Source organism: Paroedura picta, chromosome 3, assembly GCF_049243985.1.
Source record: "Paroedura picta isolate Pp20150507F chromosome 3, Ppicta_v3.0, whole genome shotgun sequence".
Lineage (NCBI taxonomy): Eukaryota > Metazoa > Chordata > Lepidosauria > Squamata > Gekkonidae > Paroedura > Paroedura picta.
Window position 1 is genome coordinate 8,870,744 of NC_135371.1, and position 113,994 is coordinate 8,984,737.

Here is a 113,994-nt window from a genome sequence, read left to right on the forward strand (position 1 = left end):
AAACTTGTTTTTATTTTTTAGAAAAGTTTGAATTTTAAAAAAATGCTAGTTAGGGTCCAGGGAATCAAAACCAATACTGCTTCAAGGAGGGGGGGGTGTCCTCACATCCTAATGCCACTGAGAACGGTTCCAGGGCCGTGACAATTCCACGCACAAAACAAAAGATTTTGGTACTGTCAAATCCGGCATCCCGAGAATCTCTGCGCTCACCCTGAAAAGTGAGGTTCAAGCCGGCAAGGCGGTGAAGAACCTGGCTTGAGATGACTTGTAAATTTGGTAAAGAGGATAGCCATGGTGTAGTGGTTAGAGCCCCCAACTAGGATCTGAGACACCCAAATTTGAATCCCCGCTGTGACATGGTGGCTTACTGGGTGACTTTTGTCCAGTCGCGTTCTCTCAGTCTAACCTACCTCGCAGGGTTGTTGTGAGGATAAAATGGAGGAAAGGGAAACGAAGCCAGCCACTCGGGTCTCCGCAGGGAAGAATGTCAGGGTATAAAAGAAGTCAACAATTCTTAAAAGAAAACCAAAGTCCCACGGCACCTTAAAGACTTAACACCGGTTTCAAGATGAGATTTTGGGAGTCAGAACTCAGTTCCTCACATCTGAGGAGATAATCCGTAACGCATGAAAGCTCATATTGAAATAGATCAAAATTCGAGTCCGGTAGCACCTTGAAAACCAGCAAAAATTCCCAAGGTGGAAGCTTTTATGAGTCGACGCGCACTTTGTCTGATACAAATGAGAATGGAGATCTTATCGGCTGCAATATTCAGGGCAGAAGGGCGAGCCCAACTCAGAATTGGGGAGGCATAATGCAAAACGTAATCAGCTTGACTACAGCTGGGAAATAGGCACGGAGGTGGGAAACGTCGAACATCAGCATCCATTAGGGACCATGAATGCTGTGTCCCAGGCCCAGTTTAAGGATTCACAGGGCCCGTAGCACCAGTCAGTTTAAGGATTTGCGGAGCTTTAGCAGTTGGTGCAAACTTAAACGGACTTCGGGGAATGGTAGAGGACAGGATTATTGTCCACAGGGTCGCGATGGGTCGGACACGACTTCGCGCCTATCAACAATAACAACAACAACAAGCAGAGCACAGGTAACGCTGCTACTTGTGCTGCCCAAGTTATTGCAGAGCCCCCCTCCAAGGGACAGTTGAAACGTTGGAAGCAAACAACACCTTCACTTTGCTGAAAACATTTCCCAAACCTTGGTGGGATGTGCAATACTGCAGGGGTGGCCAAACTCTGGCTCTCCGGACAACCATGGACTACAATTCCCACAAGCCCCTGACAGCATGAAGCTAGCAGGAGCTCAGGGGAACTGTAATCCACAGACATCTGGAGAGCCATCCCTGAAAGACCTTCACACTTAAGTGGGCATGTGGTCCTGAGCATGTTCAATGAGTGATGCGCGTGCTCGGTTATTAATAGGATACGAACATTGCAATTTTCTTGTTCTTGTGGTTCACAAGCTGCACAAGTACGAAGGCCCCCCTAACTGCAGGGCCTCTGGAACTGTGGGGCCCGTAGCAAGTACTACCAGGATAAAACGCTTCTGCTGTATCCATATTCATCTCTGGGAGGTCCATTGTCTTGGGCCTTCGAATGAATTCCGGTTCAGCAATCTCATGCTCTTTGCCTACTGAAGCTTCTCACCGGAGGACTGCCCCTCTCTAACGTCAGCAATGGAATGTACTACAAGATTAAAATCTTCTCCCTCTGGTTTCTATTGTGTTTTTGATGTAGGGCCGGTGCCTGCTTATTCTTTGCCAGAGGGAGCTGGCCTCTGTGTCCAAATAAAGAGAGCGGAAAGGCACTGCTGATACCGGAAAAGGTGCAGGGGAGCCAAACCAAGATGGCTTGTGCTGTTCAGTCCCGTGACTGCTGTTAAGAGGGACAAAACCGGCATCTGGGTCATTACTGGCCCTGGTCCAAGTCCCTGCTAGGTGGTGCATTACTGTACATTAGAAGCTGCTTCAGGTTGGGGGGGGGGGGGGGCTGACTGTGGGTGAGATAAGGCCTGCCTCTCAGTGCCAGCAAGAGAGGAGCTCCATTACCCAGCACAGATTGTACGTCGTTCATGAAACAAAAATGTGGTTCATCTTTAAGAAGAAGAAGAAGAGTTGGTTCTTATATGCCGCTTTCCCCTACCCGAAGGAGGCTCAAAGCGGCTTACAGTCGCCTTCCCATTCCTCTTCCCATTCCTTTAAGGCAGGGGTAGTCAAACTGCGGCCCTCCAGATGTCCATGGACTACAATTCCCAGAAGCTTCTGGGAATTGTGGTCCATGGACATCTGGAGGGCCGCAGGTTGACTACCCCTGCTTTAAGGTGCCGCTGGGCTTTTTGTTTATTTTGCCAAACCTGGAATAGCCAGGCGAGGGCTGGAAAGAATTCAGGAACACGATCGATGGGGTCTGAATTAGGGGCTAATTTTGTCCCGCAAGCCCTCGGAAGAACCAAACCGCAGAACAGCTTGCGGAATCAAACCCCACCCCTCCTTACACAGTGGTTTCCAAGACCCCACGGGTATCCTCTGCCGCGTTTTCAAGGGCATCTTCACCAACCTGAGGACTAGCAACTTCCTTTTTCAGAAGGCCAAAGGCTGAGACGCCACCATTGTCCAGTGCAAGGACAGGAATGCAGAGCTACGTTCAGCCTGATCTTCCCCCCAAAAAAACAGTTCAGCTTCACGCTCTTCTCAGTTCCCCTCCGGATTATCGGCCCCTCGAGTCCCGTCTGCAGTTTGCAGTGAGCCCACGTACATTCCTTGCCTCTACGTGTGGACATCTGTTTGTGCGTAAGAGCCGACAACGCATCTGCTTTACCAATGAAACCGGGGTCCGGTACCTGAATAAATTGTGCGCGGCTCTCAACGCGCGTTCAGCGGAGCGTGTGTTGAACGTAACGTGAGAACGACCCGACACACGCATAAAGAAAAACCCCGGCGTACACTGCACGCACTTTAACTTGCGAACCGGGCGCCTGTGTAGGAATAAAATTATACCCTGTGAACAAGACTGCTAGGCTTCTGTAGGCAAGAGATAAACTAGATCCTCTTCACGCGAATGTCTCATAGTTTGAATCTCAGGGAGAGTTCACATTTCGTTAGGTTCCTGCTTTTGTCACCCAGAGGACTTCTGACCACAGGGGCAGGGGGCTTCTTGATAGGTTTCCGGGTGAATCAGCCCTCACTTCTGAGCGAATTACCAAACAGCGGGAGACAGGGCCAGAAGGGACAGGCCTATCCTAATGCTTTCTTTCCCTTCCACCCACGAAGGGCCGAGTCTGCCGTCCTGCCGGCGCCGTGCTGATTGGGCGGCCATTTTGGCGCTTCAGGCGCTGAGCGCGAGGTCGTATCTATGCCCTTTTAACGGAGGAGGTATTTCGAGAGTCACGGGCCTCTCCCCCAAACAGCCCCAAGGCCACGATCCTACACCTGCTCGGCTGTAAAATAAAAAAAAAAGAGGTAGTGGTTTCTGGTAATGGAGCATCATAACAGACAGAAGGCCGGGAAAGGCAAAGGAAGAGAACACGGGACCCAGGGATCGTGGATCCCTCAGCCCCCTTGCTCTGACTGGACTAGATCCCCCACCCCCACTCACCTCTTGATCTCCCGTCTGATCTACGCTTTTCTAATCCTCTAGTCTCGTTTCCCCCCCCCCTTTTCCGCGAATCGAGGCGCCCCTTCCCTCTAGTACACTAGTCTCTAATATCCCGTTTCCCCCAAAACTCAAGTAGCTCCAGCTCTCCACCCCCACATTCTACCCCCTACACCCCACTTTCCCCTCCCTCAGAGCTCAGGAGTTGCATCCCTCCTTCGACTTCCCACGGCTGCTGCCACCTTCCCCTCCTCCTCGTCCTCCTCCTCCTTCCTCCTCCTTCAGCGTATGAGGACGTTGATCTGCGCCATGCCGGCCTCCATGACGTTCTCCGCCGTGGTCTTGCCGTGCTGCTCCTTGAGGTGGCGCCGGATGGCGGGCTTGTGGGCGAAGCGGACCTCGCAGTAGGAGCAGCGGTACGGCCTCTCGCCGCTGTGGAGGTTCATGTGGTCGTGCAGCGTGGACTTCTGGGTGAAGCACTTGCCGCAGATGGTGCAGGAGTGCGACTTGACGCCCCGGTGGACGTTCATGTGCCGGTTGAGGTTGCTGCTGTGGTTGAACTGCTTGCCGCAGCGGGGGCACATGAAGATGAAGTGGTGGGCGCGCATGTGGAAGACCAGCTTCTCCACCCCCTGGAAGACCTCGTCGCATTTGGTGCAGCAGATGATCCGCGAGGCGCCGTTGCCGCCCCACGCCGCCCCCGGGCCGTCGCCGCCTCTCCCCGCGGCGGGGAAGCTGGAGAAGGGGCGGCCGCTCAGTCCCGCCAAGACCAGCCCCACCCCGCTGCCGCTGCTCTGGCACTCCGACGCCACAGCGGCCGCTTCGCTCGTCTCCTCCAAGTAGCCCCCGCTGGGGATGATCAGGAGGCCCGAGCCTTCGGCGTCCTCGTAGAGGCTGTAGCAGGCCTTGACCACGCCCTGCTGGGGCTTCTCCGGGGCTGGCTCCAGAGGGGACCCCGCAGCTTCCGTGACTGTAGAGTTGACCTGAGATTCCTCTTGGTCTCCCGAAGAATCTTTGCTCCACCCTGGCGGGGGAGAAGACTCCTTGCTCCATGCTTGTGGCGGGGAAGACTCCTTGCTCCAGCTTTGCTGTGGAGAGGCCTCTTTGTTCCAAGTGGCCCCAGACTGCTGCTGTTGTTGCTGCTGCTGCTGTTGCTGCTGCTTCTTCTTCTGCCGCTGAGCCACCTCCTTGGCCGACTCGATCTTCACAATGCAGATATCGGAGACAGCGTCATCGTCCCCGTAATCCTCCTCCTGTTCCTCGTCGTCGTCCTCTGCCTTCATCTCCAGGTGCTCCTCCAGGGGAAACTCCAGCTTGATGGGCCGGAGCATGGTCCTGTCAGCCGGGAAAAGAGCAGACAGTCAATGCAACAATGTTTAGTGTTGACTGAGGGAATGGGACTCCACCCAACAGCCTCAAATCAAGTAATCATAGAGTTGGAAGGGGCCAGACAGGACATCTAGTCCTGCTCAAGGCTGACCTTTGTCAACCTTTTTTACTTTCAGCCCCTGAAATAATTTTTTTAAGTTTTGAGGACCCCTGGAAGTGATGTCAGCTGGCCACGCCTCACTGCTATCCTCCCCCCTCCAGGAAGTGACATCACCGGCATTAAGAGGCTCGCTCAAGCATGACTGAGTGGGGGAGAGACAGGATGCAGCTGAAGGCAGGACTAGGCATGCAGGCACATGGATCATGAGAGAACTCACACTTAGTAGGAGGAACAATGGAAGTGGTTGGTTCCCTAGCTTGTGGCCCATTACGGCAGGAGGGAAAGCTACAGATCCCCTGCAGGCCCCTGGGGGTCCACGGACACCTGGTTGGCAATCCTTGGCCTAAAGCTGCTTTTAAGTGAGGGGGGAGCTCACCCCCTCCTCAGGCGGTCGATTCCACTGCTAAACTACTCTGATTGTGAAAACTCTTTTCCTGATAACACAAGATTTTAACTGCAGAACCAAGTTCGAGCCTGGGACATTCTTAAGGCCTCCCCTTCCTCCCCTGCCACAAGTTGTGTTAAGTCTTTAAGGTGCCCCTTGACTCTCGCTCTTTTCTACTGCTACAGGCAGACTAACACGGCAGCCCATCTTGATCTGTCCTCCTGCCCCCAGCAGGCACTCCCCTCTGCCATTCAGTGGGGGGGTCAGGGAGGAAAATGGGGCCATCATCAACATCATCATTACTATTTTGATTTCTAGATGGATACAAAACAGGACGAGCCACCATCCACCAATCCAGATCTCCGTTTCCTCCCCAGCTACTTTTTAAACAAGCTGCAGTTCTTATCATGGACCCTGACGAAGCATAATGTTTGGCCGTGAGGAAACAGCACTGATCTTCGTGGGCCAAGGGTCCTAGCCAGTATAAAGCAACTTCCTTTATTCAAGGAGGTCCCTTCCAGCTCTATTATTCTATGATTCTAAGGGTGTATTTTGTCAGAAGTACACCACTGACAGCTGAAGTATGCAGAGGTAAACCTGCATTTCCCCTTCTCCTAGGAGCTCAAAGGAGGGCTGTTCCTTAGTGGTGGATCACCTGCTTTGAATAGCAAGGATTCTGGGCTCAAGCCCCACAGTAATGAGCATTGGGAAGAACTTGCCCCCAAGATTTTGGAGAACCGCACAGCTGCTAGACACAACACGGGGCTCACTGCACCAAAGATGTAACTCCAGACAAGAGATTCAGTATGCAAGTATAGAAAGCATCCACAGTCAAGGGGGAACGGGATGGCTCACATGCTCAAAATCACTGCCCTGTGGCACAGTTTGGCTTGTCCTCAGCCACAGGTACCTCTTCAAACAGCAGATGTTTACCTGTTCATGTTAACACACTTCATGAAGCGTTTCATGCACCGATGACGCCACTGTATGTATTTCAGAACTGGCGGCCCAGATTAGCCATCTGGCAGAGAGGCTGATTCTGTGAAGGCTCAAGGGGGTGGCAGGTGACAGAGGAAGAGCGATAGGGTTGTGAGTGTCCTGCTTAGTGCAAGGGGTTGGACTAGATGACCCAGGAGGTCCCTTCCAACTCTATTACTCTATGATTCTATGATCAGCCACAGGGGCATGGTGGCAACTCCAGCTGATCTGAGGGCTGCGGAGATCAGTTTCCCCTGAAGAAATGGGGGCTCTGGAGGGCAGACTCTATGGCATCATATCCCTGCAGGCCTCCTTCCCCGGGCACCCACCCTCAAATCGCCAGGAAATTCACCATGAGAACATAAGAGAAGCCATGTTGGATCAGGCCACTGATTCTGAGCCTGTGAAGAAAGATGTAGCGTTTAGTTGTGCATTAAGCCCCATGTGCATATATGTTGTGGTTATATCCCCCACTACAGGCAGGTGGCGCTATTAACCAAATTAGTTAACCATAGAGCGGCCTTTCTAAACTTACTATTGAGAACCCCCTGAAACATCCTTCAGGCTTCGAGAATCCCAGAAGGGTGTGATGGTGTAGAATAGGGCTGGGAAGCAGAGCTGTGGACATGCCCAACTGGGCCCCTCCCCTTCCCACCCTCTCCAGCCCCACCATTGGATGTTTTGGGAGGTGGGGGGAGGCAGGTCGATATGACTATATATGACTATATTCATTCATTCATTCATTCATTCATTCATTCATTCATTCATTCATTCATTCATTCATTCAGGAAACCCTTCCAGGGCCGTCAAGACACTCTGGGTTTTCATGAAACCCTGGCTGACAAAGTCTGCCATAGAGTTAAAGGGAAACCTTTCTGTTTCCAGCCTTGGTCCTCTGCAGTGAATCAGAATCACCAATGAGGGAAACTTTACCCCAACACTTGGTTCTTTTTCTTATGAGTTGGTTCTTATGTGCCACGTTTCTCTACCTGAAGGAGTCTCAAAGCGGCTTACAGTCGCCTTCCCTTTCCTCTCCCCCCAACAGACACCCTGTGAGGGAGGTGAGGCTGAGAGAGCCCTGATATTACTGAAGAAGAGTTGGTTCTTATATGCTGCTTTTCCCTACCCGAAGGAGGCTCAAAGCGGCTTATAATCGCCATCCCTTTCCTCTCCCCACAACAGACACCCTGTGAGGTGGGTGAGGCTGAGAGAGCCCTGATATTCCTGCTCGGTCAGAACAGCTTTCTCAGGGCTGTGGGGAGCCCAAGGTCACCCTACTGGTTGCATGTGGAAGAGGAGCAGGGAATCAAACCCAGATTTGAAGTCCGCACTCCTAACCACTACACCAAGCCGGCTCTTATTATTAGTGAGGGTCGAAATCAAAAGCGAGTCTTCGACCAACCTCTTGCGGGAGTATCCTTTCGTGGTCGAGGTGGAACAGTCCACCACGTTGGGCGTCTGGGACCGTCGGTGGCTGCCGAACTTGGTGGCGTCTTCCTTGAGGCTGATTTTGGGCTCGATGAACTGGGACAAGGCGTTCCGGCACTTCTCCACCACGTGCTCCATCTGCAGGTAGCTGGCGGCCGTCAGGTAGTTGACGATGTCCCTGACGGCAAACTCGAGGGCGCCAGTGTAGCAAGAGAGGAGGAGGTCGGCCACGATCTTGGTGCTGTGCATGAGGGAAACCTGGAGCTCAGAAGACGGGTTGAGGAGGAACTGGTCCCTCAGGAACGGGGAGCAGGCGGCCAAAATGACCTTGTGGCCCCGGAACTTAAGGCTGTCGGCCACGATGGTGACGTCGCAGAAGCGCTCCTCGGACCGGAGCTGGTTCATGTTGCGGAGCGTGGCTGCCTCGTGGCCTGGGAGCTGGAAGCGGAGGAGCTCCACGCCGGAAGCCATGGCTCCTCTCGCGGAGCAAGACGAGTGGGTCGAACGGTGAGGGCAGAGGCAAGGGTGGAGAGAGAAGGCGACAAGGAGGAAATCCCACAAGGCGGCCTAAAGAATGCAAATACTGGAAGGGGAAACAAAAAGGGGAAAAGGTTTGAGTTTTGGTATCGCAGGCTGCTGATCGTAAGCACGGGTCTAGCTGACCACACCTGGAGTACTGTGTGCAGTTCTGGAGGCCTCACTTCAAGAAGGACATAGATAAAATTGAAAGGGTACAGAGGAGAGCGACGAGGATGATCTGGGGCCAAGGGACCAAGCCCTATGAAGATAGGTTGAGGGACTTGGGAATGTTCAGCCTGGAGAAAAGGAGGTTGAGAGGGGACATGATAGCCCTCTTTAAGTATTTGAAAGGTTGTCACTTGGAGGAGGGCAGGATGCTGTTTACGTTGGTTGCAGAGGAGAGGACACACAGTAATGGGTTTAAACTTCAAGTACAACGATATAGGCTAGATATCAGGAAAAAAATTTTGTCAGAGTAGTTCAGCAGTGGAATAGGCTGCCTAAGGAGGTGGTGAGCTCCCCCTCACTGGCAGTCTTCAGGCAAAGGTTGGATACACACTTTTCTTGGATGCTTTAGGATGCTTTGGGCTGATCCTGCGTTGAGCAGGGGGTTGGACTAGATGGCCTGTATGGCCCCTTCCAACTCTATGATTCTATGATAAATGCGGAACTTGTCAAAATGGGGTTCACCTATCCCACAGGGGACTGTGTGAGATTATTCCTCTTTTTCAGGTTTTCCTGTTCAAAAGGGAGCCAAGTCCCTATGGATAGAATCATTCAATATTTACTAGCTGATAAATCCCCAGGAATAACAGAACTTGAAGGCAAATTCTTTGCTGCGGTGATAATCAGCTAAGCAAGAAATAATTCTAATCCAGGGGCATCTATAGTTGGTGTGAATTACTGATTACTGAGCATTCGATGGAGGAATGTGAAATTGGTTATCATTATTTTTTACTTTGTCTATTTGTTTTATCTTAAATCTATGTAATCATTAGAGCCTCTTGTGGCGCAGGGTGGTAAGGCAGCAGACATGCAGTCTGAAACCTCTGCCCATGAGGCTGGGAGTTCGATCCCAGCATTGTTCCTGCAAGGAAAACTTTTTCAGCCATGAGAAGGGGTGATTCCTATCATTGCTGCATTTCTTTTGTTTATCACTTATCATTACATTTATATGTCCCATCCCTTGGAACCCCTTTCATTTTGCATACAAAACCAACCATGCCAAGTCAAGTCCCCGTGCTCTGGCACATGAGCGCATGGCGAAACACGCCCGTGAACGCACGACCCTCACAGGCATATCATGGCCACACCACCTGAAACACTCATTCGCCGCGCACAAAACTACCTGCGGAGAAAATGAGCAAGAAGCCGGGTGCGGGTCACCGTGCAGCAGAGTTTTGTTAGGATGTCACCGGCGTCCCATCACACATTTTCGCCCGCAGCTCAAGGAAACCGCTTTGCTCCCTCGACGCACACGCCTGCAAAGGGAGATACACCCGTGTGCCCACTTCACACGCGACAATTGGGCAGGCAACTTGGCCACCCGTTCCCCATGAGCGTGCTTTCAGTGTGAGAAGCATCCGAGAGGCAGAGCAACCTGTGGGCTCTGCACATCCCTTGCGCCCACACCTCAGCCCTGCTCCTCTCCCGACCACATCTCGCGCCTCGACTTTGCGCGGCTCCGGGCCGTCCATGTGCCATAGGGCTGCGCATCCTTATCCCGCGCCATCCCCCCCTTCTATGCATGCTTTCTTCGCCCAGCCTTTGTGCTCCACCTCTCTCCATTCATCCCTATCCCACATGCGCCTCCCGCGCATCTCCCTTTGCAACTGGCCGCCCTTCCCGTGCCACACAATGCCACCCCCACCCTGCAGCCCCCTTGGCTCGCCTGCTCAGCTGGGGGGGCGCCCCCCCCTGGGCCCCCCCTCCCCCCAGCTCCCGGCCGCCCCCTCCCCCTCACCTTGCAGGCTGGGCCCCCTCTCTTGGAGCGGAGGGAGGGTGGCCCCAACTGGCCACGGCAAGAGAAAGGGTTTTAAAGGGGGCCCCCTTAAAGGGCCAGGCCTCCAGAAAAGGGGGGGGAGAGCAATATTTGTCGGCCACACAGAAAAAGTAGAGAAAGGTCAATGAAAGAAGAGGGCGGAGAGCAACTTCGCTGGATGGCGGGATGGAGCTCCCAAGCCAGCCCGGAGCCTTTAACTTCCCTCCTGTCCTCCCCTTTAAGGCCAGTGACGTCATTAGCAAGCGTCTAGGAATTTGATGGGAGGAGAATTTCTCCTTTCCCCCCGCCTCCCCCCTCCCCATCACCTTGGTAACTAAGCCCGCCTCCCTCCTGGAATCAAAGGTTTCAGTGTACATGGGAGGGTTTTTTTGCAATTTAGTAGCCTGGGAAAGTGGGCAGAATTTGGTTTGAGGCGCTGCAGTCTTGGCTGCCGGGTTTTGGCATCCCTGGCAGATTTGCCTCTTTCCTTTAGAAAGGCTCCCGCTCCTGGCTTTCTGCAAACTGGGCAAAGCTGGGCAAAGTTGGGAGTCTGGTGGTGCCTTTAAGACCAGCAAAAGTTTTATTCAAGGCGTGATCTTTCGTGATGCAGTGAAAGTTAAATCACCAAACTATAGCTCCATCTATCTGCCCGACTAGATATAGAGCAGGGGTAGTCAAACTGCGGCCCTCCAGATGTCCATGGGCTAGAAGAAGAAGAAGAAGAAGAGTTGGTTCTTATATGCCGCTTTTCCCTACCCGAAGGAGTCTCAAAGCGGCTTACAGTCACGTTCCCTTTCCTCTCCCCACAACAGACACCCTGTGAGGTGTGTGAGGCTGAGAGAGCCCTGATATCACTGCTTGGTCAGAATAGTTTTATCAGTGTTGTGGCGAGCCCAAGGTCACCCAGCTGGCTGCATGTGGGGTAGTGTAGAATCGAACCCGGCTCGCCAGATTAGAAGTCCACACTCCTAACCACTACACCAAGCTGGCTCTCCAGCAAACGCTAGCAGGGGCTCATGGGAATTGTAATCCATGGACATCTAGAGGGCCAAAGTTTGACTTCCCCTGATATAGAGCCTTCGGGGAGGGCGGTATATAAGTACAATCAATCCAATCAATCAATCAATAGATTCAAGAGGGCTTTTTAGGGTAGCAAAAGTTACTTGGCTAGAGGATGGGGGGGTTGCGGTGTGCTAGGTGTAGTAGTTTGCTGTGGGGTTTGCCCATGGGGTAATTTTGCATCGTTGAACGTGTGTCATGTTATGCCATCTGTGCTTTGCTCCAATTCTGTTTTCTTTTTGAACTTCTGGCTGGCGCTACAACCCACATCCTATTTCATTTTTTCTTGGCTGTACTGACGCCCTTTGGGTAACCCGCCCTGTGAGAAAGGCAGATTATAACGAATGTAAATAAAAAAAGAGCAAAGTCTTTTGCAAAATGGATGCTTCTGGCTGGGAATTAAAATACAAGCCCTTGAAGCTGAGCTGGGGAACGGAGGGATGTTTTTGATTCCTGACAGAACTTTGTTCTCTGCAGAAGAAGAAGAAATTCAGCAGGTTTGTGGCCTTTTCAACTTAAAGGTAAAGGTATCCCCTGTGCAAGCACCGGGTCATGTCTGACCCTTGGGGTGACGCCCTCCAGCGTTTTCATGGCAGACTCAATATGGGGTGGTTTGCCATTCCCTTCCCCAGTCATTACCGTTTACCCCCCAGCAAGCTGGGTGCTCATTTTACCGACCTTGGAAGGATGGGAGGCTGAGTCAACCTTGAGCCGGCTGCTGGGATCGAACTCCCAGCCTCATGGGCAGAGCTTTCAGACAGCATGTGTGCTGCCTTACCACTCTGCGCCACAAGAGGCTCATCTTTTCAACTTACCCCCCCCCAAAAAAAATATTGGCTTTGCCTGTTGAATTTCCAGCTGTTGTGCATTTTATGAACATCACAACAACACAGAGTCAAATTAGGCTTTCCAGCTTGTCAGCCTTGTGTTTGGAGACCAATTGTCATTCTGGGAGATCTCCAGCCACTCCCTGGAAGTTGGCAACCATGTCAATGCAGTACACAACCCTTGGTAAACTACTTCACCCCAAGTTGTGTAAGAAATTCATTTCCTTTCTCTCTGTTGGATGAATCCAAATGAAAACCTTGAATACAGTTGCCTCCGCTTTTTGGATACATGCATACATATATAGTATGTATATAAAGTACATATTTTAAAAAGTTCTCCCCAAAATTTCTTGAGGTTCAAAAAAAGATCCTCCCTTCACGGCTTCAAAATTTCCAGAAATTTTCCATCTCCAGTAGGAGGTGGTTTTGGCAAGTGCCTGTTTTGTAGAAAATATAATGCTTTGTGCTTTTTTAAAAATCACCCCCCCCCTCTCACACACACACCTTTTGAAAATTAAAATCGTTGTGTAGGCCTACTGTGAGGAAGAGAGCCTCTTGTGGCGCAGAGTGGTAAGGCAGCAGACATGCAGTCTGAAAGCTCTGCCCATGAGGTTGGGAGTTCAATCCCAGAAGCCGGCTCAAGGTCGACTCAGCCTTCCATCCTTCCGAGGTCGGTAAAATGAGTACCCAGCTTGCTGCTGGGGGGTAAACGGTAATGACTGGGGAAGGCACTGGCAAACCACCCTGTATTGAGTCTGCCATGAAAACGCTGGAGGGCGTCACCCCAAGGGTCAGACATGACTCGGTGCTTGCACAGGGGATACCTTTACCTTTACCTTACTGTGAGGAAGAGACCACCTGTTTTCCAGTTTCATAGCTGGATGCACAGAGGTAAGGTGGTCCAGCTGGTGCCTGCACATTTGCTACACTACTTCACAATAAATATCAATAAACGTTTCTTATCTCTTCTTTTATATACATGTATTTTAGAACAACCAGAACGGCCTCTAGATTAAACCGTTTTCAAGTGGGTTTTCCTCAGTGGTTGTTTTTCAACTTATTGTATTGTTAATGGAGTCCTTCAAAAGGATCAAGTTTTCCTCTCAGAATTTAAATCATATATATGTGGCCTTTGGCTCCCAAGTTCGGGGAGGTCTAGTAAAAAGACTCTTCCCCTGAGGAAAACCCACTTGAAAACGGTTTAATCTAGAGGCCGTTCTGGTTGTTCTAATATACATATATATAAAAGAAGAGATAAGAAACGTTTATTGATATTTATTGTGAAATTGTTTAGCCCAGGATAGGTTCTGTTTTCTGTTACATTAATTTCGAACCGTCCTTTTTTTTCGTGGTGTACATTTGCTACACTACAGCTGCTGAGCTGAACTGGTAACTGGTTAGATTCAAGTGGGTAACCATATTGGTCTGAAGTAGCACAACAAAATCAGAGTCCAGTGGCCCCTTTAAGACCAAGAAAGATTTATTCAGGACGTGAGCTTTCGAGTGCTTGCACTTTTCATAGTCTGAGGAAGAGTGCCTGCACTCCAAAGCTCACGCCTTGAATAAATCTTTGTTGGTCTTAAAGGGGCCACTGGACTCTGATTCTGTTATGATAAATGGTTCTTATCTGTCTGCGAAAAGGAAGGGGGATGTCCAGGGGTGAGAAACTTGCCTGCCCCTTTAAGAGTTGTGTGTTGACTCCTGGCTTGGCACAGGCACCCAAATCACGCTGGTTTACGGGAAGCAAAAGCGGGGAGGTTATGTTTGTACAGGGCATGTTTTTCTCTCAAAGCGGCACACCACGGTAATTGCCCTCGCTGAGTTACCGTCATTGAACAAAGAGAGAAACCTGAAGAGGAATATCAAGTATGGCACAACCTTTCCCCGATGCCAGCCTCCAGGAGGGAGCTGGGGATCCCCTGGAATTACAGTATATCTCCCGACTACAGAGACTAGTTCACGTGGGGAAAAAGGATGCTTTGGAGCAGGGGTAGTCAAACTGCGGCCCTCCAGACGTCCGTGGACTACAATTCCCATGAGCCCCTGCCAGTGAATGCTGGCAGGGGCTCATGGGAATTGTAGTCCACAGACATCTGGAGGGCCGCAGTTTGACTACCCCTGCTTTGGACTGTATGACACTGTACCCTACTGAGGTCCCTGTCTTCTCCAGACTCCATCCCCAGATCTCCAGAAGTCTCCCGCCCTGGATCTGGCAACCCTAACCCTTCATCCCCTGCCAGTGGCCAGGGAGACCTGGCAACCCTATATCCCCATTAGACAGACTACCAGGGGACATTAATATTTTACCCCACTTATAATGATGGGAGAGATGTACAAAAGCTTGTTAGTCACGACGGCAAAATGGTACCTCCACAGTCAGAAGCAGGACTTTAGGATGCTTAGGGCTGATCCTGCATTGAGCAGGGGGTTGGACTAGATGGCCTGTATGGCCCCTTCCAACTCTATGATTCTGAGATTCTAGGACACCTTGATCCTTCCAGAAAAGCTATGTATGTGGAGCAGGAACACAAGAATTTTTAGAACATGTTTCCTTTGAAAGCAGGCTCCACCATGACATCTGAGAAGCTCTTATTCATCCCATTCTTATTGCTTATCTCGGTCAGAGTAGCAAGATCCTTCTCTCAAGTCACGTTAGCTGATAACAGTCAGAATCCGACATGGAAGGCCAAGTAGGGACGACTGGCCTATCGATTTAGGACTGGCCTATCGATTTAGGAGAGCACAGTAAAGGGTGCTGCCTAATTTAATCAATCATAAATATTTGGTAATGATTTCATACGTATGCTTTATTATCACTGGTAACCTTTTGTATTAACTACTAGTGTTGTAATCCAGATTGACTTCCATTGTCCGTTTTATATTTTAGACCAGCCTTTACCAACTTCTTTATCATTCTTCAGCCTATGAAGAAGAAGAAGAAGAAGAAGAAGAAGAAGAAGAAGAAGAAGAAGAAGAAGAAGAAGAAGAGTTGGTTCTTATATGCCGCTTTTCCCTACCCGAAGGAGGCTCAAAGCGGCTTACAGTCACCTTCCCTTTCCTTTCCCCACAACAGACACTCTGAGGTGGGTGAGGCTGAGAGAGCCCTGAGATTCCTGCCCGGTCAGAACAGCTTTATCAGTGCTGTGGAGAGCCCAAGGTCACCCAGCTGGCTGCATGTGGGGGAGCGCAGAATCGAACCCGGCATGCCAGATTAGAAGTCCGCACTCCTAACCACTACACCAAACTGGCTCTCTTTGAAAGCAGAAACCCCAGAAGTGGTGCAGTCATGCAGAACATGGCTGGGAAGCACAGCTGTGGACACGCCCACCCAGGACACGCCCACCCAGGGCGAAGAAAAAGAGTTGACTTTTATACCCCACTTTACTTGAAGGACGCTCAAAGTAGCTTACAATCGCCTTCCCTTGCTCTCCCCACAATAGATACGTTGTATGGGAGGCGGGGCTGAAAGAGCTGGACAGGACTGCTTGGTCAGAACAGCTCTATCAGGGCTGTGAGGAGCCCAGCTGGCCGCGTGTGGAGGAGGAGCTGGAGAATCAAACCTGGCTCTCCAGATTAGAAGCCGCTGTTCTTAACCACTACTTCAGTGTTGCACGATGTCCTTGAGTCGCCCTTTCAAAGCGGCCGTGTTCTCCAGGTGGACTGATCTCTGACCCCTGGAGGTCAGTCGTGATGAGAGGAGAGCTCCAGCTACCCCCTGGGGATTGGCAACCCCGCCTCTGAGGCTTCTGGCTCATTCCGAGGTTACGACACTGTCCAATGCAAGCAGCCTTTTCCTGGGTCTGCTGAGAGACGCCCAACAGTCTGCAGGCTGTTCACTGAGGAGACCCCCTGGATTCAACGCAGGGCAGCTGGGCCAGAACGGAACCGGCAACAAGTCGGACAAAGAGCGGCCCTTTTGTGAGATGCTTGGCAGGGAGCTGCAGGCTGTCAGGGTTCTTGCACAATCCGCCTCCCTCGCACACACACACATATACACACACCACATCCTTTCTCTTTCCAGCTTCGAAGGAGGCACCTGCAACTGGCTCAGTAGCTGGATATTTCGGGCCACAGATTCCCCACTTTGCAGCTGCCTGAAACGCAACTGGAGGCCCTACCATGCTCCTTCACCTCTGCGCCTTCATCCTTCTGGCAGGTAGTCAAACCTCAGCCTCTGCAGGACTGGGGGAACTGTGGGGCGTATCCCGGGGCCAGTGGGAGTGGGGCCAGAACCTGCCCTAGACCGTCTCTGTTCTTTCCCCTCTACCTCTTTTGCACTCCTGTCTCCTTTAATAGTCATCCCGCCTTCTTTGGGGGTTTCCTTCACCTGAACTTTTTCCTTGGATGTCTTTTCTGTTTCACCGACGCTCTGAGATTGTGGGTCTGCCTGCTGATCCGTGCTGAAACCCCCCCAACAGCAATGCAATACCTCGATCCTGGGACTATCCAAAATATTACAAAACAGAGGCCAAGGTCCAGTTCCCTTAGATCAGGATGTTGACTCCATACTCTTTTAAATGGTTTTGTGTGTGTGGGGGGGGGGGGATCTATTTCTCTTCCTCGTTCCTTTTTACCTTTCTCTCATTCTTTTGCAGAAGGGTTGCTGAGTTAATCTGTGGCCGCAAACAGCGACAGACAGCCTTGTGGTTTCGTACAGGTTGTCCAGTGAATCGTTAAACCAAACTGCATGGGATTGAGCTTCCTGCTTCAGATGCTGATGTGGCCATAGATTGGGCTGGAGGGAAAAGGGTTATGCGCAGGAGGGATAAAAGGCTATAGCAGGGGTAGTCAAACTGCGGCCCTCCAGATGTCCATGGACTACAATTCCCAGGAGCCCCTGCCAGTTCGCTGGCAGGGGCTCCTGGGAATTGTAGTCCATGGACATCTGGAGGGCCGCACTTTGACTACCCCTACTATAGCAAGGGGCCACGGCACCATTTCTGGTGCCCGCCAAATGCTTTGGGGGAGAGGGCAATGCTAGGTAGGACTTTGGCCCACCAAGGCTTCGGATGACTTTTGCTAATTTTTTGTTTCGAAAAAAGAAGAGTTTGTTTTTATACTAAGGTGACCAGATTGTCCCACTTTTGGAGGGACATCTGGGGGTACCTGGCAAATTGTCCTTAGGTTGAAATTTAAAAATATACATTACAATACTATTTTTGCATTCTATGCATTCTATGAAACTTTTTGTTGCTCCATATAGACCAAATTTTTAATCAAGAACCCCCCTGGTTAATGGTGTCCCGCTTTACCAATGTTAAAATTTGGTCACCTTATTTTATACCCCGCTTTTCACTGCTCAAAGGAGTCTCAAAGTGGCTTCCGATCGCCTTCTTTTCCTCTCCGCACAACAGAGACCCTGTGAAGGAGGTGGGGCAGAGATAGCTCTGACAGGACTGCTCTGTGAGAACAGCACTATCAGGACTGTGACTGGCCCAAGCTGACCCAGCTGGCGGCATGTGGAGGAGCAGGGAATCAAGCCTGGCCGGCCGTATTAGGATCATAGACATTGCAGAGGGAAAATTTAAAGTACCAAATATCGGACTGGAAATTGAATAACGTGTAGATGCCTTTCTTTAATTCGGGGTTACCAGGGATAAAAAGCCCAGTGCAGATTCAAGCCAGGACTGCTTCCAAATTCATTGGCTTGTTGTGCTTCACCTTTTACTTCCCTGGATGAGATCTGATTTGAGGTGAATCATTCTTTTGCCTATCTGTCAGTAGTTAGGACTGGTTGTCCTCACCCAGCTTGTTTGTTTATTTATTATTTGGATTTATACCCCACCTCTCACAACTTTTGTCAACTACCGCCCTCCTGGGCCTCAGTAAAACTGTCAACTCGAGGCGGCTAACAATTAAAACCGTAATAATAAACCCATTAAAACAGTGACAATACATACGTGCTGGTCTCCTGGGTGTTAATGCACTCAAATCTAGCCGTTTCTCTTGGAGAGGGGCTCTCTTGTGAACAGTTCTGGTTTTCAATGGGGACCTCTCTGTCTAACCTCTCTACCCCTCTCCCACCTTTCCACCTGCGGCTTTTATGAGTGAGCCTGATGCGGTGGGATTCACCTGGTCTGTTGTCTATAGCAGTGGTCCCCAACCTTTTTATCACCGGGGACCGGTCAACGCTTGACAATTCTACTGAGGCCCGGGGGGGGGGGGAGTAGTCTTTTGCCGAGGGACGTCACCACCGCCTGAGCCCCTGCTCCGCTTGCTTTCCCGCCGGCGCCCCTGACTTCCCCCGCCCACTGGGGGCGCTGTTAGCAGCAGCCGCTCAATGCCACACCTAGGGGGAGCCCCAGTCATGGCGGCCGCTGAGGCAGGGCAGCCCCCGAGGCAGCAGCCGGGGAGGAGACAAGGGGGAGGAGGAGCCACGGCCCGGTACCGACTGATCCACGAACCGGGACCGGTCTCCGGACCGGGGGTTGGGGACAGCTGGTCTACTCGACTGTTAAAGAGATCTGGATTAAGGAAGAGGCACTCTGCACAGTCTCTGAGGCACTCTCGTTATGGCCGCACCACAGCTGGGATCTGGCTGAAACTGAACGGTGAGGGAGAGGCGGAGCATATTTTTTCCCTACCACCTCATCTGATGACTCCTTTTTCCCCCACGTGTTGCAGGTGTCACGACACAAGAATCTCCGCTTGAGTCAACCCAGTCCTGCCCAACGCAAGTGTCTATCCAAGGAGGCACCGTGCTGCTGTCAGACGGGTATCGCCAAGGCAGCGCCCTCAGCTATTCCTGTCCAGATGGCTCCTATCCCTACCCATTGCAAAGCCGGATATGCCAGTCGGATGGGAAGTGGTCCCCCATGCGCTCCCCCTCCGGCAAACCTGTGACTCAAGCAGTGTGCCGAGGTATGCAAAGATGGCCGGTTACCGTGGAGTTTGATAGAAGGCCGATGGATTTCATGCAAGCTTTCTCAGCCAGGGTTTTGTGAAACCCTGGGGTTTCTTGACGGCCCTGGAAGGGTTTCCTGAATAGGTGGGAGTTAATTTTTAAATATATTTTTTAAATTTTGTAATCGGGTGATATGACCATATATGAACCACCCATCCCCATCCCACAATGGCCAATGGTGGGACAGGAGGGGGAGGGAAGGGGAGGGGCCCCGGGTGGGCATGTACACACCAATGCTTCCCGGCCATATTCTGCACGATTCTGCCACTTCTGGGGTTTCTGAAAGCCTGAAGAACGTTTCAGGGGGTTCTTAGTGGTAAAAAAAAGTTGAGAAGGCTTGATTGAATGTATTGCAAGGGAGATTGGGTGTTGTTATGGTCACACATACCAGGATTACAACCGTGATATGACCATATATGGTCATGTCGACCCGCCTTCCCTCCCCAAATGTCCAATGATGGGCCTGGAGAGGGTGGGAAGGGGAGGGGCCCCAGGTGGGCGTGTCCACAGCTCTGCTTCCCAACCATATTCTGCATGATCATGCCACTTCTGGGGTTTCTCGAAGCCTGGAGAATGTTTCAGGGGTTTCTCCAGTGTAAAAAATGTTGAGCAAGGTTCCAATAGATTAACAGAAATGGTTTCCCACTCCCCACCTCAGCCCCATTGGTGGTCTCCCATCCAAGTACAGGCCTGACCCTGCTTCTCTGATAGGATCAAGCTAGTCTCAGCCTTCTGGCTCCCAGGGGCACATTGATACCTATTGATTAATACATATTTTTAAACCCCCAATGTTGGAGTGGGGAGGGTAGATGGCCACAATGAGGATTAGGCCGGGGAAACGGCCCCAGCATAGGTGAGAACGGAAAAATCTAGACTTCTCCACACACCATTCCGATTTTGCTGCAAAAGCAGGTCTGGGGGAAGTGGGCAGAAAATGTGGAAGAAACCCAGCCGGTGCATGAAAGCAACTTAGTCCTATGGGGTGTGCGCGCTTCACAATATCATCCTTGCCAGAACAATCACAACGTGTTTAAGTAGGGATGCCAGCCTCCAGGTGGGACCTGGGGATCCCTTGGGATTACAGTTTATTTCCAGACTGCAGAGATCCATTTTCCAAGGGGCTGCTTTGGAGTGTGGAGTCTCTGTGGCATTATAGCCCTACTGAGGTCCCTGTCCTGGAACTCCATCCCCAAATCTCCAGGGGTTTCCCTACCTGGATCTGGCAACCGACCCCCCCCCATCTCCTGCCCCAGCCAGGGTGTGTGTGGCTACCTTGTCTCAGCCCCTCTCAAAGGCAAAACGGGGATGCTGTGTGAATTCCAGTGTGTGAAGGACTTTTAACTCTCAGTGGCAATTTGTAATTTATGCTATAGTTACAACATATCTGTAACCGCAGAGCGGTAGTAATAAAAGGCTAAGGGGGTTGGGGGTGGGCCCAGTCCGGGATGGGGAATGGTGGCCCTTGGCCCTGGACTGACAAGCGGAGGGGCCAATCGGGAGGCGCAAAGCACCTCTGCCGATTGGCCCCGGAGTAGGGAGGTGCATAGCGCCTCCCGACCCACACACACACCGCCAGATGCGCAGGTAAGGAGGAGGCCATCAGAGGAGGCTTCACGGTCAGGGGAGGCTTTGTGCAGGTCCAGGAGCAGGCTGGGGAGGAGGCATCGGCAGGAACGGGGGCCAGGGGGCCAAGGCTTCGGGGAGGGCACAGTGAGCACGACCAGGCCCTCGTCCGACCCTTGGATCGCTCTGCCACGCTGCTGGTTCTGAGGCCTGACTTTCTCTGTTTGTAGACATGCGGTGTCCTCCTCAGCAGGCCTTTGAAAACGGCTTCTTCAGCCCGCGAGTAAGCGCGCACCGGGTGGGCAGCGTCCTCAACTTTGAGTGCTTCGAAGGATACCAGCTCCATGGCTCAGCCCAGCGGCACTGCCAGTCCAACGGCCGCTGGAACGGGACGTCCCCCGTCTGCGATGACGGAGGTGAATTTTTTGATACCTTCCCGGCCCAGATTTGCCCTCTTCAGCTCGCATGCCGGTTTTGCACTCCCCAAAAGGTGACCCTAGAGGCAGAACTACATATTACACATAGTCCTGTGGTCTCTTTTAGGGTATGCTTTCCTTTTATTGGTGATTGTTGCTGGAACTGGAGACGTCTGGGGAGGAGAGCATGGCCAGCTCTGGAGATTTGGGGGGGGTGAAGTTTAGGGAGGGGAGCTGCTTCAGCAGAGTATAATGCCGTAGAGTTTATCCTCCAAAGTTCTCCAGGGAAACTGATCCTGGCTCTCTGGAGATCAGTTGTAATAATGGGAGATCCCCAGATACCGTCTGTAAGTGGAACACGATACCAAGGGGATTCTCAGAAGAGAGAACAGCAGCACAGAAACAGTACTGAGAGCAGGGGTAGTCAACCTGTGGTCCTCCAGTTGTTCATGGACTACAATTCCCATGAATTCATGGGAATTGTAGTCCATGAACATCTGGAGGACCACAGGTTGATTATCCCTGCTGAGAGGAGGACAGATTCAGGCGTGGCAATCAGAAGCACAATATAAATACCAGCAGCGTGAAATCTGCAGTAACCACTTCTGCCAGAATGAAGTCCCACGAAAAATGAAGTCCACAGAGGCACGGAAACGCCTGTGAAAATCTAATGCTGTTTAAATATAACTCCACATTTGGCTCTGTGGCCTGACAGACCTCCCAGTCGTTTGGCCTGTTTCGAATCTCTTGGCCAGCTAGTCACAGGAGAGCCCAAAAGACATTGTGACATTACAGCATGCTCACAAGACCCAGTTCGCTATTCTGTTCTCCCTCCTCAATCCTCCAACCAGGCTACTTTTTCCTGCAGGGGACAGGGGGGAAATCCTCAGAGGAGTATAAAAGCAGCTTGGAAATTGTGATCGAGGGCCAAGAATTGGGGTCAAGTGTTGCCTGCCACTGCGGTGCAAATAGGAAGCTTGCACTAGATTTTCTTGGCAAATCTGTTCCCTTGTGGTGGGGCTGGAAGCGCAAAACTCTTAAAGCCACCCTGCTTATGCGCATCCCCCCCACTTTGTGCACACGTTTCCTTTCTCCGTCTGCAGCGGGACATTGCCGGAGCCTCCCGATCCCTCCAGGAGCACATTCCACCGGCGGGGGGCGCAACCGCCTTGGCGACCGGGTCTCCTTCCAGTGTATGAAAGGGCTGGACTTGATAGGGTCTTCCCAGCACGTCTGCACCCCAGAGGGGGAATGGTCAGGAGCTGAGACAAGCTGCAGAGGTAAGCATTCTGGCCATAAACGTTTAACCAATTTAAAAATATATATATATATTAAAAATCAGTTAACTCCCACCATTCAGGATAGCCTTCCAGGGCCATCAAGAAACCCCAGTTTCCCCCAAAACCGTGGTTGAAAGAGCCAGCTCCAGCGGAATCGGTTGGCCCCTGTGTGAGGCAGGATGCTGGACTAGATGGACCACTGGTGTGATCCAAACAAACAAACTTTATTTGCCATCATTTAGACCAGTACAATAAGTGCGGCAATCTATCAGGGTTCTTCTTACATTCCTAAGAGATCTCTTCACGGGTCACCCACATACATGATCGTTGGTGGAGATATTCTCACTGAGACTATCGACACTTTAGAACAGGGTTAGTCAACCTGCGGTCCTCCAGTTGTCCATGGACTACAATTCCCATGAGCCCCTGCCAGCATTTGCTGGCAGGGGCTCATGGGAATTGTAGTCCATGGACATCTGGAGGACCGTGGGTTGACTAACCCTGCTTTAGAACATGACTTGTGATTTCCCCCCCCTCTTATTTTCCCCCTCCTCCTAAATCACCTGACCCTCATCAATTCTTTTCCGTTTCCCTCACTGGATTATATTTCCTTCAGGTTGCAAACCTTTCAGGGGCCACGTGATACATGCTTTCTGTGTTGGTAATTGCTAATTATGGAATATAAATATTGGTTTTACCTGCCTACCTACGTACCTACCTATCCATCTGTCCATCCATGCATCACATTTCTGTACCTCCCTCCCTGACGGCTCAGGGCGGTTTACAATAAAAGTGTATAGTTTGCAGCGTTTAAACAAACCCATCTTCCTGAGATTCCCCAGAGTTCTGCCTATCAAGAGTTCTGCTCAGCTGTATTTATTTAAAATATCTTCAGACTGCTTTTCCAGAAAAGCTCTCAGTTCATTTGACTTCCAAAGAAGCCACTCGATTTAGTCTTTCTTCACCTCTGACGACCAGGCTCCTATTTTCCTCTCCGCCCATCTCTAGCCCACTAGCCTCCGCCCTTCTCCAAGAACACGAGTTTTGCCATTTTGTCCCACAAGGGCTGTGTCTCCCCTCTCTCCCACACAGCCCCTTACTCTTATGATCGGGCTGAAGACGTTGGAGCCGAATTCGGGGCCTCGTTGACCAGCGTTCTGAGTGTGGTATCATCTGGGTCTGACCACATGCCAGGTAGGTCCGAGCCCTCTCACTCCTGGTTCTGTTCTAGTGATGCTGTAATTGTAGGCCTGCTCAAGGTGTCCTGAACTAGAGACAGGAAGATAATTTGATCAGCCCTTGGGTCTGAGGATCACCTACGGCTGCCAGCATGGGGTTAGGAAGGTGATAGCAAGCCGCTTTGAGACTCCTTTGAGAGCCAGCTTGGTGTAGTGGTTAGGAGTGCAGATCTAATCTGGTGAGCCGGGATTGATTCCCTGCTCCTCCCCCACATGCAGCCAGATGGGTGACCTTGGGCTCGCCACAATGCTGATAAAGCTGTTCTGATCCAGCAGTAATATCGGGGCTCCCTCAGCCTCACCTCCCTCACAGGGGGTCTGTGGTGGGGAGAGGAAAGGGAAGGCGACTGTGAGCCACTTTGAGACTCCTTCGGGTAGAGAAAAGTGGCATATAAGAACCAACTCCTCTTCTTCAGTAATCTCAGGGCTCTCTGAGCCTCACCTCCCTCACAGGGTGTCCGTTGTGGGGAGAGGAAAGGGAAGGCGATTGTGAGCCACTTTGAGACTCTTTTGGGTAGAGAAAAGTGGCATATAAGAACCAACTCTTCTTCTTCTTCAGTAATCTCAGGGCTCTCTCAGCCTCACCTCCCTCACAGGATATCTGTTGTGGGGAGAGGAAAGGGAAGGCGATTGTGAGCCACTTTGAGACTCTTTTGGGTAGAGAAAAGTGGCATATAAGAACCAACTCTTCTTCTTCTTCAGTAATCTCAGTAATCTCAGGGCTCTCTCAGGGTGTCTGTTGTGGGGAGAGGAAAGGGAAGGCAACTAGAAGCCGCTTGGAGCCTCCTTCGGGTAGAGAAAAGCGGCATATAAGAACCAACTCTTCTTCTTCTTCAGGTAGAGAAAAGTTGGGCATAAAAACTTAGTTTTCTTCTCCCGAATGTGTAGCCCTCCAAATCTCCTCATAGCTTCAAGGATTGTCTGGCAACCAGGCAAGAGGTGTGCGAAGGTGGCTTGCCATTGCCGGCCTCCGTGGCATGGCCCCAGCATTCCTTGGAGATCTCCCATCCAGAAGTGAGCCAGGGTCAGTGGGTTCCAGTGCTTTGCAATTGTAGTACAAAATCTGTCCTGTCCGGTGGATGGCTGGCTAAGCATTTTGGACGGGCAAATGGTCGTTTCTTTCCCCTCCTTTCTCTTTATCAGTGCAGTCTTTAGGCCGAAAACTTATCCTGTCCCAAGACAGTTTCCTGAACGTTTACTTGCTTGCGGACGCCTCCCACAGTGTTACCAAAGAAAACTTCGAGATCTTTAAAAACTCTCTGGAAATCATCATTGACAGGGTAGGTGTGCACGGACCAGGTTTGGGAACAGATCGATATTAGCCCAGTGTGTACGATGGAAGCGCCTCCACGTTAGTGAGGGATAGAGTGGGGATGAGGAACCTGGCTCTGACCCCACATATTTCTATAGGATTTGGTCACAGCATTCCACTGTGTATCTGCAGACACTTGGCGTAGGGATGCCAGCCTCCAGGTGGGACCTGGGGTTACCTTGGAATTGCAGCTCACCCCCAGATTACAGGGATAAGTTTAGGATGCTTAGGGCTGATCCTGCGTTGAGCAGGGGGTTGGACTAGATGGCCTGTATGGCCCCTTCCAACTCTATGATTCTAGGATTCTATGATTCTAAGTTCCCCTGGAGAAAGTGGATGCTTCGGAGGGGGGATTCTTTGCTCTTGTTCTCGCCAGTTTGGTGTAGTGGTTAGGAGTGCAGACTTCTAATCTGGCATGCCAGGTTCGATTCTGTGGTCCTCCACATGCATCCAGCTGGGTGACCTTGGGCTCACCACAGCACTGATAAAAGCTGTTCTGACCGGGCAGTGATATCAGGGCTCTCTCAGCCTCACCCACCTCACAGGGTGTCTGTTGTGGGGAGAGGAAAGGGGAAGGCGACTGTAAGCCGCTTTGAGCCTTCTTCAGGTAGGGAAAAGCGGCATATAAGAACCAACTCTTCTTCTTCTTCAGTAATATCAGGGCTCTCTCAGCCTCACCTCCCTCACAGGGTGTCTGTTGTGGGGAGAGGAATGGGAAGGCGACTGTAAGCCGCTTTGAGCCTCCTTCGGGTAGGGAAAAGCGGCATATAAGAACCAACTCTTCTTCTTCTTCTTCTTCTTCTTCTTCTTCTTCTTCTTCTTCTTCTTCTTCTTCTTCTTCTTCTTCTTCTTCTTCTTCTCCTCCTCTCGTTCCGGCTTCCAGATCGCCAGCTTCGAAGCCCCTGTCAGGTTTGCCGTTTTCTCCTATGCCAGCCAGCCTAAAAACATCGTCGCCACCTTCGATGACATAGCCGAAGACCCAGACCTGGTTATTGAAGCGATGAGGATGAACATGAAATATGAAGGTACCAACAAGCCCCCGGTGGCTGGCTGCTAGCAGCATGGCCAAATGTTATTTTAAAATTCACGGCCTGGGGAATTGTTCAGGAGCACCGGTTAACCGGAGCAGGCCCGAGACTGGCTGCAGGATTTTACGGTATAGACTAGAGCAGCTGTCCCCAACCCCCAGTCCGAAGACCGGTACCAGTCCTTGGATCAGTCGGTACCAGGCCGTGGCTTCTCCTCGGCCTCCTCCCCGGTTGCTGCCTCGGGGGCTGCCCTGCCACTCTGCCACCAGCGCACCTTTGGTGCTCTCCGGTGGCCGCCATGGCTGGGGCTCCCCCTCGGCATGGCACTGTGCAGCTGCTGCTGGCAGTGCCCCCAACAGGCGGTGGGAAGTCAGGGATGCTGGCGGGAAAGCAAGCGGAGCAGAGGCTCACGTGGCATCAGCGTTCTTCGGCAAAAGACTACCCTTCCCCGCGGGCCTCAGTAAAATTGTCAAGCGTTGACCGAAGTGTGTGCCTCGGCTCAGTTCGGCCGCCTCGGCAATCCCCGAAGCCCGAGGCGGCCAGCACCGTGGCATGGAGAGGAGAGGTGGTGTTGGCGGCGGCACACCAGTTGGCATCCACATGCCATTTCTGAAGTACTTATTTGCTATTTCTCAAAATTCTGTTTTGTACGCCACTTCTTCGCAGAGGGCCTCTTTGTCCCAGAGAGTAGTGCGGCGGTGTAGTGGTTAAGAGTGGGGATTCCTCCACATGCAGCGAGTTGGGTGATCTGGGGGCCAGTCACAGTTCTGCTAGAGCTCTTCTCGCAGACCAGTTCTCTTAGAGCTCTCTCAGCCCCACCTCCCTCACAGGGCGTCTGTTGCGGGGAGAGGAAGGGAAAGCGATTGTAAGCCGCTCTGAGACTCCTTCGAGTAGTGAAAAGCGGGATATAAAAAAAAACAGCTCTTCCTTTTCCTCTCCTTCTGCGTCACAGACCACGGCAATGCGACGGGGACCAACATCCAGGCGGCACTGAACGCTGTCTACGCCATGATGATCAACCACCAAGCATCCATCAAGAAGCACTGGGATCAAACCCGCCACGCCATCATTTTGCTCACGGACGGTGAGGGGGGGTAGAAGGGGAGGTGGGAGAGTTTTCCCTGCCACAGAAATCAGGGCAGAGTTCGGCCTGGAACCGTTTACCTCACGACAGCTTTGTGTTTTGTTTGGGAAATACTGCCCCTTTGGCTAACTTGCTTCAGTGTCCTCTTAGGGAAGTCCAACATGGGTGGCTCCCCCACAAAGGCTGTGCGCTCGATAGAAGACCTCCTGAACATTACAGCAAACCGAAAAGACTACCTGGGTAAGTTACACAAAGCCTACTTGGTGACAAACGGATAGATTCAAATGAGTAGCCGTGTCGGTGTGAAGTAGCACAATAAAATCAGAGTCCAGTAGCACCTTTAAGACCAACAAAGATTTATTCAGGGTGCGATCTTTCGAGGGCAAGCACTCTTCCTCAGGCTATGAACTGACCATCATGACAGTGGGAATCTATAAGCAAAAGTTAATCCTGTTACATTAGTAAACTGTGTCACACATTCAAATACAGCCATATGCAGTTTTATTTCTCATATGTTTGTGTGAACTACAACAGAATTCGAGGGGTCTGATTGGCTGGTTTAGCAAAGAATTATCCTTTGGCTGTATTTGGATGCTGTGACACATATAAGAGCCTCTTGTGGCGCAGGGTGGTAAGGCAGCAGACATGCAGTCTGAAAGCTCTGCCCATGAGGCTGGGAGTTCGATCCCAGCAGCCGGCTCAAGGTCGACTCAGCCTTCCATCCTTCCGAGGTCGGTAAAATGAGTACCCAGCTTGCTGGGGGGTAAACGGTAATGACTGGGGAAGGCACTGGCAAACCACCCCGTATTGAGTCTGCCATGAAAACGCTAGAGGGCGTCACCCCAAGGGTCAGACATGACTCGGTGCTTGCACAGGGGATACCTTTGCCTTTACCTTTTACAGATATCTATGTCTTTGGCATCGGGAACCTGGACGTGGACAGGGAAGGCATGAACGAGGTGGCATCTAAGAAGGAAGGCGAGAGGCACGTCTTCATCCTGAAACATCCGATGGAGCTCAAGAAAGCCTTTGAAGATGTTCTGGGTGAGAGTGGCCTTGAGACGAGAGGAGGAGGAAGCAGGGCCCGGTTAAGCTCTCGGTTGGGAAATACCTTGAGATTTTGTGGGTGGAGCTGCAGGAGGGCGGGGCTTGGGAAGGGGAGAGACCTCAATGGAGTACGAGGCCATAGACTCCTCCTTACAAAGTGGCCATTTTCTTTCAGGTGAAGAAAAGTGTAGTTAAAGTGGTTGAAGCAGCTAGCAAAAGCATACCCAGAAAATGCTGGAGAGTAATGGATAGCTGCCCTGAGCAGAGCTGCCCAGACCAGAGATGGACAAACTGTGGCTCTCCAGATGTCCATGGACTATGATTCCCATAAGCCCCTGCTAGCAGCATGTGGACAGAAGGTCATGGGAATTGTGGTCTATGGACATCTGGAGAGTCACAGTTTGGCCACCCCAGGCCTAGGCTATCCTGACCTCCTCAGATCTTGGTTTGTCCTGGTTACTACTGGGACGGAAGATTACCAAGGAATACCACTCTGAGACCTTTTCTGCATGGGGAATTAGGCCTGAGCCGGCAATCATAGAATCATAGAGTTTGAAGGGGCCATACAGGCCATAGAATCCTAGAATCATAGAGTTGGAAGGGGCCATACAGGCCATAGAATCCTAGAATCATAGAGTTGGAAGGGGCCATACAGGCCATCTAGTCCAACCCCCTGCTCAACACAGGATCATAGAATCCTAGAATCCTAGAGTTGGAAGGGGCCATACAGGCCATCTAGTCCAACCCCCTGCTCAACGCAGGATTAGCCCTAAGTCTCTGGCACTCTGTTGCCCCGCGGCAAGGGAACATGGATATCTCCAACGGGGCAAGGAGGCCTACATCGGGGCAAGCCCGTGTGTAAGGGGAAGAGTCGGGCCAGCCAGGCCTGGTTCCTCCCCCCGACTACAGCGTCCCGGAAGGGACAAAAAAGGCCCCCCGTTGGCTCTGTGGTGCTGCACGGTGCCAAGAAACTGACTGGGACATTTTTAAGAAGGTGGGATGGGGTTGTCATGAAATCCCACCTTCTTAAAAATGAACAAAAATGCCTCACACCACCGCAGAGCATGGCGGAACCTCTCTGCTGCAATTGCCTCACCTGGAGGCAAAAATCTGGGGCAGGTGGGGTGCGCTGGACAAAATGGTCCCCCATGGGGATGCAAAAAGTGACAGAGCAAACTGCCCCATTTCAAGCACCCGCCGGCAGCCTGGTGCGGCAGTGCCAGGGCAAAATAGGTATGAATGTCTCTTATTTTGAAACCAGCCTGTGAGGGAAGGGGGGGGAACTTACTGGGAGGGGGAAGGGGAGAAGCCTGAAGAAATGTGATATTCCTGCACAAAACAGAAGTGACATTGATGACATGGGGAGCAACACTCTGGTTTGGGGGCAAAACTCTATGGTAAAATTAGCTGCTTACCATAGAGTTTTGTCCCAAACCAGAGTGTCGCCCTCTGACGTCCCTGTGTCTCTTCTGGGGGATGTAGAAACATCACTTTATTTCAGGCTTCTTGCCTGTTTGGGGAGACTTTCCCCTAGTTTCTTAAACCGTAAAGTGGGGAGAAAGGCACTAAACCAGGGGATCCCCAGGCCTCTGAGGTCACCCTCAATTGGCTGCAGCTTGAAAGCCCTTTCCACCCGCGCCAATGGGTTGTCAGTGACAACCGACAGATCCCCTATGAAAACTGAATGAAGACATGATATCTATGTACAGATTGTAAGAAAGCACCAGGCACAGAGAATCCATTCCTTTCCTTTCCTCCCAGATCCCAGAGACCTGAAGGATCTATGTGGCATGGCGAACAATTCGGCTAGTGCCAGTCGGGATCAGCAGCAACCGTGGCATGTAATGCTCCAACAAACTGTAAGTCAAGCCTATTCCTCGCCCTGCCATGATAATAATTAATCTCCCCATCCCAGATCCCCAACAGTACAATTGAGAGAGTGCAGAGGAGGCCGATGAGAATGATCCGGGGCCTGGGGACCAAGCCTATGAGGAGAGCCTGAAGGACTTGGGAATGTTCAGCCTGGAGAAGAGGAGGTAGAGAGGGGACATGATTGTGGTCTTTAAGTATTTGAATGGTTCCTGTTGGCCGCAGAGGAGAGGACCCGCAGTAGTGACTATAAACTATGTCCATCAGGGTACCAGATAGATATCAGGTATCAGTAGTTTGGCAGGCTGCTTAAGGAGGTGGTGAGCTCCCCCTCAGTGGTGGTCTTCAAGCAGCGCCTGGACAGATCCTTGTCCTGGATGCTTAAGGCTGATCCTGCATTGAGCAGGGGGTTGGACTAGATGAGCTGTATGGCCCCTTCCCACTCTATGGTTCTCTGACTCTATTGGAGTCATAAGTTGACAAGCAGGGAGACAGAAGTCCAAGCATCTTCCCTCTTGTGGCTGATCAGCTGGTGGCATCACAGTGCAAGGATTTTCACTGTGTAACTGAAGGCAAGCCGTGGCAGCCATTTTGTAGCTGGCTTAACCTTTTGTGGTGGCCATTTTGTGTAGGGTTGCCAGCTAGCAGTTGGGAAATACCTGGAGACTTTGGGGGTGGAGTTGGGATTGAATGGGATTTGGGGCGGGGAGGGAACTCAGTGGAGTGTCACGCTACGGAGGCCACCCTCCCAAGCAGCCATTTTCTCCAGCAGGGGAACTGATCTCTTTAGTCTGGAGATGACCTGAGTGGCATCCCTAGTAGATTATGTTGGGTGGTAGTTCTTCCCGCCATCTTGTGGGTTCTTATGTATACTGCCATTGTTTAATGGGGGTTTTATGGGGAAATTGCTATGGTTTTAATGGTTGGCCGCCTTGATGCGACATACGTCGTGAGAAGTGGGATATAAACCCGAGAATGAATGAATGAGTGAATGAATGAATGAATGAATGAATGAATTTGTTTGTTTGTTTGGATTTTTATACCACCCATTCTTTACAGCTCTGGGCGGGAATGAATGAATGAATGAATGAATGAATGAATGAATGTTGTGACTCCACCCACCATGCTATGTCCAAATTCTAAAGGCGCCTGCAGGGTCAGGCTAAGACTTTTACTGAGTTGGGTCCATGTGCAGCATCAAAAGGGGGCCAGTAATGCCCCCCAGGCCATTTGGTGGATGGAGGAGGGCAAGTTTCCCTTTCAGGTGTCAAGGACCCAAGCAAATTCGGGCCCTTGCAAGCCTGACAACCCAATTTGTCTAGTCATAACATCTGGTTTGAGCCTAGGGTAGCAGTGATCGCTACCTCTTGTGGCAGGGAGTTCCAAGGATTACCGTGCATTGCGTGAAAAAGCATTTTTGCTTCTCGGTCCTGAACATCTTCATTGGTCTCCCCCATTACAGACGCAGAGAGAACCAAGTTGTCGGGGTGCCTTGGTCTCAAAGACTTGGGTTCTAACAGCGGCTCACTGCTTCAGCAAGTTTAATTACACTCCCAGCTGGAATGTCATTCTGGGTAAGGAGCAGAAGGACAAAGTCATGGCCCCTGGAGACTGCAGGAGTTCGGGGAGGAATACATTAAGACTCAGTCCCTGACTAGAATGGACCGGCCAATCCCCATCAAATCAGATCTTGGCCAGGTGCCAGAATCCGATGGCAGCATCCTGCTCCATTCTTCTGAACAAACAAAGCCAAGGGAGATTACAAGACGCAAGGTCATTCCAATCCAAGGTTCAAGAGCCCAGAAGTCCCCGAGGGCAAGATTTTCAGGCAAGGAGGGGTCAGCGTATCACTACTTTGCATCCACACTCCACGACGTTTTATAGTTAAATGGCAGCTGCTCAGACTCAATCCTGCTGGGCTAATTAGAACACTATGGAAATCTTATAATTCCCAGGTCTTTTTTTAAGCCCCCTCCCCTCAACACCTCTCTGGTGTGTTGGAAGAGATATGTCTGGCGTAGGGCTTAAATTAGCATCATTATCTAAGGCCATTTGAGATCAATATTGAGATCTCTAACATCGAGATCATTGTTAGATCTATTGTATTGGTGCCACCCTCTTTTGAATATTATTCTCTCCACCAGGCTGAACTAAGATCAGAATTGTGACCACCGCCGCTATATGTTATATGTAACTTTTGCTGATGTTAATTGGGGTTTTTATGGGGATTTTATTGTGCTTTAACTATTTATGTTGTAAACTGCCCTGAGACCTATTGGGAGAAGGGTGGTCTAAAAATTAAATAATAATAATAATAATAATAATAATAATAATAATAATAATAATAATAATAATAATAATAATAATAATAATAATAATAATTTCCAAGAAGATTGTACCAGATTTGAGGATTGTACCAGATTTCCACCCCGGACCAAGGGGGAAATGGTGGCAGAACTTGGACAAAAAGGACAGTTTTTGGGTTCTGCAGAAAAGAGCACAAGAGTAAAAAATAAAAAAGCCAAGATGCAAAAACACACACACACACCCCACAACACGTGTATGAACGACCCATGAGCAGTGCCTTGGTTCAGTTGAGCCTGATATCATCCACCATTCACGTGGGTTTCCTCTGCATGTGAGGTCATTTTCCTGGCCTATGCTAGCAGGGACGTTTTGTCCCCCCAAAAAAGTGCTGTGTCATTAATTTTTACACTCACTGTGATGAAACTGTTGCACTAATTCCAGAAAGCGGTTGACCAAGAACCAAATTCCCCATGCACCGCCCTTCCTTCCACTGACCACAAAGCTGGAGTCGGTTCCCAGTTATGATTTTGCAGTGCCTGGTTCTTGTTTTCACCCCCAAACCAGCCGCTACTACTGGAAGTCATGTTGGCCTAAACAGAGTGGCCAAACCATGGCTCACCAGATTTCCATGGACTACAATTCCCATGAGCCCCTGCCAGCGGCAGGGGCTCATGGGAATTGTAGTCCATGGAGATCTGGAGAGCCATGGTTTGGCCACCTCTGCATCTAAAGCAATAGGTGGAAATCCAGTGACAACTTGAGGTCCAACAAAGTTTTAAGCCTGGATATAACCATTCCTAGGCATGCGTACTTCTTCACATGAAAGCTTGGACCCGGAAATAAACTTTGTTGGCCTTTGGTTGATCAGCTTTTTTCTATGGTGCCCAGTTCTGGGTGCCCCATTTCAAGAAGGGTACTGACAAGCTGGAGCGTGTTCAGAGAAAGACGACCAGGATGGTTGAGGGCTGGAATCCATGACTTACGAGGAGAGGTAGCGAGGAGGAGGAGAGGAGGGCAAGGGGTGATAGGACAGCTGCGTAAAAGGTAGACATGGTAAAGAGGGGCCAACTTTAGAGACAAGCTTCAGAGGGGTCTGCCAAGGAGACATTTAAAGACCCCGAAAACCAGCACATCCTCAAGATTTTCTGTTCGGCGGGGTCTTTCTCCCTAGCAGACCCCATCTGAGACTGTGCAGTGTGCGTTCTCCCCGGCTATTGGGGAGACGTTTAAAAACCCTGACAAATAGCTGCTCAACAGGGTTTTTCTCAATCAGATGAATCCCGAATCAGTCACATCTTCTCCAATTCGGCTCATTTAGACTAATGGGATGTGCGATTCGGCTCAGAGAAGCCTGGACAATACCCGAATCAGCATTGATTAGAGCATTTTCGGCCTTGTTTGAGCCGAATCGCATGTTCCTATTTCGCGGTAAAAACACATTTTGAGGAGGATCCTTTCTTCGCCTCTCTGTCCACCGCAGCTGACAAGACCGCTGGCAGGACTGTATTCCGAATAAAGAGACGAATTGACCATGACTTGTACAACGTCCGAGCTAAGGTGGCCCAGGGCATTGAGGAATTCTATGACTACGACATCTCCCTGCTAGAACTGGATGTGCCCGAAAAGGTTTCTGGGAAACTCAGGTAAGGTGAGCCACTGGTTGAATGGCTGTGCTCAGGGGGAGATTTTGGGTTCAAGTATTCTGGCCACCCAAACTTAGTGGATGGACCTAGCCATTTACTACCTTTTCTATACCTCTTTTTCAAGCAGCTGAAAGCAGCACACATAGGGCCCATTCTGCACACGTTGGATAATGCACTTTAGAAGTAGATTATCCTGTTCTGCATGGGGAAATCCAGCTGCAAAAGCACTTTGAAAGTGCATTATCCATTGTGTGTAGAATAGGCCCTGGTCCCCCCACCCCCTGGTGACTAGTGGTAGATGGGGAATGAGCTTACTCGGGGCAGGGAGTTTCCGCCGATATTCCAGCAACATGCCCATGTGACTTCCAACATGCCCCAGAAGTGATATAGGGACATCGGGGTGACGCTCTGATTTTGTGGCCAAACCTCTATGGTAAAATTCGTTTCTACCATATTTGCCTCAACATCTCCAGCATCCCTGCATCACTTCTGGGTCATGTGGAAGTCACATAAATATATCACTTAAATATTGGTTGTTCCTCCCTTTTTGGTGGTAAGTCCCCCCTGCCAGACAGCCGATTGGTGGCAGAGAGGTGGGGACTGGCAGTGTGTGGGGGGGGGGACACCCCCTCCTCAACTGAGGGGGTTGGGTTGGCATCCCTAAGTGTACATGAATCTGAGCATGAGCATTATGCCTCCCCTTTGCTATAGGAATTTTTTAAAGGGAAAATTTAAAGGACACAGCTCCTCTGAGCATGCGCAAGGTGCCTTTTCTCCGCTGTGATATTATGACAGTGAGATGTGTTTGCTACTGAGATCAGCCCTAGTGAAAGTCTAGCATGAGACGTCAGGGCTCGATTGGGGAAAGGGGCCTTGGAAAAGGGCCCCACCCCTCAAGAGCGAGGGGGAGAGAGAGCCTGCCTAGAGTGGCTCATTCCGGGTTTATCGATCGATTCATACTTAGATTTCAAGGCTGCCTCTCCCTGCCCAGCAGGCTTGGGGCAGCTCACAACAGCCTGGGGAGGGAGGAATTTGGGGAGGGGACAGTGCCGTGGAGTCCACCCTTCAGAGCAGCCATTTTCTCCGGGATAACCGATTTTTGAAGTCTGCAGATCAATTGCAGAGGAGACCTCTGAGCCCCATCTGCATCATGGATGAACTTGCATATCATTCTTCAAATTAAAGCCAAAATACTCAGGGAGCTGAATTTTGTATGGAATCACGGCATACCTACAGGTCTTGGTGATGCTTCCCTGGGGCCCTTGCCGGGGCACATCCTGACATTCCCGCCCACAGCCCTCCTGGGCGGCATCCAAGCCAGTGGCAAAAACAGATGCCTTCTTTGCAGGCCGATCTGTCTTCCGTGCACCACGGGTGCCAACAGAGCCCTGAAGAAGCCGGAGACGGCGACATGCAAGGATCACGGTGAGTTCATTTGACAACAGGTGGAGAAGCTGCCAGGTAACTTGGCATCCTTTAGGTGCAATTGCAGTTTTCCACAATGCGCTCTCTTTTAATTCTGTTGTGTAGACTGAGGTCCTCAATGTTTTTGAGCCTGCGGGCACCCTCCAAAACAATGTTGACAGGTTCCATGGGGCTCGTGGGCACCATGTTGGGGACCCTGTTTTAGGGTAAACCGCTAGCTGCTGTGGGAGGAGGCTGAAGGAGAGAGATTGGCTTCTTCTATTCCTTATGGAAGCTTTTTTTGCTAGAACCAGCTGAGTATCCCTTTGCTAGAGTGACCAGCATGGAACACTCGGTATCCACTTTTTGGATTCATTCATTCATTCATTCATTCATTCGTTCGTTCGTTCATTCATTCATTCATTCATTCATTCATTCATTCATTCATTCACATGTATATATTTTCTTATTGTTATCATAGAATCATCGAGTTGGAAGGGACCTCTAGGGTCATCTAGTCCAACCTTCTGCAGAATGCAAGAAACGTACAGCTACCACCCACAGTGACCCCAATTCCAGGCCCAGATAATGCCTTCCCCCCAAAAAAATTCCCTGGCCAGTCTGGCCTGGAGGAAATTTGCCGCCCGATCCCAAAGTGGTGATCGGTATTTCCCTGGGTACGCAAAAAAGGGCCACAAGAGCCAAGCACCGACACAATTCCTTCTGCCCACCCTCTCACAATCAGCATTTCTCTCACATGGCTATCTAGCCTCTACTTTAAAAACTTCCAAAGGAGAAGCCACCACCTCCCGAGGAAGCTTGTTCCACTGGGGAAGTGCTCTAAGTGTTAGGGACTTCTTCCAGATGTTTAACCAAAAGTTCTTTTGAATTAATTACAACCCATTGGTTCAGGCCCAACCAAGAGAAAACAACTCCCTCCTTCATATGACAGCCTTTCAAGTCCTTGGAGACGGTGATCATATCACCTCATAGCCATCTTCTCTCCAGGCTGAACAGATGTTATTTAAAACAAACCCTTCAAAATTATCGGATCAGAAAAGGAAGCCAGTTAAGATCACTCAAGGACAGCAGACCAAAAGGAGAAAAAGAGGAAATGTTACCCTACAAGACGTTTCTATCGTGGTCTCCCGTCCTGGAGATGTGACAAGGCGAGAGCAGCAAAGTGCACCAAATGGAGGACTCCCCCCCCCTCCAAGAAACCCTCCTTATACATCTGCCCGTTTCTGCTTTGTAGAGTTGGACCTGCTGAGTTTCGAGAAGGTCCCTGCACAGTTCATATCCCTGGACCACGAGAAAAGGAACGTGCTGATCAAAACAAAGAAAAGTGTAAGCATGTTATTTCCTGCTTGTGTGGTTCTGAGAAATAATTAGAAAGATGGAGTCCTGGGGTTGGGGGGCCACCCTCACATCCTGAAAGGGGAAAGAATGGCAATAAAGCCAGCTACCACCCCTGCATTTCCACGGTACATGTATGTACCGGAAGATCTACACTATACTGGAGGTTTTAAAAGCCATGTCTTCGAATATAGAGACTTATATCCGCTCCTGGATATTACGGGGGAAAAGTAGGGTCACAGCAGATCGATCGCGGATGTTGCAGAGGGAAAATTTAAAGCGCCCCAAATCAAAATGGAAATCAAATACAGTGCAGAGGGGAGGGTCTTTTGGGGGCTGGGAGAGGATAAGAAGCAAAGTGCAGACTAGACCCAGGTCTTCTCCAGAAGTGATGTAGCATCCCCACCCTCTTGGCCACTTGGAGCGACGGCAGGCAACTAGGATGGCTCTAGTTCCAACTCATATCAGGCCAACGTGCACCTGGCAATTCAGTTTCCAGCATAAACTTCACAACACACAACACAACACACATCACAACACACAACACATGGGCCAGAGGAAGACCGGTGAGGATGCAAGGAAAGCATAATGTGGAGTCAGGCCCTCATAATTAAGCCTACAGCTGCTTTACGCAGCGTTTAAATGAGACGTTGGATTGAGTGCAGAGTCCAACAAGTTAAGCTCTCAGTCCGCAGCGGTGCTACTGCATTGGGCTACACTACTGTTGGAATGAGAGAGGTTCAGACACACACGCAGGTGTTAACGTCACTTGCACATAACATGTATCCATGTATCGCTTTTGGCCTTCAGGCCGGTACTCAAACACAGAAGCTTCTTGCCTGTAAGCGTCCAAGCAGCTATTGTTCTTTGTGCTTTCTACTTGCGTTGCGATAACAGCGTGTTCAGCAGTTCACTTTAGCAATACACACACACACACTAGGCCTGCACCACACACTACTCCAAGAGACAGCACTCTGAAAACGGTGCTGGAAAAGCACCTTCAAATATCGCAGGATACTGAAGACCTCCAGGTATTTGGGCCCGAAAGGGCAGCGTAGGAGTACCTTGAACATTCCGTGCGTGCTGTGTGGTCATGGGGCTTTTGGCCAACCCCCCCTGTGAACCCTCGTCCTTCTAACACCCCTCCTGTTATTCCAGTTTCTGCATCAAGTGAAGAAAAACAACGAATGTTTGAAAGTTACACCACACACACACGCACACGCACACGCACAGGCCCACAATCAAGGAACAAACGCGAAAGTTGAAAAGTTTCTGTTCCCGCCAAACTTCCTGTTTTCTAAAGTTCACGAAGCTCAACATGAAAATTCAAACCGATCAGCTGTGGATCATGCAGATGCTGCTCCTGATGACAGGAGTGAACCTGCAGCTCCACTGCAGGCATCAGGGGCCCTGTTGCCTTTGCTGCTGTCCCGGTATGCAGATCTGCATGACTCTAATGTACTGCCTGTGCCTCCCTTGCTTCCTCATAGCGCCCAAAGTGCATTTCTGCTGCTGGCCAGCACGAGCTGTACTCCAAAGTGGCCAACGTCTCTGAGGTCGTGACCGACCGATTCCTGTGCAGCGGAGAAGACGGGAATGGGCTGGTGGAGGACGCGACATGCAAAGGTGGCTTTGTTGCATTCGAAAGTCAGATTTATCCCCATTAACGCGTGGTAGGGAGGTTATAGAAGAATCCTAGAACCATAGAGTTGGAAGGGGCCATACAGGCCATCTAGTCCAACTCCCTGCTTAATGCAGGATCAGCCCTAAGCATCCTAAAGCATCCAAGAAAAATGTGCATCCAACCTTTGCTTGAAGACTGCCAGTGAGGGGGAGCTCACCACCCCCTTAGGCAGCCTATTCCACTGCTGAACTACTCTGACTGTGAAAAATTTTTCCTGATATCTAGCCTATATCGTTGTAGTTTAAACCCATTACTGTGTGTCCTCTCCTCTGCAGCCAGCAGAAACAGCATCCTGCCCTCCTCCAAGTGACAACCTTTCAAATACTTAAAGAGGGCTATCATGTCCCCTCTCAACCTCCTTTTCTCCAGGCTGAACATTCCCAAGTCCCTCAACCTATCTTCATAGGGCTTGGTCCCTTGAAGAAAAAAATCCAAAGTATTTAGCACTGTTTAGCACCATGTTCTTGAAACAAGAAAAATCTAACACAGCTAAGGAATAGTTTGCCGTTAAAACCTACCCACAGAAAAACAAGGAGCCTATCCAAGGCAATAGTCTTGTTCTAACAATGTGTATTCAATTTTCATACAATTTTTAATATACATAAAGAATCCACCGTAACGGTTTCTAGATAATTTCCGTTTTCAATGTCTTCTTCAGTGGTTGAGTCCTCCAGTGTAAGATTGTTGTAACAATAGTGAAAGATTAGTGTGGAAAAATCCTACAGTATTTCTTTATATTAGTGTTTTAATCATATCAATAGGCCATCGGCTCAAAGGTCTCAGGGAATGTTAGTCAAAGACCTTTGAGCCGATGGCCTATTGCTATTATGACCTATTGCTATTATGTAGGATTTTTCCACACTGACTAACTTTCACTATTGTTACAACAATGTTATATTGGAGGACTCAACCACTGAAGAAGATATTGAAAACGGAAATTATCTGGAAAACATTATGGTTGATTCTTCATGTATATGAAAAATTGTATTAAAATTGAATATATATATATTGTTAGAACAAGAATATTGCCTTGGATAGGCTCCTTGTTTTCTGTGGGTATTCTATTGTGAAGCTTCCTTTTTTCGTGTTAAAACCGACCCAGCCTGGATAGCCCGGGCAAGCCCTACGCCATCAGATCTCGGAAGCTAAGCAGGGTCGGCCATGGCTAGCATGTGGAAGGGCAGCCTCCAAGGAATACCAGGGAGCAGGCAGTGGCAAACCACCTCTGAACCTCTCTTGCCTGTTAGGATCAGAGGATCAACTGGCTACATTGCATGCAAGCCATAAGATAAAGGTATCCCCTGTGCAAGGACCAAGTCATGTCTGACCCTTGGGGTGACACCCTCCAAGAGCCTCTTGTGGCGCAGAGTGGTAAGCTGCAGAAATGCTGTCTGAAGCTCTGCCCATGAGGCTGGGAGTTCGATCCCAGCAGCCGGCTCAAGGTTGACTCAGCCTTCCATCCTTCCGAGGTCGGTCAAATGAGTACCCAGCTTGCTGGGGGGTAAAACGGTAATGACTGGGGAAGGCACTGGCAAGGTTACCCTGTATTGTCTGCCATGAAGACGCAAGCCATATGGGGTATAAATAATACAATTAAAACCAGTTAAAGCCACCATGGTCTTTTGGTTTAGACACCATCACAAGCAAGAACTTGTTAGTTAACCATCAGGCTCACATGCTCCCCTCCTCTCCCCCCCCACCCCCAAGGTTGCCAGCTCTCGGGTAGGAAATACCTGGAGTTTTGGGGGGTGGAGCTTGAAAAGCCATGGTTTGGAGAGGGGAGGGACATCATCAGTGGGGTATAATGCCATAGAATCCACCTCCTACTTACTCCAAGTGAATTGATTTCTGTGGCCTGAAGATCAGTTGTAATCCCAGGAGAGCTCCAGCTACCATCTGGAAGTTGGCAACTTTATCCCCCCCCTTCCTTCTTGTCACTATTGAGAGGGAAAAGAAAATTCTTCCCCTCCAATGGGCCGTGACATACAAATGCTGTAATTAACAGGATTTAGTCTCCTTCCTGGCAACCGAGACTCTCAAATGTAATTTAATCCAGGTTTTATGCACTGGCGAGTCTATGAGGGCTATGAATACAATCAGGACTGGTTTTCCTTTCTGGGGGTAAGGTGTGGAGCTTACGTTGGTGTCTACCTTTTCTCTTTTCACAGGTGAATCTGGGGGGTCCTTGTTTGTAGAGAGGCGAGCCAGATACTTCCAGGTAAGCAAGCCTCTTCTGGTCTCCCTGTTTGCCCCCCCAGACAAAGACCCCAAGGGTCTTCTGGTGCCTGGCCATTTTCACTTAGGTCTCCACATGAACCGTAACACATTGATTCAAATAGTGAAACAGGCCAGATTGGTCCTCGATTGGGACTAAGTGGCCAACCCACGCTTCCCCCCATGACATCATCAGTTCCCTCCCAATGACATCATCACTCCCCGCCCTCAGACACCATCAGTTCTTGCCCCAGGACAATTCCTTAAAAACATTTTAGGTAGGGAAAATAGCATTAGGAAGGCACATGATCAGCTGTTGTGGGAAGCAAAATATATAAGGTGACCTGGGCAGGATCAGGCTGGCTGGAAAGAATTCTTAGTGGGAACAAGTCAAAAGGTATTCGTATCTGAATGATCATGCAGGTGTTGGTCCCAGTATCTGATATTCACTGCTATATTGCCTCTGACCATGGGCTTAAAGCACTTTGGTTGCAGCCGATAACTTTAAAACAAATTCAGTTTTCGTGATCCCCTTATATCTCATTCAGTACTTAAGTAGTCAATAGCTGTGTGGAATTCATATCTATTTCCCCAAGGTAGAGTTTCAATGGGTGCGTTCTTTTGTTTGGGGAGTCTGCCTCTGTTTTACACATTTAACTATGGCCAAGCAGTGTCTGAACAAAACATGACCATTGACCTCTTTGTCCCTGCGAATTGCTGATGGCCATTTTAGTCCTTGATCTAGCGCAGTGGCTCTCAACCTGAGGGTTGGGACCCCTTTGGGGGTCGAATGACCCTTTCACAGGGGTTACAGCAGGGCGAGCAGCTTTGCCGGGAGGGGGGGCATCTACACAACAGCCTTTCGGGGTAGATCGAGATAGAGCGTTTGTCTGTTTGGAGCAGCGGGAAAAAGCGAGATCGGCATGGTGGGACAAGAGGCAGAACTGAACGGAGAAACCCCAGAAAATAAAAAAAAGCGATTTATATACAATCATGATGGATCTTCATGCCATTGGTCAGTTTTGGTTTAATTTCTGTGAAAGAACACTTGCCTAATTTTAAGGCTGGGGGTCACCACAACATGAGGAACTGTATTAAAGGGTCGCGGCCTCAGGAAGGTTGAGAACCACTGTTCTAGCACCTCTGTCTCTCCTTGCAGGTGGGCGTGATCAGCTGGGGAACATTTGACCCTTGTGAAAAGAAGGGGAAAATCAGAGAGTCTGAACACAGAGTTCGGGAAACACCCAAGCGGGGTCAGAAGCCACGCGATTTCTACATCAGTCTCTTTCGCGTGCAGAATTGGCTGCGACACCATCTCATTGGATCTTTGAGATTCATCCCTCAGCAGTGATCCCCCACCCCCATCCCCCCCAAAACCCCTCCCATTTTCACTGTTACCCAGAATTCTTCCTGACCAGTGTTGTCCAATTGCCAGCTTCCATGAGGTGTAATAAGAATTAAAAAGTCTCTTCGTTAAAAGTGGATGTTATGTGCTGATTTTTACTCCGTATTGAAGGGTCACAACTCCCTTGGCTTATTGCCTGGGGAAGAACACCGCAGATTTCTTGTGGACAATAAGTCAAAAATCGAAATCAAAATGGCACCAATGTAGTAAAGTCCTTTTTTCTTAATAAATTTCGAATTTTCAACATCCATACATTCCAGATAGGAGCAACCAGAACGGGGGCCCGGGTGTGGTTATCCCGCTTTCAGTGTCTTCTTCACGTGAGGAGAAACAGCTCCAGCAAAAAAGCAGAGCTCTTGCCTAGGTAATACGTATTAGAATCATAGAATCATAGAGTTGGAAGGGGCCATACAGGCCATCTAGTCCAACCCCCTGTGGTCCCCTCAACGCAGGATCAGCCCAAAGCATCCTAAAGCATTACTGGCTCATATTCACGGGGAAATGTGACGACGGTGATATTTTGTCCAGATATCAATCACTGAAGAAGTCACTGAAAGCGGGTTAAGCACAACCGGGACCCCGTTTTGATTCCCCTTATCTGGAATTTATAGATACGGATAAGTTGAAAGTTTATTTCATTTGTGCCATTTCCATTTTGATTTTTGACTTCTTATTATCTAGGGAGGGGCTGTGGCTTAGCAGGCAAACCTCTGCTTGGCATGCTGAAGCCCCCCACCCCCCCCCCCCCGCCCCGACATCTCCAGATAAAAGGATTCAGCAGCAAGAGGTGATGTGAAAGCCGTCCGTCAAAAAACCTGGAGACCTGCTGCGAATCAGAGCAGGCAATCCTGGCCTTGAGGATTGGACTCAGTATCAGGCAATTTCAGGTGTCCACGAAACCTCAGAATCTGTTTTCGGTGCCAGAGTACAGCCTGAGTGCCGGTGAAGCTGCCTCATGCCTCTGAACCTAAGCAGAGCCTGACCAGCAGCCAGAGGAAAGGTTTGGTGCTCTGAACGTGTAAATCTAGGTCGCTGGCAGCTCTCATTTTACAAAGTAAGTATTTCCTGTAAACGGGCAGTGCCGTGAATTTCCACCGTTGAGGTGCCCTCATTCCTTCAAGCTTTCTCATTCTTTAACACTCCCTGTGGTGTGCTTATGGGGGGGGGGGGGGGGTTGCAAATAAACACAATCAGGTGATGATATTTGTTTGGAGTTGTTCAAAAACAGCCTGGGGGATGGGTGGGAGGAGGGCTGCCCTCTGGCCCTTCAAACATGACCTGGCTTTTGGACTTGGGACCCACAGGAGAAGAATTGGGACGCCTGGCAACTGGCTAGGTAACAGTTAAACACATTCCTGTCCCTTTCTCTTTTTCTGCTGCGTCAAAAAATGAGGAAGTTCTGTCTAGCTGTGCAAATAATGTAATGCTGGAAAACAAATACGAGGGGAGGCAAAAGAATGGGGGGGGGGGGCTCCTGCAAGGTAGGAGGTCATCTTGGCATTACCGGCATGCAAAGGTGTGATCCCAACCTCCCAACTCCCTCCGTCCGAAAATAATCCTCCAGGATTTCCAAATTCTGAAATTCCATATTTTTCCAACCCGGGGATTTCCCCTTTGAACCTTTTTCGCTCCCCTCCTTAAAGCAGTTTGGGTTTCCCCCCTGCTGTTTCCTTCCTTGAGGGCGTCTGGATTCCTCTCTACCTGCTGGTCACATAATTCTGGCCCTCGCCCCGCTCAGATTGCCCAACGGAGTTTGTCATTTCCCAAAACTCAGCTGCTTTCTCTGGGTGGGGTTTGCCAATAACTAGCTTTGTGGAGTGAGCCCAGAAATTTCACAAGTTATCAGACCCGCAGCTCCTACAACAGAGACAGACGCTCCCGCGAACCCAAAGGGGGAACCCGAAATGCAGCTGCATCACCAGCTTTTCAACATACTCCTTGCCCTTGGGGCATTTTTGACAGGTAAGGTCACACATCCTAGAGTTATCTGCAAATATTCCTGGCACCGTTACTTTTCCTGCGTGTCTCCGCTAACCTGCTGTTGAAAAGCAGTGCCTTGACAATGCAGGGAGAATTCATCCAGGATGTTTTGTTTTTTTCCAGCACAGAGCTGAAATAATTCGCAGCCAAACCCGCCCCCCCCCCACACACACACCATTCTCCTGGACAAGCACAGAAATGCTGCAGATATGCTCAAAGCATGTGGCGAATGGGTGATATACACTGCCTGATTCTATGCTGCTTAATTTCAATATTTATTGATAGATTATTTTATATTCATGATATTGGGCAGTTGGCATGCAAGGGAAACTGGTTTCCTAGGTGACAAGCAATTATCATTTTGAGGATGTTTGAGATTAGTATTTCGGAGGGTTGCCGTCTCTGTGAAATCCCTGGAGATTTGGAGACAGAGCCTATAGAGGAAAGGGTTTGGGGACGGCCCTCCGTGGCTCACCCTCCAAAACAGCTATTAAGAACCGATATCTGAAGATCAGTTTTAATTCCGAGAGATCTTCAGCCCTCATCTGGGAGTTAACAGCAGAAGAAAGAGCCTACCCGAGGCTATAACTAACAGTTATACAATTTAACAATGAATAAAGATAAAAAATACAGTTTATCTTATCTCTTCTTGTAATAGTCATCAAACAACCAAAACGGACTCTAGATTTGTACCATTTTCGATGTGACATTTTCATCAGTGGTTGTTTCCTCTTATAACTATTTTATGTGCATAAAGTCATCAAATGGCATAGTTCCTTTAGGTATCCAACTAGTACGTGCTGAAGATCTGGACCTTCACTAATTCTATGATCTATTATTCTCCACTTAAATTTTAACAAAAGACTACGCTTCCCCATACCTTTGAGCTAAAGGCCAATATATATATTGTTAAAATTTAAGTGGAGAATAATCATAGAAGGTCTAGCTCCTCAGAACATACTAGTTGGATACCTAAAGGAACTATGCCATTTGATGACTTTATGCTCATAAAATAGTTATAAGGGGAAACAACCACTGATGAAAATGACACATCGAAAACGGTACAAATCTAGAGTCCGTTTTGGTGGTTTGATTCTCATTAAAAGAAGAGATAAGATAAACTGTATTTTTATCTTTAAAGGTAAAGATAAAGGTATCCCCTGTGCAAGCACCAGGTCATGTCTGACCCTTGGGGTGATGCCCTCCAGCGTTTTCATGGCAGACTCAATACGGGGTGGTTTGCCAGTGCCTTCCCCAGTCATTACCGTTTACCCCCCAGCAAGCTGGGTACTTATTTGACCGACCTCGGAAGGATGGAAGGCTGAGTTAACCTGCTGGGATCGAACTCCCAGCCTCATGGTCAGAGCTTACAGACTGCATGTCTGCTGCCTTACCACTCTGCGCCACAAGAGGCTCCTTGTATTTTTATCTTTATTCATTGTTAAATTGTTTAACTGTTAGTTATAGCCTGGGGTAGGTTCTTTCTTCGGCTGTTATATTCATTCCGAACCCTCCTCTTTTCATGGTGTACCCTCCATCTGGGAGTTGGAAACCTAAGTAAATGCTGAGGTGAACTATAATGTCATAAAGCAGCACTCGGCATTTAGCTGCTGACCCAAGGTCAGGCTAGCAAGATAAGCAAGAGATGTCTAGAATCTCAGAGTGCTGGAATTTTAGATATAAAAATTTCACATACCAAATTTCAGTGCTGCACCTGGGGAAAAATTCTAATAGGGACGTCGGTGACCCCTCCCCCTTATGACAGACTTGTGCTCGGGCTGTACCGCTTCAGATTGAACATATGTCCATTAAAAAATGCTTAGATAACTAAATAGCCTGGGAAATGTTTCTTATCTAGCTTTCTCCCTAGTACGCTATTTTTATATTCATGGGGAATGGTTCTGGGCATGGTGGCACAGAGGGTCATTTCTTCTCGTAAGCCCAACCTGCAGCCCACTGCGGTACAGTCCAACGTGGCTGTACCACTTCAGGAGACAAAAATCGCAACGAGGTTTTCAGATTGCAACATGCAAAAGGAGGGAGGGGGACATCTACCCTTTTTTTTTTTACACTTTACTGATTTCAGAAGGAAATGAAAATGTAGAGCACGTATCAAGATTTCTCCTGTATTGACACGGGGAATATGAACACTCAGGAAAGCGATCCCATATAAACAGAAACTGGATTAACCATTACACTAAGTACACTAAAGAACAGGGTCACTTACATACTGGAAGCCCAGCTGAAATCTGAGCATTCTCTGATGGGCAGCGTGTGTCAATATTCCACCATCCATCTCCAGGAATAGTAAACTGTGGAGTTCAGGCATGAGATGGGGGGGGAGGGAAGGGCATCCTGAAACCGCTTTTGAGCTCTGAAGCTTGGCACCTGGTTTATGAGGCGAGCTGCCAAGAACCTGTGGAGAAAATTAATGGCCTGGCTCTTTTGTTGTGCTCACAAGCTGCAGCTGATTTATGGTGAGCCCAGTGGAGAGCCTGTCTGGTGTAGTGGTTAAAAGCTGCGGGCTCTAATCTGGAGGAGCCAGCTGGGTGACCGTGGGCCTCTCACAGTTCTCTCAGAGCTCTCTCAACCTCACCTGCCTCAGAGGGTATCTATTGTGGAGAGAGAAGGGGGTAGTGATGGGAAGCTGCTCTGAGGTAGTGAAAAGCGGGGTAGACAAGGAAAGTTCAGAGATGGGTGCCTGCCTCTGTGTCACTACCCCAGTATTCCTTGGGGGGTCTGCCCTCCAAGTACTAACCAAGACCAATTCGCTGGCAGGGGCTCATGGGAATTGTAGTCCATGGACATCTGGAGGGCCGCAGTTTGACTCCCCCTGCCCTAGATAATCAGGAGTTTCTCAACGGTAAAAAAATTGAGAAAGGCTGCATTAAGTCACGATGGAAGAATACTCTGGAATTGGGGTGTTGTTTTTTTTACTGGCATGATCACATATATATACAAAGTGAAACTTGTTATATATCATGATTATTACTGAAAACAATTTTGTGATATATGGGGGGGGGGCACATGCTGGATAGCCCCAGCCTAGCCTGATCCTGTCAGGTCTCTGGAGCTAAACCAGGGGGCTCCTGGGAATTGTAGTCCATGGACATCTGGAGGGCCGCAGTTTGACTACCCCTGAGCTAAACAGAGCTGATTTGGAGGCAAGCAATGGTAAAACCCCTCTACATCTCTTGCCTTGAAAACCCTATGGAGTCCCCATAAGTTACAGCTATCATTTGATGGCCAAAAAAAAAGAGAGGAGGGGATGTTAAAAAGCAACCCACCCCTGGCACCAAGTAGACTGTGGCGAGAAGATTTACTCAGCGACCCAAAGTGAGGTCTGGAGCACAGCATCAGCAAACAAGTGTTGTGTCTGTCCATTCTGACTGTCACCTTTTTCTCGCTGTGCTTCCTAGGTGCGACTGATGGAGCCTGTGACCCCCAGAAAGCTGCAATTGTAGGGGGCAATTACACGTGGCTGGTGGAAGAGAAAACAATAAAATATGAGTGTCCAGATGGAAAATACCCCCATCCCGCCGAAATCCGGATGTGTCACGGCTCGCGTTGGAACCTCATGAGGGATGCACAAAAAAGACCCGTCAGCAAGGCCCGGTGTCGAGGTATGTGGGCCGTTTGCTGGGAATGACATTCATATTGTTCACCTGCTTCCTGTGGTTATATTAATGGCAGAACTTCAGCAGGGGGCAGGGCTGGTGTGGCCTTGGGAGACTTGCACATATGGATATTAGGAAATTCCTGGGGATAGGGGTTAGGGTGGAGCCTGGGTAGGGCAAGATTTGGGGCTAAGGTTATAATGTTGCCAAGTCCCTCCTGGGGACTGATGGGAGATAAGTTTGAGAAACTCCTGGAGATGTTGGGGATGGAGCCCAGAGAGGACAAGGTCTAGTGACAAAGCAGCCATCTTCTCCAGCGGAACTGATCTCTGGAGATGAACTTGTAATTCTAGACCAGGGGTAGTCAAACTGCGGCCCTCCAGATGTCCATGGACTACAATTCCCAGTAGCTTCTGGGAATTGTAGTCCATGGACATCTGGAGGGCCGCAGTTTGACTACCCCTGTTCTAGACGATCCTCAGGCCTCCATTTGGACACTGACATCCCTAGATAAATTGGGATACAAGAGAACTTTTTGATCAAGCAATGTTCATCGGCTGAGGATCCCTGGCCTCAACTAGGCCCTGGCTCCTGCCTGGCGGAATAAGCTTCCCGGAGAGATCAGGGCCCTGCCGGAGCTCTCGGACTTCCGTAGGGGCTGCAAGATGGAGCTTTTCCGCTGAGCCTGTGGTTGAGGCCAGCCAACTAATAACAACAATTCCAATGGAATGCGGGAGCTTTCGGTGTTCCGCAGGGCCTGCAAAGCGGAGTTCTTCCGCCAGGTCTATGGTTGAGGCCAGGGCAGTGAGGAAGATCGGTCTGGGGTCACTCCCCGGTGTAAGGCATTGGTTAGGCCATTATCATCTTGGCCCCTCTTTCCACCCCTCACTAGAGGGTGTTTGGGGGTTGGATGATTGAGGAATTCCGCCATGTTTGTGCCGGTTTTTGTTCTACGATTTTGTCCTGTTTTTAATGGGGTTTTATTGGGGTTTTGATTGGACACTTTGTAACCCGCCATGAGCTGGTCTCAGGAGTGATGGGAAACAAACAAACAAACAAACAAACAAACAAACAAACAAACAAACAAGATAGGTAGGTAGGTAGGTAGGTAGGTAGATAGATAGATAGATAGATAGATAGATAGATAGATAGATAGATAGATAGATGATAATAATAATAGAAATATTGGGCCTCCCTCCTGCCCACACTGCCCTCTGTTTGCCCCCTTGATGCCTCCTTATTTCAACATGAGGTACGCTAGCGTGGTGATGAATTGCTGGCGACCCACTGTGGATTGTGAATCGGATGATTTTAACTTCTTTCTATTGTGATTAATTTATTGGTTTTATTGTGTTTTAAAGCATGCAAACCGCCTGGAGGCGGTATCCCAAGAGGGGTGGTATATAAATGTCTATACAACTAAATAAATAGAATCCACGCTCCAAATCAGCCAGCAATTTGGATACAAGGTGTCATTTCAGAAGCTCTTGAGGCCTCACCTGGAGGCTGGCAAGCCCACTTGCAGGCAAGACAATAGACTTGACTTTGTGTTTCTTCCAGACATCCGATGCGCCAGGCCTTTGGAGTTCGAAAATGGCCTGTATGAACCCCGACAGCCCTATTACAACGTAAGCCAGGAACTGAGGTTTGAGTGCTACCAGGGATACACCTTGCGTGGGTCCCAGAACCGCACCTGCCTCCCCCACGGGAAATGGAGCGGACAGACAACGACATGCGACGATGGAGGTGAGTTTCGATCATTGTTTGCTGGTGAGATCTTTGGGAAGGACGTTGGTCAGAGAGGCTTCCCTCTCTCTCTCTTCTCCATCATTTTGGTGTTCCCCACGGGAACTTTATACAGACGTACCTGGCAGGGGAGACACCATGATCAGAAGTGTTCTGTGGGATTGTAGTTGTGAACAGACATTCTGAGGTGCTCTTTGAGGTTTCTTTTTAAATATTGGAAGACAGGGTTGCCATGATTTGAAAAGCAAAACAGAGGAAATATTTCTCAGAAAGGGAAGGCGATTGTAAGCCGCTTTGAGACTCTTCCGGGTAGAGAAAAGCGGCATATAAGAACCAACTCTTTCTTCTTCTTCTTCTTCTACTACTACTACTACTACTGAATGATTGGGAGGGGCTAGGCAGATTATTTTTTGATGCAGAAGGCATGAGGACGACGTAGTGCAACAAATGATCACGAACGTTGCAAATTCAAGCAGCGTAGATGGGTCGCATTCTACGACGGATTTTATTGCTCTGTGCAGAACAACCCCAGGACAAATCTCATTTCAAATACCCCAACTATGGAAGCAGTGATAATTGCTACTAAATGGGAGTATACCTAACCGTCCAACCCCAAAAGAGGACATTTTCATCAGGTTTCTAAAAAGAGCCCAAAAGACTCAACAGAGGACATCTGGTAATCTGATTGGAAGATGTTATTTACATGCGCTTACTGTCCCTTTTTCACTTTTAACGCACGCACTTACTCGGGTACATTTTACGACAGCAGTGCCCATGACTGTATCATCTCTTCTCCTCCCCAGCTGGCCATTGCCCCAACCCCGGCATCCCTATCGGTTCCCTAAAAGAAGGCAGGAGGTACCGAATAGAAGACCAAGTGCGCTACCATTGTGAAAATGGACTTTCTCTCATGGGTTCGAAATCTCGGGTTTGCCAAGAGTCAGGAGCCTGGACTGGAACAGAACCAGAATGCCGTAGTGAGTAAACGGTGGGCAGGGCCAGATTTACATGAAAATAGGCTATTTCGCTTATGTGGCCCTTTCACCTCCCATTTCTAAGTTTGCAAATTACATGAGAGATAATACTGTGATATATATCAATATGTTAAAGGAGCCTCTTGTGGCGCAGAGTGGTAAGGCAGCAGAAATGCAGTCTGAAGCTCTGCCCATGAGGCTGGGAGTTCGATCCCAGGAGCCGGCTCAAGGTCGACTCAGCCTTCCATCCTTCCGAGGTCGGTAAAATGAGTACCCAGCTTGCTGAGGGGTAAACGGTAATGACTGGGGAAGGCACTGGCAAACCACCCCGTATTGAGTCTGCCAAGAAAATGCAAGAGGGTGTCACCCCAAGGGTCAGACATGACTCGGTGCATGCACAGGGGATACCTTTCCCTTTATATTCCAGTTTATGAAGGAGTATTCAGTGAGCTATGTGCTCAAGGCACATAATGCAACAAGAGCCAGCTTGGTGCAGTGGCTAGGATTGCGGACTTCTAATCTGGTGAGCTGCGTTTCATTCCGTGCTCCCCCACATGCAGCCAGCTGGGTGACCTTGGGCTCGCCATAGCATGGGTAAAGCTGTTATGAGGAGTAATATCAAGGCTCTCTCAGCTTCACCTCCCTCACAGGGGGTCTGTTGTGTGGAGAGGAAAGAGAAGGTGACTGTAAACGAAAAGCGGCATATAAGAACCAACTCTTCTTCTTCAACAGTCTATCTGGTTTTGTGTGTGTTGCCAAGACACAAAGCTGAGGTTGAGAGAGCTCTGAGAGAACTGTGACTGGCCCAGGGTCACCCAGCTAGCTGCATGTGGAGGAGGAGGAGGGGAGTCAAACTTCAGATTAGTCTAATCTTCAGATTAGAGTCCACTTCTCTTCAGATTAGAGTCCTGGTCTGTCTGTTTGTCCATCCACCCATCCACCCATCCATCCACCCACCCATCCACCCATCCATCCACCCATCCATCCATACACCCATCCATACACCCACCCACCCATCCATCCATCCATCCACCCATCCATCCACCCACCCACCCATCCATCCATCCATCCATCCATCCACCCATCCACCCATCCACCCATCCATCCACCCACCCATCCATCTATCCACCCATCCACCCATCCATCCACCCATCCACCCATCCACCCATCCACCCATCCACCCATCCATCCATCCACCCATCCATCCATCCACCCAGCCATCCACCCACCCATCCATCCACCCACCCACCCAGCCATCCATCCACCCACCCACCCACCCACCCATCCATCCATCCATCCATCCATCCATCCACCCACCCACCCACCCATCCATCCATCCATCCATCCATCCATCCATCCATCCATCCATCCCTTTACACACATCCTCTGAAGTCTGAGACCAAGAGATGTAGCACAGTCATTCACTTCCAATATTTCACTTTCACTTCCCTTCTAATCTCCATGTTCTCCCCTTTTCCCCTCAGATCCATTCACCTACGACACCCCGGAAGAAGTCTCCAGCCAATTCATCTCATCCCTCACGGAAGTTGCCGAGTCCTCGGATCCCGATAAAGTTGTTTGTGAGTTTCGGTGAATGGGAGGGAGGGAGGGGAATAACGGGCAGCCTGATAGCTCCCAGAAGATGATAATTTCACTCAAGAGATAAGAGAATACATTTCTTAGCATTTTGTCCCTCTAGATGAGCTCTTACCTGCTGCAATCCAGGCACAGCTGCTCCAAAGTATAATATGGACAAGGAAGGAGGAGAATTTGCTGCCTCCATAAAGAGGACGTTCTTGAGGCTTAGTGTAATGTAGGGTTGCCAGCCTGTTAGGTTTAAATGGCTGCCAGCTATTTCAGCCTAACAGCTGACAGGTACATCTGGTCCACTGTTAGGCTGAAAGGGCTGTGAGCCATCTCACTGGTCAGTTTTTCTTGAGGAAGCAGGGGAATCTGTAATAATTACCCTAATTACCCTATTGGGAATGGAAGAAGAATAGTTGCTTTTTATACCCCACTTTTCTCTACTGTATGGTCTCAAAGAGGCCTACGATCACCTTTCCCTTCCCCTACCTTGTGAGTAAGGTTGTCAACCTCTAGGTAGTATGAGATTACAACTCAACTCCAAGAGAGAGAGAGAGCAGGTCCCCTGGAGAACATGGCTCTTTTGGAAGGTGGCCTTTATGGCGTTCTGTCCCATTGAAAGCCCTCCCCTCTGCAAGGACCGCCGTGCTCAGGTGTCTCCCCTCAAATCTCCAGGTAATTTCCAGTCTTGAGCTAGTAACTCTACTAGTGAGGGCAGCTCGATGAGGCTGAGAGAGTTGCTAGAGAACTGTGATTGGCCCAAGAGCAGCCAGTAGGTTCTGTGTGGAGGAGTCAGGAATGAAATCCGGCTTTCCAGATTAGAGTCCACAGCTTTTAACCACTATATCATGCTGGATATAGTTGGGTGGGCAGCACTGAGAAGGGAAGGAGTTTATTACAACATCATAGAATCCACCCTCCCAAGCAGCCATTTTCTCCAGGGGAACTAATCTTGGTTACCTGGAGATTCATTGTAATTGCAGGAGATAGAATCCTAGAATCCTAGAGTCATAGAATCATAGAGTTGGAAGGGGCCATACAGGCTAACTAGTCCAACCCCCTGCTCAACGCAGGGTCAGCCCAAAGCATCCTAAAGCATCCAAGAAAAGCGTGTATCCAACCTTTGCCTGAAGACTGCCAGTGAGGGGGAGCTCACCACCTCCTTAGGCAGCCTATTCCACGGCTGAACTACTCTGACTGTGAAATCTTCAGGTGTCACCCAGAGGTTTGCAACCCTAGTGAGAGGAAAGAGTCAATTTTCCAGACTGCCTTGGACAGGAAGCCAGTAAGTAGAAACCCATCAGGAAATCTGCCTCTGATCTCTGGTTCTTTTCTCCCTGCAGCGGACACAGAAAAACGTAGGATCAAAATAACTCCCGATGGCTCAATGAACATCTACATACTTCTAGACGCCTCCCAAAGCGTGGGCAAGAAGAATTTCAACGAGGCTAAGGACGTGATCAACAAGCTCATTGAGAAGGTGTGATTTCCCCATACTTCACCATACCAAAAGGGAACCATAGTGAAGCAAATTGCCCCTCCTGAATAGGGATGAACATGAACCTATTGACAAGCTAAAATATGGCCTTTTGTTCAGTTCAGTGTTCAAGCCCCTTAAACTTAACAGCTGAGGAGTGCAGATCCGCTCTGTCAGGAACTGCTTCCGAATGTTTAGCCAAAAATTCTTTGAATTAATTTCAACCCATTGGTTCTGGTCTGACCCTCTGGGGCAACAGAAAACAACTCTGCATGGAATCAAATCTGGCTCTCCAGATCAGAGGCCGCAGCGTCTAACCACCACACCAAGCTGGCTCTCACTAAATGCAGCTGGCTGTGAGCCATTAAATTTGTCTGTTTCGCTACCCTCTCCTCAAAGTGAGGGGATAAGTGAAATGGATGGTTTAAATGGCTGCCAGCCATTTAACCCTTCATGGACCATCCCCAAATCCCTTTCTCCCAGCTGCAGCAAGCAAAGTGGATCCAAAATGGCTGGTTTGGTTCAGGATTTATAGGGCCGTGCCCAACCCTACTCTTGGATTACCGACTCTTGAGATCAAAACTCCGCCCTCTATTGGGTGTTTGAGGGACAGAGGCTAAAGCAAAACCTAGCGGGTTATGCTGAGTTTAGGTTTGAGGATCAATACCTTCTATCCTGTCCAGGGTCAGAACTGTAGGAGAACAGCTCCAAATTAAATGGCTGATGGGGAGAAAAATACTTGAACATGCAAACTCGCTTAATACCAAGTCAGACCACTGGCCCATACCTAATCTGAGATCAATTAATGAGAAATGTCAGGAATGAGCCTCAGGATATTATGAGTCTATTTCTGCTTAAAATGTCCAAGAGGAAGACGCATTCCCTGTTCCACTTCATCTTCAAATGCCTTCTGAACTGCTGCTCCCGCAGAGACAGAAAACCCCAGGAATTACTTGGTAGGGGGGAGTCAGAAGTCTGCTAGAAAAGAATGGAACATTTTAATAGAAGAGCTGGATTTTTATACCCCGCTTTTCACTACCCGAAGGAGTTCCAAAGCGGTTGACCAACACCTTCCCCGTCTTCTCCTAAGAACAGACACCCTGCGAGGTAGGTGGGACCAAGAGAGCTCTAAAAGAACTGCTCTGCAAGAAGAGCTCTGAGAACTGTGACTGGCCCACGTTCACCCAGCTGGGTGCCAGCTTGGTGCAGTGGTTGGGAGTGATGGCTTCTAATCTGGAGAGCCGGGTTGGATCCCGCGGTCCTCCACAGGCAGCCAGCTGGGTGACCTTGAGCTAGTCAAAAATCAAATCAATTAATAGCCGCAGTCCTGTTAGAGCTGTTCTCGAATAGCAGTTCCTTCAGAGCTCTCTCAGCCCCACCTCCCTCCAAGAATGTCTGTTGTAGGGAAATAAGGAAAGGCGATCGTAAGCCACTATGAGACTCCGTCGGTACTGAAAAGTGGGGTTTCGAACCCAACTCTTCTTTTTCTGCATGTGGAGGAGGGGGGATCCAACCCAGTTCTCCATATGAGAGTTTCTCACTCTTAACCACTACACCGCGCCTCTCATCCCCCAGACATGAGGACATTTTAGGAGGCAGAACATGAGCCTTACCTGTGAGCCAGGGCCCTGTGTACTTCCCTGTTCCCCTTCCGTGACAGTCCGACCCCCCCCCTTTGCAGGTCTCCAGCTATGACGTCACCCCTAATTACGCCGTCGTCACCTTTGCCACCAAGCCCAAAGTGATTGTGTCGACGATAAACCAACAGAGCAACAACGCCGCTTGGGTGATCGATCAACTGGAGAAGCTCAGGCATGAAGGTGAGGCAGATGCTTCAGAGGGGGGCTTGTATCTGTAGGGAGAGAAGAGTTGGTTCTTATGTGCCGCTTTTCTCTACCCAAAGGAGGCTCAAAGCGGCTTACAGTCGCCTTCCCCTTCCTCTCCCCACAACAGACACCCTGTGGGGTGGGTGAGGCTGAGAGAGCCCTGATATTACTTGAAGAAGTAGAAGAGTTGGTTCTTATATGCCGCTTTTCTCTACACAAAGGAGTCTCAAAGCGGCTCACAATCGCCTTCCCCTTCCTCTCCCCACAACAGACACCCTGTGAAGTGGGTGAGGCTTAGAGAGCCCTGAGATTACTGAAGAAGAAGAGTTGGTTCTTATGTGCCGCTTTTCTCTACCCAAAGGAGTCTCAAAGCGGCTCACAATCGCCTTCCCTTTCCTCTCCCCACAACAGACCCCCTGTGAGGGAGGTGAGGCTGAGAGAGCCCTGATATCACTGCTCGGTCAGAACAGCTTTATCAGTGCTGTGGGGAGCCCAAGGTCACCCAGCTGGCTGCATGTGGGGGAGCGGGGAATCAAACCCGGCTCGCCAGATTAGAAGTCTGTACTCCTAACCACGACACCAAGCTGGCGTAGAGTGACGAGAGTTCTTGTAAGAGTCAGAGCCCGGAGACATCGCGCCGAGAGTTATCTCCGACAACGAGAGGCTATATAAACACTGCCGGAGAGGATGAAACAGGGAAGGTGCCCCTGTCCCAAGAATAGTGGCTGGCAGTGAGGAATGGGCAGTGATTCATCTCCTTTGGTCTTCGTCTTCCCTCCACAGACCACGCGCTTCAGCCTGGAACAAACATGAAGGCTGGTCTGTCGTCAGTCTATGAAATGATGGTCAATCAGCAAGAAGATGAAAAGCGAAAGCAATTGGATCCCCTCCCTATTATCACCACCACCCGCCATGTTATCATCCTCCTAACTGATGGTAAGAATTCTGGTTGCAAGGGATTATCCAGCATGGAGGGCTTTCCTCTGCATTATCCCTGTGTTTTTCCAAGTGTGTCTGTCCAAGATGGAGCTCCAGAGATTCCACGTTTTCTCTCTGAGGGAGACTTCCCCACCCCACCCCCCCATTGTTGTTGTTGTTAGGTACGAAGTCGTGTTGCGACCCCATGGACAACGATCCTCCAGGCCTTCCTGTCCTCTACCATTCCCCGGAGTCCATTTAAGTTTGCACCGACTGCTTCAGTGACTCCATCCAGCCACCTCATTCTCTGTCGTCCCCTTCTTCTTTTGCCCTCGATCGCTCCCAGCATTAGGCTCTTCTCCAGGGAGTCCTTCCTTCTCATGAGGTGGCCAAAGTATTTGAGTTTCATCTTCAGGATCTGGCCTTCTAAGGAGCAGTCAGGGCTGATCTCCTCTAGGACTGACCGGTTTGTTCGCCTTGCAGTCCAAGGGGCTATAACAATATATCAGAATAGCCGTGTTCCTTCCCCATTCGTTGCACTTTTTTTATTATTATTATTATTATTATTATTATTATTATTATTATTATTATTATTATTATTATTATTATTATTATTATTATTATTATTATTATTATTATTATTATTATTATTATTATTATTATCTTTTGATTTATTGCCCGCCACTCCCTTACGGCTCGTGTACCCGAGGACAGTAAGTTGGCAATGATTGGCTGAACCATGGTCCCTTTTTGAAGTTTTGAATCTGTCACTGTTTTGGAAGAGGTACCTCCCACCGTGAAGCGTTGAGGTCTGCGCTAGAAAGACCGGGATGTCCCCTGGCTCACTATGTACCAACGTGGTGCTTAGGCCTCCCATTTACCCTCTGGGGTATGGAATTTCCAGCCCTTACCCTTAATTTCCTATTCCCGAGGAACTGAGAAGCTAGAGAAAAAATGTCCTCCACATAGCGATGCTGCAGGAATTTCCCCCAGTCTTTTTGGGAGAGGCCCGAAAAACTAGGGGTTAGAGCATCACCCAGAAGTGCAATCACATCCAGCCCAAACCCTGACCCCAAACACCACCCCCACCCAAACATTTTCCTAGGTGTTGGGAGCATTAATGGTTCTCAGTACCATTCTCAATGGCAATAGACCATGACATCCAAAGGAAACATCTAAACATGATGGCATATCTCTGGGTTATAACTGCGAGCCACAAACAACAAGAAGGGCTGTTGCCCGACTAATGGCCTTTCCAGAGACCACTAATTTTCTCTATTGGGCACAGGATGCTGGTCTAAGATGACCCTGAATTTGACCCAGCAGTTCTTCTTAGAGCCTTCTTTCTCTTCAAGGCCACGCACCATCCCTGTTTCATGCCCCTCTCTATATCTGTTTTTCCAGGCAATTTCAACATGGGGGGTGAACCCGTTCCTGTCATTGCTCAAATCCGGGAATTCCTCTATATTGGGCGCGACAGAACTGTAGATCGTGAGGATTACTTGGGTAAGATGTGACAATCTGTGGCTGATGCGAGGGAATGAGGGGAAATTATTTTACTCTGACTGTTTTGATGAAAGAAATCCTTAATTCCTGAACAATTGCTTTAGAATCAGAATCACCCAGAGCAGGAAGAGACCACAAAGGGCCATCCAGTCCTTCCCCCCACATTGGGGGGACTTAAAAATCCCGCACTTAAAAATCTCTTGGGGACTTAAAAATCACACACTCCTGACAGGTGCTCATCCAATCAGAAGGCAGAAGGTTTTCCCTTTGTCTTGTCTATGCTCCAGTACTGCTTAAGCATTTACATTTTTTATAAACCTCCCTTAAGTCTTGCAAGAATCAGGGTTCAGTGTTAGTATCAGAAGTATAGACAAGCCTTTCTTGTGGATACTGTTAAATCCCTGGGTTCAGACACTGGGAGTTCATTTCAGTTCTTTATTGTGACCCCATCGTGATAGTACAAAAACAAAAACGGAACCAAAGGAACCCCAACTAACTTCAAGCTTCCACCTAGGCCAGGGGTAGTCAAACTGCGGCCCTCCAGATGTCCATGGACTACAATTCCCAGGAGCCCCCTGCCAGCATTCGCTGGCAGGGGGCTCCTGGGAATTGTAGTCCATGGACATCTGGAGGGCCGCAGTTTGACTACCCCTGACCTATTAGTAAAAAGCCAGAACGCTGAGTTCAAACCTACCAGTGAATGTTTATTCCCTCCCCCCCCCCCCCAAAAAAAAAAAACTTAGCATACATGAGCTTTTCAAAAGCCCCCAAACCCATAAAGCCTTTAACTGGCATTACAAATTCTGTGTGTGGGGGAGGGAAATAAACACCCACAAGTAGGGCATTCCTGCCTTGTCACTAGGAGGTCCGGCACTTTCTCGACTCACCTGTGTTTCCATTCATCCATGCTTCTGCCTAGATGTCTACGTGTTCGGTGTCGGGGAGATGGTCAACGTAGAAAATGTGAACGAACTGGCCTCTAAGAAAACCAACGAGAAACACGTCTTTAAACTCAATGGACTTGAGGACATGCAGAAGGCCTTTGATGAAATGATCGGTAATAGGACTGTTTTTCTTTTTGTGATTTTAGAACTTGCGCCCTGGACCTTTACTGTTTCAAAGGGGTGGCTTTTAGTAGACATGAGGTCACGACAAAATCATGGGCTTAGAGTCCTCTGCTGGGAATTCAGGGTTTTATTTATGACTAGGGGCAAGTAGCAGAAATACTGTCTGAAGCTGTCTGTCCATGAGGTTGGGAGTTCAATCCCAGCAGCCGGCTCAAGGTTGACTCAGCCTCCCATCCTTCCGAGGTCGGTAAAATGAGTCCCCAGCTTGCTGGGGGGTGAGACGGTAATGACTGGGGAAGGCACTGGCAAACCACCCCGTATTGAGTCTGCCATGAAAACGCTGGAGGGCGTCACCCCAAGGGTCAGACATGACTCGGTGCTTTACCTTTACCTTTAGGGGCAAAGCCCATTGCATTCAGGAATACAACGGGTGCTAGATTGGGGGGTGGGAGTGGAAGAAGTCTGCAGATGGTCCACTCCCCCAGGAGGGGAGGGGGAGACCATCTGGAAAGGCTGCAGGGAACTCACCAGCAGAGGCAGCTCTCATGCGGCAGGGATCTGCAGCCTCTGAGCCTCGAGGGAAGTGGAAGGAGGAGGGGCTAGTCAGGGGTGTGGGGTGGAAGGTGATTGGCTGGCTGCTGGACAGACAGGCAAGCCGGTTGGGGGAGGAGGCACTCAGGGGCAGGACAGCCACCCTGAGTGGGTGTTAAGCGCTGAGTGGCACTTAAGCCATGAGACTAGCTCCTCCTCCAGTCCCATACCAGAAATATTAAGTGGAACAGATAAGTTTTGTGCTATTCGTTTTCCTTCTTGCTTTTTCTTGGAATTTTTGATTTGTGACTTTTGAGTGTTTGCTGTTTGTGTGTGTGTTTTTGATGGGTCTGGCTGCTTTGAATGTTTGTTTTTATGTTTTTATTCAAGATTTTTAAGTTCGTTACATTTCATTTGTTTTTTTTTTTAATTCCTGCGGCTTGCATCATGTCTTCATAGAGCAGCAAGCCCAGGGTAAACAATGACAAAATTAAATAAATGACCTGCTGAGGAACATTCAGACATTTCTTTGAAACACAATGTGGGAAGAGTTTATTTCTTATTTATTTATTAGATTTTCTTGGAGTTACCATAGAGAACAGTTCACAAGCTCCATGCTGGAAGGCCGGACTACCACTTTTCCTACCAGGGATGGGGTAACCCCTGCCTCTAGGGCTGGGAGGAGAAAAACAATTTTAAAAAATGGCCAAGTGTGTGAAATCACTTTCGGGGAATGACTGGATGTGATGTCAGTCTGCTCTAGGGATCGCTGGGAACTCTATGGCTTCTCTACTGGGTCCCCCCTCCCCCTGGGAATGATGCCATGCAGCCAGTGTCCTCCGTGTCCTTTTTCCCCTCCAGACTCCCAACAGCAGTGTGTGTGACTATTTCCCCATTAAGATAAGCATCTGTTTGTGCCAAGAAAGCCATTCCTCGTGCATTCGAGAATGTCTCTGCAGCCAGGAACAATAGAAACCTGCTCTGAAAGAGGGAAACCAGGAGTGGTGAGGTTGCAAAGACATTTTATAAACGTTTGAACCTGCTTTATAGATTAGGGTTGCCAACCTTCAAGTGGTGGCTGGAAATCTGGACTTACAGCTGCTCTCCGGGACACAGAGATCAGTTCACCCGGAGAAAACGGCTGCTTTGGAAGGTGGAGTTTACGGCGTTATACCCCAATGAAGTCACTCCCCTCCCCAAGCTCCACCCTCCTCAGGCTCCACCTCCAAAACCTCCAAGAATTCTCCTCCTTTATATCCCTCCAAAGAGTATTAAGATCAGGCAGTCTAGATCTGCTCAGGGTCCTCGGCTGCAGGGAGACAAAACAGGCCTCAACCAGGAGGGCTTTTTCGGCCATGGCCCCCAGCCTGGTGGAACACTGTCCCTGAGGAAATCAGGACCCTCCGGGGTCTTGCACAGTTCCAGAGGGCCTGCAAAACTGAGTTGTTCTGCCAGGCCAATGGGTGAGGCCAGGCAATAAGACCAAGTAATACTGGCCCCATCACAAGAAGCACCCACCAATTGGAGATCTATCCAAACTCTGGGAGACCCTATAGGGAATTCAATTCTAGTTTGCGGTTTTTAATTGTAAGATCAAGAGCCTCTTGTGGCGCAGAGTGGTAAGGCAGCCGCCTGAAAGCTTTGCCCATGAGGTTGGGAGTTCGATCCCAGCAGCCGGTTCAAGGTTGACTCAGCCTTCCATCCTTCCGAGGTCGGTAAAATGAGTACCCAGCTTCCTTGTTGGGGGGTAAACGGTAATGACTGGGGAAGGCACTGGCAAACCACCCCGTATTGAGTCTGCCATGAAAACGCTAGAGGGCGTCACCCCAAGGGTCAGACATGACTCGGTGCTTGCACAGGGGATACCTTTACCTTTACCTTTACCTTTAATTGTAAGATCATAAGCTCTTCCACCAGGCATTAGGTGGGGCCGACTGAGCCATAACACCTACAGGTGCCCCCCAGGCTGAGGGACCGAACCGACTGAGGGATTGTCAAGTGATTGTTGAAGTGCTGTTCTAATTGTTCCAGTTGATATGTTGTGGTTATTGTTATACTGTTATAATTATTTTGATAGTGTTCTATGTGAATGTTCAAAAATGTTTTATGTAAACCGCCCAGAGCCGTAGGGAAGGGCGGTGTAAAAATATAAATAAATAAAATAAATAATAAATAAATAAATATGATCCTATATTGTTGTTAACGACCCTGAGCTGATAGGATGGGGCACTATAGAAATAAAATGTTTGTTTGTTTATTTATTCTTTCCTAAGGGACACCCATTCCTGTGGCAGGTGGTCCCCCATCTCCTAAACTCAGTCCAGCGCTGTAGGCATTCTCCAGTGCTCTCTCAGTTATTCTTCCTGCAGCCCCAGGAAATCGCAGGAGTTGAGATTCTGGGCCGTGTCCTTTCCCATTCATTTCCTCTCCCAGGTGGGCCTCGCGCCCCCTCTCCAGCCCCTGTACCTTTTGGTGGAACAGAGTGCCTGAGGCTCTGACGATGTCCCGTACTTTCTGTCCCCTCCAGATGAGAGCGAGGCCTTGAGCATGTGTGGCTTGGCTAAAGAGTACGAAAGTGCTAACGATGGGGAAAAGAATCCTTGGCTTGTCAGCATCTCCATCTTGGTAAGTTGATCCGTCATCCTGTTTTTTAGTCTCGCCCACATTTTTTCTCTCGCCCGTCCTTCGCAAGCTAGAAGGGCAGGCACGATTCTTTCCTCTGTGTTTCATTTTCTTCCGTGTTTTACCCTTGCAATGACCTTGTGAAGTGGTTTCAGGTGGGGAGCCATGCTGGTCTGCAGAGGGTTCAGCAGGATTCCCAGGGTTTTGAGAGTCAAGCTACCTGCTCTTAGTGCGAGAGCAAGCGCTTGTGCCAAGCCTCCGGGGAGGGCGGTCTATAAATATAATAAATAAGTAAATAAAATAAATTACCCAAGTGAGCTTCCATGAACAATTGGGGATTGAAATTGGGGATTGGGGATATCTCCCAGGTCCTAGTCTGGGTGTGATCTTGGGGGAAGGAATCGTATCAAACCAGGGGTGATTCTGCACTTACTTTGTTTTTTCTGTTGTGGATCCTGCAGAATTCAGATCGATTTGAACTCGGGTCTTTCTCTATTCCCCCCTCCCACAATTGAAACAGAACGTGTTCTGCACTTGACTGGGGAAGCAGCTCAGAACAGGGAGGGGGTGCAAAGCGCAGCAGGAGTATTATTATTATTATTATTATTATTATTATTATTATTATTATTATTATTATTATTATTATTATTACTACTACTACTTGGATTTATAGCCCACCACTCCCCTAAGGCTCGTGGTGGGTAACAACATATAAAAACCCATAAAACCCCTAATACATAAAAACATCCTACGAAAACAAATACATCGTCCAACCCAATCAACCCGACAGCGACGGCATTCCCAGGGAGGAGACCAGGGAGCACTGCATATATAGCCCTGAGAGGGGAAGGGGGCCCCGATCTTACAACAAGAGGGGGTGAAAAGGATTGGAGACAGCAGAGAAGGGGCGAATAAATCCAAGAGGCAAATCTCTTCTGAGAGAAGTAGGGCTTCCGGAGCGCCGTCACTTTAAGACAAGCCTTGCCACTGGGAATTGACGCCCTGGCCAATCAGGGAAGATTGATTGCTATGAGGCACGGAGAAGGAAGTTAATTCGCAAAAAGCAGTAACCTGCACACTTACTGATGCCGGTTTTTCAAATATTGAGGGTTATATCTACTTCTGGATATCACGGGGGAAAGGTAGTGTCACCACGGAAAATGTTGCAGAAGGAAAATTTAAAGTGCCCCAAATCAAAATGGAAATCAAATTCAGTGTAGATGGCAGGGATTTATTTGGACTGGGAGTGGGTAAGAAGCCCTGGTTGGGGGTGGGGGAATCAGAACAAAAGAGAGGGAAAACTGATTAGCGGACCGAGACTCCCCCACTCCAGTTAGAATGCCAAATTGGAGTAAAAATTGTGCAGAAGCAACCTCCTTTTGCCAAGTAGTGTGTCCTTAGAATACCCTGGGTCTCCCCACACCTTCACATAGCTACACTGCTCTTCTATTCCAAATCAAAGCGTCCTGGGCGTGGGACAGAGATGTGCAAAGGAACCCTGATTTCTGATAAATCCGTCTTGACGGCAGCTCACTGCTTCACCATCGATGATACAGCCGATGACATAAAAGTGAAGATAGGTAAGCCCAATTCCTTCCAGGTGAGGGGGCATCAAGGGAAAGACCCTGCAGCTCTCCTCAGCCTCCTGCCGGCCAAGAGAGCTGCAGCGTGGGGAGGCCTCCCTGCTCCCCTGCCCACTTTCAAAACGGGCTTCTCTGCCAAGTTAAAAAAATATTGAATGAGATCTATCAATATCTGCAAAGAATGCCCACTGGGGTGGTGTCTGTGTATCTTTAACATCCACGTTTTTTAGAAACTGGGGATGGGCAGCAATGCAGTAATAAAGGTTTCCAGCTATCAGCTTGCATTCATAAATGGCTGTTTCTGAGCGGGCGGAATGCCCAGTTCATCAGGATCGCGGGAAGCTTTCTTACGGTCCTCCTTCTGCCTAGGCAAAAAAACCTTCACCGTGGCTGCGCTCAAGTCCCACCCCCAGTACAGCGTTGGGAAGCTACGAAATCTTGGGATCCCCGAATTCTACGATTATGACGTGGCCTTGGTGACCCTCAGAGACAAAGTCACATTGAGCGCCGAAGCAAGGTGAGACAGAGGGAATAACGGAAGGGAAAGTGTAACGCCAACTGGGCATGTCATCCCCCAGGCGGGATCTGGGGATCCCCCGGAATTACGGCTCATTACCTGACTACCAGTTCCCCTAGAGCAGGGGTAGTCAAACTGCGGCCCTCCAGATGTCCATGGACTACAATTCCCTGGAGCCCCTGCCAGCATTCGCTGGCAGGGGCTCCTGGGAATTGTAGTCCATGGACATCTGGAGGGCCGCAGTTTGACTACCCCTGCCCTAGAGGAAATGGATACTTTGGAGCAGTGGTCCCCAACCTTTTTATCACCGGGGACCACTCAACGCTTGACGATTTTACTGAGGCCCGGTGGGGGGGGGGGGGTAGTCTACTCCTCTACTCTCAGCCACTGCCCTAACGCTCTCTGGTCGCTACAGTGATGTTTAAACATCCCTTCAAAATAAGATACAGACACACCACAACAAGGAACATAAGGAACATTTTATTTTCATGGAAATTTTAACTCATGACAATGACAAATCAATGGGAACCCTGAGCTTGTTTCTCTGCAACGAGATAGTCCCATCTGGGAGTGATGGGAGACAATGACACCCAAAGTGTGTTGTAAGGGGCCGGGGGGGGGTGAAGTAAAGGGCTGGGGGGGGGAAGGCATCCTTCGCGGCCTACCTCCAATTAGTCGACGGACCACATGTGGTCCGCAGCCCACAGGTTGGGGATCGCTACTTTGGAGGATGGGGTGCATGACATTGTACCCCCCTAAGGACCTTGTCCTCCCCACGCTCCATCCCCAGAATCTTCAGGAGTCTCCCAACCTCAATTTAGCAGCCTCATCCCCTGCCAGTGGCCAGAGGGGCTGGCAACCCTAACATTGGGAGAAAGCCTGACTTCCAGCTGACTGTCTTAGAATCATAGAGTTGGAAGGGGCCACACAGGCCATCTAGTCCAACCCCCTGCTCAACGCAGGATCAGCCCGAAGCATCCTAAAGCATCCAAGAAAAGTGTGAATCCAACCTTTGCTTGAAGACTGCCAGTGAGGGGGAGCTCACCACCTCCTTAGGCAGCCTGTTCCACGGCTGAACACATGTGCAGGCTGCCTCATTTCTCTCTGCTCCTCCGCAGACCAATCTGCTTGCCGTGCACGGCAGGAACCACTCGTGCCCTGAGGAGGCCCCATCCCCAGACGACCTGCAGGGAACATGGTGAGCCACCTGTGGGACAGGAGATGCAACAAGGAGCACACGTGGGCAGGGCACCAAGAACGCTGCCTCCAGTGATATCGGGGCTCTCTCAGCCTCACCCACCTCACAGGGTGTCTGTTGTGGGAAGAGGAAAGGGAAGGCAATTGTGAGCCACTTTGAGACTCCTTTGGGTAGAGAAAAGTGGCATATAAGAACCAACTCTTCTTCTTCTTCAGTAATCTCAGGGCTCTCTCAGCCTCACCTCCCTCACAGGGGGTCTGTTGTGGGGAGAGGAAAGGGAAGGTGAATGGAAGCCCCTTTGAGACTCCTTTGGGTAGAGAAAAGCGGCATATAAGAAGCAACTCTTCTTCTTCTTCTTCTTCTTCTTCTTAGAATTACGGAATCATAGAGTTGGAAGGGGCCATACAGGCCATCTATCCAACCCCCTGCTCAACGCATCCAAGATGCTTTCTTCTTCTTCTTCCTCCTCCTCCACTGAGCTCTGCCCCTCGCTTGGCCTGTCCTGTTCTTTCACGTCCACACGCCATCGTGGAGAATCACAGAATCATAGAGTTGGAAGGGAACGCGAGGCCCCACCTAGATAGGAGACCCTGTAGGTAGGGGCTCCTCCACACCTTGTCAAGATGCCCTGACAGCCGTGTCTGATAGTGTTCATTGCTTTCCCCAGAGGAAGAACTGATGTCCGTTGGGAACATCCCGGCACTCTTTGTCACTCCCTGCCACGTTAAGGACTCACCAGGGCTGGGATTGCGTCGCAGAACTGTGCGGATCAAGTACGGTGACCAGGTAGGTGTTGGCAGAGTATAAATATTTTATATATTTATATTTATATTTATATTTATATTTATATTTATATTTATATTTATATTTATATTTATATTTATATTTATATTTATATTTATATTTATATTTATATTTATATTTATATTTATATTTATATTTATATTTATATACCGCCCTCCCCGAAGTCTAAGGGCAGTTTACACAAAACTAAAACTATACACGAAACTATACATATAATAACATTCATATTATTAATTGACTAGATTTAAAGCCCATTTTATTTAAGAATAAAATGGGCGCTAGCACCCCTCCCCAGGGACGGTGCTGGGTGGCTGCCCGGGGCCGCAGAGGCCTTCCCCACCCCTCCTTGGAAAAAGGCTTTTGTGGCTTCTAATCTGGTGAGCCAGCCCCGGGCCTGCAGAAGCCTTTTTCCTCCCCCAGGCGGGCAAAGGGATGGGGAGCCGCGGGCCAACTTTCCCTCTCGGCGGTCAGCAGAGGAATGGCTGCCGTGGGGCGAAGGTTTGCCCTTGTGGGGAGTGGGGCCAGCCCAAACTGGCCAGTTGGTGGTTGCTGGCCCAAACAGCCAATCAGCAGCCATGCTGCGTGCGGCTGCTGATTGGCGGTTTGGACCTGCACTGACAAGTGGAGGGCCCAATCGGGAGGTGCTGCGTGCCTTCCGATTGGGCTCTCTGCTTGTCAGTCCAGGGGAAGGGGCCAATGGGCACCCTTCCTCATCCCGGACAGGGCCCGCCCTCAGGGCCCTTACTCTATTATTTTATCCGCTCCGCAGGAGCGGTTAAAGATAAACCAGGTGACAGTATAACATAATACTATAACATAAACAGTAGTAACAGTAGGTCCAGGAGTCTTAGCGGGTTTCTGGGCAGTGAGGGGCAGGGGCCCTGCAGATGTTGGTTGGTTGGCCTGGCCTCAGCCAAATGCCCGGTGGAAGAGCTCCCTCTTGCAGGCCCTGCGGAACTGTTTTAGTCCCGTCAGGGCCCTGATCTCCTCAGGGAGCTCATTCCACCAGGTGGGGGCCAGGACAGAGAAGGCTCTGGCCCTAGTTGAGGCCAGGCAAACTTCTTTTGGGCCAGGGACCATTAGCCGGTTGGTGGCGGCGGAGCGTAAAATATCTAAAATAATTTTTCACTTAAGACGGCTTAAAATATAAATAAGAAACATTTAAAAAACCCAAGACTTAAAATCACAATTTGTGACTGCAAATAAGCGTAAAACAAATGCAGACCACCATATAGAAAAACAGCTCTCTTTCTCCCAGCGGTCTCATGTGAGCCCCACCAGCTGTCTGATCACCTCAGCGGGTACTCTGGGGGGGTCTGGCTTCCAAGGCTATAGGGCAGGGGTAGTCAAACTGCGGCCCTCCAGATGTCCATGGACTACAATTCCCAGAAGCCCCTGCCAGCATTCGCTGGCAGGGGCTTCTGGGAATCGTAGTCCATGGACATCTGGAGGGCCGCAGTTTGATTACCCCTGCTATAGGGCCTGGTTGGGGTATATCACAGGTGGCCTTTAGTAAACCTGCCTTCTCTTCTTCCTCCGCCCCCTCAGAAACACCTCTGTGAAGAAGATGCAAAGAAAGCCAAACAGTACCAGAATGTCACGGAGGCCTCACAGGTGGTAACCGAACGTTTCCTGTGTACGGGAGGCGCTGAACCTGAGGTGGACCCCAACACTTGCAAAGGTGAGAAACAGGGCCCACCCTGTTCCTTCCTTCCCCCTCTTAGGTCACCCAGAGGCCACTGCCAGAACTGTGGCATGAGCCAGTGCAGTCTCAAAAAAATGTTTCTCGGTCACTTTGCCGATCTTGCCATGTTGATAATATTGGGAATGTAATTATTGTTTTAATGGAGTTTGAATTGGGGATTTTAGGATGTTGTAACCCGCCACGAGCCCCAGATTATTAATAATAAAAAATTATTAATAATAAAAATTATTAATAATAATAATTTTCTGTAACCCAAGGCAACAGTAACAGCCTACCTGTCAATAATTGCCCGTTTTAGCAGTACGGCTGAATTTGTAGGCCGACTATTGAACAGCGTTAAATGACAGGTGGAAGCCAACCATCAGCTCCTGGCTTTACCTGGTAATGGCTTTCCTGGTACATGGGGCGGTTGCCACGTTGGGAAACGGGGCTCAGAAGAGCCACAATCAGCTCCCAAGCCATTAAGTGTTGCTGTTTTACATCAGCCGTTCTCAACGGGGGCCATATAACCCCCTGCAGGGCCCTGGCACGTTGGAAGGGGGGCCCTGGTAACTGAGCTGACGAAGCACGCTTTGTGTTACGTACGTCATGAATTGCTAGAAAGTTCCAACTTTTGTGTGTGTTTGAATTAAACCATTCAAGAACGAAATGAACACACGCTTCTCTGGGTCGAATGTTAGAACCATAGAGTTGGAAGGGGCCCTACAGGCCATCTGGCCCAACCCCCTGCTCAACGCAGGATCAGCCTCAAGCATCCGTCCAGCCACTGCTTGAAGATTGCCAGTGAGGGGGAGCTCGCCATCTCCTTAGGCAGTCAATTCGCCTGCTGAACTACTCTTGACTGTGAAATTTCCTCCCCTGATATCTAGCCGGTACTGTTTTACATGTGGTTTAAAGCCATTACTGCAAGTCCTGTCCTCCGTTGCCAACAGGAACCTTTCCCTGTCCTCTGACAAACTTTCAAATACTTAAAGACTGCAATCATGTCCACTCTCTACCTCTTCTTCTCCAAGCTGAACGTTCCCGAGTCCCTCAGCCTTTCCTCATAGGACTTGGTCCCTAGGCCCCAGAAATATATTCTAGAAATCTGTCTGTCATATGTATATAAAACAAGGTACATTGACTATAAACTCGCTCTTAGTGTAGGCCTTTTTTAGCCTAGTTCCTTGTGTAAGGCCAGCCTACTCCAGGGGGCCCTGAAACCTGGGAGCAGCGCCTAAAAATGCTGGCAGGGGCTCATGGGAATTGTAGTCCATGAACATCCGGAGGACCACAGGTTGATTACCCCTGCTCTAGTGGAAGTCTCACCTGGATGGTTTTAAAGAGCTGATCTTTCTAGTACTCGGACCAGCTTTTTACCTATTGATCTGTCCAATGGCTCGCCTGCCTCTCCATACTATTCCGTCCCTCCCTCTATTCTGACTGCGGAATTGGAGTCAACAGATGTGAAACTCCTGCCATGGGGTCTTATCAAGAGTACAACCGAGCCACCCTGCTTGTTTCCCCTCCAGAACCGGTTGTTAAGCCCTTCTCCTCTTTTGCAGGTGATTCTGGTGGCCCCCTGATCATCGCTAAAAGGATGCGTTACATCCAGGTGAGTGGGCCTTTAAGCTTGTCTCCGGTTCACCCGCGGGAGAAATCCCAAGCCCTGGTTGGACTTGGCAGCCCCATCAAGAGGAGAGACCTCTGATCATATTCCTTCATGCCTCTTCCAACTGGAGCCCTGCGGGCCCTGATCCCACAATACTCTGTCATTCATTGACCCAAACCAAAGATGGAGGATGGCTCGTCTCCCGCCAAGAACTGGTGTGGATTGCTGCAGGAATCCCCAACCAACACCTTTCCAAATCCTTTTAGAAAGTGGGTGGGGCTAGATGGGGCGTTTCCCAGCATGGCTTCTCATTGGCCACTAGAGATTTCATTGGCTGTAAAGCTGCCACCACCACAAAAGGATCTCCACTGTGAAACTGAGGGTCTGCTGGGACGGCCATTTTGTGGCTGGCTCCGCCTCCTGCGACACCCATTCCCCCCTCCCCCCCAACTCCAAACTATGCCTTCAGCTTCTCTACCTGGTCAGTGGCATTTTCTTTCTGGCTGGCCTAAGATGTGGGACCTGGGTTTTGGGTGGCGAACTGGGCCGAATCCAGATGCCCAAGGACTACACATCCCATGAGCCCCTGCCATCTGGAGAGCCACCGTTTGGCCACCCCTGGCCTCATCCAGCAGGGCCTCTCTTAGGGTGAGATGCCTGCCTCTCACTCTCGGATCTTCCTTCTTCCGCAGGTGGGCGTGATCAGTTGGGGCGTGGTGGATGTCTGTAAAAACAAGGCACCATCTTATTGCGACCAGAGCAGGGACATCTTTGAGCATGCCCCTGACCATGCCAGGGACTTCCACATCAACATCTTCAAGATCTTGCCCTGGCTCAGGCTGGAGCTGCACGAGGAAGGGCTGGACTTCATCCACTAAGAAGAAGTGGGGGTCACCCCTTCCTGCTCCCTTGGCTCTTCCCTCGCCTTGTGTGTAAATAAAACCGGTGTTTTCAAATCCTGTAAAGTCCATGTAGTGTTAAATGTTGTGTATTAAAATGCCACTGTGTGAGAAGTAAGTCCAACGGCCTCTTATCATTTGTTTCTTTTGTTGGCCGAGTTTGAATACGCACAGGGATGGAGCCCCGGGCTGATTTAAGAACAAAGCCGTGCTGTTGTGAAGAAAAACAACTTCGTATAGAAAGAGGAAAAAGAGACTTAACAGGCAAGCAGGGAGGAAGTGTGCACAGAGGAACAGGAAGTTTCCCTTGAGGGAAGCTGGACACTGGGGAGTACGTGAAAAATCCCAGGAAGTTCCTATTTTAACTATGCAAAATATGCATGTCCTCTGATGCCCCCTGCAGGATATTCTTTTTATGCCGGTGGATCATGCACACAGCAGCTCTTGCATATCCCAACACAATTCAAGATCAGGACTGGGGCGAAGATCAGGACTGGGCCATGAACATGCATGCTCCAGGCAAGGCCATTCAGTTTTGGCTTTCATCGCCTTCGTTTAAATTTTAAAAAATCAAGTTTCTACACCTTATGGTTGTACAGATAAACTTCGGGGCAGCCCGATGCAATGTCAAAAGCCAACAATAGGGCTGATCAGGCCTGTAGAAGTCTAGCGTCCTATTTACAACATCCATCCCCTACTCTTCTGCCCTTACAAGGGCCACCAAGGTGGCTTGTTTCTCCCCAATTAGGAGCAGAAACACCCGAAATTAAGCAGGCATGCCGATGTCGTTGCTCGGTAGTGAATGATAAAACAGAACAACTATTTATTTAATGACACACGAATCTCAAATCCTAGTCTACAGCAACTGGATGTGCAAAATAACCAAAGGACTCAATGCGTTTCGCCCCAGAGGGCCTTCTCCAGTGGCCAGGAGAGAGATCTTGGCGTTGTGGTGGAGAACGAAGAGTAGATATTGACTCAGTGTGTGACTGCAATCAAAAAGGGAAGTGCTGGGCTGGGGACTATTGGGGAGGGGACTGAAAACCATAACGTCCCCTGTATAAATCTATGGTGCGGCCTCATTTGGAATACCGTGTAGTTCTGGACACCAAAAGTGGTATTATGGCAGCCTTTCTCAACCAGGGCTTTGTGAAACCCTGGGGTTTCCTGAATGGGAAGGAAGTAATTTTTATATGTTTTTAAAATCTGTTAAAAACGTAGTGGGTGATATGACCATATATGATGTCGACCCACCCACTCCCTTCCAAAATGGCCAGTGATGGGCCTGGATGGGGTGGGAAGGGGAGGGGCTTCAGATGGGCGTGTCCACAGCTGTGCTGCCATATTCTGCACGATTGCACCACTTCTGGGGTTTCCTGAAGCCTGAAGAACGTTTCAAGAGGTTCTCAAGAGTAAGAAAGTTGAGAAAAGCTGGTCTTAGAAGCTCATTGGGTGACCTGGGGCTAGAAAGCCTCTCTTAGATTAACTGGGACCAAATAGGGTGAGGGTCAGACAGCAGGAGGAGATTGAGACTATTACTACTAATAATATGTATTATCTGTCCCATCTCATGGGACTCGGGTATATTAAAGAAAAAAAACCATCTAGGAAAATATAGATTTAAAATAAATACATTTAAGTTATAAATATTAGGACTCAAACTAGCTGCCCGCTCTTCTGTTCAGAGTAAGGTGACCAGATTGTCCCACTTTTGGAGGGACATTTGGGGACAGTTGGCAAATTGTACTTACGTTGAAATTAAAAATATATATTACAATACTATTTATGCATTTTATGCGTTCTATGAAACTTTTTGTTGCTCCATTTAGACCAAATTTTTAATCAAGAACCTCAATGGTGTCCCACTTTACCAATGTTAAAATCTGGTCCCCTTAGTTCAGGCAAAAGAGGGGGATTGTAAGATGGCCGTCTGAGTTTCTCAGAGGGGTCTGACAGGGAGGCTGGCTGACCAGGCGGTTTCCAGGCCTCAGCTAAAGGCCTAGCGGAACAGCTGTGCCTTACAGGCGCTGTGGAATTATCTACGATCCAGCAGCACTCCGATCTCAGTTGGCAATTGAAAACAATCCCTAAACAAATAGGTAGCTAGAGAACAGTTTAAAGATACACCGTTACGAGCTCAAAGAACCACAGCCCCAAAATATAGAAAACTACTTTATTGGGACGCCATGACGAGACCCGGCGAAAACGAAAAAGCCCCCTTGCCTTCTGGGGAGATCACCTGGCAAGCTTCAGAAGATGTCCTCGTCGTAGACCACTTGGGACCGCTTGTCACGATGGGCCCCCTTGTAATTGTTCTTCACAGCTGGAATGCGAAGCAGGGGGTCAGGGAACCCGGCAAAAGGCCCAGCTGCTGCCCCCCGCCCCCCCCGCCAGCTGAAGCCCTGGAGGATGGTAAAGTATGGGAACCCTGTGGACCTGGGAGGCCTTCTTGAGAGCTGTGGCCCCAAACCCACTGAAGCAGGGGAACATTTTGATACATAAACCGATTTTTGGTGCTTGGTGCCCAGGTGTTTCCGGCAGTAGGGCAGGAGTGATTGAACCATGGCTCTCCTGATGTCCGTGGACAACAATTACCATGAGCCCCTTCCAGCATGGCCAATTGGCAGAGGCTCATGATAATTGCTGTCCACGGACACCATTTGGGAACCCCTGAGCGAGGGCAAACCGCAACTCTGGTGAGGCCAAAGGGAACCTGGGAGGGGTGGGAGAAAGACAATCGCTGCTCTTCCAGATGCCGCTGAGCCGAGCACTTCAAATTTCAAATGCACCAGAGAGAGAGAGAGAGGATCTTCCAGCTTCTGATCCTGACTGGCCTTTCACTTCTTTTCTTGCTGTCGAGCTGACTTACAGTGACCCCAAGTGGGGATTTTCAAGGCAAGAGGTGTTCAGAGGTGGCGTTGCTGTGGCCCAGGCATCAATGCCTGCAGGCATCTGCTGGGGAAACCGGGGCTGCACGCATTTCACCGGCAAATTGGGGAGGGGGGGGCACTCGCTCACAGTGTAATGAATCCTTTCTCAAGATTTAAAATCCAGAATGCAAAAACAGCGGGCAATATAAATCCACTCAACAGTGGGGCTGAATGCACGTCATCCAGAAAGAAAAAAGGACAAGTGCGACGCTGTCCTAAGCCGACTAGCATCCCAGGGTGTAAATCTTCACAAGTCAGAGTTCCTTTCCTCAGACTCCTGGAAGCTCATAACCCCCCCACACCCCCGACAATAGCCTTGATCTCTACGGTATTGCTGGATCTGAATTGAGCAGTCTTCAATTTAAAAGCTGCTGGTGCTTGCTGTTAAACCAATCTCCCCTTTCCTGGATGCCTCGCTCTGCCTGTCTCTCCCCTGTTCTGCAAAACCTTCCCTCACTGGATCCAATCCCACAGCATTAAGCCCAGGGTGGCAGAGAGAGGGAGGCGGGGAGCCCAAGAGGCCTCAGCTGCAACCAGCTGCAACCGGCTGCAACCGGAAATTCCGGCGTTGCCGCCTTTCCTGAGGCCTGGGGTTTCCGTTACAGTCTCCAAACTGTCAGGGTAGCTCCAGGAGGCTCCCCCCTGACCCCCCATCTAGATTTCACAATAATTGGAGCACAGGGTTCCGAAAGAGGGTGGCCCCCATCCCTCCATTCGATTCAATAGACTCTGTCCCATTTGATAGAATGGAGAGGATGGGGGCACTCTGTTTCAGAACCCCTGGAAGTGGACCCCACAGTCCAATCATTGTGAAATTCAAAGGGGGGTCAGGGGAGAGCCCCCCAGAGCTACCCTGATGGTTTGGAGGCTGTAACTGAAACCCCCACTCCCCCAGGCCCTGGGGAAGGCAGAAAGGCCGGAATTCCCGTTAAAGTCAATGGCACCATTGATTTTAATGGACCACCGACCAAGAAGCGGCCCGGATCGGGCCCCTGGTGCACAAGCCTAGTCTTGATGCCCCCCCCCACTCACCAGGCCCCCTCCTTCGACGGACACCCTCTTCACTTACCCAGAGATCCCCAGAGGGATTTGCCGATGGCCACCTCCAACATGGGCTGTTTGCGGGCGATGCTGACCTTCAGTGGCACGTCTTCTACGACCGCCTCGTTAAGCTGTCGGGGGGAGCAGTGAGCACAGGGTCGCCATCAGGGCACTCGGCTTGGATCTAGGACAGTGGTCCCCAACCTTTTTATCACCGGGGACCGGTCAACGCTTGAGAATTTTACTGAGGCCTGGCGGGGGGGGGGGGAGTCTTTTGCCGAGGGATGTCGCTGCTGCTGCCTGAGCCCCTGATCCGCTTGCTTTCCCTCCGAAGCCCCTGATTTCCCGCCGCCCACTGGGGGGCGCTGCCAGCAGCAGCTGCGCAGTGCCACACCAAGGGGGACCCCCAGCCATGGTGGCCGCTGGAGAGCACCAAAGGTGAGCTGGCGGCAGAGTGGCAGGGCAGCCCCCGAGGCAGCAGCCGGGGAGGAGGACGAGGAGGAGCTGCGGCCCGGTATCGACTGATCCACGGACCAGGACCGGTCCCCGGATCGGGGGTTGGGGACCACTGATCTAGGAGACCCTGGCTTGACTCCCCACTGGGCCTCAGAAGCTCCTCGAATAACCTGGGCCTACTGATTCGTTCTCGGCCTAACCCCCCTCCCGGGGCTGCTATCAGGAAGGTCAAGGAAAGGACAGCAAAGGGGGGGTATAAATGACCAAAAATGAGGTAAACCACTAAATCCTAAAAAACATCAGACTGAAATGGCTCGGCAAGCCACTAAAAGGACAGTTTTGCGGCTTCTGAAACATTATTATTATTATTATTATTATTATTATTATTATTATTATTATTATTTAGATCTATTTCCCGCCACTCCCCGTAGGCTTGTGGCGGGTCACAATAGTCTTATCCCCATTAAAAGACCCATTCAAAGACTTTTAAAACAATCCCAACATGGCGGAAGTTCTCATTATTCCCACCTCCTGCTATCAGAGCGGCAGGGACAGTGGGGAGGAGATCTAACTTACGAGGTCTGGGGGGGGGGGGAACGCTGGCACTCATTCGCTGACCCCGGCCTCAACCAAAAACCCTCCACATGGGGGAGGACTTTAAAGACCGCCGCATTAGTAAACACGCCTCCCGAGAGACCGGCCTGGGCGCTAGGCCTCTGGTTCTGCCGAAAGACTCCTGCGCCAAGCCTTTGCTCTCTGCAGACTGCGCCAGGCCGTCCTCGCACATCCCCACCCCCCACGGGCATCAGCTTCTCCGCCCCCTCCTTTCCCCTCAGACCCACCACTCTGGCCCAAGAGAGGAGAACCAGAAAGCAGCACCTCGACGATGGCCTGATCCGCCGACTCGATCGTCTCGTAGGTGACGAACGCGCAGCTGGGGAAATGGAGACAAGTCAGACTTGGTAAATGGCACCGTCCCAGCGCCTCTTCAAGAACGGACGGAGCTGGCTCAGACTAAGCCAGGCCACGATTGGTCCTCTAGCCCAGGGGTAGTCAACCTGTGGTCCTCCAGATGTCCACGGACTACAATTCCCATGAGCCCCTGCCAGCGTTCGCTGGCAGGGGCTCATGGGAATTGTAGTCCGTGGACATCTGGAGGACCACAGGTTGACCACCCCTGCTCTAGCCCAGCCATTCTCAAAGGGGCCCCTGGCACGTTGGAAGGGGGCCCCAGGCTGAAGGGGAGCCCAAGGGGTTTATGGAGAGGTCTTGGTGACGAAGCCAACAAAATACCCTTTGGGTCATTGATGGTGAGAGGTTTGACCTTTGTCGAGGGACAGAAAAAGAAATCATTTAATCCTTTCCTTGTGGGGCACTGGAATTCGTGCATTCAAGGACAAAAGTCAGGCACAGGCTTCTCTTGGTCGACCGCTCTAGAAATCTGTCTCACATAGATTAAGGGAAGATTCATTGGGTGCTACAGCTGCTTAAAGCTTTAAGACAGGGGTAGTCAACCTGTGGTCCCCCAGATGTCCATGGACCACAATTCCCATGAGCCCCTGCCAGCGTTGCTGGCAGGGGCTCATGGGGATTGTAGTCCATGGACATCTGGAGGACCACAGGTTGACTACCCCTGCTCTAAGACATGGACACAAGGGATGCTGTGGCTAGCTAGTTCGGCCTTAGCCCAGGCCCTTCTGGTCTAGCTCAGCATTTCTCAATCTGGGTTTCTTGATTTCTTAATTACTTTTCAAGCACCCAGGCTTTCAATATTCAGGGAGAAAAAGCAGGAAATGTGGCCCTCGGATAGATTGCCCAGTTCTGACACAACTCCCACTCATTTCAGCATGGCTTAGGCGGGAGGAGTCTGGGGCGAGCTGTGCCCCACGGTGATTTAAGGTGTGGCGGGACTCTGGCTTTCTGGCCTCCCCGGCCCTCCTGACTCACTTGTGGGGGTTGTCCATGCAGAGGTCGATGATTTTCCCAAAAGGAGAGAAGGCCGTCTGCAGCATGTTCTCGTTCATGTCCGTTCCGGAGACGTACACCGTGTTGCCCTTGCGTGGCGTCCAGCGGTCTGGAAAAAGTCAGAACAGGGGTGGGCTTGCAGCACTCAAAACGCCTCCGTATCGACAAGCGGGGGATTTGTGCTCTTGGAGCCCCACCGGCCACAGCCCTCTATAGCCCCTTCGCCTTCAAACACTGCTGCTTATAGAATCAGAGTTGGAAGGGACCTCCTGGGTCATCTAGTCTAACCCCCTGCACTAGGCACGACACTCAGGACCCTCTCGCTCATCCACTGTCACCTGCCACCCCCTTGAGCCTTCACAGAATCAGCCTCTTCGTCAGATGGCTATTCAGCCTCTGTTTAAAAATCTCCAAAGATGGAGAACCCACCACCTCCCGAGGAAGCCAGTTCCACCGAGGAACCGCTCTCACTGTCAGGAACTTCTTCTGGATGTTTAGACAGAATTTCTTTTGAATTAATTTCATCCCATTGGTTCTGGTCCATCCCTCCGGGGCAAGAGAGAACAACTCTGCTCCATCCTCTACATGGCAGCCTTTTAAATATTTGAAGATGGTTGTTCTCCCTGTGCCTCTTTAAACCTGAACTTCTCCTCGACACACCTGCACATCGACACACCTGCACATTGTTGCCCTGGTCTCTTGCTCTTTCCCCCACCCCTGAAAATGCCTCTCCAAATGTCACATTTCCCAGGAAGTCCAAACCACCGCCTCTCTCCAAAAAGATGCATGAATACATGTTAATTAAATGGCACAGCCTTCCCCCATCGCTTCACTCTTTGTCGACAGCCATGGTGCAGCGGTTAAGAGTGTGTGTGTGTGTGGGGGGGGATCGAATCTGGAAGAATCGGGATTCTCCACTCCTCCTCCACATGTTGCCAGCTGGGTGACTGTGGGCCAGTCACAGGTCTCTCAGAGCTGTTCTGAGCAGTTCTCTTAGAGCTCTCTCAGTTCCACCTGTCTCACAGGCTGTCAGTTGTGGGGAGAGGAAGAGAAAGGTGTTTGTATGCTGCTTTGGGGCTCCTTTGGGTCATGAAAAGTGGGATATAAAAATCAGCTCTTCTTCAGCCCCCCATTCCAGTCCTCGACTCCTCTGGGGCAAATTTTAGACTGCAAGCTGCACTGGGCAGGGGTTGGTTGTTAAGCACCTTGTCCCGTGGAACGAGTGAGGCCACCTTCCTGTCCAAGGTTTTCCGGGAATTCAAGTTTTAACGATTTCTTGTTGGTTTTAATGATGTGAATTGTATTATGCATGTTTTAATTTGTTTGTCAGCTTGGTAACCTGATGAGGGTGGAAAGGTGGGGGTGTGTTGTTGTTAGGTACGAAGTCGTGTCCGACCCATCGCGACCCCATGGACAATGATCCTCCAGGCCTTCCTGTCCTCTACCATTCCCCGGAGTCCATTTAAATAAATCTTGTCAAATCAAGTAAACAATTATGCCAAGAAGGGATGAGCGACTCTCCCGGGTAGGTGGAAATTTCCCCCAGGGGAAGGGAATGTCCTGCCAAGCCTAGGAGAAATATTTCTGTAAATCTAAACAAGGAATTTCAAAAATCTCATTTTATTTTAAAAGTAGGCGGTTAACCTCCCCAGTAACCTGCATGCTAGCTATGCGTGTGTAGTTCTTACACATGGGGTGGGGGAGAATTGAAGGGAACAAAGAGTAGGGGCCGGTTAAGAGCCAGCTTGGTGTGGGGGTTAGGAGTGCGGACTTCTAATCCAGCAAGCTGGGTTCGATTTTGCACTCCCCCACATGCAGCCAGCTGGGTGACCTTGGGCTCCAGACAGCACTGATAAAGCTGTTCTGACCGAGCAGGAATATCAGGGCTCTCTCAGCCTCACCCACCCCACAGGGTGTCTGTTGTGGGGAGAGGAAAGGGAAGGCGACTGTAAGCCACTTTGAGACTCCTTCGGATAGAGAAAAGCGGCATATAAAAACCAACTCTTCTTCTAAGGGATACTTGCCTTGCTAAACTCCCAGGATCCCACAAAATGGATTGAACCTCATGACAGCTTCTGCTTTGTTAAGTGTGCTGTTCCGAACCCCCCCTCCTCCCGGCCTCTCTAAAAGGAACTCCTTACGGCGGAAGTTGCCCTCTCGGTCCCGCTCCCGCTCCCCGCTCCCGGTCGCCGTCCTGTTCCCGGTCTCTCTCGCGTTCCCCGCTCCCGTTCGCGGTCCCGATCTCGATCCCTCTCGCGGTCTCTGCTCCGGTCCCGACTGTGATCCCGCAGTCGATCACTGGAGCTCACAAAGCTGGGGGGAAAGAGCACCCAAGGAGTATCGACAGCCAGGGATGGCGAGGGTCGAAAACAAGAATATTTCAACAGAGGAGCACCTCCAACATTCATGTGCCTCCTCCCATGTACTTCCGCACTTTCCAATACCAATCCTTTCCTTCTTCCCCTTAACTTGTGACCCCTTTCTCCCTAGAAGAGGAACCCCATCCAAACCCAGGGGGTAGATCCCCTGGATCTGTTCCACTAGCAGAATTGCTTCCCTGGACACCAGCATCCCTCATCCCTGGCTAGCAGAACAGATGGGCAGCCTCTATTACTGTGTTTTTTTTTTTAAAAACGTGTTTAAAACTCACCTTTCATACAGAGACTTCCTCTGGGGACGCCGCGACTAAAACCAAACAAAAACACCCATGATTTCACTGTCACCAACCAATATTTTTAATTTATTTATTTTTCAATTTATATACCGCCATTCCCCGACTGGCCTCGCGGCGGTTCACACAGTAAAGCGTGAAAATACAAATAAAACCCAATAAAACAACGCAATTAAACAACAAAAGCGGCTGTGGTCGCATCTTCTTTACCCAACCTAGCCCAGCTTGTTCAGCCAGAGGCCACATCCTCATTCCAGTGAGAGTGGGAGCCGGTCTGATGCGCCTTAGGGCAGGGGTAGTCAAACTGCGGCCCTCCAGATGTCCATGGACTACAATTCCCAGGAGCCCCTGCCAGCGAATGCTGGCAGGGGCTCCTGGGAATTGTAGTCCATGGATATCTGGAGGGCCGCAGTTTGACTACCCCTGCCTTAGGGGGATCCTAGTTGGAATGCCGGGACTCTGCCCCGGCCTCAACCGTATGCCTGGCGGAAGAGCTCCGTCTTGCAGGCCCTGCGGAAGGTTGATAACTCCTGCAGGGCCCTCAGCTCTTCCGGAAGGTCATATGTCAGAATCTCCCCCCTGGTTCTTCTGCCAGGATTAATTGTTGCCTGCGCTGTGATGCTTGCGAACTACATGCTTCTAGCACCTCAAGATCATTCTGAGTTGCAGGGGTAGTCAAACTGCGGCCCTCCAGATGTCCATGGACTACAATTCCCATGAGCCCCTGCCAGCAAATCTGGAGTTTGACTACCCGTCTAGTTTCCCATAGCCTCTAGAGTCCCCTGTCTCCCTCTGTTTCCTCCCCCTATCTCATGCCCTCCCCATCTAGCCTTTTGGTTTCCCTTTTGGTAGTAGATATTTGCTTTGTAGTAGATAGTCTGCCTTTGAAATGCATTCCCAAGGGGAGGGGGAAACCGTGCTGTACTGCTTAATATACCGGATTCTAGCCTGCAACCCTCAGTTTAATCAACATATGTGAAGGGATGTCTTCTGTCCTGATTAAAGAAACTTTCTTAAACAGAACTTTGGTTTATTGGAAACGGGTAGGCTTGTGCACTAAGGGCCCGATCCGGCCAATTCGGCTTCAGCGCCTGTTAAAAGTCAATGGTGCCCTTGACTACAATGGGAATTTTGGCTTTTCCCGCCTTTCGTGGGGGTGGGGAGGGGGGCTTACGTTACAGCCTCTAAACTTTCAGGGTAGCTCCGGGAGTCTCTTCCCTGACTCCCCTCTAAATTTCAAAATGATTGGTCCAAAGGGTCCACTTTTAGGGGCTCCCAAAGAGGGTGCCCCCATCCCTCCATTCTATCCAATGGAGCATCCATCCCATAGGATATAATGGAGCAGATGGGGGCACCCTCTTCAGCCTGCAGAGTAGGTTCCCGGATCTGCTTCCTTATCGAGGAACCCAAGTCCCAAGTACCTCTTGGAGGTCGTCATCTGCTGAGATGCTCCTCTGAAAGGGCTGGAAAGTCGGGGCGGGCCCTTTTTTCCGGATCCTAAAGACAAATGCGAAAGTTAAGCCCCTGTGGACAAACGACCCTGCCCAACGCCCCCCCCCCCCGTCTCAGCCCACCTTCCGTTTTCCCTCCAGAGTGCGAGAGCGCTTGAACCCCGAATTCTTGTTCTCGGCTTTAATGGCACTGATCGCCCCCGTTTTCACGAGCATCTTGGCCTGCTCCGTCGCTGTGGCCGTGTTCACCACCGGCTGGTCCGAGATGGCTGGGGGCAAAGAGGGAGAGAACCGAAGAGCCGGTGCTCAAGGGCCTGCTCAATCCCATCCCATGTCCCTTAAGAGCGTCTGACTTACAGCGTTTAATTCCACCCTGGCTGGCTTGACTGGTTGAGCTGTGTTGTTTCTTCAAGGCCATGAGGGCTTTTTTCTGGGGTGGGAAGAAAAACGGGAATTAAATTCCTTTCTTTTCTTAAGACTCTCTTCTTTCCGCAGCGAACCTCCTTTGCTGCTCTGTCCGTAGGCTCCCCCAAGCCGTAACTTCAGAGGAAGAAGAGGAGGATAGGAAGAAAGGCAGTAGACCAGTGGTTCTCAACCTGGGGGTCAGGACCCCTTTGGAGGTCGAACAACCCTTTCACAGGGGTCACAGCAGGGCAAGCAGCTTGGCGGGGGGGGGCACCATCCACCTGCGTCACCCACCCTCCCGTAGGGAAGTTCTGACCAGATCTGACCTTTTTCTTGAGTTTGGCAAATTTCTTCTGCAGAGCTTCTTCTTCTTCGGTCAGACCCGGTGGTAAGACAATCATGGCTGGTTGAAGAGGGCGCTCTCTGGAAGAAGCCGTGGGAAAGCATGAGTCAGCTGGGTCAGGGAACGGCTCTCCCGCATGGGGGCCAGGGGGTGGGAGGGCTGGGTACACATTGTACAGAAGATGCCCCAGGACAGCCTAAAGCAGGTGTAGTCAACCTGTGGTCCACAGGTTGACTACCCCTGGCCTAAAGGGACGGGGCCAAACGGTAGCTCTCCCGATATCCATGGACTACGATTCCCATGAGCCCCTGCCAGCACTGACAGGATCATGGGATTGTAGTTCATGGATGTCTGGAAAGCCACCATTTGGCCACCCCTGTCTTAGAGGCCTGGCCAGTCCAGCAATGGACTGGCTCCTATTTATCAGTGCTGGGGGGAAAAAAACCTCCTATCGTCAAAAGATCCCGTTTTAAAAATTTATTTCCATTCTTTGTAGTCTGTCTTTCTCTGCAGATCAAACAGAGCAAGTCAGTACAATCGACAAAATGGGCCATTCGGTACCCAATGTGTTAGGCTTGTAGCCAGGGTCACATTATGAATTTAATTCTGCCTTCCTGGGCCCCTCCCACCATAATAATATCCATATTGTAAAAAAAATGCAATAGCTTTCAATACTTCAACTTTGTTTTCTGTTGTAGGCAGACTATAATAGGCTTCCGTGAGCCCCAAAAAGGCAGGTCTAAGAGCATCTTGAACTAGAAAAGAGCAGAGTAACGCTGCAGACTAAATATTTTTGGCCTTTATCCTGGTAGGAAACAGGGATTTTAGGATATTGTGGAGTGGGAGGGGGGGAGCCCACAACTAGGGAGCAAACTCTGCCAGATGTGCAGAAACTGGAGAGAGAGAGAGCTTCTTCTTCTGAAATTGTATAATTCAAGCGACACCCAATGAAGGAGTGTCAGTAAATTCAGAGCTGGCAAAATAAAATACTTCTTCACCCAACGCATAATTATCTTGTGGAACTTCATAGCACATGACGTAAGGAGAGCCAGTAGCCCAGGTGGTTTTTAACAGGCAATTACAGGTTCATAATTTTAGGTGCATCAGCGGCTGCTAAGCCATGATGGGAAAATGGAATATTCTATTTACAGAGGCAGTGAGAGAGGAAGGCTTTGGCCTTCGTGCCACGCTTGTAGCCTTTTTGTCTGACGGAGAAGGCTCCATCGGATGGCCATGGGTTGAGCAGAGTTCTTATGAGTTCAGGTTTGGGAGAATACAGTTAGGGCTACCGGATCTTGAAAAGCCTGAGAGAAGACACCTTTCCTCACTGACATCGCTAGGACAAATCTCCCTCTAAATGTCCCTTCTATCAAAGCTGTGATCATTGCTACTAGGAATACGTCCAACCTTCCAATCCCAAAAGGGGGCATTTTCATCCCCTCAATGGACACCTCCTCCTCGAAAAAATGGATGTCCTCTAAAAAGAGGACATCTGTCAAGCCTCATACGGTATAACTCTAGGATCACAGGGACCTTATGCCCGTGGAAGCACATTTGTGTATCTAGAGAAGAAGAGTTGGTATTTATACTCTGCTTTTCAATACCCAAAGGAGTCCCAAAGTGGCTTACAATCACCTTTCCTTTCCTCTCCCCACAACAGACACCCTGCGAGGTAGGTGGGGCTGAGAGAGCTCTGAGAGAACTGCTCTGCAAGAACAGCTCTGAGAGGCCTGTGACTGGCCCAAAGTCACCCAGCGGGCTGCATGCGGAGGAGTGGGGAATCAAACTCAGATCTCCAGATGAGAGCCCACCAATAAACCCATCTGGCTTTTGGGGAGTGTCTGCCAAAGCATCGAGGCAGAGAACCTTTTGTCAAAGAACCGAGCTTGGCTATCAGCACCACACTACCTTTGGGCCAAAGTCAACCCAACAAGGTCCTCATCCTCATTCTGACCAGTAAACACCACCCCTCACCGAGGGAGGCTCGCTAGAACTTCCCATGACAGTAGAAACAGGTCTTTCAGAGCCCAGGCCAATCTCCATGCACAAGGACAAGGCCCAGTCCTGTGACCCATGATGCACTGGGACTCATGCCAACTATGTTCCTTTCCTCGCCGTGAGGTTGTCCCATAATGCACCAGGACTCACGGCAACTCGATCTTTGCATCCCCGGTCGGATTTTTGCACTCACCAATGGGTCCTTCTGTCTCCCTCGGCTCCTCTCCGGCGCATGCGCTCCTCTTTCTTCCGTCCACAAGCTCGCCGCACAATCAGGGCGGCGGAGGGAGGTGGGGGGAGGACAGTACTCATTTGCATAAACTGCCCCGCGACGCGAATTCCATTGGCTGATCACGTTTGTCAGGAAGACAGCGAAGTCGCACACAAAAAAGAGAAGGATGGGAATTTTGCATATCGCTGTTCATTGGTCGAACGGCGGAAGAGGAAACCGCGTTCGAAGGCAGTTTCTTATGGGGATCAAAGGCCGCTCATTGGCTCGGTTACATGGGAGGGCGAGATGGCCGGGGGTGGGGAAAGCACGTTCTAATTTGCATAGCGCTTTGCCATTGGACCACACGCTGTTTACTCCTCCTTTTCTAGAAGGCGGTAAGAATAATTCGGCTTCCCCCGTCCCTTTGATCACTTACCATAAGCAACAGTCCAGGAGCACCTTTAAGACCAACAAAGATTGATTCAGGGCGTGAGCTTTCGAGTGCAAGCCCTCTTCCTCAGACTATGATCTCCTTATGACAGGGAATAAGCAACTAGTTTCTTTTAAAATCAGAGTCCAGTAGCACTTTTAAGACCAACAAAGATTTATTCACGATAGATTCAAATGGTCTGTGTTGGTCTGAAGTAGCACAATAAAAATCCTTGATCATAGTCTCTGTCAGACTATGATCTCCTTGGTCATAGGCTGAGGAAGAGTGCTCGCACTCGAAAGCTCACGCTCTGAATAAATCTTTAAAATCAGAGTCCAGTAGCACCTTTAAGACCAACAAAGATTGGTTCAGGGCGTGAGCTTTCGAGTGCAAGGAATGGGTCTGACGAAGAGGGCTTGCACTCGAAAGCTCACGCCCTGAATCAATCTTTGTTGGTCTTAAAGGTGCATATACCCAGAATTAAATTGCATTGGCCTTAAAAGTACCCTGGACTCCAAATTCGTCCTGTTGCTTCAGACCAACACGGCTGACCACCTGAATCCAACAATACTCAGGTAGGCAGCCACGTTGGCCTGAAGCAGCAGAACAAATTTAGAGTCCAGGGGCACCTTAAAGACCAACACCGTTTGACGCAAGCTGCGAGCTTTTGAACTCCACTTGAACCCAAAGGATCGATGACCGGATAACCTTTTAAACCCAGCGTATTATTCCAGCCAGGCTCTTGGAACCGTTAAGCATCATTCTAGTGCACGTCTGTTGGATATATTCATGGTGCCGCTGATTTACTCTCTCCTTCCATAGGCAGTCTAGTGATTTCCTTTGCATGGTCTGCACAAGTGTTGCGTGCCCGCGGGAGCCCCCTCTTTGAATAAAACTCCGTCTCAAAGCTGCTCCTGGACTCCAACTTTGTCCTGTTACTTCAAAACCAACCCGAAACCAGATTCCCACCTGAAACCGGATTCAGACGGCGGCCCTAGGATCCCTTTACTGCAGGGGTAGTCAAACTGCGGCCCTCCAGATGTCCACGGACTACAATTCCCATGAGCCCCTGCCAGCATTCGCTGACAGGGGCTCATGGGAATTGTAGTCCGTGTACATCTGGAGGGCCGCAGTTTGACTACCCCTGCTTTACTGTAATCAATAAACTCCGTGCGGCTTGCGGAGCTTTCGCTTCCGCTCCGCCGAGGCTGGCGACACGGGCTACTTCCGCCCGGAGTCGCCATTGCCTCCCGTCACTCCTGTTCCCTCTTCCTGGGTCCGTTGCCCTTACTTCGCAGGGCTAGGAGGAAGTGCTTCCGGGTTAGGGGAGGGGGCGGTGAAGCCCCGCCCCTGCTCGAGTGGCAACTGCGGAGATGGAGCTAGAGAGGATAGGTGAGGAGATGGGAAAGGGAGGGGGTGGGAAGGTCTACCTCGCGGGGCTGGCCGGGGCATGCTTCTTCGGAAAAGGGCAAATTAAAGAAAGGAGAGGCTCCCTTTGAATGCAGGGCCCTGGATAGAGCAAAGACAGGGTCCAGAGGCGCCTTGGAGACCCACAGTGTTGTATTCAAGGGGTATTCAGGGGGGTTGCCCTGTTGGGTCTGCAGCAGCAGAATGAAGGTGGCCTCTGCCTTTGAGACCCTTTATTCAAGGCTTTATTCAAGTTTTTGTGTGCTTTCATGTGCATGCACAATTCCTCGAGACACAATGAAATAGTCATTTTTCCTGGTCCACGCATATATAGGCAGGGGACGAGTAATAAACCGGTGAACCGATACAGACCAACAAAGTTTTATGCAAGGTATAAGCTTAATTGTGCCTGCACGTGAAAAATTACACCTTGCATAGAACGGGGCTGGTCTTCAAGGTGCCCCTGGACTCCTGCTTTGCTCTGCGGCTTCAGTTCTGCACAGCTGCCTGACAAACTTTAAAGACCTGCCCTGCGACCTTCGAGTGAAATGCGAGGCATGCAGGAAATTCCTAAATAAAATAAAATTTATGAAAACCCTGACAGATGGGAGCGCTTCCTCTGTACCAGCAGCTGGGATTAATTGCATTACTGGAATTTCTGCTTGTCATGTGGGTGTTAAAAGCTTGTTGTAGTGGTTAAGATTGACAGCTTCTGATCTGGCGAGCTGGGCTGGATTTGATTCCCCGCTCCTCCACATTCAAACAGCTGGTATTTATTTAATTTTAGATATTTACCCCATCACTCACGATGAATGTCGTCTCGGGGTGGCTTACAAGACAAGACAAAGAAACACAATATAGTCTGTAGAACCCCATTAAAACAGTAACAGTATCCAAAATAGGACAATATCAAAGATGGTGATATAGCTTCCTAATACTCCTAACCCCAACTCCTCTGTTCCAGCCTAGAGGCTGACATAGTGGCCCTAGATGATAAAAACTTGAGGGTTTAGATTATAAATGCTCAGTGCAAAGCTCAAAACTCCGGTAGAAGAAGAAGAAGAAGAAGGAGAAGGAGAAGGAGAAGGAGAAGGAGGAGAAGGGGAAGGGGAAGGGGAAGGGGAAGGGGAAGGGGAAGGGGAAGGGGAAGGGGAAGGGGAAGGGGAAGAAGAAGAAGAAGAAGAAGAAGAAGAAGAAGAAGAAGAAGAAGAAGAAGAGTTGGTTCTTATCTGCTGCTTTTCCCTACCCGAATGAGGCTCAAAGCGGCTTACAGTCGCCTTCCCATTCCTCTCCCCACAACAGACACCCTGTGGGGTGGGTGAGGCTGAGAGAGCGCTGATATCACTGCCCGGTCAGAACAGTTTTATCAGTGCCATGGAGAGCCTAAGGTCACCCAGCTGGTTTCATGTGGGGGAGCGCAGAATCGAACTCGGAATGCCAGATTAGAAGTCCGCACTCCTAACCACTACACCAAACTGGTAACACACACCCCTGGCCTCAACCAAACAACTAGTGGAAAAGCTCCATCTTACAGGCCCTGCGGAACCTAGATAGCTCCATCAGGGCCCTCAACTGTTCAGGGAGCTCATTCCACCAGGTTGGGGCCAAGGCCAAAAAGGCCCCGGCCCTGGTCAAGGCCAGGCAGATGTCCTGGGGGCCCGGGACAACCAGCAAGTTCATACTTGCAGAGCGAAGAGCCCTGCGGGGGACATAATTGGGCTAGTCCCTATTCCCTTAGAACTGTTCTCACAGAGCAGACCCAAACCACTTAATGTGCACACATCCAACTCTGGGCCTGAGGCCTGAGGCCAGTCGACTGGTCCAGTTCAAAGTGAAATGGGTTTAAATCTCTTGGCGCCCACCTGCCAAGGATGGAGTGTCTGGTACACATGCTAAGCGCCGGTCCAGATTTTTAAAAGACGGTGATGGCAGGATGAATTTTGACGCATCCTTGTTTTGTCTTCAAGCCCTGTCCCCGAGGGGGCCTCTGGACCTGCCTCTCTCGATTCTCGAGGTCGGGTGCGCTGGCCGGTTTGAGCTCATCACCCAAGAAGAGAAGCCGAATGGAGATGGATTTCCATTGACTACGGTAAGAGCTGGGAGTTTCTGCAGATCACCCAGTAACGGATCCTTGACTAGAAGCAAAAGATCGAGTTATCAGTGCAAGTAAACCTAATCGGTACTCTGACGGAACTGGCCAGTGACAATAGGGATTCAGCTTTTATCCCAATGGTCCAACCCCCCTTCCCCTTGCTGGAACCCGGGTTTCCCGGGAGAACATCAAAAGCCAAATCTAATGGGTCTGTGTCAAGTCAACAGATTCTTCTCAAGAATGCTAGCCTCCAAGGCAGGGGTAGTCAACCTGTGGTCCTCCAGATGTCCATGGACTACAATTCCCATGAGCCCCTGCCAGCATTTGCTCCAAGGGACATTTGGAAGATAGAGGGTGTGAAGACAAAGCATAAAAAGGCTCCCAGTTGACCAGGCCATGCAGTCATATAAATTCTGACATCTACATTCCCCACTAAGTATATAAAACATGGCCAAAAGACACTTCTGACACTGGGCTTTGTTTGTTTGTTTATTTATTTATTTGATTTCTATACCACCCTTCCATATGGCTCAGGGCGGTTTACATACAACATGTAAAATTTAAAATTTACACCAGGTTGGGGCCAAGGCCGAAAAGGCCCTGGCCCTGGTCGAGGCCAGGTGGATTTCCCGGGGTTCCAGGACAACCAGCAAGTTCATACCCACAGAGCGAAGAGCCCTGCGGGGGGCATAACTGAACTATCCCATTCTAAGTGAGCTCCCCCTCACTGGCAGTCTTCAAGCAAAGGTTGGATACACACTTTTCTTGGATGCTTTAGGATGCTTTGGGCTGATCCTGCGTTGAGCAGGAGGTTGGACTAGATGGCCTGTATGGCTCCTTCCAACTCTATGATTCTATGATTCTAAGCCAGATGTTGTGAGAAGAAAACGAGGGAGGGAGAGGCAAACCCCCACATGGCTCCCTGAACTCCTTTGAGAAAAGCTGAGGTAAAGAAAATGTGAACGGAACTCCTCGGTGGGATGCAGCATTAACTGCTGTGCTTCAGCCGGTGGCGTTAAAGAGGAACATCAAAGCAAGCAAGCAAATCAAAAAGCCTTTGTGTCATTTTAGGGTCGGTTACCTCGAAACCTGACAACGGTGCTTCAGTGCTCCCTAGCATGATAGTGAGGCAGTGTACCCTGAAACCATCATGGCAGCTCAGAAGGAGGGGAAAATTGGCGCTGGGTCTTCATGGCGTGGGAATTACTGGGGTAGATGCAGCCACTCCGCTTGGCAAATTCTAAAGCTTTGCTCCAGTCTAAGGAGCTCTGTAGGGCAGGGGTAGTCAACCTGTGGTCTTCTGCTGGCAGGGGCTCATGGGAATTGTAGTCCATGGACATCTGGAGGACCACAGGTTGACTACCCGTGCTGTAGGGTTTTCAAGGCAGGAGACAAACAGGAGTGGCTTGCCATTGCCTGCCTCTGCGTAGCGACCCGGACTTCCCTGGGGATCTCCCTTTCCGGGTACTAACTGGGCCTGACCCTAGTTGGGCTTCCAAGACCGGATCAGATTGGGCCAGCCTGAGCTACCCAGGTCAGGACAGGAGCCTGTGAAAATGGCGGGAAGGATTCAGGCCGTGAACGACCGAGTCCAATCCATTGTTTCTGCATTCGACGTTTAATGTCTGGGTCCTCGCTCAGTGACTGCTTTCTTGCCCACTGCCGCAGCTGCCCCACGGATTGCCCCCTTACGCCGAGGAGCTGGTGACTGAACTGGAGCAGCGTTTTCTCAGCAGCCCGGATTGGCTGCCCATCCACCACTTTGAGAGGTCACACAGGTAAGCCGTGGCACAGCCGCAGGTTCCACGGAAGGCGGGTGTCAGAAAACCACGGGGCCCCCAATTCCCTGTGCTGTCTCAAAGGTGATTGGATTCCCCCGTCCTTGCACCTGGGTTGTACCACATTCCAGTCCTAGCCTAACTGCTTTTTCCATCGAGGTGGACTGCATGATACGGCCAAAGTAAGGGACCCGGGGTTTCGTGGTTTGGTCTAAAAGAACTCGCAAACTTCAACCTTTCTGGCCTGAGAACAGCAGAAGAATGATCAGCATTTGACACGAAACTGTCCCCGTGCTATTCTTTAGTACTTGGAGGGCACATCAGGAAACAGGGCCGAAGGCTGGGGTTTTAGAACGGCCAGGCTGATCGATGCAGAGCTCTTGACAACAGGCGCTTTGTACAGAGTGCAGTGAGTCCCAAGCTTGACTTCCAGGCTGAGCAAAAAGGGACGTGATTACCCGCGATGGGTAAGCGGGGTGGGGGTCCTCTAGATGTTGTGGAGAGGGCAGAGGGGGAAACGGCTCTCAGTGCCACCTCCTGCTTTCTTGAGGCAGGTTCTGGCCCCGCGAGAAGGACGTCGAGTCGCTCTTTGAGGTGGACGTGACCCCCGTGCATTCCACCCTTCAGGCTGACCGTAAGCCCACTACAGGAGAGCTGCTGGGTTTCAGAGAGGTGAGAAATGGTTTCCTTCCTCTCCTTTGGCTGGAGGGAGGGGCCTACTAGCACATCAGTACACTCTGAAAGTTTAGAGGTCCCCTGGAAGTAGAAAGGGAGCCAGCCCTCAAACTGTGATCCATGCATGTTCACCTGTCTAAGAAGGGGTGGTGTAGAAATGGTCCAAGTCCTAGCCTTTCTTTCATCCCGTTCTAGCCCCAGACTCTTCTGTGGGAGCTTGGCTTTGCTGTTCATCTTGTTTTGCTGCCCCCCGCAGGCCCAAGCCAAGATTACAAGGGGGTATAGCGCTTGAAGCTTCCATTCCAGCTCCGTCCCCAGCTTATATATATCATTGATAATTCTTGAATTATGGATGCTAAGTTGACTATGAGCCAACCGTGTGAGATGGCAGCTAAGAAGGCTAATGCAATATTAGGCTGCATTGCTAGGAGCATCGAACCCAGAGCAAGGGAAGTTATAATCCCACGCTATACCGCTTTGGCTTCGTGTGTCCAGTTCTGGGCACCGCAGTTCAAGAAGGATCTTGACAAGTTGGAGCGACTAGAATGGTTGGGTGGGTGGAATCCATCATCATCATCATCATCATCATCATCATCATCATCATCATCATCATCATCATTATTATTATTATTATTATTACTATTACTATTACTATTATTATTACTATTACTAATATTTCTACCCTGCTGCTCTCAGAAACCAGCTCGCGGCAGGTTATACAAAAGTTCAAACAATACAACAAAACCCCGTAAAATCCCATTAAAACTCCTATTTTCAAATACAAGGAGAGGTAGAGAGGTGTAGCTTGGAGAAGAGGAGGGCAAGGGGCGATAGGAGAGCTTTGCTTAACTAAGTAAAAGGTAGACCTGTTGAAGAGGGGACCAACTCGTTCACTGCAGCTTTAGAGACAAGGACCAAGAGCAATGGGTTCAAGCAACGGGAAAGGAGGTTCCAGTTAAATATTAGAAAATATTTTCTGACAGTAGATAGAATCATAGAATCATAGAATCATACAGAACAGGCGGAGCCTCCTTTGTTGGAAGTTTTTAGGTGGGGACTGGATGAGCACCTGTCAGGAGTGTGTGATTTCTACGTCCCCGAGAAGGCTGGACTGGAGGGCCCTTTGTGGTCTCTTCCAGCTCTGTGCGATTCTGATTCTACCCGAAGAATTTTCAGAGGAAAGCAATAGCATTGGCTGGTGTCTTGAGATAACACACTTTGTTCTGATTTCGGTTCCAGGCTCTGGTCGACAACATGGGCTTATCGGCCAAAAATTCGCTCTCCTTCCAGCGGGCGCCGGGACTCCCAGCTGAGGCTCTGAGAGGCAGCGCCACCAACTACCCCTTCTGGCCAGGTACCAGGCTCTTCTTCCCCCCTCCATGGGCGGAGCTTAGACTAAGGTGACCCGATTGTCCCATTTTGGAGGGACATCTGGGGGCATCTGGCAAATTGTACTTATATTGAAATTAAAAAATATATATTACAATACTATTTTTGCATTCTATGCGTTCTGTGAAACTTTTTGTTGCTCCATTTAGACCAAATTTTTAATCAAGAACCCCCCCCAGTCAATGGTGTCCCGCTTTACCAATGTTATAATCTGGTCTCTTAGTGATGTAGCCGAGGGGGTTTGTTACAGCTTGGCTGGAGGACAAGAGCTGAAAGCGCCATGTGTCCATTTAGTGAATTGACCCAGCGTTTGTGGCCAGGGGAGCTCCCCGCCATCACGTCCCTTTAACTCCATTGCAGAATTGCCAATCCTACGTTGAGCAGGGGGGTTGGACTAGATGCCCTGCATGGCCCCTTCCAACTCTAGGATTCTGTGATTCTAATTTGAGGGATGTGGAGATCTCACCAGGCCGTTAGTCACTTGCTGCCCGCTGTGGTTTTATTTCACCCTCTGCCCGCAGGTGGGATGGACGAGCCCAGCTTGGAGCAAATCAAGGCTCAAGGGGACCTGGAGGAGGACATCGATTTTCAGAAAGGTACCTGGACTCCTTCTCAAGAAGGACTGAATGCAGCTCTGCAGCAAGCCATCGCTGCTCAGTTTCTTGTCTCCTAAGCAGGAGGCATTCTGAGCCTTGTAGGACGAACCGCCAGCTGTACTGTAGCCTAGTGGTCTCCAACCTTTTTATCACCGGGGAGTGGTCAACGCTTGACAATTTTACTGAGGCCCCGGGGGGGGGTACTCTTTTGCCGAGGGATGTTGCTGCCACCTGAGTCCCTGCTCCACTTGCTTTCCTGCCAGCGCCCCTGACTTCCCGTTGCCCGCCGGGGGGTGCTGCCAGCAGCAGCTGTGCAGAGCCATGCTGAGGGGGAGCCCCAGCCATGGCGGCCGCTGGAGAGCACCAAAGGGGAGCCGGCGGCAGAGTGGCAGGGCAGCCCCCAAGGCAGCAGCTGGGGAGGAGGACGAGGAGGAGCCTCGGCCGGGTACTGACTGATCTTCGGACCGGTCCCGGTCCCTGGACCGGGGGTTGAGGACCACTGCTGTAGCCAACAGTAGAAGAGAACGGAAACGCCCTTAGCTTTCTTTAAGAAGAGGCAGCTATTTGATTCCCACTTCTGCTGCAGACAACTGCTGTGCAGGGAGGAATCATACAATCTCCAGAAACAGAATTTCAGAAGGCTCCGGGAAAGGGGGAGAATTGGCAGAAAGCTTTATTAATGGCATGGTTTGGATACAAGCCAGCCAGTTGGAGAAGCAGCAGTGGAGGGAAAGGATCTTCTGTTACTCTGTCCGCATGCATGGTCTTTATTTCGCTCCCCCCTCCCCCCCAATAAATGAAAAGCAGACAAGTTAATTTGTGCAAATTTCATTCTGCGAGTGGGATCCATTCATCCAGATGTAGATGAATTTTAGACAAACGTGTCCAAGACGAATCCAGACTAGCATCCTTCTATTTCCTTATAAATATGTTCATGTTTTTCCTTCCCCTCTCCCCTTAGATTTGCTGACTGTGCCACCCGGCTGGAAGAAGGGGGTGGAGTTCACCAAACAAGGTAAATCCACCTTTGGGGTAGAGGAGAGGAGGTTTGTTTATTTATTACATTTATATGCCCCCGCTCCTAAGCTGGCTTGCAGCGGCTCACATCAGATAAAACATCCCATAAAATTTCCAAATATTCCAACATTCCTGACATACAATAAAATCTCCATAAAATCATACCCTTGCAAAACCTCGACAGTTAAAATAACAGTACAGTTAGCATTTAACAGTGGCGGTCATAACACCCATTGCTCCCCTCCTGCACCACAGGTGTTATAGGCTGCCTTAATTAAAACACAGGGGTGGCCAAACTGTGGCGCCCCAGATGTCCATGGACTACAATTCCCAAGATCCCCTGCCAGCATCATGTACTCTGCTACTTTCCCCTTCAGAAGCCTGTCCTTCCCCTCTCTGCCACCATGACCCTTCCCTGGCCGGGTGCGTTTTCCCTGAAGCTGCGAACCTCAGACGCAAGCTGGGATGGGATTCGCACCCGCCCCCTGCTTACCTGACGTGTCTTCCCATTCCGTAGAGCTCAAGGCCTCCCCGGGCTTGCTGAACTTGACCCACCTGCTGGGGGCGCTGGACACCTTCGAGCTGGGATCTTCCAGCGACGAAGAAAGCAAGGAGAAGGCCGAAGACGTGGAGAAGAGGAAGAGGAAGGCCCGGGGGAGGGGAGGGGCCAAGGGGGAAGAACAGCCTCCCGCGGAACCGGCCCCGCTGCAGAGGGCGAGCAGCTTGGAAGAGCTGGTGCTTAAGGTGGGAATGTGCGGGTCCCTGTACCTGTATGCCTAAGGGTACGGAGGGGAAAAAATCTTGGATTGGCATCTGATGAGCTGAGGAGCCACGGGAGGGACAGCAGACCACTTTGAAGGCCAAGGCGTCCTCCAGGAGGCGCTACACCAAGTCCGTCTTGTTTTCCACAGTGTTCATTGCGGGATCTAAGCTGTTTGATCCTCTTTTTTTCCCAGAGGGCGGCCTCTGGGTCTTTATTCTTACGGAATTGTCATAGTTCCACGGGGCCTATAAGACGGTACTCTTCCGTCAGGCCTATGGTTGAAGCAATGGAAGCCTAACATCGTGTGGGTCTCTCTCTGCCCCCCTCCGCTCCTCTCCCTTCCCTTGACCAGACATATGTTTCCTGTCTTATAGCCAGTGCCTGCAGGCCAGGCTGAAGGTGCTTGAGGTGGGGGTGGTGGGGCTTTGTGTTGTCGTACCCGTTTTTAATTTTTAGAATTTTTTAGCTTGTCATGAATGTTTTAATCCAGGGGTAGTCAAACTGTGGCCCTCCAGATGTCCATGGACTACAATTCCCAGGAGCCCCTGCCAGCGAACGCTCCTGGGAATTGTAGTCCATGGACATCTGGAGGGCCGCAGTTTGACTACCCCTTTTTTAATCGATCGCTGTGAACAGGAGGTGTGTTTCCTTCAAAGGCAAACAGGTCTTCCCAGATTTTTGTTGTGCCTTTCCCCAGGAGAAGATCTGGATATTTTTTGGATCACGCACGGAAGACAGTGTTTAAATGGGCATGTCCTGAGCAAGAAATACTATGCGATGGTGACTTCTGAGATCCTTTCTTGCTAGCAGCAGATAGACAATTGCCAGCCTTCCCTTCCTCTCTGTTCCTCTCTTAGGAGGTGACATCTGGCCCCAAGCCGGCCCAACAAGCTGCTCCGGTTTCTCCAGCGGAGCCCCCGAAGGAGCAGTGGGCCATCCCCGTGGACGTCAGCTCCCCCGTGGACGATTTCTACAAGCGAATCCCAGATCCAGCTTTCAAGGTGAGAGGGTCGGCCACGTGACGTGGGGGGGCGGTGAGGGAGAAGGCCGGGGACACCCCTCAACTCACCTTCTGTGCTGCTTCCTGTCCTTGGCTCTCCTCAGTGGCCTTTCGAGCCCGACGTTTTCCAGAAACAGGCGATCCTGCACCTGGAGAAGCACGACTCTGTGTTTGTCGCTGCCCACACCTCGGCCGGAAAGACGGTGGTCGCCGAATACGCCATTGCGCTCTCGCAGAAGCACATGACCCGGTGAGCCCCGCCCCCTTCCTGCAGATCCCATTCCGTAGCCACCCTATATGTGTGAAGACTCTTAAGGGATTGGGCCTACCAGCGTCAACACTGTCTGCAGGACAGTGGAGTGAGAAATGGCCCTTGAATGCAGGGTTTTGGGAAGAATTGATGGGATAGGGCTGAAGATTCATGGCAGAGCACCTGCTTCTCCGGCCTAGCTTCCTAACACCTCGCCTTGCTCAACTTCTAACCCTTTCTCCTCTCTGCGGACTTGTTTTCCTCCCAGCACTGTTTACACCTCCCCCATCAAAGCTCTTTCCAACCAGAAGTTCCGGGATTTTAAGAACACGTTTGGGGACGTCGGGCTGCTGACGGGGGACGTTCAGCTGCACCCGGAAGCCTCCTGCCTCATCATGACCACGGAAATCCTCCGGTGAGGACTGGGGGCGGGGGTGGGGGGCAATGGGAGAGGGGCTGTGGCTCAAGCCAAACAGGGCAGGGCTCTGGGCTCTGCGTCTCCTTTTGAGAGCCAGCTTGGTGTAGCTGTTAAGAGTGGCGGCCGCTCATCTGGAGAGCCAGGTTTGATTTCCCCATCCACCTCACCATGTAGCCAGCTGGGTGACCGTGCACCAGCCCCAGTTCTCTCAGAGCTCTTTAAGCCTCACCTACCTCCTAGGGCAGGGATGGCCAAACTGTGGCTCTCCAGATGGCCATGGACTACAATTCCCAGGAGCCTCTGCCAGCATGAGCTACGATTGGACTACAGTGCTTTGATTCTATTTCAGCAGGTTGCAAATAGGGGAAAGTGGGGTGTAAGTATTTATGCTCAGTGGCATCCAACTGCCACCCCACTCCTGCGGTAAAAATATATATTAACCAATTCCCAGACCTGGTAGGGCGAGGGCCTGCCCTTGTTCTGCTGTGGGTCAGAGAATTCCTGATCCTGTTGCATCTGTTTTTGTTTTCCTGTCCTCGTGCCAGGTCCATGCTTTATAATGGCTCAGACGTCCTCAGAGACTTGGAGTGGGTGATCTTTGACGAGGTGCATTACATTAATGACTCTGAGGTGAGTGGAGAATGATGGCGTTGGGTGGGCAGGTGGTGGGGTGCTCCCAAGACAGCCTCCATAGGCTCTGGAGAACTGGGCTTATGAATACTCCGGAGGTGGCTCTGGGCCAAGCTGTGTGTGAACATGGGAAGCTGCCTTATAGTGAAACAGCCCATCACTCCCTCAAGGTCAGGGCTGCCTAGTCCGACTGGCAGCCACTTTCCGGTGTCACAGGCAGAGGCCTTTCCCATGACCTATATCCTGCTCCTTCTAACTGGAGATGCCGGGGATTGAACCTGGGACCTTCTGTGTGACAAGCAGATGCTCTACCACTGAGCCACAGCCTCTTTCTATGGCTTTCCGGGGTCCCAGGCAGAGGCCTTTCGCCTTACCTTGTGTCTGGTCCTTTCTAACTGAAGATGCCGGGGATTGAACTTGGGACCTTCTGTGTGACAAGCAGATGCTCTACCACTGAGCCATGGCCTTTCCTACATGCCTCTTATTCTGTTAAAATGAGTATATGAATGCTTTTCCCTCTCTGGGTCATTGTGAGGATAAGATAATGAATAGCATTGTACTTGGTAAACAACCGTAGAAATCGTACTTTGTAAACAACCGTAGAAATGAGTGTTGTCCTCTTCGGAATCGAGCACCTTGGTGAAGAAAGGTTCTCGCCTAGCTTTCCCAGGGACATTAGTTTTCTGGGTACAAGGGGATTGGTTCCCTGGAGAGAGGTTGAATTGCCCCCTGATATCCTGAAATAGTACAGTCCAGAGCAGGCTGTGCAGTGTGATAGTCCTGAAAAAGGAGACTGGATTAAGCCTTATCCAGACTATCTAGCAGCTGCCTTCTGGTATCTCAGAAAGCAGCTGTGCAGGATTTAGAAACCTTCAGCTCTAAGCTGCATTAGTGCTTGGGTTTTTTAAAGTCACGGATGCCGAAGACTGAACTGGGAACCTGAAACAAAATGAGTGAACTGCATTTCCCTCCCAGTTTCTGCGATTTTGTCTGGAAGTATCCAGGCCTCACTAGATTAACGTCTTCACTCACTGAAGTCGTGGGAATGTTTCCTTTCGCTCGTTCTGAGCTCAGGGCTTTGGGTCTCCTTGCTTGGGTCGCAGCAGGGCTGGTCGTGCTAGGATTTCCCCTCCTCCTTTCTCCGTTTCCCCCTTCCTTTGCAGCGTGGTGTGGTGTGGGAAGAGGTCCTCATCATGCTGCCAGACCATGTGAACATCATTTTGCTGAGCGCCACTGTCCCCAACACCCTGGAGTTCGCTGACTGGATTGGGTAAGCAGGGCCTTCTAGGGCAGGGAGCAGGAGCAGAGACGTAGGGAAGAGGAATTGACTGGCCACTGTGTGAGACAGAATTCTGGACTAGATGGTCTGATCCAGCAGGGCTCTTGTGTTCTTGTGAGAAGCTAATAGCCTTCATGGCAGCTTGAGACCTAGTCTACACAAGTTTTAGGATGAGGATTTTGGGATCGGGGAGGGCCTTCTGGAGGAGCAGCAAAAAGTATCACGGTTGGTGTTCTCGTTCTCCACAGGAGGATCAAGCGGAAGAAAATCTACGTGATCAGCACGCTGAAGCGCCCTGTCCCTCTGGAGCATTACCTATACACCGGAAATAGCCAGAAAACCCAGAACGAGCTCTTCCTCCTGGTGGACGCCCGCGGGAGCTTCCTGACCAAGGGGTGAGGGTGGCGATGATCAGGGTGCTGGAGGCAAGAAATCCCAATGGCAGTTGCGTGCTGTGTGTTGAAAAAGGAGAGAGAGAGAGTTTCCTAACTGTCTAACTGTTGTTTGCAGTCTTTTTTTTTTCTGTTCAGGAGACAATCTGGGAGGAAGAATGCTCAAAGTAGCAAGAAGTCTCCCATTGATCCAGTCAGGATACTGGAGGAGATAATTTGGAAAAGATCAGGAAGGTCTTGATTTAGTTATGCTAAATACATATCTCCTCCAACGCCCCCTGCAGGGCACTCTTTGAACTCCGTTGAATCACACATCCTGCATACCTTGCCTTTCCTGACACTCGAAAGGCCATGAATACGGACCTCTGCTTTCCCTCCCTGCAGGTACTACGATGCTGTGGAGGCCAAGAAGGAGCGGACCAGCAAGTACTCTCAGACGTTTGGGGCCAAGCAGCCGATGCACCCAGGAGCTGGGCCAGGGCAGGTAGGCTGCCAGATTTGTTAGGACGGGAGGTTGGTCCACCCCCCTCCCACAACTCTATCCCAAGTCAGAAACCTTCATTCTTAAGGTTACCAGCAACTTTGAGAAATCTTTTTAGGAGAGGTTTCAGGAAATGGGCAGGAGAAGCTTTTCAGAACATGGAGGTAAATAAAACAGAAAAGAATCATGGGAGTTGGAAGGGGCCATGCAGGCCATCTAGCCCAACCCCCTGCTCAATGCAGGATCAGCCTCAAGCACCCAGGATAAGGATCTGCCCAGCTGCTGCTTGAAGACCTCCAGGGACTCGATAACTAACATTCCATTTAATCCTCTGTTAAAGGGGCAAGACTCTTTTTTTCCCTCCAGGTTCGCTGGCAGGGGGCTCATGGGAATTGTAGTCCATGGACGTCTGGCGGGCCGCAGTTTGACTCCCCCTGGTCTAGGCCTTGAGCAAGCCGTGCCTCTTGCAATCCCTGTCAGGACAAGAACATCTGGCTCTCCCTCATCAACATGCTGCGCAAGAAGGACCAGCTGCCCATGGTGGCCTTCACTTTCTCCCGCAACCGCTGCGACGACAACGCCTCCATGCTCACCACCGTTGACCTGACCACGACCACCGAGAAGAGCGAGATCCACGTCTTCTTCCAGAAATGCATCTCCCGCCTGAAGGGCACGGACCGTCAGTTGCCTCAGGTCAGAGAGAGAGAGAGACGCAAGACTTGACCAGATAAAAAGTCGAGGTGTTGGCCGCTCTTTAAGAGGCACAGTATGGTTTCCACAGGAATTAGGCCTCTCGGCATGGGCGTGGTCTTTAGTATGCCTGAGGAGGTGGGGATGTGTTCCACAAAATCTGTGCCTCATTCACTTGGCTACCAGGAATGTGACTTGCTGTCGTGTGGGAAGGGCACTGGGCCTCAATATATATGCCACTTTTCTCTGCCTGAAGGAGTCTCAAAGCAGCTTACAATTGCCTTCCCTTTCCTCTCCCCACAACAGACACCCTGCGAGGGAGGTGAGGCTGAGAGAGCCCTGAGATTACTGAAGAAGAAGAGTTGGTTCTTATATGCCACTTTTCTCTACCCAGGATAGTCTCAAATTGGCTTACAGTCGCCTTCCCTTTCTTCTCCCCACAACAGACACCCTGTGAGGGGGGTGAGGCTGAGAGAGCCCTGAGATTACTGAAGAAGAAGAAGAAGAAGAGTTGGTTCTTATATGCCACTTTTCTCTACCCAGGATAGTCTCAAATTGGCTTACAGTCGCCTTCCCTTTCCTCTCCCCACAACAGACACCCTGCGAGGGAGGTGAGGCTGAGAGAGCCCTGAGATTACTGAAGAAGAAGAGTTGGTTCTTATATGCCACTTTTCTCTACCCAAAGGAGTCTCAAATTGGCTTACAGTCGCCTTCCCTTTCTTCTCCCCAGAACAGACACCCTGTGAGGGATGTTATACTGTTATACTGTTATACTGTTACATTATTCTGTCATATGGTTACAACCACTGTTATTAATTACTGTATGTTTTAATGAAGACTGTTTCATGTATCGTTGACTAGTTTTAATGTAAACCGCCCTGAGCCTTCAGGGAGGGCGGTATATAAATCTAAATAAATAAAAATAAATAAATAAATAAATGTGAGGCTGAGAAAGCCTTGATATTCCTGCTTGGTCAGAACAGCTTTATCAGTGCTGTGACATGCCCAACGTCACCCAGCTGGTTGCACGTGGGGGAGCAAGGAATCAAACGCGGCTTGCCAGATTAGAAGGCCGCACTCTTAACCACTACACCAAGCTGGCTCTCTAACAAGGCTATCAAGCAGTAAATTGCAGAAGAGATCTTCAGTAGGGGACCAAGTACTGGTGGAGGACTTAAAGAGCTTTTCATGCTAAGGCCCTCTTTGAATACTCTTCTGCAATTGTCTGCTTCTTTGCCTTGTTCTGATTTATCTTGCAAATCAGCGTCACAGTTGAACGTAAAACTTTTCGTTATCTATTCCACATATTTCTGGTAAGGCCTTGGAGGAGGAGCTGGTCTCATGGCTTAAGTGCCACTCAGCGCTTAACACCCACTCAGGGCGGCTGTCCCGCCCCTGAGTGCCTCCTCCTCCAACCGGCTTGCCTGTCTGTCGAGCAGCCAACCAATCGCCTCCCGTGCCCCACCTCTGACCTCCCCTCCTCCTTCCACTTCCCTCCGAGGCTCGGAGGCTGCAGATCCGTGCTGTGTGAGAGCTGCCCCTGCCGGTGAGTTCCCCAACAGCTGCCTGCAGCCTTCCAGGTCCTGGGGGGAGGGAAAGGCTGTCCACAGAGTTCTTCCACCCCCACCCTACAATCTAGCACTCATCGTATTCATGAATGCAAGGGGCTTGGCCCCTAGTCTTTACTAAGCCACCGAAGAAAGCTGTGAAAACGTGTCTTTTAACCGGTCCAGGTTTTCCTTATTAACTGCCTGGCGGCCTGCGCTTTCAGGTTCTTCACATGGTGGACCTCTTAAAGCGAGGCATTGGGGTGCACCACAGCGGCATCCTGCCCATCCTCAAGGAAGTCATAGAGATGCTGTTCAGCAAAGGACTTGTCAAGGTGAGCCCAGCAGACCTCGTCTGGGGTGGAAAGACCATAAGGCTGGGGGGAGCCTGCTGCAACTCAGCCGTCTTCCTCCCGCAGATCCTGTTTGCCACAGAGACCTTTGCCATGGGGGTGAACATGCCAGCGAGGACTGTGGTCTTTGACTCGATCCGCAAACACGACGGCGCAAACTTTCGGGACCTTATGCCAGGTAGGTCAAAGGACTCTGTCTCCAAAGGGCATCCTGGGGACGTTTCGCAGGTAAGGTGGCCAAGCGATTCCTGGTTTGCTCTTAGCCCCAAGGTGTAGATGAAACACTCTGTCTGGGGTAGTGGCGCTCTGGTTTCGTGGTGCTTGGGGGAGGCAACCGTGGGAGGGCTTCTGGAGTTCTGGCCCCACTGGGGGACCCACCTCACAGGATGTCCGTTGTGGGGAGAGGAAAGGGAAGGTGACTGTAAGCCGCTTTGAGACTCCTTTGGCTAGAGAAAAGCGGCATATAAGAACCAACTCTTCTTCTTCTTCAGTAATATCAGGGCTCTCTCAGCCTCACCTCCCTCACAGGGTGTCTGTTGTGGGGAGAGGAAAGGGAAGGCGACTGTAAGCTGCTTTAAGACTCCTTCGGGTAGAAAAAAGCAGCATATAACAACCAACTTCTTTAGTTTGCTATTTATTTACTAAATAGGATAAAAGCAGTATAACACCTGAGCCAATGCAAGAAAATGGATTACAAAGGTGGGGAACCTTGCAGTCGAAAGAGGGCACGGCGTACGATTTTTAAACACGTCGTTAAACAAGAAGACTGCCTAAAACGCTTCCGTCAAAATCCCATAAACACAGAAAAGGGGGGGGATCCTGTTCCCCCAAAGCGTAAATGCCCCCCTGAACAACACACTGCAGTAACTCCACTTCCCCTTCCTGCTCCCACATCGCTGGATCCAACCCGGTGTCTGTCAAAACCTAGTGGGCCACGAGGTTCTTCCAGGGCCGTTGTGAGCGACTGGAGAGGTGACCACCTCGGCTCTTGTCTCCCACAGCTGAGTACATCCAGATGGCGGGCAGAGCTGGGCGCCGAGGCCTTGATACCACAGGGATGGTGATCATCCTGTGCAAGCACCAAGTGCCCGAGATGGCCGACCTTCACCGGATGATGTTGGTGAGCCTTAGGCCTGGGGGATGAGCTACGTCAGGCTCCTGGTCTTGGATGGCAACTCATTCCACCAGGCAGGGGCCAGAGCTGAAACGGCCCTGGCTCTGGTCGAGGCCAGGCAGATCTCTTTGGGGCCAGGGATAATTCATTTATTTTATGCCCTCATTTGCCCCCACGCCACCACAACCTCCCAAATGTCAAAAAAAACCTTCAAATTATGGGTCTGGACATCTCATCCCTTAGCATGCAAGACGAAAGGACGATACTAAAGCTAATATCACGGAGACTAGAAGATCAGGATACACAGATTCTGGGCTCCTCTAACAACAGTGTATGTTCTCCCCGCTTCTGGGATATTCCCTTATCTTACAAATCCATGCCCATGTATCTCCACGTTTTGGAGACACACCAGTTAAGAAGAGCATTTCTAGTAGCTCGCTTAAACATCTTTCCCTCAAATGTCACCCGAGGTAGATTTTTGAAGATCCCTCCTCAGGAGAGATACTGTTTACATGGGTGTCGTGTCCCTGACACGCTGCACCATATACTTCTGGTGTGTCCTAAGTTTGAAGTATTTCGTCGCCCGTTAGCTAATTATCTGAAGAAATTGAAATTCAGCGGTGTTAACGAGAAACCCTGGATTAAAATGATACTAAATGTGAGGGACACTCTTATAAAAGTAGCAAAGTTTTTACTGGCCATTTTAAATGAAAATCTTTTGCGATAGATTTTACATCTGAAACTGTTTGAAATTTTCATTTTTATGCTTTGCAATTGTATGCCAATAAAGGTATTCTGAATCTGAATCTCCCACACAGCACACACATTCAACCCCATGCCCTTACAGACTGGACAACTCCTCCCCTTCCTCTTCCCACTGCCGAGCTCTAGCGCCCGTTGTATTCTTGGATACAACGGGCTTTGCCCCTAGTTAATATTATATATAACATTAATAACAGGGTAACCCTATAACATTGAAGAGGAATAATGCAAACAGGTCCAGAGTCTTGATGGATTTCTGGGGGGAGGGTGCAGGGGCCCTTTGGTCGCTGTTGGTTATATATATCTGGTCTCAGCCAAATGCCTGGCGGAAGAGCTCCCTTTTGCAGGCCCTGCGGAACTGCTTATAAACCGATTGGCACTTGAGGAACGCAATGCTGAAGGGGGGGGGGGATGATATTGGGACAGATCCTGGGGGACCCCTCCTGCTTTTCTTCCTCCTTCACGCTCCTTCCATCTCCGCAGGGCAAACCGACGCAGCTGCAGTCCCAGTTCCGCCTGACGTACACCATGATCCTGAACCTGCTGAGGGTGGAAGCCCTTCGAGTGGAGGATATGATGAAGAGGAGCTTCTCTGAGTTCCACGCCCGGAAGGACAGCAAGGTGGGCGACCTCGGGGAAAGGGGGTGACTCATCCAGGCCCAGTCTATGGGCTTCAGAGATCAACAAGTAAGGTGGCAGCATCGTGAAGGGCTCAAGTGGAGGGAGGGTGAGGGTGTTAGAGGAGAGGAGAAACATAAGAGCCCTGCTGGATCAGACCAGTGCTCCATCCAGTCCAGGCATCATACAAGGCCAACTAGTTCTTCTAAACAGGCAAGAACTAGAGAAGGAGACTGAGGCTTTCCCCTGATGTTGCCTTCTGGCTCTGGGATTCGGAGATTTAGTGCCTCTAAATATGAAGGTCCCCTCAGTCTCAGAGCCACTGAGAGACTTATCCTCTGTAAATTATAAAACCATAGAGTAGGAAAGGGCCAGTCTATCTAATCCCCTTTTAAAGCTGTTGATTCTTGTGACTGTCACAACATTCTCTGGCAGGAAATTCCACATTTTAATGGCTTTCTATGTAAAATAGTGAACAGGAAGCTGTAAGGCCTGGGAACCCAAGGGAATTTCAGGAGTGGGGGGGAACAGAGATAGCGTAAGTGTCTGCAGAGCAAAGCATCATGGGAATGAAGGCTAATAGCAGTTGGCGTTACCTCAGGAGGGGAACTGGAGGGTGAAACATACTAGGCAAGGGTGGCCCCACTGTGGCTCTCCAGATGTCCATGGACTACAATTCCCATGAGCCCCATGCTAGCAGGGGCTCATGGGAATTGTATTCCATAGACATCTGAAGAGACACAGTTTGGCCAACCCCTGTATGCGAGTTGTGATATATTTAATTAATTAGGGGGAAAAAATCAGTATCCCACCTCTCCATACATTTGAGGTAGCAAACAGCGAGATCTCAAACAAAAACGTCCCCTTAAGGTGTACCCAATCAGAAAACACAACGAGTGTACCCTGCCTTTAGTTCAGATTTTGCATTCTGTCACCTAATGGGGTTTGGGGACAGCGTGGGAAGGGCTCCCAGGCAGCTGAAGGACTGGCCCTCCATTGTTTCTCTCTCCCCAGGTCTACGGATACAGGATTGCCCAGCTGAGCAGCTTGTTGGCCAAGATGGAGGCTGCGGACACGTCTGGACAGCTCAGTGATCTACCAGAGTATTCCCGCGTCGTCCGAGAGCTGCAGGAGACTAGAGAAGTCATACAAGTACGGGGATGGATGACAGGCCTTGCCTCTTGGGGGGCCAGGGGGGGACTAGCACTGTCCTCAGAGTGAGGAGTGGTTGGCTCAGGAGGGGGAGGATTGATGAGAGGGCGTCGCACCTCTGCATGCAGAAAAGGCATGCCCTCTAGAAGCCTGGGCAAGACGACGAAACTCTCTCTCTATGGCCTGAAATAGCCAAGGGGGTTTTCTGGAACTCTGAGAATCCGACAGATGTAGTGAAGTGAATTTGGGTTTAGGGTTTAGGCTTCCTGTAACTGAGTTTTTGGTGGCTGGAGGAATAAGAGAGAAAGAAGCGAGCCAGCGTGGAGTTGTGGTTAAGAGTGGCTGCCTCTGATCTGGAGAACTGGGTTCAATTCCCCATTCTTCCACATGCTGGGTGACCTTGGGCCAGTCACAGTTCTCTCGGGGCTCTCTCGGCCCCACCTACCTCACAGGGTGTCTGTTGTGGGGAGAGGAAGGGAAGCCGCTTTGACACTTCTCCGGGTAGCGAAAAGCGGGGCATAAATGCCAGTTCTTCATTTCATATAGTCAAATTCAATCCTAAAATACATTGAAAGAGGTTCGAAAGCATGCCTTTTCGTGGGTGTGGAAGTCCCTGGCAGGGTTCCCCCCACACGCCCTGTCTTTAGTGTCCCAGTTTGGTTGTCAAATGGGGGAAAAGCAGGATATGGCAGAAATGGGCTTCAGAGGTCAACAGAGAGGAATGGTTTCTAAGCTAATTCTCCCCCCCACTTTCAGAGGCGAGTCATGGAGTCAGTGAACGGACTGAAGGCCCTCTCCGTGGGGCGCGTGATTGTCGTGAAAAACCAACAGCACAAGAATGCCCTGGGGGTGATCTTGCAGGTAATGGGCAGATGCTGGGCTTCACCGCACGCTACACAGCACTGAGAACCATCTCTGCCTGGTTTTTGATTTGATGGGTAGATTCTAACATGGAGGTGGGAAAGATGGGGGGGAGTGGCATTGACAATGGAACAGTGGCTGCCTGGGGCACAGATGTCCCGTTTCCTCAGTACCCAGAGCCCCTTCCCTTGTTTCCCCCCGCAACCCCCACCCCCACTCTTATTCTTCTTTTAGGATGCACCTCTCCTCTCTCTCTCACACACACACAGACACACACACCACAACCCTCACCCCTCCAAACCAGAAGATGACTGCCCATTTACTTGACATACCGATATCACCTGGAAGTCATGTCAGCGACATCGGGAGTAACGCTCTGGTTTGGGGGCGAAACTCTATGGTTAGAAGCTAATTCTACCATAGAGTTTTTGCCCAAAAGCCAGAGTGTCACCTCCCAACATCGCTGACATTCCAGAGTCACTTCCATGTGACTTCAGCACGTCGTGTTCAGGTCAAGTAGCCTTTATTGGCCTATAAAGGCACGTCAGTAGTAGCTAAAAAGGCAACCCTACCTGGAATGGTGTCATTGAGTGGTAAAAATACGGTGAGCCGTGCAAAGATACAGTGGGTGGGTCTGGACTATGCCACGTTTTGGCCCTGCTCCGGGACGGCCTTCTCAGAGTCTCAATCTCGTCAGGTTTCTTCTGACACGGCCAACCGATCCTTCCACGCTTTGGTGATCTGTGAGAAGAGACCCACCGGAGGAGACTCAGATGCCGGTCGAGAGAGCAGAGCCATCTCCCCTCCAGAGGTGCTGCTTCCTGACGACCTTCTTCGCACCAGGCTCTTCCTCCCGGAAGGTAAGAAGGGAGATGCCTTTGGAGGGAAGCTGCAATTTCTGCCATGGCCTAGGGGTTTTGGGAAGGGGGATTAGGAGAGGCCAGGACTCCTGAACTCCCGCAGCACCCAGATTTCATGTGTATTGGGTGGTGGAAAGTGCCGTCAAGGTGCAGCCAGCGACCCTGTAGGGTTTTCAAGGCAGGAAACAAACAGAGGTGGGTTCGCCATCGCCTGCCTTTGCATAGACACCCCTGGTTTCCCATCTGAGTGAAGACCAGGGATGACCCTGCCAGGGGTTGGACTAGATGAGCCTGGAGGTCCCTTCCAACTCTATGATTCTATGACCCTGCAGGGATTGCTGGCAACAGCATGCCTCTTGAGGGCTAGAAACTTGGAATGTTTTCCCCCCTCCTTTTAAAAGAAGGCTAGCCTGGCAGGCAGAGGTTCTCGAGATCCTGTTCCCACGTCGTGCCCCTCGTCCCGCGCTGGGGCTGCTGCTGGGCAGGCTCTGGCATGGCCCTTCTTTCCTGTCCCTCCCTTCCCCAGGCCCCTGTGGCCACGTCATCGAGAAACTGGGCCCAGCCGATATTTCGGGTGTCACAACAAAGACCTTGCGAGTCAACGCGGAGCGCATCCTGGAGGATTTCAAGAAGCGACAGATGCCCAGGTTCAGGTGAGCTGGGGAGACGCCGTGAACAGCACTGCACTTTTCTCGCTTGGCTCACACCCAGGAGAATTTGCCTCACTGATCTATGCTCCTTGTCAAAGATAAAGAAAAAGAGCCGGGTTTTGTGCACCCCTCTTTTCACTACCTGAAGGGTTCCCAAAGCAGCTTCCAATCACCTTCCCTTCCTCTCCCCCCAACAGACACCCTGTGAGGGAGGTGGGGGCTCTGAGAGAACAGCTCTGGCAGGATTGTGATTAGTCCAGGGTTGCCCAGCTGGTGCCTTGTGGAGGAGCAGGGAATCAAACCTGGCTCTCCAGATCAGAAGCTGCCGCTTTTGAGAGTCGAGACTCCCTTTGTCCAGTACAAATCGGAATGGAGCTCTCTGGCAGCTTGGATATCTCCCTGCTGACTCATATCAGAAGAGGGGAACTTCGGCTCGGGGAAGTTTCTACCCTGAAAATCATCCATCCATTCATTCGTTCTCTTGCCGCGGAGGGACGGACCAGAACCCATGGGATGAAATTAATTCAAAAGAAATTCCATCTAAACATCCGGAAGAAGTTCCTGACAGTTAGAGCGGTTCCTCAGTGGAACAGGCTTCCTCGGGAGGTGGTGGGTTCTCCATCTTTGGACATTTTTAAACAGAGTCTGGAGAGCCATCTGACGGAGAGGCGGATTCTGTGAAGGTTCAAGGGAGTGGCAGGTGACAGAGGATGAGCGAGATGGTTGTGAGCACCTTGCATGGTGCAGGGGGTTGGACTAGATGACCCAGGAGGACCCTTAAAACTCTATGATTCTATTCATTCATATTTTGATTTATAGGCTGCCCTTCTTTATTTGTTTGCTTGTTCGACGTTTTAGGGACAGCCCCCCCCCCCAAAAAAAAAAAACCAGCTTTGGGGCGGCTCATGACATTAAAAAAAAAACCTACGATAAGATTTAAAGTCATTAGATATTTATTTAATTTATATATCGCCCCTCTCAGACTCGCCGTCTCGGGACGACGAACAACAGAGTCAAATCTGTTGTTCGTTGCAGCAGCAATGAAACGATATAAAATCTTAAAATTAAAGCTAGGAGGGCACTTGCCAGCATCCGATGATAAGTTACTGGCTTATTGAAGTTACAGATGAGGAGGTGATGTCCATCAGAGGGAGGAGGGGAAGGGTCCCTGCAGTGCCGTTGGACTCTTTGCTCTGTTTCAGACCGACGCAGCTGCCCTTCGAACTCAACAAGGGATTATGTGCCTCCTCATCCTTCCCAAAATCCCCCTGAAGGGAGGAGCAGCCATTGTCATAGGGCCCGGGGACAGAGACTCCCAGGGCAACCCAAAGCACAAGGGCTGGGTTGATTCCAGAGCTGCCATGTGGGAACGAGATCGGGCCCCGCTTTCTAACTGTGCCCACCTGGCTGCCCACAGGAATGACCCTCCCGGACCATCGGCGGCCACGGCCACTCAGGAGCTGCTGCGCTTAGCCGAGAGCTCCCCCGAAGGGCTCCCGCTCTTGGATCCGGTGAACGACCTTCAGCTGAAGGACATCGAGGTGGTGGAGGGCGTGATGAAGGCCCGGCGGCTGGAGGAGAGGCTGCCTGGCTTCCAGTGTGTGCACAGCCCCCGTTTCCCTGCAGAGGTCAGTGCGGGGCGGGTATTGCTGGAACTAGGGGTCAAGGGGAACGGGCAGCCATGAGACTCCTTTTCTCCCAAGCGATAGAGTGGATTCACTGTGTGTTTGTGTGTGTGTGTGTGTGATAATTGCCCTCCCAAGTTCCTCAGGAGTGTTGATTTAGAGGTTCAAAAAGAAGAAGAAGAAGAGTTGGTTCTTATATGCTGCTTTTCCCTACCCGAAGGAGGCTAAAAGCGGCTTACAGTCGCCTTCCCTTTCCTCTCCCCACAACAGACACCCTGTGGGATGGATGAGGCTGAGAGAGCCCTGATATCACTGCCCAGTCAGAACAGTTTTATCAGTGCCAAGGAGAGCCCAAGGTCACCCAGCTGGCTGCATGTGGGGGAGCGCAGAATCGAACCCGGCATGCCAGATTAGAAGTCCGCACTCCTAACCACTACACCAAACTGGCTCTCAAGAGGCCTGAGAGCCCCTCACTCCTCCCTATCCTCCACGTTCCTTTTCTGTGCCTTCCCTTTCCCCCTCCATCCCACAGTTTATGACCTATAGAGACTCTCTCCCCCCTGCAAGGAGTTCTCTCTATCTGTCCTCATCCTTGGTTCGCATAGCAGAGGTTGGAAATTTACTGCCACTGATGGCAGAGAAAACAGACTTGGATGTCTCCTAGAGTCCTGCCTTTTAGATCAAAGGCCTTCTCTATGGGAATTGTTTCTCCCGCTTAAACTATCCCCCCTATATATAGACCTGAGGGGGCCATCTGTGCTTGTCTCTGTCAGTGTTCCTGTTCTTGCCATGCTTTGTCCTGCTTTGCCGTGTGGAACCCTTCAATAAAGACTGACCTTTTTACACCGCATGTGTATGAAGCAGTTGTCTGCGAAGGGTTCTCTTCTGGACAGTCAGACCAGCCTACGGTTTGTGACAGTGTGTGTGTGTGTGAAGTGCGCGAATGAGCTCAGAATATGGCCTTTGTTGCAGAATTCAGCTCCTGGGAATTCTCAGTGACCGTTTCTTTTAATAGAACGTTCTGCGAATGTTCACAGGGGGATAAAGTACGGGGCGAGTGTCCAAAGCAGTATTAAAAGCCAGAGAACCAGCAGAGTCAAACTAGGAGAGGAACAGAACTTTTGTACACAGTTTTGCGGGTTTCCTTTCCTTTCCTACCATTGTGCTTTGAGGTTCCCAGATCTGGATCCGGGAGGGCGTTCAGGGCCTCGCTCCACTCGCCTCTGTCTTTTGCTCCCCCTCCAGAGCGTCCGGTTCCAGGAGCGCCAGCGGGTGCAGGAGGAGCTGGAGGAGTTACGGTTCCTGCTTTCCGACCAGTCCTTGATGCTACTCCCTGAGTATCACCAGCGCGTCGAGGTAAGGCCTGGAAGGGCGGAGGGGCAAAATGGCGGGGGGGCAGGTAAACAAGCTGAGGGATTGGGGGTAACACCTGGGCCATTTTCCCCTCTCCCAACACTTTTATATCTCCCAGCCATCCCAGTGTGAAGCCAGTTGTCCAGACAGTGTCAGTGCTGTGAGGTGGGGGAGGGGGAGGTCATTGGTCCGTCTTTGGTCCGTCAAGGTCAATGTTGCTTCCTTGGACTGGCAGCGTCTCTCCAGATCCAGATGTGCCAGTTTTGCTAGTCTTCCTCAGTTCACACATCAGTTACTTGTACCCTGGATGTAAGCCAGTTTCGCTAGTCTTCCTCAGTTCATACATCAGTTACTAGTATCCTGGATGTAAGCCAGTTTCACTAGTCTTCCTCAGTTCATACATCAGTTACTAGTATCCTGGATGTAAGCCAGTTTCACTAGTCTTCCTCAGTTCATACATCAGTTACTACTAGCACCCCAGATAAAATCCAGTTTCAAAAGTCTTTGTTATCTCAGACATCAGTTAGACACAACCACATAAATGTAACTGAGCACTTAATCTCTTATACAGCAAAGAAGGGTCGTTCTCTTTGCCTCCATTGGTTTCCTCAGGCCACAGAAGGTGTTCAGATTGTGTATCCGTGTGTCTTGGGCCACCTTCTCTGACATATATCAAGCCACCACTTCCTCTCTCTCTGTTTTCGGCGACTGTAGGTCCTGCGTTCCTTGGGCTACATCAATGAAGGAGGGGCCGTGGAGCTGAAAGGCAGCGTGGCCCGCCAGATCAGCAACCACGAACTGCTCCTGACACAGCTGCTTTTGGACAACACCCTGACGGACCTGCGGCCCGAGGAGATCGTGGCCTTGCTGAGCTGCACCGTCTGCCAGGTCCGCACCCAGGTGGAGCCCCAGCTGCCCTCTGTCCTCCAGAAGGTGAGCAGGCAGGGAAAGCCGGGGGGAGGAACAGCTGGAAACCACTGGGGAGGGCGGGAGGAGGCCAAGAGAAGCAGAGACCCAAAGGAGAGAATGGGTTCCAGAGAAAAAGTTGGATTTTGTACACCATTTTTCACTACCCGAAGGAATCTTGCCTTCCTCTCCCCACACCAGCACCCTGTGAGGTAGGTGGGGCTCTAAGAGAACTGCTCTGTGAGAACAACTCTAATGGGCAGAAGGTGCTTGACTTTCGTGGCCGTTCCTTGCATGCCCAGGGAAATGCCGATTGCTACTTTAGGATCAGGAGATGAATTTTTTCCAACCCAGACTGACTAGGGAGTCTGTTTCTTTCTGGGTGGGGCATCATCCGGGCATGGAATTGGGGTCCCTGCAGGCAGGCAGGTAGTGGTGCGTTTCCTGCACTGTGCAGGGAGTTGGACTAGATGACCTTGGAGGTTCCTTCCAACTCCATGATTCCATGACTGTGACTGGCCCAAAGTCACGCAGCTGGCCGTAGGTGGAGAGGGAGCGGTGAATCAAACCCAGCTCTCCAGATTAGAAGTCCACACCAAGCTCGCTCTGGAACTAGGATGGCAGACATTGCAAACAAAGCCAGTGTGGGAAGACAGCATAAGTGACCTGATGGACACTGCAGAGCATGGCACTATGAGAGCAGGAGGACGGTACCTTTCCCAGGGCCACTCTATTAGCTCGATGGGTCCCCAGCCAGGCAGGGGCCCACATTCTCCCAGCCCGCTCTCCCTATCCTTTGCCTCTCTTTCAGGGCATCGAGCACATCCGGTCGGTGGCAGAAGAGATCGCCCTGCTGCAGCGCAAGTGTGGCTTGCAGGAGTCGGTGGAAGATTTCGTGGAGCAGTACAAGTTCGGGCTGGTGGAGGTGGTCTATGAATGGGCCCGGGGCATGGTAAGGCTTCCAGTGGCCTCGTGTCCCTCCCTTCCCAAAGCAAGAAACTTCCCTTGTTCCCCACAAGCCCCTTGGCGGTGTCTTTCTCCGGGGAAGGGGGTCTGGTGGCTGTGGACAAATGTCCAGGTGAAACAGGGGAAGAGGGGTTGTTGAGGGGGGGGTCACCTCCATGCCTGGCTTCCCACTGGGTGTTTATGTGTAGACCTGTTTTCATGGATGTTGTAGGCTCACGGATGCTTTTAGACCAAGGATGGTCAAACTGTGGCTCTCCGGATGTCCATGGACTACAATTCCCATGAGCCTCTGCTTCTTTCCCACTTCTCCTTTGCTAGCCGTTTGCCGAAATCGCCCGGCTGACGGACGTGCAGGAGGGGATCGTCGTCCGCTGCATCCAGCGCTTGGACGAGACCTGCCGGGAGATGCGTAACGCGGCCCGGGTCACGGGGGAGCCCACGCTGCACGCCAAGATGGAGACTGCCTCCAACATGATCAAGAGGGACATTGTCTTCGCCGCCAGCCTCTATACCCAGTGAACAGGGGGCGGGGGGGGGACACTGCCTTTCTAGCCCAGCAGGAAGGGGCGATGGCGCCTCTCCGATTCCTGGCCTCTGAGAGGTCACAGTCGTACCTTGCGGGAATAAAGACACGTGCTCGTCACCGCACTGCTTTCTTCAAACGCCCTTCTGCAGGGATGCCTGCCCGTCGGAGACCTTTCAGAAGCAGTCTTCTCGTTTCCAAATCCTTCTGTGTAGCAGAATGTCATCCGAGTATCCCGAAGCCAGGTCATTTGGGAATGACGTTAGAAACCCCAGTCCCTATGCAGACTCCTTCTCCCAAGAGTGAGGGCGGCCTGCTCCCATATTGATTGGCAGCAAATCCCACTGATCAGTGAATCTCAATTGTGGGGAGGGGGAGAAAACCCCCGGGACCACAGTAACACCTGAGGGGGGAGCAGCATGACATACCAGGCCAAGGGTGGCCCCTAACCCGGATAGCCTCTTCAACCCATCGCTCTGTCAGCTTTGTAGTAAGGGTTCCCAAAGTGAGTGGTACACCCCCCCACCCCCTGGAAGCAGTGGAAGCATCTGGGGGGGGGGTGAGGAATTTGGGGGGCACCAGTCTTGACCAGTCTTCATGGCAAATAGATGGGGAAGAAATGGAGATAGTGACAGATTTTATTTTCCTGGGCTCCAAAATCACTGCAGATGGGGACTGCAGCAAAGAAATTAAAAGACGCTTGCTCCTGGGGAGGAAAGCTATGGCAAATCTAGACAGCATCCTAAAAAGCAGAGACATCAACCTGCCAACAAAAGTGCGTTTAGTCAAGGCTATGGTATTCCCAGTTGCAATGTATGGCTGCGAAAGTTGGACCATAAGGAAGGCCGAGCGTCAAAGAATTGAGGCTTTTGAACTCTGGTGCTGGAGAAGACTCTTGCGAGTCCCTTGGACTGCAAGGCGAACAAACCGGTCAGTCCTAGAGGAGATCAGCCCTGACTGCTCTTTAGAAGGCCAGATCCTGGAGATGAAACTCAAATACTTTGGCCACCTCATGAGAAGGAAGAACTCCCTGGAGAAGAGCCTAATGCTGGGAGCAATCGAGGGCAAAAGAAGAAGGGGGCGACAGAGAATGAGGTGGCTGGATGGAGTCACTAAAGCAGTAGGTGCTAACTTAAATGGACTCCGGGGAATGGTAGAGGACAGGAAGGCCTGGAGGATCATTGTCCATGGGGTCGCGATGGGTCGGACACGACTTCGCACATAACAACAATAACAAAGTCTTGACTCTTCCTGCTGTGGCTGCATTTTTCTAGAGAGAGACGTTCCAGGGTGGCTTGTTGTTGCCTGCCGCTGGGTAGTAGCGACCCTGGGCTTCCTTGGGGCTGTCCCATCCCCGTGCTGACCAGGCTTACATTCCTGCTGAGCTCCTTGCCCTCCTCACACTTTGTCTTTCCCAGGCTCCACCCCAGATCTCCAGGAACTTCTTAACCCAGGGTTGGCAACCTGAGAGGCAGCTTGATGTAGTGGTTGGGAGTGTGGACTTCTAATCTGGCAAGCCGGGTTTTATTCCCTGCTTCTTCCCCACATGCAGCCATCTGGGTGGCCTTGGGCTCCCCACAGCACTGATAGAGCCGTTCTTACTGAGCAGGAATCTCAGGGCTCTCTCAGCCTCACCTGTCTCACAGGGTGTCTGTTGTGCGGAACCCTCGGGAGTCAAGAGATCAATCAAGGTAGGGCCTGAAAAATACTACAGGAGAAGGAACAATTTCCTCTATCTCCCTTTGAGAATTAAAAAGCTCTCGGGCACCTGAA

At 50.5% G+C, this 113,994-nt stretch overlaps 5 protein-coding genes and 1 non-coding gene across 8 annotated transcripts; 3 read left to right on the top strand and 3 right to left on the bottom strand.

Moving 5' to 3' along the window:
- Window positions 1-3,784: 3,784 nt before the first annotated feature.
- Window positions 3,785-10,611, bottom strand: ZBTB12 (zinc finger and BTB domain containing 12). Of its 2 annotated transcripts, XM_077331013.1 has the most exons (4): window positions 10,371-10,611; window positions 9,756-9,888; window positions 7,863-8,471; window positions 3,785-4,943 (listed from the first exon to the last, which is right to left on the bottom strand). In XM_077331013.1, the coding sequence occupies exons 3-4, from the start codon at window positions 8,357-8,359 to the stop codon at window positions 3,890-3,892; spliced, it is 1,551 nt and encodes a 516-aa protein (XP_077187128.1). In that variant the 5' UTR covers window positions 8,360-8,471; window positions 9,756-9,888; window positions 10,371-10,611; the 3' UTR covers window positions 3,785-3,889. The 2 variants fall into 2 exon arrangements, with proteins under 2 accessions (XP_077187128.1, XP_077187129.1); XM_077331014.1 differs by lacking the exon at window positions 9,756-9,888.
- Window positions 10,612-16,158: 5,547 nt separating this feature from the next.
- On the top strand, window positions 16,159-42,102 carry C2 (complement C2). Of its 2 annotated transcripts, XM_077330884.1 has the most exons (18): window positions 16,167-16,430; window positions 18,899-19,135; window positions 20,972-21,157; window positions 22,261-22,437; window positions 23,530-23,631; window positions 24,819-24,955; window positions 25,871-26,012; window positions 26,968-27,099; window positions 27,250-27,339; window positions 28,003-28,143; window positions 29,908-30,005; window positions 31,478-31,589; window positions 33,803-33,965; window positions 35,314-35,390; window positions 36,625-36,716; window positions 38,216-38,351; window positions 40,578-40,627; window positions 41,783-42,102. In XM_077330884.1, the coding sequence occupies exons 1-18, from the start codon at window positions 16,394-16,396 to the stop codon at window positions 41,972-41,974; spliced, it is 2,301 nt and encodes a 766-aa protein (XP_077186999.1). In that variant the 5' UTR covers window positions 16,167-16,393; the 3' UTR covers window positions 41,975-42,102. The 2 variants fall into 2 exon arrangements, with proteins under 2 accessions (XP_077187000.1, XP_077186999.1); XM_077330885.1 differs by lacking the exon at window positions 38,216-38,351 and having other exon boundaries at window positions 16,159-16,430; window positions 41,783-41,835.
- Window positions 42,103-43,816: 1,714 nt separating this feature from the next.
- On the top strand, window positions 43,817-70,291 carry CFB (complement factor B). Its single transcript, XM_077330883.1, has 18 exons — window positions 43,817-43,990; window positions 47,428-47,631; window positions 49,186-49,371; window positions 50,175-50,348; window positions 51,830-51,925; window positions 53,273-53,409; window positions 55,088-55,226; window positions 56,016-56,168; window positions 57,555-57,656; window positions 58,576-58,713; window positions 61,782-61,879; window positions 63,339-63,456; window positions 63,829-63,976; window positions 65,095-65,174; window positions 65,842-65,960; window positions 67,527-67,659; window positions 69,228-69,277; window positions 69,967-70,291. The coding sequence occupies exons 1-18, from the start codon at window positions 43,933-43,935 to the stop codon at window positions 70,150-70,152; spliced, it is 2,319 nt and encodes a 772-aa protein (XP_077186998.1). The 5' UTR covers window positions 43,817-43,932; the 3' UTR covers window positions 70,153-70,291.
- A 2,041-nt stretch (window positions 70,292-72,332) lies between these two features.
- Window positions 72,333-83,549, bottom strand: NELFE (negative elongation factor complex member E). Its single transcript, XM_077331275.1, is given in 14 exon segments — window positions 72,333-72,496; window positions 74,173-74,275; window positions 75,480-75,534; window positions 76,548-76,700; window positions 78,700-78,741; window positions 78,743-78,784; window positions 78,786-78,878; window positions 79,216-79,250; window positions 80,658-80,723; window positions 80,725-80,733; window positions 80,811-80,956; window positions 81,045-81,117; window positions 81,419-81,515; window positions 83,410-83,549. Coding segments are annotated over 14 exon segments (1,089 nt in total). The 5' UTR covers window positions 83,511-83,549; the 3' UTR covers window positions 72,333-72,422.
- A 1,752-nt stretch (window positions 83,550-85,301) lies between these two features.
- On the top strand, window positions 85,302-112,341 carry SKIC2 (SKI2 subunit of superkiller complex). Its single transcript, XM_077330803.1, has 29 exons — window positions 85,302-85,466; window positions 87,449-87,570; window positions 89,242-89,351; window positions 89,906-90,023; window positions 91,266-91,380; window positions 91,937-92,011; window positions 92,973-93,026; window positions 93,546-93,772; window positions 94,649-94,792; window positions 94,896-95,041; window positions 95,310-95,456; window positions 96,005-96,089; window positions 97,253-97,359; window positions 97,617-97,763; window positions 98,145-98,244; window positions 98,722-98,934; window positions 100,703-100,813; window positions 100,898-101,009; window positions 101,833-101,951; window positions 103,191-103,328; window positions 104,340-104,477; window positions 105,234-105,338; window positions 106,036-106,198; window positions 106,725-106,851; window positions 108,266-108,476; window positions 109,719-109,829; window positions 110,541-110,759; window positions 111,544-111,684; window positions 112,017-112,341. The coding sequence occupies exons 1-29, from the start codon at window positions 85,448-85,450 to the stop codon at window positions 112,215-112,217; spliced, it is 3,825 nt and encodes a 1,274-aa protein (XP_077186918.1). The 5' UTR covers window positions 85,302-85,447; the 3' UTR covers window positions 112,218-112,341.
- TRNAD-GUC (transfer RNA aspartic acid (anticodon GUC)) lies at window positions 96,347-96,415 on the bottom strand. The gene has a single exon. It is a non-coding gene; the product is annotated as a tRNA-Asp (tRNA).
- Window positions 112,342-113,994: the final 1,653 nt, after the last annotated feature.

What these genes read in the sequence shown, in the direction of transcription:
- ZBTB12 (XM_077331014.1), bottom strand. Translation starts at nt 8,359, where the DNA reads ATGGCTTCCGGCGTGGAGCTCCTCCGCTTCCAGCTCCCAGGCCACGAG. An exon ending in AAAGGATACTCCCGCAAGAG is followed by an intron (nt 4,944 to 7,862) that starts GTTGGTCGAAGA and finishes CCCGGCTGACAG; the next exon opens with GACCATGCTCCGGCCCATCA.
- C2 (XM_077330884.1), top strand. Translation starts at nt 16,394, where the DNA reads ATGCTCCTTCACCTCTGCGCCTTCATCCTTCTGGCAG. An exon ending in AGCTGAGACAAGCTGCAGAG is followed by an intron (nt 22,438 to 23,529) that starts GTAAGCATTCTG and finishes TCTCCCACACAG; the next exon opens with CCCCTTACTCTTATGATCGG. An exon ending in AGCCTTTGAAGATGTTCTGG is followed by an intron (nt 28,144 to 29,907) that starts GTGAGAGTGGCC and finishes CTTTCCTCCCAG; the next exon opens with ATCCCAGAGACCTGAAGGAT.
- CFB (XM_077330883.1), top strand. Translation starts at nt 43,933, where the DNA reads ATGCAGCTGCATCACCAGCTTTTCAACATACTCCTTGCCCTTGGGGCA. An exon ending in GGATCCCGATAAAGTTGTTT is followed by an intron (nt 51,926 to 53,272) that starts GTGAGTTTCGGT and finishes TTCTCCCTGCAG; the next exon opens with CGGACACAGAAAAACGTAGG. An exon ending in GGCCTTTGATGAAATGATCG is followed by an intron (nt 58,714 to 61,781) that starts GTAATAGGACTG and finishes TGTCCCCTCCAG; the next exon opens with ATGAGAGCGAGGCCTTGAGC.
- SKIC2 (XM_077330803.1), top strand. An exon ending in CCCTGGGGGTGATCTTGCAG is followed by an intron (nt 105,339 to 106,035) that starts GTAATGGGCAGA and finishes CAATCTCGTCAG; the next exon opens with GTTTCTTCTGACACGGCCAA. An exon ending in TGCCCTCTGTCCTCCAGAAG is followed by an intron (nt 110,760 to 111,543) that starts GTGAGCAGGCAG and finishes CCTCTCTTTCAG; the next exon opens with GGCATCGAGCACATCCGGTC.